Genomic DNA, 144,179 nt, shown 5'->3' with positions numbered 1-144,179 from the left:
AAATGATGCTCGAAGAAATAATTTAATTACAAGCCATGAGTTTAGTTTTCTATACAACCACAAACCTAAGATACCAGTATTTTACTGGACCCCCAAGCTTCACAAATCCCTTACCAACCCTCCGGGACGTCCCATAATATCAGGGATAGGAGGCCCTACGGAAGGAATCAGCAAATATGTGGATTGATTTTTGCAGCCATTTGTTAATGATCTTCGTACTTTTGTACAAGACTCAACAGACGTAATAAAAAAACTTGATGGGATCAATATTCAGGAAGACACTATTCTAGTGTCCCTGGACGTTGAATCCCTATACTCTTCTATCCCGCATGATGTTGGCCTCAAAACATGTGAAGAATTTCTTAACACAAGGGGTCTAGGCTATAAAAAACATACCAAATTTGTAATTGATCTATTGAAATTTGTGTTGGACAATAATATCTTCATCTTTGATGCAAAATGCTACAAACAGAGACAAGGTACTGCCATGGGGGCCACATGTGCACCAACTTACGCCTGTTTACATCTTGGTGGCTGGGAGAACCAAATTGTATTTGGTGAACACTCGGATGTAGTTGATGCACATGTGGCCCTCTGGATCAGATATGTTGATGATATTTTGCTATTATGGGATGGCACTGAGGATGAATTGATGAAATTAATTTCTCTTTTGAACTGTAATGACCGTAACATTCTTCTCACCTGTAATCACGACTTAAATTCAATTAATTTTTTGGATTTGAAAATTAGTAAAAAAGAAGGGAAAATTGAGACAGAAGTCTTTCGGAAACCGACGGCAACAAATAGCCTCCTCCTGGGATCGAGCCACCACCCCACAAATTTGAAAAAAGGCATCCCTTACGGACAATTTCTGCGGCTTCGCAGAATATGTTCTGATGACAAAACCTTTAAAACACAAGCAAAAGAGATGGCGACCCGATTCCATGATAGAGGCTATTCTAAAAGGTGTGTCAAGAGAGCTCTCTATAGAGCCTCCCAACACCAAAGAAAAGACCTGTTATACAAAAGTAAGAACAGGGATGACACAAATGAAGAAAACAAGATCAGGTTCATCACCAAATATAATGCCCATTGGAGCAAAGTAAAAGACACCCTGAATAGAAATTGGCATTTATTAACTAATGATACAACACTTCACCAATATGTAGGAGATTATCCTCAGATGACTGCAAGGCGATGCAGTAATTTAAAAGACATTTTGGTTAAAAGTGAATTTAACAAAGTCCCAACCTATAACTGGTTGGAACAAAATGCACAGAAAATTGTAGGCAGCACCCCATGTGGCCACTGTGTCTGCTGTCAATATATGCAGAGAAGTAAAACTTTTGATACAAATACAGGGCATATATATAAAATCAACTCTTTTATTAATTGCTCCACAAAAGGAGTTATATATTTACTTTATTGCTCCTGTAAAAGTTTTTACGTTGGTAAAACTTTTAGAGAACTTCGTTCTCGAATTTCTGAACACAGGGACGATATTAAAGACTGCAATATTGACAGCCCTGTGGCAAGACACTACGCGCAATTTCATGAATCAAAAACTGATGATTTGTATTTCATTGGAATTGAATCTGTAAAACTTAGCATGCGTGGCGGGGATATTGATAATATCCTACTACGCAAAGAAACAAAATGGATATACAAACTCAACACCTTAGCACCTCATGGCCTCAATGAAAAATTAGAGTTCGCTTCAATTTTAGGCTAATCTTCAGCGGATGTATGCACATATCTCTGTATGTAATTATATGGTCTATGGTAGTATCAAAATTATAAATTGAATATAATGGCGTAATTGTAATACTAAAAAATACAATCCCTATCAATCCAAACATACATACATATATCAGTAAAATAATAGATTAGATGAATAACGAAGCCGCAGAAATTGTCCGTAAGGGATGCCTAATGTAATCGAATGGAAGTATGAATGTATGAGTGTTTAATCACAAATGCATCCCTGTAAATAACCCCTTGCTGTTCTGATCTACAAGAAAGTAAAGTGTTGCGATAAGTATCAAAGCCGTCTTGAGTGACAGATCTCTCTGCTAATGGCAACAATTCCCTTTGCGGCCAAATTCCTATAAATCAGCACAGCTACTGACGTGACGTCAGCACCCGGAAGAAGCTCCATGCTGCTGTATTGAAAGGAGTGAAACGAGCTTTAAGACTCGTCGGTTTGCAGCACTCGTTCAGAGGACCTTTTGCCTGACTGTGGTCTACCCCTTGTCTAATCCAGAAGATTCAGCGTCTCAGGAGCTACGGTTAAGGGTAGAGCAACCGCGTGAAAAAGACAGGTATTCAAATGAACTGTTATTTATCTGCACTATATATATGCCTGTGAAAAAGACGCAGCGAGGTTAAGCTCCCCTCGACTCCTGACGACCTCACGCTATTACTTGCATTTAGACACGAAGGGGTTAAGACTGTATTCACCTGGTCCGTGTATCTCTGGGGACACACACTACACTTTTGGATTACAAATATATGCAATCTATACATGCATTAATGTGATGAACATTTGCCTATTTTTGTATACTGGTGCACCAGTCTCCTTCACGGCCCATCTGTCATTTTTATGCATCCTTGATATCCCCTGTATGTATGTGACTTGTATGTTTGGATGTATGAATTCATATAGCGTAGTTTTATTAAACTAATTTGTATTTCAAGAATTCGCCTTTTGTCTCCTCTTTTATTGCATACAGTTGTGTTCTTTTTTGCCTAGACTTTTAGTAACCTGTATTTTAGGTTTCTACTCCCTTTTTCACGTTGTTACATACTTCAGAAAAGCCTGAGCTTTTACTGGATTTACAGGGATGCATGAGAGAAAAAATCTTCTCACAGGAGGTCTTACTTTGAATCCTATTCTATACCCCTGAGAGACAATGCTCTGAATCCAATGATTTTGGACAGATTTTATCCAAAAATCCTTGAAAAATCTTAATCTGCCCAGTACCAACTGAGCTGGAATGAGGGCCGCACCTTCATGCAGACTTAGGGGCTGACTTTGGTTTCCTAAATGGCTTGGATTTATTCCAATTTGAGGAAGGCTTCCAATTGGAAGCAGATTCCTTGGGGGGAGGATTGAGTTTTTGTTCCTTATTCTGATGAAAGGAACGAAAACGGTTAGAAACCTTAGATTTACCCTTAGGTTTTTTATCCTGAGGCAAAAAAACTCCTTTTCCTCCAGTGATAGTTGAAATAATAGAATCCAACTGAGAACCAAATAAATTATTACCTTGGAAAGAAAGAGTAATCTAGATTTAGATGTCATATCAGCATTCCAAGACTTAAGCCACAAAGCTCTTCTAGCTAATACAGCTAAAGACATGGATCTAACATCAATTTTGATAATATCAAAAATGGCATCACAAATAAAATGATTAGCATATTGCAGTAAGCGAATAACGCTAGATATGTCAGAATCCAATTCATGTTGCGCTTAATTTTCCAACCAGAAAGTTGATGCAGCCGCAACATCAGCCAAAGAAATAGCAGGTTTGAGAAGATGACCTGAATATAAATAGGCCTTCCTTAGATAGGATTCAAGCTTCCTATCTAAAGGATCCTTAAAGGAAGTACTATCTTCCATAGGAATAGTGGTAAGTTTAGTAAGAGTAGAAATAGCCCCATCAACTTTGGGAATTTTTTCCCAAAACTCTATAGATTTTGCTGGTAAAGGATACAATTTTTTAAACCTTGAAGAAGGAATAAAAGAAGTACCTGGCTTATTCCATTCCCTAGAAATCATATCAGAAATAGCCTCAGGAATGGGAAAAACCCCTGGAGAAACCACAGGAGGTTTAAAAAACAGCATTTAAACGTTTATTAGACTGAACGTCAATAGGACTGGTTACCTCAATATTCAAAGTAATTAACACTTCTTTTAATAAAGAACGCATATACTCTATTTTAAATAAATAAGTAGATTTGTCTGAGATAGATCCTCATCAGAAGAGGATAAATTATTATGTTTGTCATTTGAAATTTCATCAGCTAAATGAGAAGTTTTAAAAGACCTTTTACGTTTATTAGAAGGTGGAAATGCAGACAAAGCCTTCATAATAGAATCAGAAACAAATTCTTTAAAATTTACAGGTATAGCATGCACATTAGAAGTTGAAGGAACTGCAAATGGCAATGTACTATTACTGATGGAAACACTATCTGCATGTAAAAGTTTATCATGACAACTATTATAAATGACATTCGGTGGAATAATTTCTACAATTTTACTACAAATGCACTTAGCTTTGGTAGAACCGATGTCAGGCAGCAATGTTCAAGCAGAAACTTCTGAGGCAGGATCAGATTGGGACTTCTTGCTCAATGTAAGATAAAAAACAACATATAAAGCAAAATTATCTATTTCCTTATATGACAGTTTCAGGAATGGGGAAAAAATGCAATAGCATAGGACTCTGATAGCAAAAAGCAAGAGGCAAACATACAAGGGGTATTAAAATAATGAAAAAAATTTAGCGCCAAGAATGACGCACAACGTAACGTAAACTTTTTTTGCCGCCAAAAATAACCGCAAGTGACACACTCGCGTCACTAATGACGCTGTCGTGTGAAAGGTCTCAGCGTCACGTATGATGCCGGAAGTGCCGAAGTTGCGTCATAAACGTCTTTTTTCGCGCCCAAAAAAAATTTGCGCCAAAAATTACGCAATAAAGTTTAGCATTTGACGCACCCGCGGGCCTAATACCCGCAATAGGAAGAAGTAGTCAATTGAAAAAAAGACTAAACCCCAGGTAAGCAATACATTTCTTAAAATGTTTAAATACCCCAAATATGAAACTGACAGTCTTCTGAAGGAAATACATGAACCTGACTCATGGCAAATATAAGTACAATACATATATTTAGAACTTTATATAAATGCATAAAGTGCCAAACCATAGCTGAGGTGTCTTAAGTAATAAAAAACATACTTACCAAAAGACACCCATCCACATATAGCAGATAGCCAAACCAGTACTAAAACAGTTATTAGTAGAGGTAATGGTAAATTGAGAGTATATCGTCGATCTAAAAAGGGAGGTAGGAGATGAATCTCTACGACCGATAACAGAGAACCGATGAAATAGACCCCCGTTAGGGAAATCATCATATTCAAATAAGTGATACTCCCTTCACGTCCCTCTGACATTCACTGTACTCTGAGAGGAATCGGGCTTCAACAATGCTGAGAAGTGCATATCAACGTAGAAATCTTAGCACAAACTTACTTCACCACCTCCATAGGAGGCAAAGTTTGTAAAACTGAATTGTGGGTGTGGTGAGGGGTGTATTTATAGGCATTTTGAGGTTTGGGAAACTTTGCCCCTCCTGGTGGGATTGTATATCCCATATGTCACTAGCTCATGGGCTCTTGCCAATTACATGAAAGAAAAGTATATTTTTGTACTCCACAATCAATAACAATGTGTTTGCAATTTTATTTTTCTAAACTCTATCATCAAAACCTGTGTTGCTAAATATTTGCAGTAGGTAACCTGTCTAAAATAAGCAGAAATTGAGAACATTTTACTGTGTTTTTCTACTGTTTTATTGCCGACTTGTCAATTTGATAGACCTTAACAAAAAGCATCTTTAAATTTAATGTATTGTTGCCAGCAACTAAACAGCTTTAGCTGCCTGGGAAATTAATATATGACACTAAAACTATATATTTTTTAGAAACTACACCCCCAGCTGCATCAAATGAGGTCTTATTTGTATTTGTATCCCATATCGGAAGTGTGCAACAAATAAGCGAATATCACACTTGTAAAAAAAGAAAAAAAAAATTAAAACAAAGCGGAATGTTCATTTATATCTTACACACTCTAAATTTGAGCTAGCAATACATGTAGCCTCTCATTTGATGTGCCAAGGGGTGTACTTTCCAAAATAGTGTACCTTGTATACTGTATCTTAAATTCCCAGATGGCTACAGCTGTCTAATTATAGATATCACCCCAAATGTTTAAAGACAATTTTTAAATAAGATTTTCAAGGTTGCCATATCTGCAGTTAAACAGCTCTAGCTACCTGGGAAGTTAAATTAGGGTACATAAAGTACACATTTTTAGAAAGTACACCCCCTGACGCATCAAATGAGGGGCTATAAGTACTTCTAGCACAAAAGTGTAGTGTGCAAATATTCATGGAATATGGTGTTTTGCTTAGAAAATATTTTTTTCTAAGCAAAGTGACATGTTCATTTATGTCTTACGCACTCCAAATTTGTGCTAGCAATACATGCAGCCCCTCATTTGATGTGCCAAGGGGTGTACTTTTCAAAACTGTGTACCTTGTATACTGTATCTTGCATTCCCAGGTGGCTATAGCTGTTAGACTGCAGACATCACCCCTAAATGTTTAAAGACAATTTTAAATAAGATTTTCAAGGTTGCCATGTCTGCAGTTAAACAGCTCTAGCTACCTGGGAAGTTAAATTAGGGTACATTAAGTACACATTTGTAGAAAGTACACCCCCTGACTCATCAAATGAGGGGCTATATGTACTTCTGGGTAGAAACAAATATCTAACAGCGCTGATTAAGACCTGTAGCTCCTAAACAGAATGGGCCCCTAGCCGCCCACAATATGTAAATGAACAAGAAAAATGCCTGAAGGAGCGCCTAAATATAGGCAAGGTCTGTTAGTAGAAGATAGAAGTCTAAATACGGTTAAAAAGCTAAGTAAAATTATTATTTAATGACACAAATAATAAAAAAACATCAATTAAACTTACAAGTTAATGCATGGATCCATGACTAAAAAGTTAATAAAACATTGGTTACAATCTAAAAGTTAATAAAACCTTGGACAGAGAGTCGACAGAGCTGCACAGTAAACAATATGTACTCTAAGAAATATATGTATCCTAATAGGTCAAGTGGATAATTATAATGCAAAGGTACATCCGGACAATAAATAACAATAAATGCAATAAAGTAATGAAAAAACAGATAGTGGAAAGTTTGTCAAATAGTAAATCAAATGGTTCCTCAAGTGTAAACAGTTCTCCTATAACATGATATATCCAAGGTGCGAGTGCAAAAATAGAATATGTTGAAAAATAGTAAAAAATCTCCAATGGTGTTGGTGTATACAAAGTGAAAAAATACAATAAAATCAAAAAAATCACAAAAACGGTGAATAGTATCAATATATGTGTCCAAAAAATATAAATCTATTGAATTGAAAATCCTATTGAAAAAAAAGGGATCCAAAAAAATGTGATGAAGGTCTTCAAATCCTGTAAGTGAAAGACAATAACATAGCACAATATTGTTTTAAATTTGAATAACAAATAATTGAAATAGAGCTCACCATATGTTGCCAACGCATTTCGGCCCACTATAGGGCCTTTTTCAAGACTAGAGTATGGTTTTGGTGAGTGTGCTCTTGAATACCTTTAGGTAGCCTATCATAGTGTTCAGGCTTTGGCGCCAAAAAATTGTTTCAATTGTCACCGGAAGTAGTATGCCGGTTGGTTTGACCCTTTAACCCGGATATGGTGTGCCGGTATTATATAAATATTCTTTTATTATTGTGGATCGGTGGGTGATCCCTATACAAATTGGTGCCCAAATAATATCTTATATGGATTGGTGCCCATGTTATGTTATATGATCAAAAATTGTCTTATGTCATTCTATAAGAGATTATACCTGTGTTCGTTAGTAGTGTTTGTATAACCGGAAGTGGTAAGTTTCGGCAAACCGGAAATGGGTATGACGCACACTTCTGGTTACCAACCGGATGTGGATACGACGTGTCTTTGTTTATCATTATTGGTATCCGGTTCGGGTACAGGGGGAATTTAGAATTATACTTCTAATGATATTTGAAATGGTAAGATAGGGATTGTATAGGTCTATTAGAATTATAAACGAAACTGCAAACTTAAAATAGGTTAAGAACTAAAAAACTATATAAGAAAATATGTAGTAAAATCAGAATACTTTTGTATATAAATAGTACATAAATCGAATCAATATCATGTGAAGGTTTCCTATATGAGCAGTGAAACCATATACATGTCACAAAGTTAAAAATGGTTACTGGATGTGTGTGGTTGACCTCTTATGTAGTTGTGTGTATATATATATATATATATAGTGTATTCCTAAGATTATAAAACATATGACACAAAGTGCCCATGATGGAAAATATATCGTCATAGGCTATATCATTCGGTTGATAATGTAAAAATGAGAGCGCAGAAATATACTACTTATATTTTGGATAATAAAATAGAGATCATATAGATCTAATGAGCATCGTCTTCCAAGCAACAAACTTGTCTAAAAAATACATATAAGACTAAAAGACCACATTAGGAAAATATGTGATAGAGGTGTTCATAAATTCAAATTACTTTTGATTAAAAAATAGTGTGAAGTGAATCGATAAGGCAGTTTACTTTGTCAACAATTAGACTTATATACATCTCACAGGGCAAAAGGTGAATGACTGAGTATATATGGTTAACCTTCCATACGGCTATGATTATATATCCTAGCTTAAATGACACCAAATACCTATAATGGATAATGCATAACTATACTATAGGTGATGTCAGACATATAATGAGATAAAATGATAAACTTCTTATGTACAACGAGATACTAAAAGGATATCATATGATATAATACATATAAAAACCTTTAAAGAGTTAAAATTACCAAATGGAGAGAACTGTGAAGAGAGTGGTTCTATATATTGGGCTAGCTAATACATAGGAGATATAGAAATAGATGAGTCTAGTCTACATTGTAAAGGTAACAATAATCGACTATTGTTCGATAAGATTCATCTAAACCTGTGGTATAATTCCCACTAAGCCCACTAGTGAAAGTATGATCATCATAATATCACTCCATTGGATGGTTCTTATTATTATTTAATAGTTATTGGGGTGGGAAGATTATGTATCAGTACAAAAGGTCAGTGGAAATTTGATCATTTTAAATTCAACAAGTGGGAGAAATCCTCCTTATTATTGAGACCCTTTGGATAGAGGCAGTCTAACTCAAATATCCATCTGGATTCTGATATTGAGTAGCTTTTGCTCATAGTTTCCCCCCTCCAATTGGGTTTAACTAATTGAATCCCATAATAGCTGAACTCTTTCAGGTTGCCCTTGTGATGGATGGTGAGATGTCTGTACAAAGTAGTGTCGGTGTTGCCATGTTCGACCTGTAATAGGTGTTCTCGAATTCTATCTCTCAGGCACCTTGATGTTTGGCCAACATATTGTAATCCACAACTGCATTGCACTACGTAAATGACACCTTTGCTGCTGCATCTTATCAGATCCTTGATTTCGTGTCTAGTGTTAGAGTTATGGGATGAGAAGTGTTTGATCTTCAGGCCTTTCTTACACGCCTTGCAGCTGGGGCATGGAAAGAAGCCCTTAGTGGTTTTTCCAAACACATCTTTCACTCTGGTTGTTTTCACACGTGGAATGCTTGGAGATAGTATGCTTTTTAGATTGTCAGTTTTTCGGTAAATAAATTTTGGTTTTACAGCAAGTGTTTCTCCTATGACATCATCATTTTTCAACAAAGGCCAATGTTTTTCTTTTATTTTCTCTATTAGACGTCTGTTTTCACTATATTGGGTAATGAATGCGACGTCTATAGATGTACCATCATGGATATTCTTTGTTTTCTTGTCTCTATATCTCAGGAGATCCTTTCGGTCTCTTCCTCTAACTTCTTCAATATCTTTGTTTAATTTCTCTTCTTCATAACCTCTATCTAAGAAGCGTGTTTTCAGTACCATTTCCTGTTCTTCCCATTGATCGGAATCAGAGCAGTTTTTCTTCAGTCTAAGTAACTGCCCTTAGGGTATGTTCTGTTTCCATTTTGAGTGATGGCAGCTGTTACTGTGGATATAGTTGTTACAGTCCACAGGTTTGAAAAAGGTTGAGGTCTTCAATTTACCATTTTCAATTTCTATTTTTAGGTCCAGAAATCTTATCTCTAGCCCTGCTGATTTCATAGGTAAATCGCAAATTGTGTATGTTATTGTTCATGACGTTGATGGTATGTTCCAAATCCTCTTTTGAACCCTTCCATATCATGAGAATATCAATATATCTGTGGTATGAGACCAGGTCCATGTCTGCTGGGCAGGACTCCCAAAAAAATGAGCTCCCATTTACCCATATACAAATTAGCGTAGCTAGGCGCGAACCTGGTCTCCATGGCAGTGCCACATAGTAGTCTATAGAACTTCCCATCATGATAGAAATAGTTATGGGTCAAGATATAGCTGATGCGGTCCAGAATGGACTGTTTCTGTAGATCTGGTATAGTTTGATCTTTCTTTAAAAAATATTCCACAGCTTCTAGACCTCCCTCGTGTGGTATGCTGGTGTAGAAGGAGGTAACATCACATGTGACTAGTAGGTATCCCTCTGCCCATTCCATGTTCTCCAGGATGTTAAGTATCTTGGTAGAGTCTCGTATGTAGGATGGTAGACTAGTCACATATTTCTGGAGATTCTTGTCCAGATATTCAGAGAGGTTGCTTGAAAGAGATCCAATTCCAGAAATAATGGGTCTTCCTGGGGGGCTGTGGAGTGACTTATGGATCTTGGGGAGGTAGTAAAAGACGGGGGTGATTGGATGCTCTACCCCTATATATCTGAATTCTTTACTATTGAGAATTCCCTTATTACTAGCCTCACCCAAGATCCAATAAAGTTCACTCTTAAAATCCACCACGGAGTTGTTTCTCAGAACCTCATAGGTCTCTTTATCGGATAGGATCCTATTGCATTTCCGGTCGTAATCCTCTTTATTCAGGATTACTATGCCACCACCCTTGTCAGCAGGTTTGATGACAAGGCCCTTATTGTTTTCTAGGGTTTTTATGGTTTACAATTGAGATTTGGACAGATTGTGTTTTTGTTTATTTAGCTTATTCTTATTGATATTTCTTAGATCACTGCATACAATAGTCTCAAAGGATTCTATCGCATTGCCCTTGCTGGTGGTCGTGTAGAAGGTTGATCTAGGCTTTAGATCAGAGTGTTGATACATGTCTATATTGGAATGTGCACTATTCCTTAATTCTAAGGTCCTTTGATCATACTCGAGAGGCAATTTCATAAAATGTCGTTTTAGCGTGAGCTTTCTAACGAATTCTTTTATGTTGATGAATGTGTCAAATTTATTGAGACCCTTGGATGGGGCAAAAGATAGACCATAACTGAGGACGGAGTTCTCTTTGTCAGTTAAATTTGTTGAACTCAAATTATAGATCCCCTTACTCTGGACTTTATTATCCAGTGATTCAGAGTGATCTTGCTTCTTATCTCTGTTTAATCTCCTTCCACCTCTCTTCCCTCTGTGGTTTTTCTTTTTTCCATGGGGTTCTGGAGGTCATCTGTGTTCAAATTTTTCCTCTATGTGGATGTCCTTTCTAATTCCTTGGTGGTTATATGGTGTACCTCTAAAAAAGGATGTTCAGAGGTAGAGGCTGATGCATTATCATTAGTGTTTTGGGTTGTGACCCTATTCGTAGGGATCATATTCCCCTGTCTCGGGTCTGATTGGAGTATGGCCAGATTAGATATTACATCATTGGGTCTATCCCTATGTGTTTGGGATGTGTTATTGTATCCCTGATAATGCCTGTTGTTATGATTCCCACCAACATTATGGTTCTGGTAACCTGAGTTATGGTGGCATTGACTTTTATAATGACTCCTAGAGATGGGTGAATCTCCATCATATCGATCATTTAGATGTCTGCCATGGTTTTGTTGGGTGTAATTATTACCATATGTAGATCTATTATTGATATTCCATCGGGGAGATTGGTTGTTGCCATATGTAAACCTGTTACTGGTGTTCCATCGTGAGGATTGGTAATTTTCTCTTGGATTATACTATCTGTCGGAATTATCATTCTGCCAGTATGAGTCTTGTTCCCTGTTGGTATGCTTAGACCTCTCATATAGATTAATTATCCTATCCCCTTCCCAGCTATTGTCCTGTCTGGAGTATTGGCGTCTATTCCACGGGACTCTGTTGTTGTTTCTATTATACATATGGTAATGTCTATCTGTTCCCCATCTGTAGTTTGATCAGTATAATCATAGATCATCAACCAACAACTACAGATGGGGAACAGATAGACATAATTGATGTTTTATTATCATTTGTGTCATTAATTGATGTTTTATTATTATTTGTGTCATTAAATAATAATTTTACTTAGCTTTTTAACCGTATTTAGACTTCTATCTTTTACTAACAGACCTTGCTTATATTTAGGCGCTCCTTCAGGCTATATGTACTTCTAGCACAAAAGTGGAGTGTGCAGATATTCATGGGATATGGTGTTTTGCTTTGAAAATATGTCTTTCTAAGCAAAGTGACATGTTCATTTATGTCTTACGCACTCCAAATTTGTGCTAGCAATACATGCAGCCCCTCATTATATGCGTCAAGGGGTGTACTTTCCAAAACTGTGTACCTTGTATACTGTATCTCTAATTCCCAGGTGGCTACAGCTTTTAAACTGCAGACATGACTATTTTGAAACACTTTAAACATATAGGGGTTATTTATGCAATTAAACCGTTTTATCTACCTCATTAATTGACTAACCTAATTCTAAATGATTTTATTTTATGTTTAAAATATAACACTCTTTTACATTACCCACACAAGCATTACAGGCACTCACACTGGTTGAATTAGCACATCGATACCCATGTGAGCAGGAACGCCACGTCAAGGCTTCAACCCTTGCTACTGACCATTCACACACCTTTCATGTCTGATTCACTCACAGAAGCACCCACCCCTACATACATCAAGACTTTCATCCCTACTACTGACCATACACACACCTTTTGTATCTTTATTCACTTACAGAAACACAACCCCTACCACTGGCCAGTCACACACCTTTCATATCTCCCTTCATACATACCTTTTGCTAGGGGCAACTCAATCACTGTTCTGGTCAGGCGTTAGCCTCAACCAGGGCACTGTGCTGGTCAGGCGTAAGCCTCAACCAGGGCACTGTGCTGGTTAGGCGTAAGCCTCAACCAGGGCACTGTGCTGGTTAGGCGTAAGCCTCAACCAGGGCACTGTGCTGGTTAGGCGTAAGCCTCAACCAGGGCACTGTGCTGGTTAGGCGTAAGCCTCAACCAGGGCACTGTACTGGTTAGGCGTAAGCCTCAACCAGGGCACTGTGCTGGTTAGGCGTAAGCCTCAACCAGGGCACTGTGCTGGTTAGGCGTAAGCCTCAACCAGGGCACTGTGCTGGTTAGGCGTAAGCTTCAACCAGGGCACTGGGCTGGTCAGGCGTAAGCTTCAACCAGGGCACTGGGCTGGTCAGGCGTAAGCCTCAACCAGGGCACTGGGCTGGTCAGGCGTAAGCCTCAACCAGGGCACTGGGCTGGTCAGGCGTAAGCCTCAACCAGGGCACTGGGCTGGTCAGGCGTAAGCCTCAACCATGGCACTGGGCTGGTCAGGCATAAGCCTCAACCAGGGCACTGGGCTGGTCAGGCGTAAGCCTCAACCAGGGCACTGGGCTGGTCAGGCGTAAGCCTCAACCAGGGACATGTATCTGCATTTCAGAGCCTCCTGGGGTTGTGAGGGTATGCAGCTAGTATGTTTCCATTGTGTGATAAATATGGAAGCATTCTGGCATGCATAGCCCTGGTTTAGAGGGGCAGTCTGGACAGTAGTAACGGGTCTCTTTACGACGTCCATGCTGGAAGCACACTCTACACCTTCTACTAGGGAAAGTTTTTTTTCTCAGTAGCTGGTATATACGCAGCAAAGTGACGGCCATGCAACCTTCCATTCTCCTCACTTGGCCCAGTTACTGGAATAACCCCTGAGGAGAGAAGGCTTTTAATAATAGATTCCTGAAATTTCAGGAAACGTAGCCCTCTTCCTTGGGTAGCCTGATACAGGACAAATGCATTAAACATTGACAATTGTATCAAGTGGACTGCCAGTTTCTTGTACCATGTATATGCTTTGCGAGAAGCAGAGTATGGTTCAAGCATCTGGTCAGACTTACCTACCCCTCCCATATGCTAATTATAATCCAGGACACATATGGGTTTCATAGTTGGAGTGTTCTGCCCCCTGACATAAACAGGTGATGTGCTCTCATCATGTATAGTTGTGAGAAGATGCACATCCTTCTTGTCTGTGAATTTCACAGCTAGCAGCTCATCAGAGCGCAAAGCTGAGGTCTCTCCTCTTTTTTGCTTTCTGAACATGTGAGTCGTAAAGCCTTTGCGATTGGCACGGATTGTGCCACACGCAACAGTGCCCTTGCTATATAGCAATTTAAATAATGGCACACCAGTGTAAAAGTTATCCACATATACATGGTAACCTTTATTAAATATTGGGTGGAATAAGTCCCACATTATTTTTTCACTTGCAGCAAGGGAGGAGGGACAGTCAGGGGGTGCTAGAACAGAATTCTTGCCAATGTATACCCTAAAACTATAGGTGTATCCACTAGAGCTCTCACACAGCTTATACAGCTTGATCCCATAGCGAGCTCTCTTTGAAGGAATATATTGTTTAAAAACAATACGTCCCTTATATAAGATCAAGTATTCATCATCTGATATGTTCTGGCCTGGAGTATAGCACTCTTGAAATCTTGCCAATAAATGGTCAAGAACAGGCCTTATTTTAAACAATCTGTCATGTTCTGGGTTGTCCCGTGGCAGAGCATTTGCATTATTATTATAATGCAAAAACTTGAGCAGTAAGATATATCTGTCCCTACTCATTGTAGCAGTAAAGATAGGGGTCATCTGAGTAGACTGCTTTGACCAATATGAGGCTATGCTTGGCTTTTGCACAATCCCCATTAGCAGAGTGAGGCCCCAGAATTTCCTCCTGTCTTGCAAATTGGTTGCAGTCCATCGATGTGCTCTGGCATGGCGGCTCAGTTCTACACCAGCATTTTGAAAAAATTGCTCAGTATACAGATTTGTCTGCTGAACAATAAATTCTAAGAACTCATCATCCACAAACAACTGAAAGTAGTTGATGGGTTCAAAATTTGCAGTGCCCACCAAGAGGCCAGAATTGCCAGTAAATGGAGGCAACACTGGCTGAACCATATTAGGGGAGGTCCAGTTGTAGCTTGGAACAAGCCTGCCCATGACTCCCACAGTATGCTGTGCGGCCACTGCGGATGTTGTTGCAACATCCCCCATGCCCCTGACTCCAACAGTATGCTGTGTGGCCACTGCATATGTTGTTGCAACATCCCCTATGCCCATGACTCCTATAGTATGATGTGGGGCCACTGTGGATGTTGTGGCCATCCCTCTGCCACGAGAACTGACAGCTCTGAACTGTCTGCGGCCACGCCGTGGCTCAGTTGGTTCATCTGTCTTACTTGAACTGTCACTATATGATGACAGCCCAGGGAAAAAGTCGCTGTCAGAATCTTCTGCAGCAGATGTGTCATCAGAGAAGGAATCAGTCTAAGTTCATAAGAATCTCAGCTGCTTCCTCAGCACTCATCAGACGCTTAGCCATAATTCTTTTAACAAAAATAAAGATATTTTCAAAGAAATTATGCTGCTAGAAATAAGATATAAATTTTACTGTAAAAAATAAGCTTTTTGCAGCAAAAATGAAAGGATTTTAGACTATGGGGAGAGCTGAGCAAAGAAGATGCTTACTCACCTAACACACAGGCCAAAAGGTAAAATAAATAATATAAATCCTAAAATAGCTACAATGTTAACTGAGTTATATTGTAGCTATATTAGGGTTTATTTTACAGGTAAGTATTTAGTTTTAAATAGGATTAATATATTTAATTAGAGTTAATTTATTTCGTTAAATTAAAATTATATTTAACTTAGGGGGGTGTTAGGGTTAGACTTAGCTTTATGGGGTTAATACATTTATTAGAGTAGCGGCGAGGTCCGGTTGGCAGATTGGGGTTAATACTTGAAGTTAGGTGGCGGCGACATTGGGGGGGGGGGCAGATTAGGGGTCAATAAATATTTTGTAGGTGTCGGCGATGTTAGGGGCAGCAGATTAGGGGTTCATAGGTATAATGTAGGTGGCGGCGATGTACGGTCGGCAGATTAGGGGTTAAAAAAGTTTATTATGGTGGGGCAATGTGGGGGGGCCTCAGTTTAGGGGTACATAGGTAGTTTATGGGTGTTAGTGTTCTTTTGAGCACTGTAGTTAAGAGCTTTTTATACCGGCGTTAGCCCATAAAGCTCTTAACTACAGCCTTTTCCTAGGCGTTAGGAGTCTAGTCGGTAGAGGTGTACCGCACCCTTCATCCAAGACTCGTAATACAGCGTTAGGCAGATCCCATAAAAAGATAGGATACACAATTGACGAAGGGGATCTGCGGTATGGAAAAAGTCGTGGATTGAAAGTGAGCGGTACACCTTTACCTGGCCGACTCTAAATACTAGCGGGCGGTTAAAAGCAGCGTTAGGAGCCCTTAACTCTGCTTTTGAAGGCTAATGCCAAACTCTAAATCTAGCCATTAATAAAGTGTTTTGAACCCTATTTCAGAAAAAAACAACACATTTAGTATAATCTGGGAGGTATATACTAGTGACCCACACTCTCTAGGTTGATGTCTTGTTTATTATGAACTGAACAGAACTGGCATTGTTACTTAGATGCCCCATAATAACAGGACTTGTGTGAACACAGGACAAATCTAATCTCACATGGAGTATGTTTTGATTGGCATACTTGGATATGCAGAATCAATAATCCATTCAAAGAACCTTGTTTTTTTTTTAGTATTACTATTTTTATTTTCCTGTTAAAACACTTTATTAATTTATTAAGTGTGTATATACAACATACTGGTCTATGATACATTATGAGGTAATGGTGTATTGCACAAAGATGGGATGTAATATTTACCCAAACTTAATGGGGATTTTAGAAACCGTATTTAATATGTTTGGTACAATGGGGAAGTGTGATCAACACAAATTATGTATACACTAGGTCCAGCAAATGTGATCCGTAATAGACACAAGAGTAGGTATGGTGTGTTTACATTGGTTACTATGGTAACCCATTTTGAGAATGATTTCTAATGGTTTCACACCCGGTATTAAAGTTATTTAAGACACGTCGATGTGATAAGTCTATATTTAAAGACACTTACTTACACACGTTTTGCCGTCTGGTTTGTAATATTTGTATATACAATTTGGTTAGCTACGGTGAAACTGGAAGTGATCTCAGAAGGGACATCTGGTTCATCGCATCAATGAAACGCACTGATGCGCTCTGCAGTATTGTTTGGTGCCAACTGCAGGGAGGAGGGTATGTATGTGTTTTCAGCACTGATTTGAGACCACTATAATCACACTCAATACAGAGACCCCCCACACACTCACTCACCCACCAACACACTCACCTACACAAGTTATGGCAGGACACAGTATTTTTTTTGAACATTTTATCCGTGACTATATTTTTTTTATATATTTTTCTACACAAACACATACAGGGGTGGGAAAATATCAGTTTACTAGGCGGGGTAAGAATTTTATCAGTCCAGAAATAATAGCTGTTCAGTGTGCAGCCATTTTGATAGTGGAATGAGCACATTGTATTTTTATTTTTGGTTAATAATAAAAAAGCCAGCTACACTACAGACATATATTTATACACGCAAAAACATCTATAAGTATAAGATCAAGGCCAGCACATACCTTGATCAACCTCAACCTCTTCTGCTACTGCCTGCTTATGCTCAGATCATCACACAGTCCAACTGACAGTGACACTACACCCCTAGGACAAAGAAACAAGCTGTTCTTCTATTTCTCACTCACTCATCTACTGCCACACCCTGCTGCTATGGCGCCAATTCTATCTCATTGCACAATAAATATTCTAGAACTCCGTGCTATTTTCAGAGCTCTTCAGGCTGGGCCTCTATCGAAGAGAGAACTTTACATTCGCTTTCAAAGAGACAATGTCACTACAGTGGCATATGTCAATCATCAAGGTGGGACTTGCAGTCCTTCTGCAATGAAAGAAGTATCCCTGATAATTTCTTTGGCGGAATCCAACTCTTGTAATTCATATCCCAGGGGTAGACAATTGGTAAGCGGATTATCTCAGTCGTCGGACTTTATATCTGGGAGAGTAGTCTCTCCATCTAGATGTGTTTTTTCAATTAGTACAGATATGGGGTTCTCCAGAAATCTGATGGCCTCGCATCTGAACAAGAAGCTTCCAAGATACCTTTCCAGGTCCAAGGATCCTCAGGCGGAGATGATGGATGCTCTAGAAGTTCTTTGGTCTTCCAACCTGCTTACATTTTTCCTCCTCTTGTTCTTCTTCTATGGGTGATCTGAAAGATCATAATGGAATGATCTTATGTGCTTCTGATAGCATCTGCTTGGCTTCTCAGGTTTTGCTATGCGGACTTTGTCAAGATGTCCCATTGGCAGCCTTGGCCGCTTCCTTTAAGGCCAGACTTTCTGTCTCAGGGTCAGTTTTTCCATCAAGATCTAAAATCTCTAAATTTGATGGCATGGATATTCAACACTTAGTCATAGAGGTTCCTCTAACTCAGTAATTAGCACTATGATACAGGCTCATAAGTCTGTTTCAAGAAAGATTTATCATCGGGTTTGGAAAACCTATATTTCATGGTGTTCAACTCATGATTATTCTTTACATTCCTTTAGAATTCCTAGGATTTTACAGTTTCTTCAGGTCCTTCAGGTGCTTATCAGGTCCACAGACCTTGCTGAATGCGGAGAGCAGCACGCTCTACCATATTCAGCATTGCACCAGTAGCTCAATGCCGCCCATGCGATTTGCGGCAAATCAACCTGATCGTACTCTATCGGGCATGATTTTCGGCAATGTCTGTCCTCTTAAGAACAAGGCTAACAGGGATATGGAGCAGCGGGTCCTTTAGACACGGGCCCCTCAAGCTCCATCAGCGCTTGATAAATGGGCCCCCCCCAGTCTATTTGTTGTTTCTGGAATAGTTTCTGCTATTTCCTCTGGCTTCTTGCATTGAGGACTTTTGATTCAGAAAGCCTCATTTAGAGGTGGGGGCATTCTTCGCCTCAGAGAATTACAGCTCATTCCTACCTAGATCAGTTGCCACTTCTTGGGCTTTTAAGAAGAAGCTTCAGTTGATGAAACTTTGCAAAGCAGCAACTTGGTGTTCTTTGCATACTTTTAACTTAAATTTTACCATTTTGATGTATTTGATTCTTCAGAAGCAGGCCCTTTGGTAGAAAGTTCTTCAGGCAGTTGTCTCAGTTTGATTCTGATGCCTTTATATTTTGATTTTTTTGATATTTGTAAGAAAAAAAACGTAATTATTTTTTGGATTTAATTTCTCAGCGGAAATAGTTGTTTTTATTTTATCTCTCCCTTTATAGTTGACTCGTGGACTTCCACATCTTGGGTATTATATCACATATGTAGTTGTATGTGTATAGAGGCGCAGGTATTTTCTATTCAGTGTTCCAGAGTTGGCCTGAGGATGAAAGGGCTTTATTTCTATGTGTGTAGATCAACACCACATAATTGATGCAGTATACTTACTCTGAAAAAGTTCAGAGTCCCGGCTCCCTCTGTGTGATATGTTGAGAAAAAAGATTTCCCAAATCCAATGTGGCTGTGAATACAGGAATAACGTACTGAAAATACGGTGTGGATACTGATCGTAAAAAGTGCAGGTATACTTACTCCGATAAAATCGTGAAATCCGGCTCCTTGTGCAGCGCTCCGCTGATATGGAGGAAAGAACTCCAAAGGACAGCAAGCAAAGTTCGTATAAAATACAAATTTATTTAAACATGTCACTAAAGACAAATAGATAAAAGCTCATGATAAAAAGCTTTACGTGTTTCAACGATATTACGTATTTCTCAAGAGCAGTAAAATAATGAGATGCCTGCCTTTGGGTTTACACAGGTGCTTTTTTTACAGAAGTAATCAATGTTCCTTTTCTGGTCTTGCCGGAGCCAGACTCATAAAGTTATTAGATATTAATATCAGTCAGCCGATTTTTTACTCTGGTTAATATTCAAAGTTAATTTTTTTGTGTGCAAAATATGCAGGGGGTCTAATTGTAATTTAAATATATAAATCGGATGAAGATATTTTGAAATTTTACCTCGCTTGTTTAGGACCAATCAAAATCATTTGAGTACAACAGTTCCCTTTCGAGTTCATAATAAGCATAAGTTCCAAAACAGGTCGCTCTGTGTTGCGGTCACGTGTTTGATCGAAGGGCCAATCCTGGATAGTGTTTGGCAATCTTTTGTTTTTCATTCGACTACAGATGGATTTTTCGGTTTTACGTCAGACATGGCAAACAATCCTGATTGCATTCCATAGTCCTTATTTGTATGACCAGTGGCAATAGTTATTATGGAAAATGATCTGAAATATAGTGCAGATCACTAACAATTCACTTTACAATGAATACAAGTTCACAACTTTATTTGATAATGTTTTTTATGGAACCATTAATACTATTCAACCGAAATTATTTACTAACACTCAGTTAATTGTTATAACATGGAGAAAACTACTTATATGCAATAAAGTTACTAGAGTGAATTATATCACCAAATGTGATACATATATAGAATGACATTGTAAAGTATTCATAATAAGAAAAAATTGTAAAATTGAGGTGAAATAAAAATAGAATGAAATGAAATAAAAGTAAAAGTAAAAAGAAATGAAAATAAATAAAATGAATAAAATAAAATGAACATTAAAATAAATTAAAATAAAAAAAAATTAAATAAAAATAAAATGAAATAAAGTACATTTCTATATTGTACAGATGGAATTATATGAGGCCGCTACTCTGATGTCTTTATTTAATCCATGGTGGCCATAGGGTTTTTAATGTGTGTATCCACCATAATTCTCTCTTATTTAATGCTTTTTCTGTCTCACCTCCTCTCCAATGTAGAGAGACTTTTTCAATGCCTATCAAGTAAAATGGTTTTTATTATTGTAGCATTGACAATTATTAAAGTGAATGGGAACACCATGATCATCCTTCTTTTTCTCTATTTTATATAGATGTTCAAGTAATCTTGTTTTTATAAATCTTGAAGTTTGGCCTAAATATTGTACTTTGCATTCACATTGTAGTAAGTATATCACATTCTTAGTCTTACAACTGATAAATTCTTTGATTGGATACGTTTTGCCTGTTACAGTTGAAGTAAAAGTTTTGTAAGTCTCTTTTTGTTGTGATTACACTGCTTGCAGTGTCCACAAGTGTAAAAGCCTGTCCAGATTCGAGATCTGGATTTGTTTAGGTGGATTCATTCCTTTTATAAGGGACGGTGCTAATCTTTGTTTGAAATTCATGCCTTTTCTAAAAGTAATAGATGGCTTGTTTGGGATGATGGTTTTAAGATATTCATCATTTTTTAAAACTTTCCAATGTTTATTTATAATATGTTTTATCTGCTTGTGGCCACAATTGAAAGTGGTAGTGAATCTTGGAAACTGTGTCTTAAAAAGTTCTTGTTTTTGTTTAGTAGTATTTGAGATTAGTGTTGTTCTATGCACAAAATATCGTCTATGTATCTCCTCCAGGACACCAGGCCCGCCCCAAGAACGCTATTGGACCATATATAAGTGTGTTCAAAGTGGTCCATATATATATTGGTGTAACTTGGGGCGAACCTGGTGCCCATGGGGCGGGCCTGGTGTCCTGGAGGAGATACATAGATGATATTTTGTGCATTTGGAATGATAGCGAAAGTGAAATCAATACTTTTGTTTCCCATCTAAACGATAATAACATGAATATAATTTTGACACTGAAACCAATAAAACAGAAATTACTTTTTTAGATCTTGACTATATATATATATCAGAAGCGTAATATAACATACTAAAACTTCTTTAAAAATGTGACACAAACACCCTAATTAGGAAGACAGTGATCATCATCCAACATGGTTGAAACAAGTCCCCAAAGGGCAATTTCTCCGCAATGAGAAGAAATTGATGACACTCATAACTAATTTTAATACTCAATTGAAAATCATCAAAGAGAGATTATGAAGAAAAGGGATATGAAAGTCACCTATTAGAAAACCAGGATAGGATAGAAGTAGGCCACCAAAGATAGACAAACACTAATCTCAAATACCTACTAAACAAAACAAGAACTTTTTAAGACACATGTTTCCAAAGATTCACTACCACTTTCCCAAATGGTGGCCATAAGCAGATAAAACAATATTATAAATAAAACATTGAGCAAAGTTTAAAAAAAATGATGAATATCTTAAAACCATCATCCCCAAACAAGCCATCTATTACTTTATAGAAAAGGCATGAATTTCAAACAAAGATTAGCACCGTCCCTTATAAAAGGAATGAATCCACCTAAACCAATCCAGATCTCGAATCTGACAGGCTTTTACACTTGTGGACACTGCAAAGCATGTAATCATACAAAACTTTTACTTCAACTGTAACAGGCAAAACGTATCCAATCAAAGAATTTATCAGTTGTAAGACTAAGAATGTGATATACTTACTACAATGTGAATGCAAAGTACAATATTTAGGCCAAACTTCAAGATTTATAAAAACAAGAATACTTGAACATCTATATAAAATAGAGAAAAAGGAGGATGATCATGGTGTTCCTATTCACTTTAATAATTGTCAATGCTACAATAATAAAAACCATTTAACTTGGATAGGCATTGAAAAAGTCTCTCTACATTGGAGAGGAGGTGAGATAGAAAAAGCATTAAATAAGAGAGAATTATGGTGGATACACACATTAAAAACCTATGACCACCATGGATTAAACAAAGACATCAGAGTAGCAGCCTTCATATAATTTCATCTGTACAATATAGAAATGTACATTTTATTTTTATTTATTTTAATTTCATTTTATTTTATTCAATTTTATTTATTTTCATTTCTTTTTACTTTTATTTCATTTCATTCTATTTTTATTTCACTCAATTTTACAAATTTTTATTATTATGAATACTTTACAATGTCATTCTATATATGTATCACATTTGTGATATATCACTCTAGTAACTTTATTCATAGAAGTAGTTTTTCTCCATGTTATAACAAATAACTGAGTGTTAGTAAATAATTTCGGTTGAATAATTTAATGGTTCCAAAATAGAACATTTATCAAATAAAGTTGTGAATTTGTAATTCATTGTAAAGTGAATTGTTAGTGAGCTGCACTATTATTTTCAGATCATTTTCCATAATAACTATTGCCACTGGACATACAAATAAGGACTATGGAATGCCAATCAGGATTGTTTGCCATGTCTGACGTAAAGCCGAAAAATCCATCTGTATCGGAATGAAAACAAAAGATTGCCGAACACTATCCAGGATTGGCCCTTCGATCAACACGTGACCACAACACAGGAGCGGACCTGTTTTGGAACTTATGCTTATTATGAACTCGAAAGGGAACTGTTGTACTCAAATGATTTTGATTGGTCCTAAACAAGCGAGGTAAAATTTCAAAATATCTTCATCCGATTTATATATTTAAATTACAATTAGACCCCCTGCATATTTTGCACACAAAAAAGTTAACTTTGAATATTAACCAGAGTAAACAATCGGCTGACGATATTAATATCTAATAACCTTGTGAGTCTGGCTCCGGCAAGACCGGAAAAGGAACATTGATTACTTCTGTATAAAAAGCACCTGTGTAAACCCAAAGGCAGCATCTCATTATTTTACTGCTCTTGAGAAAGACGTAATATCGTTGAAACGCATAGAGCTTTTTTTTTTTTTTTAATTAAATTTTTATTGAGGTGCTCAAAATAGGCATACAAACAGCATAAGTAAATAGCGAAAATAACGTACATATAACATGTTACAGAATCAAAAAACTTAAACAGTACTATAGAGTTAGTTTGTAATGCCTATATAAAGGGGAACCTTCTCAAATGAACACTAGAGGTCCACCAGGGACCGAACATAAGGGAAATAGCTAGGAGTAAGGGAAGGTGAAAGAAAAAAAAGAGAGACCACTCTTGGATCTTTCCATTATGACCTCAGGTTTTGCAAATTAAGTTTCTATCCACTCTTTGTTAGGGACTATACCAAAAGAAAAGCATACAGGCGTTAAGCGGGCCTAATCCCTCCAAGTTGTCATTCAAGACGATTTATCTGTGGGGAAGTGATTGTTATAATATTATATTGAAATGTATATTCATAAACAAGCTAGTTAGGGTGCGGTACACTGAGGGTTGTTGTTGAAAAGCTATGAGTGAAATGCGGCATAGGCAAGACAAGCCGCGTAGTTAGTACTCCTAGAAAATGAGGCACATTATGGTGGTGGCGGGGGGGGGGGGGGGAGGTGGAGGTGGTAATAAAGTAATATCAATGAAGTAGGTATCTTTAAGGACTTAGAGGTTTGTTGTGAATGGAAAGGAGGACAGATACATATATATGAAACAGGAGCCAGGCATTCAGTGTACTGAGTGGGTTGGCTTCAGCATTATAGGGTAGTACAGACATGCATACCTTTATTAAAACATATAGCCCACAGGATGTATAACATAGTTATATCTCACATCGAGTGCACATAAATATCCAACATTAGTAACCAAGTACTGGGTCTATAAAAGTGTGTAACGGACGTTAAGCTGTATACAACTCGGAGAAGTAACTGGGGAGCAAATGGCAAATGGCTAAGCGTAGACATTTTAAATAAAAAAGAGGGCGAATGGTAGTCAGATATTTGGGGAGCCAGTATAATATATTCTAAACACTAAGAAATGGAATGACGTGCAGAACTCTGCCTCGGCCGCTGACAGGTCCTGTCATCAAAAAGTATGTTGTAAAAGTGTGTGATAGTCATACATGACTTCCCTAGGCTAATCAAAGAATTGAAATAACTATACCCCTGATATAATCAGATTATATTGATAATAGTATTAATATTAATAACAGATCCAGATCTGTGACAGAGATTACACCGCAGATGGGTCATGATAAATATTGTCTAGTATACCACGCGGTAGTTAGTAATTAAGTAAGAACATAAGCCCCAGCACTTATAGAAAGATATATGGTATAATAAGTTTAACATCGATTTAGATCCTAAACCCAGCCTTTAGTTCCAAAATATATATATATCGTAATGATACCTGGGACTACTGGGGGGTATAACATATAAGAACTTTTGCAAACAAGGTCCTCAAACAAGCAGGACAGGAGCATCCACATGAGCATAACAATGGTTATCTTTCTGTGTATGTTATTATAGGATGACAAAATATGCATGCATAACATCATAAGAGTACATTGAATCGAACAAACTAGGGAATAAATCTGTGAGACATTAGTAAATAACAAAGGAGCTTGAAGGTAACAGCCATTTCAAGCCAACTCATGGTGGAGAGCTCAGAAATAATCAAACACATCGCCTCCATAGTCAGCGTCTCTCAAAAGCTCTCAGGGTTCTAACCAATGCCTGTCCTGTGCAGCCTGGTTGTGATGCCTGGCTGCTGCTGTTCGTGGCTGAGAAGGGCCGACTGAGCTCCTCCAAAGAAAAAGCAGTGTAAGTCCTCAAACCTCTGAGACAGTGTATTGCGGACCTCTGCGCTCGGGCAAGTCCAAGTAGAGCAGCCTAACGATGCGGAGGTTACCTCCGAAGTAAGGTGTATGCCTCTCCGGGTTGTTTTAGTTGCAGGCGATGGGAACTGCGGATGGCTGCTAGTGACAGTAAGAAGTGTTTGATGTCACAGAATGCCGGAGCTCCTAAACGTACCTGGCGAGAAGCCGGTAGGGGCAGATCCATTCCCTGCTTCCAAGGCAATATGCTCAGGGGGCGAGGGACGCCGGGGCCCCACAGCGCCGCCACCCCCCGGCATGGTCATGCGGCTGGGCACTTGTGTAGGACAAGCTAGAAGCTTGCCGTCCGCCTGTCGGAGCGCCTGGCTGTGTAAACGCTCAAGCATGGTGCAGCACCCATCGAGAAACAGATGTATCCTCTCCATAATTTGCTCCGCTGTCAACATGCCGGAGAATAGTAGTGGGCTCCCGGGATGCATGATAGAAATGTCCAAGATGGCCGACTCCACAGCCTCTGGTTTGCAGGATGCCCGCAGGGTTTTTGAATGTCTATCACACTGTCAGAGCTTTTAGTATTAGGAATAGGTGCGCGGATCTTTGGTATTAAGCAGACTTCATTATAAAGCAGAAATTAAGGCTGAAGCAGACCCATAGATTAACTTTTGTATGCAATGTAGCCAGAGCTGCTGAAATGTGCGTCCTCCATGTTACTCTGCTGGCTCTGCCCCTCGAAACGCATAGAGCTTTTTATCATGAGCTTTTATCTATCTGTCTTTAGTGACATGTTTTAAATAAATTTGTATTTTATACGAACTTTGCTTGCTGTCCTTTGGATTCTTTCCACCATATCAGCGGGAGCGCTGCACAAGGAGCCGGATTCCGATTTTATCGGAGTAAGTATACTGCACTTTTTACATCAGTATCACACCGTATTTTGAGTACGTTATTCTGTATTCACAGCCACATTGGATTTGGGAAATCTTTTTTCTCAACATATCACACAGAGGGAGCCGGACTCTGAACTTTTTCAGAGTAAGTATACTGCATCAATTATGTGGTGTTGATCTACACACATAGAAATAAAGCCCTTTCATCCTCAGGCAACTCTGGAACACTGAATAAGAAAATACCTGCGCCTCTATACCACATACAACTACAATTTTAAGCAGTCTCATTTTGGGAGAGACCGATAGAAGGCAGCGGTACACACAGAGGGGAGTATTTTTACCATTTGTACATAGATATATGTTTGGTAACATCTAGCATATTGTGTATAATTGTTTTTTTGTGTTAAAATTATATCACATCACTAGCTCATGGACTCTTGCCACTTACATGAAAGAAAACATAATTTATGTAAGAACTTAACTGATAAATTCATTTCTTTCATAATGGCAAGAGTCCATGAAACTCACCCTTTTTTTTTTTTTGTGGTTATAATTTTTTTGTATGAAACACATTCTTTTTTCCAGTTTCTCCTTTTTGTATGCTTTTTATACACCTCACTTCTTGACTACACATTAAACTGAGGTATGAGTGAGGTGGGAGGTGTATTTATAGGCATTTTGAGGTTTGGGAACCTTTGCCCCCTCCTGGTAGGATTGTATATCCCATATGTCACTAGCTCATGCACTCTTTCCACTATGAAAGAAATTAATTTATCGGGTAAGTTCTTACATAAATTATGTTTTACAGACACTGCTAGAGAACTGAAAGATATTAAAAACATAATGAAACAAAAAAAAAAAAAACAATGAGTTACATTTTGGACAAAACATAGAAATAATGAGTGGTACTGTGTTTATAAAAAAAATATTTTAACTGATGACATTATATTTGATATCTACATAGAGTGACCCATAGGTGTATCTCCAATACATTTTTATTAGTATAGATCTAATCTATAGATTTAATCTAGTGCCTGTATTGTTGTAGCATTAATGACCAGAACCCTATATCAAGATGTCCGCTATATATATACTACTATCTCTCTAGGTTGATATTCTTATTCTGCCCTATACTATATATAACTCAGTAAGTAGTTATTCCCAACAGTATTCCTTCTCTTCTATGCTATAGAGGATTCCCCACAGTATGACCTGACCTCCTCTATTCTTTTAATGTTAATTATTGATAAGCATTAATAAGTAGAATATATTTGTATTCACTAATGTACCTATCCCACATCCTTAAGTCACTTTGATTACATTGTATCCCCTTTAATAACTTTGTATCTACTGCACTTTTTGTTATTTGCACTATGTCACATTTACACTTCTTGCCACACAGGGGCGGTTCCGGCGCTACTGACACCAGCGTGATGACGTAGTGACGCTTGGACATCACTTCCGGTTTCCTCCAGTGCGGCAGCGAGGGAGCCTTTGGTGTCTGGGACGGCTCTTAGGCTATTTAGCCACTGTGAGGTAAGCACGAATACACACTGTTTGATTTTTCAGGAGTCTGAGGACGGGCATCACAGCTCGAAAACATTCACTCTTCAATAAATACTTTGTTTTATCACGGCGAGTACCTCTTTCTGGATTACTCTATGGCAGTGTTTTTCAACCAGTGTGCCGTGGCACACTAGTGTGCCGTGAGAGATCCTCAGGTGTGCCACGGCAGACTGACAACAGTGTGACATACTTTTTAAACTTTGCTTGTTTTTTACTCCTAATGCAGGGGTAGTTTGTAGGAGGCATGGCATAACAGCACAATACATACAGTATGTGTGTGTATGTGTATATATATATGCTGTATTAGGCTACAATGTGTGATTTTTTTAAAATTTTGGGATGGTGGTGTGCCACAGGATTTTTTAATGTAAAAAAGTGTGCCACGGCAAAAAAAAGGTTAAAAATAACTGCTCTATGGATATACTTGAGTCCCCCCCGGCATTATCTTTAACTACATAGTGAGTGCTGGTATTTTTGGATATATATATATATATATATATATATATATATATATATATATATATATATATATAAAAATTTCACGATTGAAAACTCTCCTAGTGTTAAGCTTTTTTGCGCTAGTCGGGTTGCGCTAGTATTACAAGTTAAAAAAAAGCATATATTGTGCTAGCGGTAACCCAAATAGCGTGAAAAACCTAACTTAAGTTTTCACGTGCGCGTGCATGTATTCCCCCATAGGTTTTTTTTTTTTTTTCTTATTTTTCTCTCTTTTGATTTCTATTATTATTATTAGTAGTTATTTATAGAGCACCAACAGATTCCGCAGTGTTAAGCCCACTCTGTCAAGCAAGCATCATGACATATTCTTGTTAGCACAAACCCGACATGAAAATATTCATATTCCAATGTTCTTTAACATATTTTCTCCAACATAGGTGTGTCTGGTCCACGGCGTCATCCTTACTTGTGGGATATTCTCTTCCCCAACAGGAAATGGCAAAGAGCCCAGCAAAGCTGGTCACATGATCCCTCCTAGGCTCCGCCTTCCCCAGTCATTCTCTTTGCCGTTGCACAGGCAACATCTCCACGGAGATGGCTCAGAGTTTTTTGGTGTTTAAATGTAGTTTTTATTCTTCAATCAAGAGTTTGTTATTTTAAAATAGTGCTGGTATGTACTATTTACTCTGAAACAGAAAAGAGATGAAGATTTCTGTTTGTAAGAGGAAAATGATTTTAGCAACCGTTACTAAAATCGATGGCTGTTTCCACACAGGACTGTTGAGAGGAATTAACTTTAGTTGGGGGAAACAGTGAGCAGACTTTGGCTGCTTGAGGTATGACACATTTCTAACAAGACTTGGTAATGCTGGAAGCTGTCATTTTCCCTATGGGATCCGGTAAGCCATTTTCTGAATTTTCAATATAAGAATAAGGGCTTCACAAGGGCTTTAAAGACTGGTAGACATTTTTCTGGGCCAAAACGATTACTTTATAAGCATATTTAATGGTTTACAACTTTGGAGAGTTATTTTAATCTTGGGAATTCTGTTAAAAAAACGGCAGGCACTGTATTCGACACCTTTTTCACTGGGGGCCTTCTCTAGTCATAGGCAGAGCCTCATTTTCGCGCCACTAATGCGCAGTTGTTTTTGAGAAGCAAGGCATGCAGATGCATGTGTGAGGAGCTCAGATCCACTGAAAAAGCTTATTGAAGGCGTCATTTGGTATCGTATTCCCCTCTGGGCTTGGTTGGGTCTCAGCAAAGCAGATACCAGGGACTGTATAGGGGTTAAATGTAAAAACGGCTCCGGTTCCGTTATTTTAAGAGTTAAAGCTTTCAAATTTGGTGTGCAATACTTTTAAGGCTTTATGACACTGTGGTGGAATTTTGGTGAATTTTGAACAATTCCTTCATACTTTTGCGTATATTCAGTAAAAAAGTGTGTTCAGTTTAAAATTTAAAGAGACAGTAACGGTTTTATTTTAAAACGTTTTTTGTGCTTTGTTATCAAGTTTATGCCTATTAACATATCTGAACTATCAGATAGACGATGTTCTGTATGTTCGGAAGCCAAGGTTCCTCTCCATTTAAATATATGTGATGAATGTGACAAACAAAGTAGGGACAATGATGCCACTGATAATAATGTTGCCCAAAATGATTCCTTAAGTGAGGGGAGTAAGCATGGTACTGCATCATCTCCTTCTATGTCTACGCCAGTCTTGCCCACTCAGGAGGTCCCTAGTGCATCTAGTGCGCCAATCCTCCTTACTATGCAACAATTAACGGCTGTAATGGATAATTCTATTAAAAACATTTTAGCCAAAATGCCCACTTATCAGCGAAAGCGCGACTGCTCTGTTTTAGATACTGAAGAGCATGAGGACGCTGATGATAATGGTTCTGACATGCCCTTACACCAGTCTGAAGGGGCTAGGGAGGTTTTGTCTGAGGGAGAAATTTCAGATTCAGGAAAAATTTCTCAACAAGCTGAACCTGACGTTATTACATTCAAATTTAAATTGGAACATCTCCGCGCTCTGCTTAAGGAGGTGTTATCTACTCTGGATGATTGTGACAATTTGGTCATTCCAGAGAAATTATGTAAGATGGACAGGTTCCTAGAGGTCCCGGTGCCCCCCGAAGCTTTTCCTATACCCAAGCGGGTGGCGGACATTGTAAATAAAGAATGGGAAAGGCCCGGCATACCTTTTGTCCCTCCCCCTATATTTAAGAAATTATTTCCTATGGTCGACCCCAGGAAGGACTTATGGCAGACAGTCCCCAAGGTCGAGGGGGCGGTTTCTACTCTAAACAAACGCACCACTATCCCTATAGAAGATAGTTGTGCTTTCAAAGATCCTATGGATAAAAAATTAGAGGGTTTGCTTAAAAAGATGTTTGTTCAGCAAGGTTACCTTCTACAACCAATTTCATGCATTGTTCCTGTCACTACAGCAGCGTGTTTCTGGTTCGAGGAACTAGAAAAGTCGCTCAATAAAGCATCTTCTTATGAGGAGGTTATGGACAGAGTTCAAGCACTTAAGTTGGCTAACTCTTTTACCTTAGACGCCACTTTGCAATTAGCTAGATTAGCGGCGAAAAATTCAGGTTTTGCTATTGTGGCGCGCAGAGCGCTTTGGCTGAAGTCTTGGTCAGCGGATGTGTCCTCCAAGAACAGATTGCTTAACATCCCTTTCAAGGGGAAAACGCTGTTTGGCCCTGACTTGAAAGAGATTATTTCAGACATCACTGGGGGAAAGGGCCACGCCCTTCATCAGGATAGGTCTTTTAAGGCTAAAAATAAAACAAATTTTCGTCCCTTTCGCAGAAACGGACCAGCCTCAAATTCTACATCCTCTAAGCAAGAGGGTAATTCTTCTCAAACCAAGCCAGCCTGGAGACCGATGCAAGGCTGGAACAAAGGTAAGCAGGCCAAGAAGCCCGCTACCGCTACCAAGACAGCATGAGATGCTGGCCCCCGATCCGGGACCGGATCTGGTGGGGGGCAGACTCTCTCTCTTCGCTCAGGCTTGGGCAAGAGATGTTCAGGATCCTTGGGCGCTAGAAATAGTTTCTCAAGGTTATCTCCTGGAATTCAAGGAACTACCCCCAAGGGGAAGGTTCCACAGGTCTCAATTGTCTTCAGACCAAATAAAGAGACAGGCATTCTTACATTGTGTAGAAGACCTGTTAAAAATGGGAGTGATTCATCCTGTTCCATTAGGAGAACAAGGGATGGGGGTTTTACTCCAATCTGTTCATAGTTCCCAAAAAAGAGGGAACATTCAGGCCAATTTTGGATCTCAAGATCCTAAACAAATTTCTCAAGGTTCCATCGTTCAAGATGGAAACCATTCGGACAATTCTTCCTACCATCCAGGAAGGTCAATTCATGACCACGGTGGATTTAAAGGATGCGTATCTACATATTCCTATCCACAAGGAGCATCATCGGTTCCTAAGATTCGCCTTTCTGGACAAGCATTACCAGTTTGTGGCACTTCCATTCGGACTAGCCACTGCTCCAAGAATTTTCACAAAGGTACTAGGGTCCCTTCTAGCGGTGCTAAGGCCAAGGGGCATTGCAGTAGTACCCTACTTGGACGACATACTGATTCAAGCGTCGTCTCTGCCACAAGCAAAGGCTCATACGGACATTGTCCTAGCCTTTCTCAGATCTCACGGGTGGAAAGTGAACGTAGAAAAAAGTTCTCTATTCCCGTCAACAAGAGTTCCCTTCTTGGGAACAATAATAGACTCCTTAGAAATGAAGATTTTTCTGACGGAAGCCAGAAAATCAAAACTTCTAAGCTCTTGTCAAGTACTTCATTCTGTTCTTCTTCCTTCCATAGCGCAGTGCATGGAAGTAATAGGTTTGATGGTTGCGGCAATGGACATAGTTCCTTTTGCGCGAATTCATCTAAGACCATTACAACTGTGCATGCTCAGACAGTGGAATGGGGATTATACAGATTTGTCTCCGACGATACAAGTAGATCAGAGGACCAGAGATTCACTCCGTTGGTGGCTGACCCTGGACAACCTGTCCCAAGGGATGAGCTTCAGAAGACCAGAGTGGGTCATTGTAACGACCGACGCCAGCCTGGTGGGCTGGGGCGCGGTCTGGAAACACCTGAAAGCTCAGGGTCTATGGTCTCGGGAAGAATCTCTTCTCCCGATAAACATTCTGGAACTGAGAGCGATATTCAATGCTCTCAAGGCTTGGCCTCAACTAGCAAAGGCCAAATTCATAAGGTTTCAATCAGACAACATGACGACTGTTGCATATATCAACCATCAGGAGGGAACAAGGAGTTCCCTGGCGATGGAAGAAGTGACCAAAGTAATTCAATGGGCGGAGATTCACTCCTGCCACTTGTCTGCAATCCACATCCCAGGAGTGGAAAATTGGGAAGCGGATTTTCTGAGTCGTCAGACATTTAATCCGGGGGAGTGGGAACTCCATCCGGAAATCTTTGCCCAAATAACTCAATTATGGGGCATTCCAGAGATGGATCTGATGGCGTCTCGTCAGAACTTCAAGGTTCCTTGCTACGGGTCCAGATCCAGGGATCCCAAGGCGACTCTAGTAGATGCACTAGTAGCGCCCTGGACCTTCAACCTAGCTTATGTGTTCCCACCGTTTCCTCTCATTCCCAGGCTGGTAGCCAGGATCAATCAGGAGAGGGCTTCGGTGATCTTGATAGCTCCTGCGTGGCCACGCAGAACTTGGTATGCAGACCTGGTGAATATGTCATCGGCTCCACCATGGAAGCTACCTTTGAGACGGGACCTTCTTGTTCAAGGTCCGTTCGAACATCCGAATCTGGCATCACTACAACTGACTGCTTGGAGATTGAACGCTTGATTTTATCAAAGCGTGGGTTCTCAGATTCTGTCATTGATACTCTTATTCAGGCTAGAAAGCCTGTAACTAGAAAAATTTACCATAAAGTATGGAAGAAATATATCTGTTGGTGCGAATCGAAAGGATTCCCATGGAACAGGGTAAAAATTCCTAAGATTCTATCCTTTCTACAAGAGGGTTTGGAGAAAGGATTATCTGCAAGTTCTTTGAAGGGACAGATTTCTGCTTTATCTGTTTTACTTCACAAGAAGCTGGCGGCTGTGCCAGATGTTCAGGCTTTTGTTCAGGCTCTGGTTAGAATCAAGCCTGTTTACAAACCTTTGACTCCTCCTTGGAGTCTCAATTTAGTTCTTTCAGTTCTTCAAGGGGTTCCGTTTGAACCCTTACATTCCGTAGATATTAAGTTATTATCTTGGAAAGTTTTGTTTTTGGTTGCAATTTCTTCTGCTAGAAGAGTTTCAGAGTTATCTGCTCTGCAGTGTTCTCCGCCCTATCTGGTGTTCCATGCAGATAAGGTGGTTTTGCGTACTAAACCTGTTTTTCTTCCGAAAGTTGTTTCTAACAAAAATATTAACCAGGAGATAGTGGTGCCTTCTTTGTGTCCGAATCCAGTTTCAAAGAAGGAACGTTTGTTGCACAATTTGGATGTAGTTCGTGCTCTAAAATTCTATTTAGAGGCTACAAAGGATTTCAGACAAACATCTTCCTTGTTTGTTGTTTATTCTGGTAAAAGGAGAGGTCAAAAAGCAACTTCTACCTCTCTCTCTTTTTGGCTTAAAAGCATCATCAGATTGGCTTATGAGACTGCCGGACGGCAGCCTCCTGAAAGAATCACAGCTCATTCCACTAGGGCTGTGGCTTCCACATGGGCCTTCAAGAACGAGGCTTCTGTTGATCAGATATGTAAGGCAGCGACTTGGTCTTCACTGCACACTTTTACCAAATTTTACAAATTTGATACTTTTGCTTCTTCTGAGGCTATTTTTGGGAGAAAGGTTTTGCAAACCGTGGTGCCTTCCATCTAGGTGACCTGATTTGCTCCCTCCCATCATCCGTGTCCTAAAGCTTTGGTATTGGTTCCCACAAGTAAGGATGACGCCGTGGACCGGACACACCTATGTTGGAGAAAACAGAATTTATGTTTACCTGATAAATTACTTTCTCCAACGGTGTGTCCGGTCCACGGCCCGCCCTGGTTTTTTAATCAGGTCTGATGATTTATTTTCTCTAACTACAGTCACCACGGTATCATATGATTTCTCCTATGCAAATATTCCTCCTTTACGTCGGTCGAATGACTGGGGAAGGCGGAGCCTAGGAGGGATCATGTGACCAGCTTTGCTGGGCTCTTTGCCATTTCCTGTTGGGGAAGAGAATATCCCACAAGTAAGGATGACGCCGTGGACCGGACACACCGTTGGAGAAAGTAATTTATCAGGTAAACATAAATTCTGTTTTTTGCAATATGCGCATACCCAATCGCATAGTGTAATATTCACAAACATGATTGCTTAATGTAATATGCACAGAAATAAGAGAGAGAGCAAAAGAGGGGAGGGGAGAGAGAGAGAGCAAAAGAGGGGAGGGGAGAGAGAGCACGCAAAAGAGGGGGGAGAGAGAGCATGCAAAAGAGGGGGGAGAGGGAGCAAGGGTTGGAACCGCGGTATTTAACAAAAAAATTGTGTACACGGGCTTTAGGACTAGTATATATGTATGTGTGTGTATATGTGTGTGTCTCTCTATCGCTCTATCTTTGGTTCCTAAAGGTAGGAAAGAGAAGAGGCGCCTAATGGTGTGATATCATAGATGCAGGCATATAGAGGCAAAATGCAGATGTCATATATATTCACAAGCCCAGGTGCACATCTAGTGCAATAATCAGCGGACCGAGGCTTTGGAGCTGCTCGACTGACTCAATCCACTGGTATCGACCTGCACCGGAACATATCCTCATAAGGATATCGCCTGATCCAAAGTGTACTAGTTGGGATCAAATATAGATAAGGTTCAAGGAGAAAACATAAAAACCAAATCCACTGTCCCAAACTAGATCCAATGTCCCAAACTGAAGCAAGGTATGGATATAAAATATATCGACTTTATTAAAATCAATTAAAATACAGAAAACACCGCAATGCGTTTCTCAGCACATATGATGTTTGATCAGTCTGTAATCGTGGTATTTAAAAAAAAATATATATATATATGTATGTATGAATGTGTGTGTGTATATATGTGTGTGTGTGTATATATATATATATATATATATATATATATATATATATATATGTGTGTGTATATATATATATATATATATATATATATGTGTGTGTATATATATATATATATATATATATATATATATATATATATATATATATATATATGTATATATGTATGTTTGTGTTTAGTCTTGTATCTCTATGTAAAAGTACTTTTGGAGGCTTTTTTTTTTGTAACACCAGAGGTCTCATATCTTTAAACGCTTAGAAGTTTTTGTGCAATATTTTTTTTTTAAAATAATTTTTATAAGACAGTGTTATGAGTGTAACTGTAATTTGTAATGTTTTTTGAAGTGTTTTGTGCAACTTTTTAGTTTCAGAAAATAGGTAACCACAGCTCTGAGATCGCAGTAAGAATTGAATTGTAAAAAGTGATTGCGTTAGCACAATCACTATTTTGCTCAACTTTTGATATCAGCGGAATTAAAATGACTCGCGAAAACACGAAATCACTAGTTCAAAACTGTTTACCCTCACTTGTTATCTAGCCTTATGTGTTTTGATTAGTCGCAAATTAGAAAACTGTAAAGGTGACCCCTTTTCTCCTGTTAAGTGTAGTCAGTCCATGGGTCATCATTACTTCTGGGATATTAACTCCTCCCCAACAGGAAGTGCAAGAGGATCACCCAAGCAGAGCTGCTATATAGCTCCTCCCCTCTACGTCACACCCAGTCATTCTCTTGCACCCAACTAATAGATAGGATGTGTGAGAGGACTGTGGTGATTATACTTAGTTTTTATATCTTCAATCAAAAGTTTGTTATTTTAAAACAGCACCGGAGTGTGTTGTTCCTTCTCAGGTAGAATTTGAAGAAGAATCTACCTGAGTTTTTGGATGATTTTAGCCGGCGTAGCTAAGATTCATTTTGCTGTTCTCGGCCATTCTGAGGGGTGAGGTAAACTTCAGATCAGGGGACAGCGGGCAGGTTCACCTGCAAAGAGGTATGTTGCAGTATATTATTTTCTGAGGAATGGAATTGACTGAGAAAATACTGCCAATACCGATATAATGTAAGTTCAGCCTTAAATGCAGTAGTAGCAACTGGTATCAGGCTGTTATGTATATATGGTTACACTTCAGTATTCTGGGGAATGGCACTTCACTGGGATAATACTATATGCATATAACTTTTAGCCTAACTTGCAGTGGGAACGTCTAGCAACAGGCTGTTTAATGACATTTCATTTTATTTGATTTTAAACGTTTTTCTGGCATGTTAAATCGTTTAATTATCTGAGGTACTGGGTGAAAAATTGTTTTGGGCACTGTTTTTCCACTTGGCTGTCGTTTATTTTAATTTAAGACAGTTTACTGAAATTCCCTCACTGCTGTGTGTGAGGGGGAGGGGCCTATTTTGGCGCTTTTGCTACGCATCAGAAATTCAGTCACAAGTCTGTTTCTCTCCCTGCATGATCCGGATCGTCTCTACAGAGCTCAAGGGTCTTCAAAAATTATTTTGAGGGAGGTAATCACTCACAGCAGACCTGTGAGATTGTGCTTTGACTGTGATAAAAAACGTTTATATTTTGTACATTTTTTTCTGCTATTAAGGGTTAGTTATCCATTGCTAATGGGGGCAATCCTTTGCTAAATTTATGCTTTTACCAGGAAAAATTTGGTTTTTATAATTTCTCCGGTTCATAGTTTTTTTCTGTGCTTCTTAAAGGCACAGTGCGTTTTTCATATTACTTGTAAATTGAGTTGAAAAGTATTTCCAAGCTTGCTAGTTTAATTGCTAGTTTGTTAAACATGTCTGACTCAGAGGAATATCTCTGTGCTATATGTGCAAAAGCCAAGGTGGAGCCCAATAGAAATTTATGTACTAATTGCATTGATGCTACTTTAAATAAAAGTCAATCTGTACAAATTGAACATCATTCACCAAACAACGAGGGGGAAGTTATGCCGACTAACTTGCCTCACGTGTCAGTACCTGCATCTCCCGCTCGGGAGGTGCGTGATATTGTAACGCCGAGTACTTCAGGGCGGCCATTACAAATCACACTACAGGACATGGCTAATGTTATGACTGAAGTTTTGTCTAAATTACCAGAACTTAGAGGTAAGCGAGATCACTCTGGGGTGAGAACAGAGTGCGCTGATAATATTAGGGCCATGTCAGATACTGCGTCACAATCTGCAGAACATGAGGACGGAGAGCTTCAATCTGCAGGTGACGGATCTGATCCAAATAGAGTGGATTCAGACATTTCAAATTTTAAGTTTAAACTAGAAAACCTCCGTGTACTGCTAGGGGAGGTATTAGCGGCTCTGAATGATTGTAACACCGTTGCAATCCCAGAGAAATTATGTAGGCTGGATAGATACTATGCAGTACCAGCGAGTACTGACGTATTTCCTATACCTAAGAGGCTTACAGAGATAATTACTAAGGAGTGGGATAGGCCCGGTGTACCCTTTTCCCCCCTCCTGTATTTAGAAAAATGTTTCCAATAGACGCCACCACACGGGACTTATGGCAGATGGTCCCTAACGTGGAGGGAGCGGTTTCTACTCTGGCTAAGCGTACCACTATCCCGGTGGAGGATAGCTGTGCCTTTTCAGATCCAATGGATAAAAAATTAGAGGGTTACCTTAAGAAAATGTTTGTTCAACAAGGTTTTATATTGCAACCCCTTGCATGTATTGCGTCTGTCACGGCTGCGGCCGCATTTTGGTCCGAGTCTCTGGAAGAGACTCTTGACTCAATAACCATAGACGAGATTTCAAATAAGCTTAAAACCCTTAAGCTAGCTAATTCATTTATTTCAGATGCCGTAGTACATTTAACTAAACTTACAGCTAAGAATTCCGGATTCGCCATTCAGGCACGTAGAGCACTGTGGCTAAAATCCTGGTCAGCTGATGTTACTTCTAAATTACTTAACATACCTTTCAAAGGGCAGACCTTATTCGGGCCCGGTTTGAAAGAAATTATCGCTGACATTACAGGAGGTAAAGGCCATGCCCTGCCTCAAGACAGAGCCAAACCTAGGGCTAGACAGTCTAATTTTCGTGCCTTTCGTAACTTCAAGGCAGGAGCAGCATCAACTTCCTCTGCACCAAAACAGGAAGGAGCTGTTGCTCGCTACAGACAAGGCTGGAAACCTAACCAGTCCTGGAACAAGGGCAAGCAGGCCAGAAAACCTGCTGCTGCCCCTAAGACAGCATGAATTGAGGGCCCCCGATCCGGGAACGGATCTAGTGGGGGGCAGACTTTCTCTCTTCGCCCAGGCTTGGGCAAGAGATGTCCAGGATCCCTGGGCGTTAGAGATCATATCTCAGGGATATCTTCTGGACTTCAAAATCTCTCCCCCAAAAGGGAGATTTCATCTTTCAAGGTTGTCAACAAACCAAATAAAGAAAGAGGCGTTTCTACGCTGTGTACAAGATCTTTTGCTAATGGGAGTGATCCACCCGGTTCCGCGGTCGGAGCACGGACAGGGGTTTTACTCATATCTGTTTGTGGTTCCCAAGAAAGAAGGAACCTTCAGACCAATCTTGGATTTAAAGATCTTAAACAAATTCCTAAGAGTTCCATCGTTCAAAATGGAAACTATTCGGACAATCTTACCCATGATCCAAAAGGGTCAGTACATGACCACAGTGGATTTAAAGGACGCTTACCTTCACATACCGATTCACAAAGATCATTACCGGTATCTAAGGTTTGCCTTCCTAGACAGGCATTACCAGTTTGTAGCTCTTCCATTCGGATTGGCTACGGCTCCAAGAATCTTCACAAAGGTTCTGGGCGCTCTTCTGGCGGTACTAAGACCATGAGGAATTTCGGTGGCTCCGTACCTAGACGACATTCTGATACAAGCGTCAAGCTTTCAAACTGCCAAGTCTCATACAGAGTTAGTACTGGCATTTCTAAGGTCGCATGGGTGGAAGGTGAACGAAGAGAAAAGTTCTCTCTTTCCACTCACAAGAGTTCCCTTCTTGGGGACTCTTATAGATTCTGTAGAAATGAAGATCTACCTGACAGAAGGCAGGTTAACAAAGCTTCAAAATGCTTGCCGTGTCCTTCATTCCATTCAACACCCGTCAGTGGCTCAATGCATGGAGGTAATCGGCTTAATGGTAGCGACAATGGACATAGTACCCTTTGCACGCCTACATCTCAGACCGCTGCAATTGTGCATGCTAAGTCAGTGGAATGGGGATTACTCAGATTTGTCCCCTACTCTGAATCTGGATCAAGAGACCAGAAATTCTCTTCTATGGTGGCTTTCTCGGCCACATCTGTCCAGGGGGATGCCATTCAGCAGACCAGATTGGACAATTGTAACAACAGACGCCAGCCTACTAGGTTGGGGCGCTGTCTGGAATTCCCTGAAGGCTCAGGGATCATGGACTCAGGAGGAGAGTCTCCTTCCAATAAACATTCTGGAATTGAGAGCAGTTCTCAATGCCCTTCTGGCTTGGCCTCAGTTAACAACTCGGGGGTTCATCAGGTTTCAGTCGGACAACATCACGACTGTATCTTACATCAACCATCAAGGAGGGACAAGAAGCTCCCTAGCGATGATGGAAGTATCAAAGATAATTCGCTGGGCAGAGTCTCACTCTTGCCACCTGTCAGCGATCCACATTCCTGGAGTGGAGAACTGGGAGGCGGATTTCCTAAGTCGTCAGACTTTTCATCCGGGGGAGTGGGAACTTCATCCGGAGGTCTTTGCCCAAATACTTCGACTTTGGGGCAAACCAGAGATAGATCTCATGGCGTCTCGCCAGAACGCCAAGCTTCCTTGTTACGGGTCCAGGTCCAGGGACCCGGGAGCGGTCCTGGTAGATGCTTTGACAGCACCTTGGACCTTCGGGATGGCCTATGTGTTTCCACCCTTCCCGATGCTTCCTCGATTGATTGCCAGGATCAAACAGGAGAGAGCATCGGTGATTCTAATAGCGCCTGCGTGGCCACGCAGGACCTGGTATGCAGATCTAGTGGACATGTCATCCTGTCCACCTTGGTCTCTGCCTCTGAGACAAGACCTTCTAATTCAGGGTCCTTTCAAACATCAAAATCTAATTTCTCTGAAGCTGACTGCTTGGAAATTGAACGCTTGATTTTATCAAAGCGTGGATTTTCGGAGTCAGTAATTGATACCTTAATACAGGCTAGGAAACCTGTTACCAGAAAGATTTACCATAAAATATGGCGTAAATACTTACATTGGTGCGAATCCAAGAGTTACTCATGGAGTAAGGTTAGGATTCCTAGGATATTGTCTTTTCTACAAGAGGGTTTAGAAAAGGGTTTATCTGCTAGTTCCTTAAAGGGACAGATCTCAGCTCTGTCCATTCTTTTACACAAACGTCTGTCAGAAGTTCCAGACGTTCAGGCTTTTTGCCAGGCTTTGGCCAGGATTAAGCCTGTGTTTAAAACTGTTGCTCCACCATGGAGCTTAAATTTAGTTCTTAACGTTTTACAGGGTGTTCCGTTTGAATCCCTTCATTCCATTGATATTAAATTGTTATCTTGGAAAGTTCTGTTTTTAATGGCTATTTCTCCAACATAGGTGTGTCCGGTCCACGGCGTCATCCTTACTTGTGGGATATTCTCTTCCCCAACAGGAAATGGCAAAGAGCCCAGCAAAGCTGGTCACATGATCCCTCCTAGGCTCCGCCTACCCCAGTCATTCTCTTTGCCGTTGTACAGGCAACATCTCCACGGAGATGGCTTAGAGTTTTTTAGTGTTTAACTGTAGTTTTTATTATTCAATCAAGAGTTTGTTATTTTAAAATAGTGCTGGTATGTACTATTTACTCAGAAACAGAAAAGAGATGAAGATTTCTGTTTGTATGAGGAAAATGATTTTAGCAAACGTTACTAAAATCCATGGCTGTTCCACACAGGACTGTTGAGAGGAATTAACTTCAGTCGGGGGAACAGTGAGCAGTCTCTTGCTGCTTGAGGTATGACACATTCTAACAAGACGATGTAATGCTGGAAGCTGTCATTTTCCCTATGGGATCCGGTAAGCCATGTTTATTAAGATAGTAAATAAGGGCTTCACAAGGGCTTATTAAGACTGTAGACTTTTTCTGGGCTAAATCGATTCATTATTAACACATATTTAGCCTTGAGGAATCATTTTATCTGGGTATTTTGATAAGATTATATCGGCAGGCACTGTTTTAGACACCTTATTCTTAGGGGCTTTCCCAAATCATAGGCAGAGCCTCATTTTCGCGCCGGTGTTGCGCACTTGTTTTTGAGAGGCATGACATGCAGTCGCATGTGTGAGGAGCTCTGATACATAGAAAAGACTTTCTGAAGGCGTCATTTGGTATCGTATTCCCCTTTGGGCTTGGTTGGGTCTCAGCAAAGCAGATACCAGGGACTGTAAAGGGGTTAAAGTTAAAAACGGCTCCGGTTCCGTTATTTTAAGGGTTAAAGCTTCCAAATTTGGTGTGCAATACTTTTAAGGCTTTAAGACACTGTGGTGAAATTTTGGTGAATTTTGAACAATTCCTTCATATTTTTTCGCAATTGCAGTAATAAAGTGTGTTCAGTTTAAAATTTAAAGTGACAGTAACGGTTTTATTTTAAAACGTTTTTTGTACTTTGTTATCAAGTTTATGCCTGTTTAACATGTCTGAACTACCAGATAGACTGTGTTCTGAATGTGGGGAAGCCAGAGTTCCTTCTCATTTAAATAAATGTGATTTATGTGACAATGACAATGATGCCCAAGATGATTCCTCAAGTGAGGGGAGTAAGCATGGTACTGCATCATTCCCTCCTTCGTCTACACGAGTCTTGCCCACTCAGGAGGCCCCTAGTACATCTAGCGCGCCAATACTCCTTACTAGGCAACAATTAACGGCTGTAATGGATAATTCTGTCAAAAACATTTTAGCCAAGATGCACACTTATCAGCGTAAGCGCGACTGCTCTGTTTTAGATACTGAAGAGCATGACGACGCTGATAATAATGGTTCTGAAGGGCCCCTAAACCAGTCTGATGGGGCCAGGGAGGTTTTGTCTGAGGGAGAAATTACTGATTCAGGGAACATTTCTCAACAAGCTGAACCTGATGTGATTACGTTTAAATTTAAGTTGGAACATCTCCGCATTCTGCTTAAGGAGGTATTATCCACTCTGGATGATTGTGACAAGTTGGTCATCCCAGAGAAACTATGTAAAATGGACAAGTTCCTAGAGGTCCCGGGGCTCCCAGAAGCTTTTCCTATACCCAAGCGGGTGGCGGACATTGTAAATAAAGAATGGGAAAGGCCCGGTATTCCTTTCGTCCCTCCCCCCATATTTAAAAAATTGTTTCCTATGGTCGACCCCAGAAAGGACTTATGGCAGACAGTCCCCAAGGTCGAGGGAGCGGTTTCCACTTTAAACAAACGCACCACTATACCCATAGAAGATAGTTGTGCTTTCAAAGATCCTATGGATAAAAAATTAGAAGGTTTACTTAAAAAGATGTTTGTTCAGCAGGGTTACCTTCTACAACCAATTTCATGCATTGTCCCTGTCGCTACAGCCGCGTGTTTCTGGTTCGATGAGCTGGTAAAGGCGGTCGATAGTGATTCTCCTCCTTATGAGGAGATTATGGACAGAATCAATGCTCTCAAATTGGCTAATTCTTTCACCCTAGACGCCACTTTGCAATTGGCTAGGTTAGCGGCTAAGAATTCTGGGTTTGCTATTGTGGCGCGCAGAGCGCTTTGGTTGAAATCTTGGTCAGCTGATGCGTCTTCCAAGAACAAGCTACTTAACATTCCTTTCAAGGGGAAAACGCTGTTTGGCCCTGACTTGAAAGAGATTATCTCTGATATCACTGGGGGTAAGGGCCACGCCCTTCCTCAGGATCGGCCTTTCAAGGCCAAAAATAAACCTAATTTTCGTCCCTTTCGTAGAAACGGACCAGCCCAAAGTGCTACGTCCTCTAAGCAAGAGGGTAATACTTCTCAAGCCAAGCCAGCTTGGAGACCAATGCAAGGCTGGAACAAGGGAAAGCAGGCCAAGAAACCTGCCACTGCTACCAAGACAGCATGAAATGTTGGCCCCCGATCCGGGACAGGATCTGGTGGGGGGCAGACTCTCTCTCTTCGCTCAGGCTTGGGCAAGAGATGTTCTGGATCCTTGGGCGCTAGAAATAGTCTCCCAAGGTTATCTTCTGGAATTCAAGGGGCTTCCCCCAAGGGGGAGGTTCCACAGGTCTCAGTTGCCTTCAGACCACATAAAAAGACAGGCATTCTTACGTTGTGTAGAAGACCTGTTAAAAATGGGAGTGATTCATCCTGTTCCATTAGGAGAACAAGGGATGGGGTTCTACTCCAATCTGTTCATAGTTCCCAAAAAAGAGGGAACGTTCAGACCAATCTTAGATCTCAAGATCTTAAACAAGTTTCTCAAGGTTCCATCGTTCAAAATGGAAACCATTCGAACAATTCTTCCTTCCATCCAGGAAGGTCAATTCATGACCACGGTGGATTTAAAGGATGCGTATCTACATATTCCTATCCACAAGGAACATCATCGGTTCCTAAGGTTCGCATTCCTGGACAAGCATTACCAGTTCGTGGCGCTTCCTTTCGGATTAGCCACTGCTCCAAGGATTTTCACAAAGGTACTAGGGTCCCTTCTAGCTGTGCTAAGACCAAGGGGCATTGCTGTAGTACCTTACTTGGACGACATTCTGATTCAAGCGTCGTCCCTTCCTCAAGCAAAGGCTCACACGGACATCGTCCTGGCCTTTCTCAGATCTCACGGATGGAAAGTGAACGTGGAAAAGAGTTCTCTATCTCCGTCAACAAGGGTTCCCTTCTTGGGAACAATAATAGACTCCTTAGAAATGAGGATTTTTCTGACAGAGGCCAGAAAAACAAAACTTCTAGACTATTGTCGGATACTTCATTCCGTTCCTCTTCCTTCCATAGCGCAGTGCATGGAAGTGATAGGTTTGATGGTAGCGGCAATGGACATAGTTCCTTTTGCGCGCATTCATCTAAGACCATTACAACTGTGCATGCTCAGTCAGTGGAATGGGGACTATACAAACTTGTCTCCGAGGATACAAGTAAATCAGAGGACCAGAGACTCACTCCGTTGGTGGCTGTCCCTGGACAACCTGTCACAAGGGATGACCTTCCGCAGACCAGAGTGGGTCATTGTCACGACCGATCCCAGTCTGATGGGCTGGGGCGCGGTCTGGGGATCCCTGAAAGCTCAGGGTCTTTGGTCTCGGGAAGAATCTCTTCTACCGATAAATATTCTGGAACTGAGAGCGATATTCAATGCTCTCAAGGCTTGGCCTCAGCTAGCGAGGGCCAAGTTCATACGGTTTCAATCAGACAACATGACAACTGTTGCGTACATCAACCATCAGGGGGGAACAAGGAGTTCCCTGGCGATGGAAGAAGTGACCAAAATCATTCTATGGGCGGAGTCTCACTCCTGCCACCTGTCTGCTATCCACATCCCAGGAGTGGAAAATTGGGAAGCGGATTTTCTGAGTCGTCAGACATTGCATCCGGGGGAGTGGGAACTCCATCCGGAAATCTTTGCCCAAGTCACTCAACTGTGGGGCATTCCAGACATGGATCTGATGGCCTCTCGTCAGAACTTCAAAGTTCCTTGCTACGGGTCCAGATCCAGGGATCCCAAGGCGGCTCTAGTGGATGCACTAGTAGCACCTTGGACCTTCAAACTAGCTTATGTATTCCCGCCGTTTCCTCTCATCCCCAGGCTGGTAGCCAGGATCAATCAGGAAAGGGCGTCGGTGATCTTGATAGCTCCTGCGTGGCCACGCAGGACTTGGTATGCAGATCTGGTGAATATGTCATCGGCTCCACCATGGAAGCTACCTTTGAGACGAGACCTTCTTGTTCAAGGTCCGTTCGAACATCCGAATCTGGTCTCACTCCAGCTGACTGCTTGGAGATTGAACGCTTGATCTTATCAAAGCGAGGGTTCTCAGATTCTGTTATTGATACTCTTGTTCAGGCCAGAAAGCCTGTAACTAGAAAGATTTACCACAAAATTTGGAAAAAATATATCTGTTGGTGTGAATCTAAAGGATTCCCTTGGGACAAGGTTAAGATTCCTAAGATTCTATCCTTCCTTCAAGAAGGATTGGAAAAAGGATTATCTGCAAGTTCCCTGAAGGGACAGATTTCTGCCTTGTCTGTGTTACTTCACAAAAAGCTGGCAGCTGTGCCAGATGTTCAAGCCTTTGTTCAGGCTCTGGTTAGAATCAAGCCTGTTTACAAACCTTTGACTCCTCCTTGGAGTCTCAACTTAGTTCTTTCAGTTCTTCAGGGGGTTCCGTTTGAACCCTTACATTCCGTTGATATTAAGTTATTATCTTGGAAAGTTTTGTTTTTGGTTGCAATTTCTTCTGCTAGAAGAGTTTCAGAATTATCTGCTCTGCAGTGTTCTCCTCCTTATCTGGTGTTCCATGCAGATAAGGTGGTTTTACGTACTAAACCTGGTTTTCTTCCAAAAGTTGTTTCTAACAAAAACATTAACCAGGAGATTATCGTCCCTTCTCTGTGTCCGAAACCAGTTTCGAAGAAGGAACGTTTGTTGCACAATTTGGATGTTGTTCGTGCTCTAAAATTCTATTTAGATGCTACAAAGGATTTTAGACAAACATCTTCCTTGTTTGTTGTTTATTCCGGTAAAAGGAGAGGTCAAAAAGCAACTTCTACCTCTCTCTCTTTTTGGATTAAAAGCATCATCAGATTGGCTTACGAGACTGCCGGACGGCAGCCTCCCGAAAGAATCACAGCTCATTCCACTAGGGCTGTGGCTTCCACATGGGCCTTCAAGAACGAGGCTTCTGTTGATCAGATATGTAGGGCAGCGACTTGGTCTTCACTGCACACTTTTACCAAATTTTACAAGTTTGATACTTTTGCTTCTTCTGAGGCTATTTTTGGGAGAAAGGTTTTGCAAGCCGTGGTGCCTTCCATCTAGGTGACCTGATTTGCTCCCTCCCATCATCCGTGTCCTAAAGCTTTGGTATTGGTTCCCACAAGTAAGGATGACGCCGTGGACCGGACACACCTATGTTGGAGAAAACAGAATTTATGTTTACCTGATAAATTACTTTCTCCAACGGTGTGTCCGGTCCACGGCCCGCCCTGGTTTTTTAATCAGGTCTGATAATTTATTTTCTTTAACTACAGTCACCACGGTATCATATGGTTTCTCCTATGCAAATATTCCTCCTTAACGTCGGTCGAATGACTGGGGTAGGCGGAGCCTAGGAGGGATCATGTGACCAGCTTTGCTGGGCTCTTTGCCATTTCCTGTTGGGGAAGAGAATATCCCACAAGTAAGGATGACGCCGTGGACCGGACACACCGTTGGAGAAAGTAATTTATCAGGTAAACATAAATTCTGTTTTTTCAAGTTATCTAATACCTTCGATTTTTTTAAAAAGCCATTTATTTCTCACTTCAGTAGCATTTTTTTGGCTTTTTACACAACATATTTTTAAATGAACGTTTTGTGCTGCTCAGTTTATTGGTTAATAAAACACAATGGTTTTCTCATTTAAAAAAGTTTATAATTAAACTCTAATCACACAATTTAAATAATGAAATAGATTAAATAGCCATCTAAACAATCACTTATAATTGTTATTAAATGGAGGAATATAGATATTAAATATGATTGTAATAAAAATAGCATAAAATTATTAGCTGCACGTGTTCTAAATTAGCAACCTTGGGTAAGTGAATAGGCTGTTTTCAGACACATTAGGGACTCTACAGGCTAATACTGAATACATTTCTCTTGTAAGATGTATCGACTCCACGGATTCATCCATATTTGTGGGATATTCTCCTTCCTTACAGGAAGTGGCAAAGAGAGCACCCACAGCAGAGCTTTCTATATAGCTCCTCCCTTAGCTCCACCCCCCAGTCATTCTCTTTGCCTACTCTAAGTACTAGGAAGGGTAAAGTGAGTGTGGTGACAACAATGTTAGTTTTTATTTTCTCAAGCAAAAGTTTGTTATTTTAAATGGTACTGGTGTGTACTATTTACTCTCTGGCAGAAAGGGGATGAAGATTTCTGCAAGGAGGATGATGATCTTAGCACTTTGTAACTAAGATCCACTGCTGTTCTCACAAGGGCTGAAGAGTACAGGAAAACTTCAGTTGGGCGAACGGTTTGCAGGCTAAACTGCATTGAGGTATGTTCAGTCTATTTTTTTTCTAGACAGACTGTGATAATTCTAGAAAAGGCTGGCAATATCCCCATGAGGGAAGGGTAAGCTGTATTCAGACACTTATTAGGAATCCCAGCTTGCATAAAGGGCTCATTAGTTACTGGTGACACTGATAGGAAAAAACTTTTTTTTTTTATTGCAAATATAACGTTTTTTGAGGGACTTTAAGGGTTCATTGTGGCTTGTTTAAGGGTTATTAACCCACACGGCTAGTTTAAGAAACACTCTGTTGTGTTTCTTTTAGGCCCCATAACATTGAGTGAGGTGGGAGGGGCCTATTTACGCGCCTCAGAGACATCCAGCTGCTTCTCCAGAGGTTCCTACTGTGTTTGAGGGTTTTAAAGATGTTTTTTTCCCCACAAATCGTTCCTAAAGGGCAGGTAGGCGCCACAGCAGAGATGTGGCAAGTTGCTGAACGTTTTTACCGGTTTTTGACGTTTTGTCAATCCGGTTTTTACATTAAGGGGTTAATTGTTGATTTGCATAGCTGTGCAAAGTTACTAAGGCTGTATGATGCTACTGTAAAAATTTTGTTGAGTTTACTGCTTTTTTACACTGTTTTGCAGAATTTGTACAGCTTTATTTCTCTTAAAGGCACAGTACCGTTTTTTTCTAAGTGTTATTTGCTTTGATTAAAGTGTTTTCCAAGCTTGCTTGTTGCATTACTGGCCTGTTTAACATGTCTGACATCAAGGAAAATCCTTGTTCAATGTGTTTAGAAGCCATTGTGGAACCCCCTCCTTAGAATGTGTCCCACTTGCACTGATATGTCTATACATTATAAAGAGCATATTTTAACACTTAAAAATATTGCAATAGATGATTCTCAGACAGAAGGAAATGAGGGTTTGCCATCTAGCTCTCCCCAAGTGTCACAACCAGTAACGCCCGCACAAGTGACGCCAAGTACCTCTAGTGCGTCGAATTCATTTACTTTACAAGACATGGCCACAGTTATGAATACAACCCTCACAGAGGTTTTATCCAAACTGCCTGGTTTACAAGGAAAGCGTGACAGCTCTGGGTTAAGAACATATGCTGAGCCGTCTGACGCTGTAGTAGCCGTATCCGATATACCCTCACAATGTTCTAAAGTAGGGGTAAGGGATTTGTTATCTGAGGGAGAAATTTCTGATTCAGGAAAGACGCTCCCTCAGACAGATTCTGATATGACGGCGGGTCTCTCTCGGGAGTGTAAAGGGAATGTGGTGTTAGAATTGTAGTTTTATTATCTTCAATCAAAAGTTTGTTATTTTAAATGGTACCGGTTTGTACTATTTACTCTCTAGCAGAAAAGTGATGAAGATTTCTGCTGAGAGGAAAATGATTTTAGCATGTTGTAACTAAAATCCACTGCTGTTCCCACACAGGACTGAGGAGTACCAGAAAACTTCAGTTGGGGGAACAGTTTGCAGGGTGATCTGCAATAAGGTATGTTCAGTCATTTATTTCTAGACAAGACTGAGATAATGCTAGAAGAGACTGACAATATCCCCATGAGGGGAGGGTAAGCTATGTTCACAGACTTAGTAAGGAATTGAATGCTTACATAATAGGGCTAATATACTGGTTGACAAATCATTTTGCAAGACACTTTGAAAGCCTTTTTGGTTTTTTTCTGGGGTTATTACCACATGGCTGTTTTTTAGTCACGAGTGATTTACTAGGCCTCACAGCTCCGGAGTAGAGTGGGAGGGGCCTAATTTCGCGCCTCAGATGCGCACTTAAAATAGCAGATAAGTTCATGCTGTTTCACATGGAGGGTCCTGCTGATGTTTGAGGGCCTAAAATAAGCTATATTCCCCCAAATCTGATCCCTAAGGGAAGGTAGGGCCACAGCAAGGCTGTGGCAAGGTGCTGTAGTGATTTAACCAGGTGTTGGCTTTAGGCTGCTCCGGTTTGGGCATTAAGGCAGGATCTTCTAATACAGGGTCCGTTCAAGCATCCAAATTTAGTTTCTCTACGTCTGACTGCTTGGAGATTAAATGCTTAATTCTATCAAAGCGTGGGTTCTCTGAGTCAGTTATAGATACTCTGATTCAGGCTAGAAAGCTTGTCACCAGGAAAATCTACCATAAGATATGGCGGAAATATCTTTGTTGGCGTGAATCCAAGGGTTACTCATGGAGTAAAATTAGGATTCCCAGGATATTGTCCTTTCTCCAAGAAGGACTGGAGAAAGGATTGTCGGCTAGTTCCTTAAAAGGACAAATATCTGCTTTGTCTATCCTTTTACACAAGCGTCTGGCAGAGGTACCAGACGTTCAAGCATTTGCTCAGGCTTTAGTCAGAATCAAGCCTGTCTATAAACCTGTGGCTCCGCCATGGAGTTTGAATCTAGTTCTTTCAGTTCTTCAAGGGGTTCCGTTTGAACCTTTACATTCCATAGACATTAAGTTGTTATCTTGGAAAGTTTTGTTTTTGATAGCTATCTCTTCTGCTCGAAGAGTTTCAGAATTATCTGCCTTACAGTGTGATTCACCTTACCTGGTGTTCCACGCAGATAAGGTAGTTTTGCGTACCAAGCCTGGTTTTCTTCCTAAAGTTGTTTCTAACAAGAATATTAACCAGGAAATTGTTGTTCCTTCTCTGTGTCCTAATCCATCTTCAAAGAAGGAACGTCTATTACACAATCTTGATGTAGTTCGTGCTTTAAAGTTCTATTTACAAGCAACTAAGGATTTCAGACAAACATCTTCCTTGTTTGTTATCTATTCTGGTAAGAGGAGAGGTCAGAAAGCGACTGCTACTTCTCTTTCCTTTTGGCTGAAAAGCATCATCCGTTTGGCCTATGAGACTGCTGGCCAGCAGCCTCCTGAAAGAATTACTGCTCATTCTACTAGAGCAGTGGCTTCCACATGGGCTTTCAAAATGAGGCTTCTGTTGAACAGATTTGTAAGGCAGCGACTTGGTCTTCACTGCATACTTTTGCCAAATTTTACAAATTCGATACTTTTGCTTCTTCGGAGGCTATTTTTGGGAGAAAGGTTTTGCAAGCTGTGGTGCCTTCCGTTTAAGGTACCTGTCTTGTTCCCTCCCTTCATCCGTGTCCTAAAGCTTTGGTATTGGTATCCCACAAGTAAAGGATGAATCCGTGGACTGGATACACCTTGCAAGAGAAAACAGAATTTATGCTTACCTGATAAATTACTTTCTCTTGCGGTGTATCCAGTCCACGGCCCGCCCTGGCATTTAAGTCAGGTAAAAAAATGTTTGTTTAAACTACAGTCACCACTGCACCCTATGGTTTCTCCTTTTTTTTTTTCCTAACCTTTGTTCGAATGACTGGGGGGTATGGACAGCTTTTCTGTGTGCTCTCTTTGCTACTTCCTGTAAGGAATGAGAATATCCCACAAGTAAAGGATGAATCCGTGGACTGGATACACCGCAAGAGAAAGTAATTTATCAGGTAAGCATACATTTTGTTTTGCATAGCTGTGCAAAGTTACTAAGGCTTTATGATGCTACTGTAAAAATTTTGTTGAGTTTACTGCTTTTTTACACTGTTTTGCAGAGTTTGTACAGCTTTTTTTCTCTTAAAGGCACAGTACCGTTTTTTTCTAAGTGTTATTTGCTTTGATTAAAGTGTTTTCCAAGCTTGCTTGTTGCATTACTGGCCTGTTTAACATGTCTGACATCAAGGAAAATCCTTGTTCAATGTGTTTAGAAGCCATTGTGGAACCCCCTCCTTAGAATGTGTCCCACTTGCACTGATATGTCTATACATTATAAAGAGCATATTTTAGCACTTAAAAATATTGCAATAGATGATTTTCAGATAGAAGGAAATGAGGGTTTGCCATCTAGCTCTCCCCAAGTGTCACAACTAGTAACGCCCGCACAAGTGACGCCAAGTACCTCTAGTGCGTCAAATTCATTTACTTTACAAGACATGGCCACAGTTATGAATACAACCCTCACAGAGGTTTTATTCAAACTGCCTGGTTTACAAGGAAAGCGTGACAGCTCTGGGTTAAGAACAAATGCTGAGCCGTCTGACGCTTTAGTAGCTGTATCCGATATACCCTCACAATGTTCTGAAGTAGGGGTAAGGGATTTGTTATCTGAGGGAGAAATTTCTGATTCAGGAAAGACGCTCCCTCAGACAGATTCTGATATGACGGCCTTTAAATTTAAGCTTGAACACCTCCGCTTATTGCTCAGGGAGGTATTAGCGACTCTAGATGATTGCGACCTTATAGTGGTCCCAGAGAAATTGTGTAAAATGGACAAATACTTAGGGGTTCCTGTTTACACTGATGTTTTTCCAGTCCCTAAGAGGATTGTGAATATTGTTACTAAGGAGTGGGATAGACCAGGTATTCCGTTCGCTCCCCCTCCTGTTTTTAAGAAAATGTTTCCCATAATCTGACACCATGCGGGACTCGTGGCAGATGGTTCCTAAGGTGGAGGGAGCTATTTCTACTCTTGCTAAGTGTACAACTATACCTATCGAAGACAGTTGTGCTTTCAAAGATCCTATGGATAAAAAATTAGAGGGTCTCCTGAAGAAATTTTTTGTTCATCAAGGTTTTCTTCTCCAACCTATTGCGTGCATTGTTCCTGTAACTACTGCAGCTGCTTTCTGGTTTGAGGCTCTAGAAGAGGCTCTTCAGATGGAGACTCCATTAGAGGATTTTATCAATAGAATTAAGGCCCTTAAGTTAGCTAATTCTTTCATTACAGATGCTGCTTTCCAACTGGCTAAATTAGCGGCAAAGAATTCAGGTTTTGCCATTTTAGCACGCAGGGTCTGCTGATGTGTCATCAAAATCTAAACTTTTGAACATCCCTTTCAAAGGAAAGACCCTATTCGGGCCTGAACTGAAAGAGATTATTTCAGACATCACTGGAGGGAAAGGCCATGCCCTCCCTCAGGATAAAACAAATAAAATGAGGACCAAACAAAATAATTTTCGTTCCTTTTGGAACTTGAAGGGTGGTCCCGCTTCAGCTTCCCCTGCTGCAAAGCAAGAGGGGAATTTTGCCCAATCCAAATCAGTCTGGAGACCTAACCAGGCTTGGAACAAGGGTAAACAGAGAGAGAAGACACACACACGGTTACTGAATCTAACACAGAGTGTAATACCCCACATATGGAAGAAGAGTGGACAACGGTAGTTCCGAGGGGGAATAGAAGTAAGAATCCACATAAACAGTGGGGACATAATGATAATAACTCTACATTTCATAACGGGAATGCAAATAACCAACATGAAAGACACTACACAAGATTTGTAGATAGGTACCTGAGAGACCCACCTCAATCTAGGGACTACAATAGGGGAGACCATAGAGAATTCCTTGTACTTGATCCCAGTTGCCTGTATTTCTATGTCTAACACACATATAATAGACCCTCACAACACAGATACTACCCAAACTATCCTAAGAATCAACATCAAGGATATGAGAACCAACCCCGAAATGGATACTATAAGGATAGGCCATCTTACTATCCAGTAAATAGGCCATCTTACTATGCAGTAAGAAGTGAAGGGTTTAGGGGAAGGTCAACTAAATATTCCAACAATCAATTTCAGACCAGATTTTCATCCTACGAAAGCAGGGATACATACGATAGAAGGGGTAACCACAATATGGATTATGGATACAGACAAGGATATAAGTACCCACATCCCAAAGTACATTTTAAAGATAACAGTGATAGGTACCCTATAAGGAATACATACAACACAAGATCAAGACAAGATTGGGTAGATACTCCTACGCCCACCACAAATAGATTTGAACATTTGAGACATAGTGAGGATATAAATAGCCCCACCCTCACAATTTTGAGACAGACAACTAATACTCCATCAGGAAGTACATATGGTCAGAATAACCAGCATTTTTTAGGGGAAGGCAATCTAACACTGATAGACAGAAACAAACAATCAAAGAGAAAAAACAGAATACAGCACACAGAGGAATCCCCCATTCAAAAAAGAAAAACCACAGAGGTAGAAGAGCAGGAATAAAGATACAGTGCAAGAACAAGAAAACCACACAGAAAGATAAAGAACAACAAAAGATCGAATCCACTATAATTCCATCTACTAGTGACTCAAAACACAAAGGGATATATAGTTTAAGTAACTTCAATTTAAATCCTAAAGATATTGAAGTACTATCCTTAGGCTTATCTTATGCTCCATCAAGAGGGCTGGATAAATTCCAGACTTACACACATGTGAAACAGTTAGTAAGGAAACTAACCCTTAAGAGATTTTTCTCTTACAAGGTGTATCCAGTCCATGGATTCATCCTTACTTGTGGGATATTCTCATTCCCTACAGGAAGTGGCAAAAAGAGCACACAGCAGAGCTGTCCATATAGCTCCCCCTCAGGCTCCGCCCCCCCCCCCCAGTCATTCTCTTTGCCGCTCTAACAAGTAGCATCTCCACGGGAGGGTAAAGTGAATGTGGTGTTAGATTTGTAGTTTTTATTTCTTCAATCAAAAGTTTGTTATTTTAAAATAGTGCCGGTTTGTACTATTTACTCTGTGGCAGAAAGTGATGAAGATTTCTGCTGAGAGGAAAATGATTTTAGCATGTTGTAACTAAAATCAATTGCTGTTCCCACACAGGACTGTTGAGTACCAAAAAACTTCAGTTGGGGGGAACAGTTTGCAGGCTTAACTGCTATAAGGTATGTTCAGTCATATTTTTCTAGTCAAGACTTAGTAATGCTAGAAGACTGACAAGAATCCCCAAGTTGGTAAGGTAAGCCATATTCTGAGACTTAGTATAGAAGGAAGGCTTAATTAAAAGGGTTCAAAACACTGGTGGACACTGTTAAGGAGCAATCGATTGTTTTATAACAAAAATCTGATTTTTTTACAAGTTTTTATTACATTTGGAACGTTTTTATGGGGTTTATTTCACATGGCATATTTTTAGACACCTATTTAGGCTTGTGAAGGCCCCACAACTCCAGAGTGGAGAGGGAGGGGGCCTAAATTTTGCGCCTCAGTTGTGCAGTTGATATTGCAGACAGCTTCATGCAGCTTCACGTGGAGGGTCCAAAGATTGCTTGAGGACTTCAGAGAGGCTTATTTTTGATCAAAACTAATCCCCAAGGAAGGTAGGGCCACAGCAGATTGCTGTGGCATGGTGCTGTAGTTTGCTAACCGGTTGCCTGCTTTAGTTTGCTCCGGTTTGGCCATTAAGGGGTTAATTGACTTGAAATTCACTGTGCAATCATTTCAAAGCATTAGGATCATATGGTGAAAATTTCATAAAGATTGGGTTATTTTTTGAGATTTAGTAAAAAAGTGTGCACTTTTCATTATTTAAAGGCACAGTACCGTTTTTTCATAAATAGTTTTTTTCTGTATTTGAGTGCTGTCTAAGTCTGTTTAACATGTCAGAGCCTACAGATAGATGTTGTTCTATGTGTTTAATAGCCATGGCGGAACCCCCTTTACATTTGTGTTTAAAGTGTGCTAAGGTATGTAAGCATTTTAAAGACCATGCAGTGACACTTAAAAATGTTGCACAATATGATTCTTTAACGGAAGGTAATGAGGATAGTCCACCTTCCTCTCCCCATGTGTCGACACCAGTTAAGCCCGCGCAAGCGATGCCTAGTACCTCTAGAGCATTGGCCCCTATTACATTACAACAATTAGCAGCAGTCATGGATAATTCCCTTGCGGCTTTTCTATCCAAACTGCCAGTTTTTCCTAAAAAGCGTGATAGCTCAGTTTTAAGAACAGAGGATGAGCAATCAGAAGCTTTGGATGATTTATCCGTTGTACCCTCACAACACTCTGAAATGGCAGTGAGGGATGCGCTGTCCGAGGGAGAAATTTCTGACGCAGGAAAGGTTTCTCAGCGGGCAGAATCAGATTCTTTAGCGTTTAAATTTAAGCTGGAACACCTCCGCGTACTGCTTAAGGAGGTTTTGGCTACGCTGGATGATTGTGACCCCATGGTGGTCCCAGAAAAATTGTGTAAAATGGACAAGTTTCTAGAAGTCCCTGTATACACTGATGCGTTTCCGATCCCGAAGAGGGTGGCAGATATTGTAACTAGGGAGTGGGAGAGGCCAGGTGTACCCTTTGTTCCCCCCCCCCTATCTTTAAGAAGGTGTACCCTTTGTCCCCCCCCCCCTATCTTTAAGAAAATGTTCCCCATAACTGGCAGACGGTCCCTAAGGTAGAGGGAGCAGTTTCAACACTAGCCAAGTGCACAACTATACCAATAGAAGACAGTTGTGCTTTCAAAGATCCTATGGATACAATTTTTTAGAAGGTTTACTAAAGAAAATATTTGTTCAACAAGGTTTCCTTCTTCAACCGATTGCCTGCATTATTCCTGTAACTCCTGCAGGCACTGGAGGAGTCGCTCCAGAGGGAGACTTCATATGACGAAGTCATGGATAGAATTCATGCTCTAAAGCTGGCTAATTCTTTTATCACAGATGCCGCTTTACAATTAGCTAAGTTAGCGGCGAAAAATTCTGGTTTTGCCATTATGGCGCGGAGAGCGCTTTGGCTCAAATCATGGTCGGCTGACGTGTCATCCAAAACAAAATTACTAAATATTCCTTTCAAGGGAAAGACCCTTTTCGGCCCTGAGTTGAAAGAAATTATTTCGGATATCACTGGGGGAAAGGGCCATGCCCTTCCGCAAGATAGACCGTTTAAGGCCAAAAACAAGGCTAATTTTCGCTCCTTTCGCAACTTCAAGAGCGGCCCTGCTTCAACCTCTGCAAAGCAAGAGGGTAACGCTTCACAGCCCAAAGCAACCTGGAAACCCTTGCAGGGCTGGAACAAAGGTAAACAGGCCAAGAAGCCTGCGGCTGCTACTAAGACAGCATGAAGGGGTGGCCCCCGATCCGGGACCACATCTAGTAGGGGGCAGACTCTCTCTCTTTGCTCAGGCTTGGGCAAGAGATGTCTCAGATCCCTGGGCATTAGAAATTGTTGCTCAGGGATATCTTCTAGAATTCAAGGACTCTCCTCCAAGGGGAAGGTTCTACATTTCTCGTTTGTCTTCAGACCAGACAAAGTAACAGGCGTTCTTACGCTGTGTAGAAGATCTACTAAAGATGGGAGTGATATATCCAGTTCCAATTGCAGAACAAGGACTAGGTTTTTACTCAAACCTGTTTGTAGTTCCCAAAAAGGAAGGAACTTTCAGGCCAATCCTGGATCTAAAAATTCTAAACAAATTCCTCAGAGTTCCATCATTCAAAATGGAAACCATTCGGACAATTTTGCCGATGATCCAGGAAGGTCAATATATGACTACCGTGGATCTAAAGGATGCGTACCTACATATTCCTATCCACAAAGATCACCATCAGTTCCTAAGGTTGCTTTTCTGGACAAGCATTACCAGTTTGTGGCCCTTCCTTTCGGGTTGGCCACTGCTCCCAGAATTTTTACAAAGGTGCTAGGATCCCTCCTAGGGGTACTAAGACTGCGGGGCATTGCAGTAGCACCTTACCTAGACGACAGCTTAATACAGGCGTTGTCTTTTCACAGAGCCAAGGCTCATACGGACATTGTTCTGGCCTTTCTAAGGTCTCATGGGTGGAAGGTGAACGTCGAAAAAAGTTCCCTGTCCCCGCTCACAAGGGTTCCCTTCCTGGGAACACTAATAGACTCGGTAGAAATGAAAATATTTCTGACGGAGGTCAGGAAGTTAAAGCTTTTAACTACTTGCCGAGTTCTTCATTCCATTCCTCGGCCTTCTGTAGCTCAGTGCATGGAGGTAATCGGATTAATGGTCGCGGCAATGGACGTGGTCCCTTTTGCCCAAATTCATCTCAGACCACTGCAACTGTGCATGCTCAAACAGTGGAATGGGGATTATGCAGATTTGTCTCCTCGATACAACTGGACCAAAAAACCAGAGATTCTCTTCTCTGGTGGTTGTCTCAGGATCACCTGTCTCAGGGAATGTGCATCCGCAGACCGGAGTGGATCATTGTCATGACCGATGCCAGTCTGTTAGGCTGGGGTGCGGTCTGGGACTCCCTAAAAGCTCAGGGCCTATGGTCTCGGGAAGAATCTCTTCTCCCAATAAACATTTTGTAACTGAGAACGATATTCAACACGCTCCAGGCATGGCCTCAACTAGCGGCGGCCAAATTCATCAGATTTCAGTCTGACAACATCACGACTGTAGCGTACATCAATCATCAGGGAGGAACAAAGAGCTCCTTAGCGATGAAAGAAGTAACCAAGATCATCAAATGGGCGGAGGATCACTCCTGCCACCTATCTGCAATCCACATCCCAGGAGTAGACAACTGGGAGGCGGATTTTCTAAGTCGTCAGACTTTTCACCCGGGGGAGTGGGAACTCCACCCGGAGGTTTTTGCTCAGCTGACCCAGCTATGGGGCATTCCAGAATTGGATCTGATGGCGTCCCGTCAGAACACCAAACTTCCTCTTTACGGATCCAGGTCCAGGGACCCCAAGGCGGCATTAATAGATCCTCTAGTAGCGCCTTGGTCCTTCAATCTGGCTTATGTCTTTCCACCGTTTCCCCTTCTCCCTCGGCTGGTAGCCAGAATCAAACAGGAGAAGGCTTCGGTAATTCTGATAGCGCCTGCGTGGCCACGCAGGACTTGGTATGCAGACCCAGTGGACATGTCATCTGTTCCACCTTGGACACTGACATCGAGGCAGGATCTTCTAATACAGGGTCCATTCAAGCATCCAAATCTAGTTTCTCTGCAACTGACTGCTTGGAGATTGAACGCTTAATTCTATCTAAGCGTGGGTTCTCTGAATCGGTTATAGATTCTCTGATCCAGGCTAGAAAGCCTGTCACCAGGAAGATTTACCATAAGATATGGCAGAAATATCTTTGTTGGTGTGAATCCAAGGGTTACTCGTGGAGTAAAGTTAGTATTCCCAGGATATTGTCCTTTCTCCAAGAATGATTGGAGAAAGGATTATCAGCTAGTTCCTTAAAGGGACAGATATCTGCTCTGTCTATCCTGTTACACAAGCGTCTGGCAGAAGTACCAGACGTTCAAGCATTTGCACAGGCTTTAGTCAGAATTAAGCCTGTCTATAAACCTGTGGCTCCTCCATGGAGTCTTAATTTAGTTCTTTCAGTTCTTCAAGGGGTTCCGTTTGAACCTTTACATTCCATAGATATTAAGTTATTATCTTGGAAAGTTTTGTTTTTGGTAGCTATTTCTTCTGCTCAAAGAGTTTCAGAATTGTCTGCTTTGCAGTGTAATTCACTCTATCTGGTGTTCCATGCAGATAAGGTTGTTTTGCGTACCAAACCTGGTTTTCTTCCGAAAGTGGTTTCTTAACCAGGCAATCATTGTTCCTTCTCTGTGTCCTAATCCAGTTTCTAAGAAGGAACGACTATTACACAATCTTGATGTGGTTCATGCTTTAAAATTCTATTTAAAAGCAACTAAAGGTTTCAGACAAACATCATCCTTGTTTGTTGTCTATTCTGGTAAGAGGAGAGGTCAAAAAACGACTGCTACCTCTCTTTCCTTCTGGCTGAAAAGCATTATCCGATTGGCTTATGAGACTGCTGGACAGCAGCCTCCTGAACGAATTACAGCTCATTCCACCAGAGCTGTGGCTTCCACATGGGCCTTCAAGAATGAGGCTTCTGTTGAACAGATTTGTAAGGCAGCGACTTGGTTTTCACTGCATACTTTTGCCAAATTTTACAAATTCAATACTTTTGCTTCTTCGGAGGCTATTTTTGGGAGAAAGGTTTTGCAAGCAGTGGTGCCTTCCGTTTAGGTTACCTGACTTGTTCCCTCCCTTCATCCATGTCCTAAAGCTTTGGTATTAGTATCCCACAAGTAAGGATGAATCCGTGGACTGGATACACCTTGTAAGAGAAAACAGAATTTATGCTTACCTGATAAATTACTTTCTCTTACGGTGTATCCAGTCCACAGCCCGCCGTGGCAGTTAAGTCAGGTTAAAATTTTTTTGTTTAAACTACAGTCACCACTGCACCCTATGGTTTCTCCTTTTTCTCCTAACCGTCGGTCGTATTTCTGGGGGGGCGGAGCCTAAGGGGGAGCTATATGGACAGCTCTGCTGTGTGCTCTCTTTGCCACTTCCTGTAGGGAATCAGAATATCCCACAAGTAAGGATGAATCCGTGGACTGGATACACAGTAAGAGAAAGTAATTTATCAGGTAAGCATAAATTCTGTTTTTTGTAAATCTGCATTGGAAAAACAAAACTACCAACAGAATAATCATAATAATACAACCATTAGGGCAATGGGAGATCCTCCAGAAGAGACGTTAACATATACAGACCTAAAACCGAAATCCACATTCTTTCCTATTAAACATAACGGGCCACATATTGAAACTTTTGAAAATGTAGTCTGTGATGAAATAAAGAAATTAAACCACACACACCTTAAAAAATTCCACCACAACTTGACAAAAACGCAAATAGATACTATCAAAAGTTTGGAGGAAAACAAAGATATCATAGTAAAACCAGCCGATAAAGGCAGGGGAATTGTGATCCTGAACAAAGAGGATTACAATATTGAGTCAAACAGGATATTGGGAGATTCTGAAACCTACAAAGTCTTAGATACAGATCCCACAGAAACCTTCAAAAGGGAATTAGACTCTATGCTTCTGTCTGCCAGAAGGAGAGGTATACTTAATAACCAAGAATACAGGTATATATCCACTAAGAATCTGAGAATACCTGTATTCTATTACCTCCCAAAAATACATAAGAGGCTGACGAACCCCCCGGGGAGGCCTATAATATCTGTCATTGGCTTAATCACCTGTAATCTGTCTGAATATATCGACAGAAGACTTCAGAAATATGTAAAGAATCTCCCTTCTTATCTTAGAGACTCAACAAAGGTCCTGAATGTACTAAATAGACTGGAATGGGATGACGATTACATCCTAGCCACCTGCAATGTGACTGTTCTTTACACGAGCGTCCCACACGATTTAGGTATGGAAGCGGTTAGACATTTCATGGAGAAAGACAGCGATTTGAGTCCAGATCAGAGAGAATTCATTCTGGAAGGCATTCTATATATCCTTACACATAACTATTCTCATGATAGAGGGAGATTTTACAACCAGACATGTGGAACAGCTATTGGGACAAGGTTTGCGCCTAGTTATGACAACTTGTATATGGGTAAATGGGAGAACATATTTTGGGACTCATGCCCAGCAGGTGCAGACCTGGTCCTCTACAGAAGGTATATAGATGGGGGGGCGGAGCGTGCGGGCGTTCTGAATGGCCGCACCAGCCTAAAGCTCCTGCTGCAGTGGAGACGGAACTCTCCCGTGGGCCACCTAATAATCTTACCAGCGCCCTAAAACTCACACCCAGAGCACTGGGAAGGACTAGAGAATGTAACGCTGTCACTCACTAGCCCCGGTAAAGACTCCAGACCTTGCATTCTGACATCGGCATGGGCCGCGGTTGAAGCCTTTTTCTAGCAAGCGCAGGGACGGAGTCCCGAAATCACATATCAGCCCGAGCTCACCTACTTACCTGCTGAGAGCACGGAGCCTTCACGGACTGCTCGGAGACCGGCATGCCATAACACCCGCTCGTTACGGATCTTCACACAGGCCCGGTAAGCTGTATCTTTTACCGCACTCACATGGCAGTCGCCATTTTTAATAGGGCATAACAACAGAGGCCTTATGACACAGTAAAAGAGCCACATACAACCCTAAGCTCCGACAGCAATACCCACTTCCACATGAGAAGCAATGATCTAGACAGATTTACAAGGACACTACTCATTTTATTATGTATTGAGAACAAGCTATATGATTGTACAGATCTGATTTACTCCATTTTGCCAGAGACGCACAGACACACTGTCACGCTGCCTGATAAACATAAAAGACAGAGGTGAAAGAAAGAGGAAAAAAGACAAGCGAAGACAAAAGTTTATTTAAGGGGCAAATTTATCTCTACCATGTCACAGCGCAGGGTCACAAAGCCTGACAAGGCCTTAAAATCCACATCTACATCGGGAGCTGTTAATTCCTTTTTTAAAAAGACAGATAGCACGAAAAAGAAAACTGATATACCACAGGCCTCTAGCGAAGATGAAGATTTATGTGATAGCCCACACGCACAGGAGCCCTTGACATCACCTTCTAACCCACATTTACATCTTAAAGAAGCACCAGTAACATTAAAAGCTATGGAGGACTTAATTGATCAAGTGAAGTTATGCATTAAGGCTGAGTGTGCGGACCTAAAGAGGGACATTAATGAGCTTGGATTTAGAGTGGAGACATTGGAAGATGATAGGGAAGAAATCACTAAGGAAATGGCAGAAATGTCACACTCCATAGAGGCCCAACAATCACAAATCCTTGCATTAGAAAATAAGCTTGATGATGTTGAAAATAGGGCACGCAGAAATAACCTCCGAATACGCGGAATCCCTGAATCAATCAAAGGCGAAGATATATCAGAATATTTACAAAATTTATTTCAGTCTCTGGCAATTTCTAACCAACGAGTGATTGAACCCATACCTTTGGAAAGAGCACATAGATCTCTGCGACCGAAGCCGAACGATAATCAACCTCCAAGGGACATTATAATCTGTTTCCTGAGCTATAAAGATAGAGAGAAAATTCTCCAATTGGCTAGAACACAACCACATTTCTCTTATCTGGGTGCAAAGGTCCAAATTTTTCAGGACTTATCTACTAGAACGCTGCAACTCCGAAAGGGATTTACCATCCTCACCTCCCACCTAAGAACTCTACAGATTCCTTACAGATGGGGATTTCCCGTATCACTGCAAATTATTAAAAATGGAAAACGTCATGAGTGCAGCTCCCCAGAAAAAATTGAAGATTTTTGTAAGCTGCTGGACATTCCTATCCCAGAAACCACTACTCCTCAACCGGAGGCATGCAAACTACCACAACCAAAGCCTCAGAGACGTCTCTGGTCCGAAATAGTTGACAAGAAAAACAGAAAAAAGATATGCCCAGATCCCTCCACCTCAGTGGACAATACCTGAGCGAACCTACCCTTACTTCGAAGTCCTATCAGCAATACGGAAAAATCTTGAACCTGATCAGAGGCCAGAGCCTCGATGGAAGAAAGACTCGTCTGGAACTTATGATTCAGGCTAGCACTGGATCATAGTTGTGCAATCGTGCACCAGTTATGGAAATTATGTTTGTGCTATCCCTCACTCCTTTCTTGTTTGTTTGGAGGGTTACATACAGAAGATCTGTCTGATTGTGTCCCCTCCACGGAGGACACGACCAGCCTTGACCTGGACTAACTACGAATACCTTGAGGTCGTGAGTATAAGTAGTAAGATACAAAAACGGGACACTGTTGAATGACTATATAATGAGCTAATTCTCATCTTGTCTGTCTGTGAGCTTAATTACCTCAGACTGTTACACTAAAATTGTTCTTCTATACCTATGTGACATCGTTAGTAACATGTTAAGATGTGTGTAATATACTTAGATGCGCCCTCTAACAGGGCATTGGTTTATGTTTATGTTATTGGTTTTATGTCTCTTACCCTCGGTCTGTCGGGGGAGTTCCAACATACTGTACTCATCCCCCTACTCAGTCCTTCTACTTTATTCCTTAATTGTTTCTATTACCTATCCCCCTTCTTTCCTTTCCTTTTTCTTTCTTTCCTCCCTCCTTTCTTTTCCCTTTTCCCTTTACAGTTAAAGGAGTATCTGTTACAAGTTTTCATTTTGTTAAAACAGTTTTAACATTCAAGTGTACTAGACAGTGAAGTATTTATCAGAGTATATATTATAACAGGGTTGGTTTTCCACATATTTATTGTTGAAAACAAAAGCACACCTCCATAAGTTTAGACGCTAACGCTAAGGGTCAAATGCCTGAACAAAGCCAGCCTAGTCAATTTCGGTTAGCCACACAAAATGTTAAGGGCTTCCTGTCCCCTCAAAAATGCTCCATAGCATTTCATGATTTCTACAGAAAAAAAGTGGACATTATCATGACACAAGAGACTCACTTCAAAAAGACCAATGAGCCCAGACTTTCGCAGTTATATTATGATCAGCATTTTCTAAGTTCTGGACCGACAAAACATAATGGCGTATGTATCTCTTTTAGGAAGGGTACCTCATTCACTCTACTAGACAAATACACTGACGCAGAGGGACAGATTTTAGTTCTGACAGGTCTTTACTTTGGTAGACCCATTACACTGGCAAACATATATGCACCTATCCGTCCCAGATCTTCATTTTTCCGCAAGGTCATTAATCATATTTTGGATATCTCGAAAGGCCCAGTTTTCCTAGGCGGAGACTTTAACTTCCCAATCTGCCCCACACTAGACACCTCCACAGGCCGCTCCTATATGCAAAACTCGCAGATAAAAGCTAACTGGCAGGCCATACGTAATATACCCATGTTTGACACCTGGAGAGTGACACACCCAACTACAAAAGACTTTACATTCTTCTCTAATCCACAACGCTCATACACACGCCTAGATTATATATTATGCGAACAACGAACACTACCCTCACTATGTGACTCTAGACTTTTTCACACTGCCTGGTCTGATCATAGTATGGTGTGCACCAATTTTTTATGGTCAGCTAAGCCACAATTTCAGCAACACTGGAGACTAAGTGACCAGATTTTCTTAGACCCATTGATCACAACTGACATAGAAGAAAAGACGACTGAGTTCTTTACTTTTAATACCCCCTCAGCCACCTCAGCAACCAATAATTGGGAAGCATATAAATGCTATATAAGGGGGGTAATAATGGGGCACACGCATAGACAACGTAAGCAAAGGGAGAGCCAACTTAATTCATTAACATCCAACTTTAACAAGTGTGAAAATGACCTGAAACAGAACCCTCAATCTCAACTTCTCCTACAGAAATCCCAACAGGCCAGAGAGGAACTTCAACAATATTTAATTAAAAATGCACATATGAGAGCCATAGCCTCCGAATCAAAATTCTTTGTTGAAAGTAATAAAACTGGGCGCCTTCTTGCTAGATCCCTGAAAAAGAAACGCTACAAAACCTTTATTGATAAAATTACAGGCCCGGATGGTACCACATTCACCACGAACACTGACATTGTCAACCAATTTGCACAATACTACTCCTCATTATATAACCTCCCCTCCCTCGACATGGAAACTAAACTAACTAAGATTAATAGTTACTTATCTAATATCCAGCTTCCAACATTACTTCAGGAAGACTGCGAGGCGTTGGATGATAGATTCACTATTCAGGAACTTATGCTGGCAATTAAAAGCCTCCCCCTGGGCAAAGCTCCGGGACCTGACGGTTTTACGCCTAAATTCTATCATCTGTTTAAAACCCTACTAGGCCCCCACTTGTTGAGCATGTACCAATCATTAGATGAAGAAGACCAGCTAACCCCAAACCTCCTAGAAGCCACTATTTCTGTTATCCCTAAGCCAAATAAACCTGCTGATAAGGTAGCCAATCACCGCCCTATCTCCTTAATAAACATTGATATTAAATTATATGCTAAACTAATTGCCACGAGAATTAATAAATATTTACCCTCTTTAGTGCACTCTGACCAAGTGGGATTTATTCCACGCAGGGAGACCAAAGATAATACCATTCGGGTTCTGCACACTTTGCTTACCGCTTCATCTACCAAATTGCCCCTGATCTTGCTATCCACAGATGCGGAGAAGGCCTTCGACAGGGTGGACTGGGATTTTCTCTGGTCCATCCTGTCGAGGTTTGGATTCTCGCAAAAATTAATTGCTCGCATTAAAGTACTCTATTCTGGCCCTTCAGCGCGCGTTAACGCAAACAATACACTCTCACAAAAAATCCACATAAACAATGGCACACGTCAGGGATGCCCCCTATCACCTCTCCTATTCGCTCTGGCGGTGGAGGCATTAGCGGCGCGAATTAGAAGCAATCCCCTTGTTCACGGAGTCACTTTTGGAGAGATATGTCAAAAATGTCTTTTATATGCTGATGACATTATATTTACAATAAGCTCTCCACTTTCTTCCATCCCCACCATACTCGGAGAACTAGAAAGTTATAAATTGGTTTCCAATTTCTCTATCAATATGGAAAAGTCAATGATATTACCCTTACATCTTGCAGAGGATGAGGTACAGTATATAACAAATAATACCTCCATCCAGATAACTAGCAAAATTAGATACCTAGGGATAGACATATCTTCTAACCACACGGAATTGTTTAATCTTAACTATATACCTCTCCAAATAGAAACTAACAAATCCCTAGAGCTTTGGAGTAAACAGGGCCACCTTTCTTGGACTGGACGTATTAATACAATAAAAATGAACATCCTTCCTAAATATCTATATCTGTTCCAGGTCCTCCCACTAGATCTCCCCACTCAGTACCTAATAAAACAACAAAAAATGTTCGACTTATTCATATGGGATCATAAAAGAGCCAGGGTGGCCAGGAACACCCTGTTTTTAAAGAGAGAAGATGGAGGTTTGGGATCCCCAAATCTGATGTATTATTATAAAGCTGCACATATGGCTCGCATAGTTGCATGGAAACATTCCCCCCTAGAGAAACCCTGGATACAGATAGAAACATCTCTGATGGGTGGCCTAAATCTGGGCGACCAGTGCTGGATCCCACACAGAAATAGACCAACAGAAATCTGGGGAAACTACTATATAGCTTCTACCCTTAAAATATGGGATAAAACCCTAACTGAAGAAAATCAGATTTCGACTCCCATTTCCCCTCTATCCCCTGTGCTCAATAACCCCTTATTGCTACAAGCACACACCTTTCCCTCACCACGTCTAGACGGTAAATCTACTAACATACCAACACACATGATACTCCAAAATGGACTCATTAGATCCCAAGCTGACATCCATCAACTTCTAGGTGCTCCTTTCCACCTTTGGTTCCCATACCTTCAAATTAGACATGCTATACATAACAGTGCCCATAAGGCTAATCTCGTCAGACCTCTTACCCCCTTTGAAACACTGTGTACAACTACCTCAGTCGCTAAATCCCATGTGTCCATTGTATACAAACTTCTCAGAGGAACTTTCCCTAGTAAAAAACCCACATACATCATAAAATGGGAAAAAGAATTAAACATAGTAATCACAGACATCCAGTGGCAGCGAATTTTTTTAGAGACCAAAAAATCCTCCCTATCAATGGCAATGGTTGAAACAAACTACAAACTTCTTTCGAGGTGGTATCTGACCCCCCACCGCTTACGTAGCATTTTTCCTAACTCCTCCTCGCTGTGTTGGAGACACTGTGGGGAGGTGGGTACTCTCTCACACATTTGGTGGTCCTGTCCCTACCTCCGTCCTTATTGGGACAGCATAAATAAACATATTGATAGGGTGTTGGGTAGACCTGTAGTACTCACACCAAGTCTGGTACTGCTGAGTGATATCCCTAAAATTACATGTGTATATAGAAAGAAACTACTGCAATGTATGCTCAGCTGCGCCAGGCGCTTGATCCCTAGGTTTTGGAAAAAAACTGCTGTCCCCTCATACACTATGTGGGTAAAGGAAGTGAGTCATGTGCTGGAATTGGAAAAAATATATTATACATATAAAAGGAAACAGGATGCTATTGTAGATATAGTTTTTATATGGGAACAGCAGACCACCTAGACCCTGAAAACAAACAAAGATAAACCCTAAAACTGCTGATGCAGCCAATTGTGTCTGATATATGTGCTTTGACATAATATGTTTCATATTTCTCCACTTGACCCAACAAATCTTGGAGTAAAATGCTTTAAATTGATATTATACTATGTTATATGACCCTAATGTATATGCTATTGTCTATGTGAGCACTGTCTGTACGCTTGACGTTACACTCTTGTACACTTGTTATATGTGATTTTCAGTTTGATCTTGCTTTGAAAATAATAAAAAATTATTTGATGAAAAAAAAAAAAGGTATATAGATGACATCCTTTATAGTATGGAAGGGATCCGTTGAGGACCTAGAAGATACTATAAATGTAATGAACACCAATATTATGAATCTGAATTTCACATACAAAATAAGTAAAAAGAATATTCATTTTCTAGACCTAAACATAAACGTAGAGAAAGGAAGGGTTTCAACTTCAACATACTTTAAAGATGTTGACTGTAGTAATTACATTCATCAAACAAGCTGTCACCATCATAGATGGAAGTCAAATATCCCCAAGGGACAGCTCATGAGAATCAGGAAGATTTGCTCCGATATTGCAAAATGGAGGGAACAATCAGAAATTCTAAAAGTGAGTTTTTTAGATAGGGGATATGATGAGAACATCATAAATACTACAATACAGGAGGTTGAAGCCATGGATAGAGAGTCAATGCTGAAGTACAAAGAAAGAAAACAAGATGAAGGCACAACATTAGAGGTGCCTTTCATCACCGAATATAGTAAGAACAGGTTCCTAATAGAGAGAATCATAAAGAAACACTGGCATTTCCTCAAGGAGGATAATATCATTGGGAATGACCTAAATGAATCCTTCAAGTTTATTTATCGAAAAACCAAAAATTACTATTATTGCACCAAGTGTCCCTATGCCCAGAAAAAGTAAACCGAATGACATATTTGGTAAACAACTGAAAGGGTTCTTTCCATGTTATTCATGCAAAGCGTGTAAACATGGTAAGAAAACACATACCTTCAAATCCAGTCACAAATGAGTCTTTTAATATGAAAGAAATAAGATGCCAAGACACCGGTGTCATATATCTAATTGAGTGTGGTTGTGGACTCCAGTATATAGGGCAGACATCCAGGAAACTCAAAGATAGGATCCGCGAGCACTCCAGATCAAATGGGGAAAAGAGGACCTCCCCCGGCTCCCCCTATATAAACACTTTAAAGATGTCCACCACGGAAACAATAAAACTCTTAGATATATGGGCATTGGTAAACCCTTGAAAAACTGGAGAGGGGGGATTTTGAAAAACAACTTCTAAAAGTAGAATCCAAATGGATTTTTAGCTTAGATTGCACTTTCCCAAAAGGCTTCAACAGCAGTACAGAGATATTTCATCTACTGTGAAAATCCTTAAGTTCATTCTTTTGGGATACATCCTCTGTTATCCACTATATTGTTATTTATACATAATAATATTCCTAAAGCTAATTGATTAAAGGAAATATATCAATTTGACCACAAGTGGATCTCTCTGAGATGGATTTCATTCAAGAATCCCTGTGTCATAAACCTATCCATACCTAATCATCTATTATAGACACATACTGATTCCATTACAATTTTGACACATATATAATTATCTATATGTGGATTAATATATGGAACCCAATTGTAATCAGGTGGAAATTTTCTGAGTGGTTTTTACTATATGCATTTTTTCATAAGTATTTTTATATGATCTATATTTTCTATGTCTTCTATGTTTTATACCATCTATGTATTTTGCATGTACCTTGCATTTTATGCAAACACATTTTCTTATATATTTCCAGTACTCTTTTTAAGCTATTTGAGCCAATGTCTTCCTTAGCACTTGACTCATACTAATCCCAAACTGTATTAATCATAGAAATTCTGTTCTCACATATTTACTCATTCCTAACTTTAGTTTTATGTGCATTATTTTAGTTTTATGTGCATTATTTTAGAAATATGTATTCCATACGTTTATTATATTAGGACGTTTGTTATATTATGGTTTATTGTGAACAAAGCTCTAAAACAGTTTATTGTGAAAACAGCTCTAAACACATATGATAAGGTCTCCTTTAGATCCAAATGAACCTGAGCTAGTGATACATTTGCTCCAACATGTGACCTCTGCTTTTTTTACCGCGTAAGTGCGATGTGCTCAGCCGGAAATACACACCGTGATCTATGAGTGCAAGTCTGGAAGTGCGCATATGACGTCATTTCCGGTAGCCCGCACATCCGGTCACAACATCCGGCCAATACACACATCTGGTCGCAGTAAGCATCAGCGGTAAGCGAGTTTCAGGACATTGAATACAATTCCCTCAACAATAATAATATACATATAGGCCAAACTATACAAATTATATAATCAGCGGCAAGTCATTTTCAGGATAACGAATAGAAATTGCTCAAATTAATAACACACATCCGGGGTAATAACACCAACTTTCGGTGTAACATACGGGTCTCCTATGAGCGCGTTTTTTGGTGCAATTTTTTGGCGTGATCCTGAGGGACGCCCAATTGGCTAAGATTGTTTATTTAAGGGTAGAGCACCCTCCAGCCGCTACCAGTCTTGAGAAAGGTCCCTGGGGACCAAAACGCGTAGACTACACTGGTATCACGGCTCAGGTTCTTTTGGTAAGTCCAATACCTATTTTTCTTCATTTTAGAAACATTATTGCACTATGTCGTTTTATTTATTTCCCATAGGATATTGATTTTAATCTCAACCCTATTTGGAAGGAGGACACCCTTAGAGGCTAAAACCTTTAGAGGCCAACACTGCTTGATCACAGCAATCTACAGATAAGGATCTATATACTGAAAACTCACTATCACCAGTTTGAGAACACATTTTCAGAGTCTTCCCATTTCACTTTTTTTTACCTCTTTTTACTTATGGCCACATTTTTTAATTTTTCTTTAATTTTTTATTAATTTAGTCACATTTTTTTTCTCATTTCTATCACGCATTTTTATTTCACTATATTTTTTCACCATTTTTCATTTTTTCATTTTTTATATATTTTTTCATTTTTTGAATACCATTGTATTTTCCATCACGGATCTATTTCACATTTGGATAATCACATTTCATTTGGATATCACATCTAAGCTGGACACATAACTCTGGACATATCCTTTTGGATATCGTTGGACTTATTTGGATACCCACGCCCACTTTTGACTTTACTGGTCCATCACGTACCTCAATGTCATATAGACTGTCTGTCTAGGCTTTGTTTTTATACATATCTTTTATATATTTTAGTATTGTTGATATATTGTTATTTTAGATTAAAGGACCAGTAAACACAGCAGATTTGCATAATCAACAAATGCAAGATAACAAGACAATACAATAGCATTTACTCTGAATTTCAAATAAATAGTAAATTCTTTTTTAACACATTTCAAAGTTAGATCGCAATCTGCCAATCACAAATGCATATACGTATAGTCTGAGTTCTTGCACATGCTCAGTAGGAGCTGGTGACTCAAAAAAAGTGTAAATATAAAAGACTGCACATTTTTTTTAATGGAAGTAAATTGGAAAGTTGTTTAAAATTACATGCTGTATCTGAATCATGAAAATTTAATAAAACCTGAGTGTCCCTTTAAAGATTGTATTACCCTTCTATTTTTACATTTAAGATTTATTTCTATATTTAAGGGTCACATATAAGACTTATTTTAGATACCACTCGGACTATATTTTTTGGACCCCACCTTTAGCAACACATCTCCTTTAAGGGATGCTGTAGCGCTCCATCGTAGCATTATTTTGATTGACTATTTGAGATCTGGTTGGGAGATCTTGCTTTGTTTTGAGGAGGAGCTTGTGTGGTTGTATTTTTGGCGCTGTTGATATCCATTGTTTTAATCTTTAAGTCTGTTGCTCCTCCTTGAAGCCTTAACCTTGTTCTTAGAGTTTTGCAGCATGCTCTGTTTGAACCTATGCGTTCCATAAATATTAAGCTTTTATCCTGGAAATTTTGTTTCTTTTGGCCATCTCTTCTGCTCGGAGAGTCTCTGAACGCTCAGCTTTGCAGTATGATTTGCCTTATCTTTTATATTTCACGCCGATAAGGCAGTTCTTCGTACTAAGTAAGGTTTCCTTCCTAAAGTTGTTTCAAACAGAAATATTAATCAGGAAATTGTTGTTCCTTCTCTTTGTCCTAATCTTCCTTCTCGTAAGGAACGTTTGTTGCACAATCTGGATGTTGTGCGTGCTCTCAAATTCTATCTGCAGGCGACTAAGGACTTTCGCCAGTCTTCTGCTCTTTTTGTTTGTTTGTCAGGGAAACGTAAGGGTCAGAAAGCTACTGCTACTTCTCTTTCTCTCTGGTTGAGAAGTATAATTTTTTTGGCTTATGAGACTGCTGGATGGAAGCCTCCTGAGAGAATTACGGCTTATTCAACAAGGGCTGTTTCCTCTTCTTGGGCTTTTAAAAAGGAAGGTTCTGTAGAACAGATTTGCAAGGCTGCGACTTGGTCTTTTCTGCAAACTTTTTCAAAATTTGATACTTTTGCCTCAGCTGAGGCTTCCTTTGGGAGAAAGGTTCTTCAAGCAGTGGTGCCTTCTGTTTAGGTAACCTGTCTTGTCCCTCCCTAATCATCTGTGTCCTCTAGCTTGGGTATTGATTCTCAACAGTAATTGATGATGCTGTGAACTTGCCATATCTTAGGAAAGAAAACAAAATTTATGCTTACCTGATAAATTTGTTTCTTTCCGGATATGGTGAGTCCACTGCCTGCCCTTTTATTTTAATACAGTTATAGTGAATGTACATTTTTCAGTTATTCACAATAAATATCGCTTCTTATTAACTCTATTATTGAAACCGCATTATTATTATCTTAAAATATGCAAAATATAACATTATATTATAGTTTTCAACTTAGCTCCGTTTTCAGTTAGAGCTCCTCCCATCCATTACTTCCCTTATTTCCTTTGCATAACGTATAGAGCGGTCCCTCCCGCTCTATGACGTATTAGCAAAGCGCGTTCACGATCTTTCGTGTTTGTGCGCATGTGTTTCAAATCTACTGCTGATTTTGCGCATGCGTTTACAATCTACTCCCGAATTTGCGCATGCGTTGATAAACTATTGTGAATCTAGTAAGCTTATGGCTGCGGCCTTTTTATGCGCATGCTTAAAGCGTGTACGCGCAGCGCATCGAAATAAAACAGCAGTTTGTTTACACATGCGCATACAAAAAGACACATGCGCATAAAGTAATAGTGACGTTTTGCAAAAGGGGCTGGACGCCACGGGGTTTGATACATTATTAGTTTATTAAAGTGTCAATCAAAGTATTAAACGCGGACCAAAATGGCAGGCTGAGGGAGAGAGCAAGACGATTAGAACTAAATAAGTATATACATCGATATAATATAATGTTTAAAAAAAACGATGAGTTAAACTTATGCTAATTTTTAGAGATAAAGCAGTTTGGATTGTCTACAATCAGTGACTTTGCATCCACTTTATTTTTGATAAACCTCAGGCACCTCTACACCTTGTGTTACTCCTTTTTTCTCCATTTACCTTCGTTCGAATGACCGGGGTTTGTGGGTAAGGGAGTGATACTTAACAGCTTGGCTGTTGTGCTCTTTGCCTCCTCCTGCTGGCCAGGAGTGATATTCCCAACAGTAATTGTTGATGCTGTGGACTCACCATATCCGAAAAGAAACAAATTTATCAGGTAAGCATACATTTTGTTTTATAAATTTAGAAACCATTTAGCATGGGTGTTTTTTGGTGGTTGTAGATGTGTAACAGATTTTTGGGTCAAAGTTAGAAAAGGTGTGTTTTTTTTTTTTCATTTTTTTCATCTTATTTTATAAAAAAAAATTATAGTAAATTTGGCAAGGTAATCGTATAACATTTCCAATGGTGTAAGTCTTGGGGATCTGAATTTTTTTTTTAAAAAAATATATATTTCAAAATTAAAAAAAAAACTTAAATCAGCTTAGCATCCAGGTGGGAAAGTGTTTTGCACTCAAAGGGTTAATGGTGAGAAAAACTGTTAACTGTATAATATGTGTGGGTACAGTTAATGAGTAAGAGGAAAATTACAGCTAAACACAAACACCGCAGAAAAGTTAAAATAGCCCTGGTCTTTAACGGTAAGAAAATTGAAAAATGTTCTGGTCTCTAAGGGGTTAATTTTAAATATATGCAGCTTTACAGACATTTAACAATTTATTTATATATCTCCTTTTTTTACTATTTAAAAAATGCTAGATGATGCTAATTATAACACAGTCACAAAACTGCAGGTCTGTTATTTTAGAAATTCCTGTAAAATTTTATATTTTAGGCTTTTGCAAAGTATGGATTTATGTTAAAAAATGACAGAGCCATCCCATTTGAATTATTTCACAAAGATCAGGACAAGGAAGGCAGGTACCTGGGAATTAGTGGACTGCTAATTGGCAAACCAATCACCTTTGTTAATGGTTATGCCCCAAACACGAAACAGGCAACATTCTTTCAGAATATCACCAATTCCATTATCACATTTCTCAAAGGGCCATTAATATTAGCAGGCGATTTTAATTTACCTTTAAACCCTTCAATTGTCAGTTCTTACCCGCAATTAAATGATCTTAACAAGACTCACCACTCAATATGGGACAACCTTACTTTACTGTCACTACATGACGCATGGAGACACCTATATCCTTATAAACACGACTACACTTTCTTTTCCAATCCTAATAGATCCTATTCTAGGATTGACTACATTATGGCTGACCACATAGCAGTAATTAACCTTAAAGAATCCCGCATTATTCCTATCAGCTGGTCAGACCACTCGGCGGTAAGCAGTACATTCACCTTGCCTTCAATCCCTACAAGATCATTCCATTGGAGATTGGATGAAGTTCTACTGTTAGATCCCCTAATTAAAATAGATGTAGAGCAAGCCATACAGGAATATTTCACCTTAAATAGTATCCCTGACATCTCTCTGGGAACCCTTTGACAGGCCCATAAATGTGTCATCAGAGGAATCCTGATGAAGCACAAAGCCATTCAAAACAAGCAGAACAAACAAAAATACTTGACACTAACACAGGACATTAATAAATTAGATTACATCCATAAGAGACACCCAATGGACGCGACTATGCTAACAAAACTAGACCAGGCCCGAGCCCAACTCAATGACTATCTCGACATCAAGGCCCAATCCACTGCCTTCTTATGGAGACAAAAATTCCATACCCAAGGAAACAAACTGGGGAAGTTACTGGCAATAGGCCCTTAAACGCAAAACCACACAGTCATATGTCCACTCATTTACTAACCAAAACTCAGAAAAAGTTATTGACTCTAAAACTATAGCAAATATGTTCCGTGACTACTATTCCAAACTGTACAACTTATTCCCAGACCACAGTTGCAAATCCTATCTTACCCCTTTAAAACTCCCCCAGGTCCACGCAGACCACCTTCAATCCCTTTCCGAACCAATCTCACTTCAAGAATTAGACAAGGCCATAAAACCCCTTAAGCAAGGGAAAGCCCAGGTCCAGATGGATTTAGCAATTTCTATTACAAAAACTTAAATCCTTGTTAATGCTAAACCCTTTTAAAACTTTACAATCAAATAGACTCAAACCACCCATTTTCAGAAAATATGCTAGAAGCATTTATCACAGTGCTGCCTAAACGTGGTAAACCACCAACCAACCCAGCTAATTATCGCCCCATCTCGCTACTCAATGTTGATCTCAAGCTCCACTCTAAGATTCTAGCTAACAAATTAAATCCAATTCTCCCACGCATAATACATACAGACCAAATCGGCTTTGTACCAATGAGGGAGGCAAGACAATAAGTAACCCATCTACTATACCATACCCATCAACGCAATATACCGACCTTCTTTATATCAACAGACGCAGAGAAGGCATTTGATTGCCTAGACTGGGCATTCCTACAGCACACCTTACACAAATTTGGTATCCCTAAAGATTTTATTTCCAAAATTTTAGCCCTTTATACCTCCCCGTCTGCAAAGGTCAAAGTCATTGGCCTTCTATCAAATAGCTTCCAGATTAGAAACGTGACGAGACAGGGATGCCCACTTTCCCCCCTCCTGTTTGTCCTCTCAATGGAAATCTTAGCCACTAAATTACGAAATTCACCTGATATCAAAGGAATTAAAAATTCAGAATTCAAATCGGCATTGTTCGCCGATGATCTCCTAATGACCCTCACATATCCACTTAGATCCCTCTTGAAGGCACATTCTGTGCTTTATAAACTACAGCAAAGTATCCAACTTCTCAATTAACTTTGGGAAATCAGAAATACTCCCAGTGCATATCCCGCAAACTGACTTATCCAAAATAAATACGATAGCCCAATTCACCGTCAATCCTCGTTCATTAAAATATCTAGGTGTACAGCTCACACCAGACTTGAAAGATCTAATCAAATTGAACTATGATTAGCTTATTTCATCCATCTCGGCTAATATAACACATTGCCACATCTCTTGGTTGGGAAGGACTGGGGCGGTGAAAATGACGGTGTTACCGAAAATCCTTTATATCCTACACACAGTCCCAATACCCCTACTGAACACTACTCTACCGAAACTACAGTCTACATTAAACTCATATATATGGAAACTAAAACCCCCGAGAATCTCAAAATCAACTCTACTGGCATCCTGACCAGGGAGGCTTGGGAGTACCTAATCTTCAAGATTATAGGAAAGCAATTTAGCTCTCTAGAATAGTAGACTGGTGTTCTCATGAGGAGCACCACCACAAACAATGGGTCCAACTAGAGCATGATTTATGCGATTTTCCCCAACTCGGTTCCCTATGCTGGTTAGAAGGTCATCAAGATACACTCATACATAACAACAACCCTATCATTAAAGAAACCCTCAGAGTTTGGAAAGAGTTACTTAAAAAGAACCTTGATATCTCCTCAGCACCTTCCCATTTAACCCCAATCCTACATAATAAAAGTTTTCAGCCTGGTATCAACATTACACCATCAGGTCCAAAAGATATACACCTCTTAATTCCGACCTATATGCTAGTAGAGGATAATTTATTGCCCAAACAGAATATCGAACACTTAGGAGATGGATTCCTCACTAAATGGTTTAGATACCATCAGCTCAACCATTTTTATACATTCCTCCCCAAAAACGAGTTTCACAAGAGCTCTGATCCCCATTTGAAGAGTTGTGCAGTTCAGCCTCCACATTTCACCACATAGTCTTACTGACATACAAATTAATAAACAAACCCAAAGCCAACAGCCTCCCCTCCTTTACTAAGTCGTGGAACAAAGATTTACCCTTTTTTAATACCGATCTCAAGCGTGGGACACAATTTTTGTAAATGTACGTAAATCAGCTCATTCATCCAAACTTTGAAAAACTAATATTAAGTTGATCACCAGCTGGTATCTAATACCACAAAGATTGAAATATATATTCCCGAACTCATCCAACCATTGCTAGAGATCATGCACACAAGAGGGAACACTGTACCATATTTAGTGGTCCTGCCCTAAATTACAGCCCTTTTGGGAAGCAGTGTCACAGTATACACAACAAACAATAGGAACACTCATACTTCTAGATCCACTTATATTTTTATTCCACCTTTACCCAAAGCTTCAATCCAAAACTCATAAGAAACTATGCCAGCTTATCATCAATAGTGCAAATCAATTGATCCCATGCTTGTGGAAGAAGGATATTATCCCTACCATCCAAATGTGGAAACAAGAAATACACAAAAATCTCAAATTAGAGAGATACCATTATCTATTATCCAACACTCGTTAGATGTTTACCACAAAATAATGTTTCTATGGGAGTCTATGACTCTACCATAAAGTCATAATCCCAATCGCATAGTCTGGGTCACACTTTTAAGCAGCACCCAGGCATATAAAACACTGTTCAGAGGCTTGGGTTTCAAATCATTCAAATAGAGACAAAGCTTTATACACTTTCCTACTATGCTTGGTGTATTTGCTCTCAATAACCTTGTTAATTTATTGTTCGTTTGTTTATTTATGTTTTAATACCATTCATTGTTGCTTAATGCAAATTTGTGGTATTATTGGATAGAATCTCCCTGACTTGCTCAATACGGACAGTCGGGATTGGACATTTCAGATATCACTGCCATAAATCAATAAGGACACTATGAAAACATGGACATTCCAGATTCTCTGGCAAATATGATGTCTCCAACGTATACCCTGTAAAAGCATTAGTTTATTGTTATGTATATTTCAAAATAAAAAAACTATTATTCAAAAAAAAAAATGACAGAGCAATATGGTTTGTGTTAATGTATATAAGTCTATATTATATGTATTGAAATAAATGTTGCATATCTGATGGGGGCTTCCAGTGACTAATTACAATAGCACACAGTTAGTTGCAGAGTACAGCAATTTATATGTGTAGAAGAAAATATAAGCACAGTCAAAAACCATACACTCATAGAAAACCAGAGTTCATCAAATGTGAAATCACAAATAGGTATCGGTATAGAATAATAACTCTTGTACAGAGGAAAAGTTAATGGGTAAATGAGACTGCTGCCCAATAATCCACTAGCCTCTGCCTATAAGCCGGTACATTAGTTTGACATGGGCAGTTCCTCTACCTCTGAGTGTCAACGGATACTTAATTAGACCTTCGGCTATGGCGGGCGTCCATGCAGATCTATGGCAAGCTCAGGCTCCTCCTTCCCATGTGGTATGGCTCCAGCCCATCGATTTAGAGATGCCTTCTCCGAGTCTCACTGGAAGCAAAAGAGTAATGAGAACCAGCTGGAAGTAGGTCAATTTGGAAAAAAAAGGAGAGAAGGGGTTCTTCAAAACTATAAAATCCAAAATTTATTTGCACGAGTTAAAACGAGGGTAAGCAACACATGTATTCATGTGACACCAGAGGGGACAATAGACATCTATATGAGAACAAAAGTCCAGGTGTGACCCTCTCATTGTCTCCCAACTGACAAGTTGTACTCATGTGAGTCACACAGAGAAAGGTGACACTCACATTAGTATAAATATCTGTGTAACACTCAGTGATATCACAGGAGGAACCAGAGAGACTTCATACTTACAGAGTTTCTGCTAAACAGTAATATGCAAAACCTGACAAATCTTTATTAACAGCCTCACACTGTTGTGTTTTACATAGTGACTAGTCCTAAAGCCTGTGTACACGGGCCATTTTTTGCAGTACAGTGGTTCCACTCCTTGCTTTCTCTCTATCCCCCCTCTGTTTTGCTCTCTCCTCCCTCTCTATTTTGCTCTCTCTCTCGCTCTCTCCTCTTTTTTTTTGCTCTCTTTCCCCCCTCTCTTTTGCTGTTTCTCTCCCTCCCTTTTGCTGTCTCTCTCTCTCTCTCTCTCTCTCTCTCTCCCCCCTCACTTATTCTCTCTCTCCCCCTCTCTTTTGCTCTCTCGCGATCGCGCTCTCTCTCTCTCTCTCTTTCTTTCTCTTTCTCTCTTTCTCTCTCTCGCCTTTTGAGCTCTCTCTCTCTCTCTCACCTTTTGAGCTCTCTCTCTCTCTCGCCTTTTGAGCTCTCTCTCTCTCTCGCCTTTTGAGCTCTCTCTCTCGCCTTTTGAGCTCTCTCTCTCTCTCTTGCCTTTTGAGCTCTCTCTCTCTCTCGCCTTTTGAGCTCTCTCTCTTTCTCGCCTTTTGAGCTCTCTCTCTCGCCTTTTGAGCTCTCTCTTTCACAGCCGCCCAGCCCCGCCCCTTGTCACGCGTGGTCGTCATGACAGTTTCGGACATACACACTTGGCCTTTTATATTATAGGATGATAAATATTGTTCTGTATTTTGCTATGATAGAGATAAACGATTCCACTTTATATAAGAAACTGAGTTTATGTTAAAAAACAACAACTCAACTGTACTTATTTAATTTGTTTTCTATATTTTTCATGCTGTGTTAATGAATGTATTGCTTAGTTTTTCCATTAAAAAGGCTAATTTAATACATAATGATTTACTGCAGTTTGTAAAATGAATGTTTGTAGCAGAACCAAGCCATATTTTCAAGCTTGAGGAGGTCTGTCCAAAAATACATTTGTGGGGGTTGTTCCTGTTATCCAATGAGCAATAGCTTTTTAAAGTATCAGCCAATTAGAATCCTGCATTTCCCTATAGGTTTATAATTAACTGTAGAGCCCAGATAAACCATTTTCATTTAATATTAGTGTGAAGCTGCTATTTGCTCCAGTAATAAATATCACTCAGCTTATGGCCCTGTTGTATCAGTCTCATCACATTTACTGATCTAATCATAAATATCTTGTGATCTGCATATTATTTTATTTCTAATGAGGTTATTTTATAATACATTTCTTATTTCTATTAGCTGCACCTGTTTATCATCAGAACGTTTATCCCACTGATCTGTGACTGATTCTTGTTGTTAGTAAAGACCTTAGTGAGTGTATTCTGCACCTTCAGCTGCTGCTGTTTATGTCACATGATCAGACTTAAAGGGACAGTGTCCTGTAAATTTGGTTTTCACTTAAAATAACAAGAAAACCCCAAATGTTTTTCATTATTTAAATAGAACATATCATTTTCAACAACTTTCCAACTGACTTCTATTATATTTGCTTAATTCTCTAGATATTATTTATTGAAGCAGCAGCAATGCACTACTGGGAGCTAGCTGAGCACATAAGTTGAGTCAATGACAAGAGGCTTGTATGTGCCACTAATCAGCAGCTAGCACACCATAGTGCATTTTATGTGTTGTCACAAAGGTCCCCAAGGGTATAAAGCAGATTTGATAATAGAAGGAAATTGGAAAGTTGTTTAAATTTGAATAATAAAAGGTTAATTGTGACTTTGCTGTCCCTTTAATGTGTTTCTAATGACTTGTTTTACCGGTGTATAAAATAGTATAAAGTGTGTGGGAAATTTCACCTTTAGCTTTAGTTTTTATGTAAAATAACTGTTTGCTGTTTGTAATTTATTTTCATTATTAAATTGTACACAGCCTTTTAAATGACCTGAGGCAGCGGCTCCTACTTAGCATATGCAGGAGTTCACATTATATAAAAATATGTTATTGGCTGATAGCTGTCACATGGTACAGGTGCAGAACTACATTTATCAGAAAACAATCTATTGCTCTTTTAAATTTCAAATGGCTAGATTTAGAGTTTGGAGTTAGCCGTCAAAACCAGCGTTAGAGGCTCCTAACGCTGGTTTTGGGCTACCGATGGTATTTAGAGTCAGTCAGGAAAGGGTCTAACGCTCACTTTGCAGCCGCAACTTTTCCATACCGCAGATCCCCCTACGCCATTTGCGTATCCTATCTTTTCAATGGGATCTTTCTAACGCCGGAATTTAGAGTCATGGCTGAAGTGAGCGTTAGACATCTAACGACAAAACTCCAGCCGCAGAGAAAAGCCAGGAGTTAAGAGCTTTCTGGGCTAACGCCGGTTCATAAAGCTCTTAACTACTGTGCTCTAAAGTACACTAACACCCATAAACTACCTATGTACCCCTAAACCGAGGCCCCCCCACATCGCCGCCACTCTATTAAATTTTTTTAACCCCTAATCTGCCGACTGCACACCACCGCCACCTACGTTATCCCTATGTAGCCCTAATCTGCTGCCCCTAACACCGCCGACACCTACCTACAATTATTAACCCCTAATCTGCCGACCGGACCTCACCGCTGCTCTAATAAATGTATTAACCCCTAAAGCTAAGTCTAACCCTAACACTAACACCCCCCTAAGTTAAATATAATTTAAATCTAACAAAATAAATTAACTCTTATTAAATAAATTATTCCTATTTAAAGCTAAATACTTACCTGTAAAATAAATCCTAATATAGCTACAATATAAATTATAATTATATTGTAGCTATTTTAGGATTAATATTTATTTTACAGGCAACTTTGTATTTATTTTAACCAGGTACAATAGCTATTAAATAGTTAATAACTATTTAATAGTTACCTAGTTAAAATAATTACAAAATTACCTGTAAAATAAATCCTAACCTAAGTTACAATTAAACCTAACACTACACTATCAATAATTTAATTAAATAAAATACCTACAATTATCTACAATTAAACCTAACACTACACTATCAATACATTAATTAAATACAATACCTACAAATAAATACAATTAAATAAACTAACTAAAGTACAAAAAATAAAAAAAGAACTAAGTTACAAAAAATAAAAAAATATTTACAAAGATTATAAAAATATTACAACAATTTTAAGCTAATTACACTTACTCTAAGCCCCCTAATAAAATAACAAAGCCCCCCAAAATAAAAAAATGCCTTACCCTATTCTAAAATACAAATAGAAAAGCTCTTTTACCTTACCAGCCCTTAAAAGGGCCTTTTGCGGGGCATGCCCCAAAGAATTCAGCTCTTTTGCCTGGAAAAAAAAAACATACAATACCCCCCCACCAACATTACAACCCACCACCCACATACCTCTAATCTAACCCAAACCCCCCTTAAATAAACCTAACACTAAGCCCCTGAAGATCTTCCTACCTTATCTTCACCACGCCGGGTATCACCGATCGGTCCTCCAGAGGGCAGATTAGGGGTTAATAATTGTAGGTAGGTGGAGGTGACGTTGGGGGCGGCAGATTAGGGGATAATAAATATAATATAAAGGTCGGCGGTGTTAGGGGCAGCAGATTAGGGGTACATAGGGATAATGTAGGTTGCGGCGATGTACGGAGCGGCAGATTAGGGGTTAAAAAAATATGCAGGTGTCAGCGATAGCGGGGGCGGCAGATTAGAGGTTAATAAGTGTAAGGTTAGGGGTGTTTAGACTCGGGGTACATGTTAGGGTGTTAGGTGCAGACTTAGAAAGTGTTTCTCCATAGGAAACAATGGGGCTGCGTTAGGAGCTGAACGCTGCTTTTTTGCAGGGGTTTTTTCAGCTCAAACTGCCCCATTGTTTCCTATGGGGGAATCGTGCACGAGCACGTTTTTGAAGCTGGCCGCGTCCGTAAGCACCGCTGGTATTGAGAGTTGCAGTGGCGGTAAATTATGCTCTACACTCCTTTTTTGGAGCCTAACGCAGCCATTCTGTGAACTCTAAATACCAGCGGTATTTAAAAGGTGCGGGGGGGGAAAAAGCCAGCGTTAGCTTCGCGGGTCGTTACCGACAAAACTCTAAATCTAGCCGATAGTCAGTTTTTTATTGCATTGTATTTTTATTATGCATCGGTTTTCTTTCATGTAATTGGCAAGAGTCCAAGAGTGACGTATGGGATTTACAATCTTACCAGGAGGGCCTATAAATACACCCCTCACCACACCCACAATTCAGTTTTGCAAACTTTGCCTCCCTATGGAGATGGTGAAGTAAGTTTGTGCTTGATTTTCTTCTATGAAAAGCACTTCTCAGCATTTTGAAGCCCAATTCCTCTCAGACTACAGGATTTGTCAGAGGGATGTGAAGGGAGTATCGCCTATTGATTTTTATGGTTTCCCTCGTGGGAAATCTTTTCAAAGGTTCTCTGTTATCGGTCGTAGAGATTCATCTCCTACTTCCCTTTTCAGATCAACGATATACTCTCATATACCATTACCTCTACTGATACTTTTTCAGTACTGGTTTGGCTATCTGCTATATGTGGATGAGTGTCTTTCGGTAAGTACATATTGTTATTTAAGACACTCTCAGCTATGGTTTGGCGCTTTATCTATTAATATAAAGTTTTAAATATATGTATTTACTTCTATTTGCCATGAGTCAGGTCTATGTTTATTTCCCTTTTGCAGTCTAAACAGTTTCAGTATAGGAATCACGTTTGGGAATTTTTTATTTAAACTTTTTTCTCACCTGGGGTTCAGTCTTTTTCATTTTTTCGTGGTCAAATCTAGACTCGCGAGGGCGCAAAATGCTGTTTTTTAGTGCGTAATTCTTGGTGCAAATTTTTTGGCACGATGTTGCGCCGTTGATGGTGCAAGTTTTGTAATTTCTGGCGTCTTTGTTGACGCTAGTTGTTTTGGTGCAAAATCGCGTTTGTTATGACGCGAATTGTGTCATTTCCTGGTGATAGTTTTGCGGCAATTTTTTTTTTAATTCATTTTGCGTTATGCGTCATTCTTGGCGCAAATTTTTTTTTGTCATTTTACCACTGTCCTTCTATTGCTCGCTGTTTTCATAGTTTTTTTTTTTTTAAAGCTATTATGCCTGCTTTTGTTTTTCTTTACTGAAACTGTTACATTGTGGAAAATGAATATTTTGCCTAAATGTTTTTCTTTTTCTGTTACATTTCATTCTGATCCTGACTCTGATGTTACTGTAGAAACTATGATGCCCTGGAACACAATTCTACAAAGCCAAGTGTGTTCTTTTCATTATTAAACTGTTATTTCTTCAGTTCAATTATGTGTCATTTATTTATTATGTTTTATGAAAAACTGTTTTTACATGTATAATGACATTTACTGTTTTTTACATATTCAGTTCTTGTACTTGATTTCATTTGCAAACATTACATCTTGTTGCTTATATCATAACGGTTATGACTGCTATTATGCCTTTAAGAAAATTTAATTAAAGGGACACTGAACCCAATTTTTTTTCTTTCGTGATTCAGATAGAGCATGAAATGTTAAGCAACTTTCTAATTTACTCCTATTATCAAATTTTCTTCATTCTCTTGGTATGTTTATTTGAAAAGCAAGAATGTAAGTTTAGATGCTGGCCCATTTTTGTTGAACAAACTAGGTTGTCTTTGCTGATTGGACAGCACCAATAAAGTGCTGTCCATGGTTCTAAACCATAAACTTGCTGGCTCCTTAGCTTAGATTCCTTCTTTTTCAAATAAAGATAGCAAGAGGACAAATAAAAATTGATAATAGGAGTAAATTAGAAAGTTGCTTAAAATTGCATGCTCTATCTTTGGATTCTGTGTCCCTTTAATTTTGTTCTGACCGAAAGCATACTTAAATTTATTATACTGATGAAGGTTTCTTTGTCTTAAAGATCCTGTATCAGACAGTTTGTTAAAAATGTTCCTTATTATTCATTTTGAACATTTTTTATGTTCTTTGTTAAGGAAATATTTGTTATTTATAGCTTTTAGGAGTTGTTATTAATCCTTTTCAAAACTGGATTTTTTTGCTTTTGAGATTTTTCCTATGCAATATACTATTTGTATTATATTCTATAGAATGTTTATCCTGATTCCCTTTTGGGACTGTACTACTATTTCTATGGAGACTGGTACTTATTTTCAGGATTCTTTAGAATTTTTGAATATAACCTTGGTAGAGCATAATCATGTACTGTTTATATTTTAGCTCAGCTTTATCTGTGGCTAACATTGCTGTTTTCTCAACCTTTGTTGAATAGATAGTATAAGCAGTTTCAGATTCTCAAGTATATAACTGTTTATTTACTTCACATGTATTCATTAAATTATGTTTACTATATCTATTATTATGATTTTCAATATATTATCTCTATCTTGATAGGATAATAATTTGTTTGATTTCTATTTTCTCTGCTATTGTTGGAGATATTTTTCTGCCCTACTTTAAGTCTGGTGAAATAGATCAGTTGGTAAATGTCCTGACTACAAATGTTGTTCTAGATCCAATGGTCTCGGATTCATATTCCGGCAGGGTTATTACAGCCCTCTGGCCTTTTTAAGGTTAATTTATTGTACACCATTTATTTGGGTAATAACGTTTTTTTTTAGTTGCTAATTTGGTTAATTCCGGTGATGTAGATCAGTTGGTAAATGTCCTGACTACAAATGTTGTTCTAGATCCAATGGTCTCGGATTCATATTCCGGCAGGGTTATTACAGCCCTCTGGCCTTTTTAAGGTTAATTTATTGTACACCATTTATTTGGGTAATAACGTTTTTTTTTAGTTGCTAATTTGGTTAATTCCGGTGATGTAGATCAGTTGGTAAATGTCCTGACTACAAATGTTGTTCTAGATCCAATGGTCTCGGATTCATATTCCGGCAGGGTTATTACAGCCCTCTGGCCTTTTTAAGGTTAATTTATTGTACACCATTTATTTGGGTAATAACGTTTTTTTTAGTTGCTAATTTGGTTAATTCCGGTGATGTAGATCAGTTGGTAATGTCCTGACTACAAATGTTGTTCTAGATCCAATGGTCTCGGATTCATATTCCGGCAGGGTTATTACAGCCCTCTGGCCTTTTTAAGGTTCATTTATTGTACACCATTTATTTGGGTAATAACGTTTTTTTTAGTTGCTAATTTGGTTAATTCCAAATGTAAGCACTGAAAAAGCATTTTTTGTATCCTTTTGGAAGAAAAACACTATATATTTACTAGTTATTAGACTGCATGAAGGTGTGGTTCTCTATCCAGTCCTGGGGGGGGGCAGACTAAATTGTTTTTGGATCAGTCCAAAATCTATATTATTCTTAGGGTTTGAATATATTTTCAGAATGAGACCTTTGATGGGAAGAATCTTTCTTTCTCAGTACACTCTGTGAATTCTTTTCAGGGGTGATTATGTCAGTTCTTTTTCAGGAACAGGGTTTGGGTTTCTATTCAATTGTATTGTCCCAAAGAAAAAGGGTTTATTCAGTCCATTTTTGGATCTGAAGACTTTTTTCTATTGTTTTGCTAGAGTTTCAACTTTTATGTTGGCGATTATAAGGACTATTATGCCTTTTTGTTAAGGTCATTTCATGTCCACTCTATTTTTCAGATGTGTATCCTCATATTTTAATTTCATTGAAACCACTTGTGGATTCTGAGATTTTTCTTTTTTTAAATAATCTTTACCAATTTGTCACTTTTCCATTTGATCTTCTTTCTGTATTCAGACAGTAAGGTGTGGTGGTGCTTCCTTATTTGGATGGTATCTTGGTATTATCTTAAACTTTTCTTTGATTAAAGATGGATAGATAAGCTCAGCATACTAATGCACTGTGTCTGAGCTCTGTAGCAACCTGAGGCTTGAAGATTAGATTCCTGGTGAGGTTGATTAAATAAGCAGCGTTTTTGAGTCCCTTACAGGTAATTAGATGCACTTACAAGTACCCAATACCTGCAGTATTCATTTATATGGATCTTTTTTGTAATTTCTTATGAATCAACTAAGTTTTGTTTCTTCAAAACATAGTTAGAGGATTTAATTTTCCTAAGAGTTTCGTGATTCCTCAGACAAGGGTCACTTCTTTTTGGGGTTTTTTATGGATTCTGTGTTCATGTTTTTGTCTTTATCAGACAAAAGTCAATTGTAATTGGCGTTAGTCTGTTTCAAATTACAGTCTGGAACATTTATTTCAGTGGCTATATGCATGAAAGTCTTAGGTCTCATAACTGCTGCATCAGGCGTAGTTCCCTTTTGCTTGTTTTTCATTTGAGATCTCTTTCCACTTTGCATACTGAATCTATGATACAAGAATTGTTTTCAGATATCACAGTTGATATTCTTAAATCCTAAACACTTTACTCTCTCTCTCTGTTTTTGATGATTAGTCTATCATCGTTTATTCAGGGGGCCTCCTTTTGTTCGTCCTTCCTGGACTGTAATTCTTAATGAATGCAAGTCTTGCAAGTTGGGGAGCTGTCTGAGGGTCTTTGACAGCACAAGGGGTTTGGAAACTTTAAGAGGCGAGGTTTCCAATAGTTATTTTGAACCCCGTGCTACTTTCAGAGCTATTTTAGGCTTGGCTTCTTTTAGGAGAGAATTTTTCTTTCAGACAGACAATATCACAATTGTGGCATATGTCAAGCATTTAATAGAGACTCACAGTACCTTAGCAATTAAGAAGTATCTTGAATACATTTTTAGGTTGTTTTATCTCCTGTCTAATCTTTATGATTTATATCTCAGGTTTAGACATTTGGGAGATGGATTATCTCAACCATCAATCTTTACATCTGGGAGAGGGGTATCTCTATACAGATGTGTTCTCTCAATTTCCCAGGTACTTTTTCAGGTCTAGGGATCCGCAGGTGGAAATGGTGGCTACATTTGCAGTGTCTTGGTTTTTGCAACCTGGCTACATCCTTCCCATCTGTTTTTTTTTTCTTCCAAAGGTGTTCTTCAAGATCATATTGGAATAGTCTCATATGTTTCTGATAGCTTCAACATGGCCTCTCAGTTTTGGTATGTGGATCTTGTTCGGATATCTAGTTGCTATCCTTGGGCTATTTTTCCATCGGGATTTCAAATGACTAATTTAAAGGTATGGAAATTGTTTAGTGTTTAGTCATAGAGGTTTCTCTGACTCAGTTTTTTGTCACTATGTTGCAGGCTTATAAGTCTGTTTTAAAGAAAATTTATTATAAGGTTTGGTAAATCTATATTTTATGTTATGTGTTCTTTTCATAAATTGTCAGTATATTTATGAAAATCTAAGAAGTGCTCTCCAAATAATATATCGGCTTATTGCAGGGTTATAACACAATATATTTAATAATTATCCTTAAAAATAGAAACCCTTAACCAACATGCATCTACTAGAAACCATACAATTAATATAAATACCTGAATTCTTTTATTTAGTTAATATCCATGAACATTTTGAAATATATTTGCAATACCAGAATATGACGCAATATTATATACGCTAAAACCGACTATTAAGATATGCTATCCTTCTTACAAAGCCCAGAAAATTTTTCCTTTAAAACCAGCCTTTCTTTCAGAGCTGCATTTAAAATATTACAATGAGACTTAAAGTAGCAGCTACAAACATTCAGCAATATAATTTACAGTGCTAATTTAAACAATAATACAATATACACTTCTATTAAAACATCAGGAATTGCACAGATAAGTTATTTAGTCTACCAGATACAAATTTAAACAATGCATAGGCTTATGAAATACTATCCTGAAATACAAACTACTTCTTTAAATCTGCTTATTATAATTTAACTGTAGTGACTATGCATATAACTTATCTTACCAATAACCTTGTATACTTTACCAAATAAACCAATCGATATCCGGTTTCCAATGTTTCTCAACAGATTCAATTTCACCTCAGAATTTCAAAATTGGGGATATTGCATATGGAGTCCAAGAGTAGCTGTGTGCTTTAATAATAACCACAGTAGTTATTCCTCTAGGATTAGCCAGCAGCCTCTTTCAGTCTCTATGCTTGGGGTTAAATCATCTGATTTAACCCCTCCCCTTTTTTGATCATTATCTATCGTTGGTGAGTATTGGAAACGCCCCAAAACTGAAACCTTGTCTTGGATTGGTTCATCTGGGAATATATGTTGCCAAGGAGATGCATCCTTGCAACAACCAATCATCTTATGGCTGCAATTCCCGTAACATAACACTGGGTGGCAGTAGACATACAAACAAAACAAATTCACCTTAACATTTCTAAACATTTTTAACAAGTTAATTATTCTCATAAAATGGTTATTTAATCATATTACACTCTCTGCATTAATCATATATAACCCCAATTATAGATGGGTAGTATTAGATTATTTTTTTCTGATTATTCTGATACCAAATATGTTATATTATTAACATTGTATTATATTAAGGCAATTTAATATTATTAGCTTAAAATGTATTACAATTTTATCAGTATTTTTATATAGCTTTTCTATATCTAATATGTTTTCACATAATATAGTATGCTCTGTGTCTCCCACAATTCTTGCATGCAGGAATTTTGCCCATGGTCCACCTGAAATAAAATAATAAGTGTCATTAATCATTTCTTTTTGGGTCCACAAATATCTATTTATATTCTTTAAAAACACAGAGGCTAAGGTATTCATGCTTTCAAAATATGCATGTATATATACAATACACACATACACATATATATATATATATATATATATATATATATATGTTACATTTTAAAATGTGCCTCTTGTTAAAAGCCATTATTTTTTTTTTAAAACCCCCCCACTGCTTTTTTTTTCTAAATCAATTCCCAGACTCTTAGTCTTTTACTCACCACATGGGGTCTTTTTGTACCTGAGAGTAATGCTTACATTCTCACAAAAAAATGTCATTTGAAACTAGACTAACAGGTTCCTCTGTGAGGAGTAGGGAGTTTATCACACATTTCCACTTTGAAAAACAAATGGTATCCTGATCTATGCATCAAAATGCTGTTTGTTTTTTTTATAGCAGGAAGTTAGCTAGGAATGTCTCTTTTTTAAAGTAATCTTTAAGAGTTTCCTGTGTTAATTTTCAGCTCCTTGTGGTTATACAATTGCATAATTTAGCATATTGAGTGTGGGAGATCTCTTGGAAACGATCCTTGTTCTGCAAACAATCCATTTGATAAGAGGGAGGGGGGTGTTTTTTTTTTTCAGTGTCCATTTTCAGCTTTTAGAAGGTAAATGAATTATTTGATGTACACATCCACAGACTTATTAAATAAAGACAAACATACTTGTATATATTATTTAATAATATTTCAAATACCTTGACAAAATTCTCTTGACATTCTCTTAGAATTCCTAGAATTTTTCAGTTTCTTCAGGATGGTTTGGTTTAAGATTCGTCTAAGTTATTTTTGATACCCATCTTTGTTTTTTCCGTTTCTTTTTATGAGAAAAGAAAATATTACTATTCTTCCTGATATTTACTGTTTTGTTCAGACTTTTGTTCATATCAAGTCTGTTATTTAATCAATTTCTCCTCCTTGGAGTCTAAAATTTGTTTTTAAGGCTTTGTAGGCTCTTCCATTTGAGCCTATGCATACTTTGAATATTAGACTACTTTCTTGGAAAGTATTGTTCATTTTTAAGCTTTTGTTTCTTAAAGCTTATTTGAAGGCGGGACAGTCTTCGCTTCAGAGAATTACAGCTCATGCTACTAGTTCAGTGGCTACTTCTTGGGCTTTTAAGAATTAAGCTTTGGTTGTTTAGTTTTGCAAAGCAATGACTTGGTTTTCTTTGCATACATTTACTAATTTTACCATTCTGATGTATTTGGTTCTTTTGAAGCAATTTTTGGTAGAAAAGTTCTTCAGGCAGCTGTTTCAGTTTGATTCTTCTGCTTATGTTTTAAGTTTTTTTTCTTCAATTTATGAGAAAAACTTATTTTTTTGTGTGGATTTAATTTTTTCAGAGGAAATGGCTGTTTTTATTTTATTCCTCCCTTCTAGTGATTTTTCTGTGGGCTTCCACATCTTGGGTATTTCTACTCTTGCCAATTACATGAAATAAAACATAATTTATGTAAGAACTTACCTGATAAATTCATTTCTTTCATATTGGCAAGAGTCCATGAGGCCCACCTGTTTTATGGCTGTTATGATTTTTGTATAAAAGCACAATTATATTTCCAGTTCCTCTTCTTGTATGCTTTTTTTACTGCTTATTTTATCACCTCACTACTTGGCTATTCGTTAAACTGAATTGTGGGTGTGGTGCGGGGTGTATTTATAGGCATTTGAGGTTTGGGAAACTTTGCCCCTCCTAGTAGGATTGTATATTCCAAACGTCACTAGCTCATGGACTCTAAATGAATTTATCAGGTAAGTTCTTAAATAAATTATGTTTTTGTAATTCTATATTTTATGATCCTTTTAAATGGAGTGCATTTGCCAAAAGAACATATCTCATTATATTAACTCTCGACTAGATTACGAGTTTTGTCGGTAAAGCCGTGCGTTGCTAACAAGCCTTTTTTTCCAGCGCCTTCTTTAAACAACACTGGTATTACAAGTTTTCTGAATGGTTGCGTTAGCCTCAGAAAAGTGAGCATTGAGCAAATTTAGCCCACTTCTCCCTGTAATACCAGCGTTGCTTATGGTAGCGGTAAGCTGGCTAAAACGTGCTCGTGCACGATTTCCCCATAGAAAACAATGGGGCTGAGATGGCTGAAAAAAAGCCTAACAACTGCAAAAAAGCAGCGTTCAGCTCCTAACACAGCCCCATTGTTTCCTAAGGGAAAATACACCTAACACTCTAACATGAACCCCGAGTCTAAACACCCCTAATCTTACACTTATTAACCCCTAATCTGCCGCCCCCGACACCGTCACCACCTGCATTATAATATTAACCCCTAATCTGCCACTCCGGACACCGCCGCCACCTACGTTATACCTATGAACCCCTAATCTGCTGCCCCTAACACCACCGACAACTACATTTTATTTATTAACCCCTAATCTGCCATCCCCAATGTCGCCGCAACCTACCTACACTTATTAACCCCTATACTGCTGCCCCCAACGTCGCCGCTACTAAAATAAAGTTATTAACCACTAAACCGAGGACTAACCCTAACCCCCCCTAACTTAAATCTAATTTTAATAAATCTAAATAAAATTACTATCATTAAATAAATTATTCCTATTTAAAACTAAATACTTACCTATAAAATAAACCCTAATATAGCTACAATATAAATAAGTTACATTGTAGCTATTTTAGGATTTATTTTTATTTTACAGGCAACTTTGTATTTATTTTAACTAGGTACAATAGTTATTAAATAGTTATTAACTATTTAATAACTACCTAGCTAAAATAAAGACAAATTCACCTGTAAAATAAATCCTAACCTAAGTTAAAATTACACCCAACACTACTCTATAATTAGTTTAATTAACTAAACTACCTACAATTACATACAATTAAATTAACTAAACCATAGTACAAAAAAACAAACACTAAATTACAGAAAATAAAAAAAAATTACAAGAAGTTTAAACTAATTACACCTAATCTAAGCCCCTAATAAAATAAAAAAGCCCCCCAAAATAATAAAAGCCCCTACCCTATACTAAATTACAAAGTAATAAGCTCTTTTACCAGCCCTTAAAAAGGGTTTTTGTGGGGCATTGCCCCAAAGTAATCAGCTCTTTTACCTGTAAATAAAAATACAATACCCCCCCAACATTACCACCCACATACTACCCCTACTCTAAAACGCACCCTAACTCCCCTTAAAAAACCCTAACACTAACCCCCTGAAGATCACCCTACCTTGAGCCGCTTTCACCCAGCCGGGCCGAACTCTTCATCCAATCTGGGCAATGTGGTCCTCCATCCGGCCGAAGTCTTCATCCAAGCGGAGCAGAAGAGGTCCTCCATCTGGTTGAAGTCTTCATCCAAGCGGGACAGAAGAGGTCCTCCATTCGGCAGAATCATCCAGGCGGCATCTTCTATTTTCATCCTTCCGGCGAGGAGCGGGTCCATCTTCAAGACATCCGACGCAGAGCTTCCATCCTGGCCGACGACTTCCTGACGAATGACGGTTCCTTTAAATGACATCATCCAAGATGGCGTCCCTCGAATTCCGATTGACTAATAGGATTCTATCAGCCAATCAGAATTATGGTAGGAAAAATTTGATTGAAGTTCAATCCGATTAGCTGATCCAATCAGTCAATCGGATTAACCTTGCATTCTATTGTCTGATCGGAAAAGCCAATAGAATGCAAGCTCAATCCAATTGGCTTCAATCTGATTGACTGATTGAATCAGCCAATCAGATTTTTCCTACCTTAATTCCGATTGGCTTATAGAATTCTATCAGCCAATCGGAATTCGAGGGACGCCATCTTGGATGACATCACTTTATGGAACCGTCATTCGTCGGGAAGTCGTCGGCCAGGATGGAAGCTCCACGTCGGTTGTCTTGAAGATGGACCCGCTCCTCGCCGGAAGGATGAAGATAGAAGATGCCGCCTGCATGAAGACTTCTGCCGTCTGGAGGACCTCTTCTGCCCCGCTTGGATGAAGGCTTCGGCCGGATGGAGGACCACATTGCCGGATTGGATGAAGACTTCGGCTCGGCTGGGTGAAGATGGGTCAAGGTAGGGTGATCTTCATGGGGTTAGTGTTAGTTTTTTTTAAGGGGGGTTTGAGTGGGTTTTAGAGTAGGGGTATGTGGGTGGTGGGTTGTAATGTTGGGGGGGGGATTGTATTTTTTGTTAAAGGTAAAAGAGCTGATTACTTTGCGGCAATGCCCCGCAAAAAGCCCTTTTAAGGGCTGGTAAAAGCTGATTACTTTTGTAATTTAGTATAGGGTAGGAACTTTTATTATTTTGGGGGGCTTTTTATTTTATTAGGGGGCTTAGATTAGGTGTAATTAGTTTAAACTTCTTGTAATTTCTTTTTTATTTTCTTTAGGGTTTTTTTTTTTGTAATTTTAGTTTATTGAATTTAATTGTATTTAAATGTAGGTAGTTTAGTTAATTAATTTAATTATAGTGTAGTTTTAGGTGTAATTGTAACTTAGGTTAGGATTTATTTTTCAGGTACTTTTGTATTTATTTTAGCTAGGTAGTTATTAAATAGTTAATAACTTTTTAATAACTATTGTACCTAGTTAAACTAAATACAAAGTTGCCTGTAAAATAAAAATAAATCCTAAAATAGCTATAATATAATTATTAGTTATATTGTAAATGTATTAGGGTTTATTTTATAGGTAAGTATTTGGTATTAAAAAGGATTCATTTAAATAGATTTGTTAAGGAGGGGTTAGGGTTAGACTTAGGTTTAGTGTTTAATACATTTAATATAGTAGCGGCGACGGGGCGGCAGATTAGGGGTTAATAATTGTAGGTAGGTGGCGGCGATGTTAAGGACAGCAGATTAGGTGTTAATAAAATTTATTATAGTGTTTGCGAGGCGGGAGTGCGGCGGTTTAGGGGTTAATACATTTATTATAGTAGCAGCGATGTCCGGTCGGCAGATTATGGGTTAAAAATTTATTATTGTGTTTGCGATGTGGGGGGCCTCGGTTTAGGGGTACATAGGTAGTTTATGGGTGTTAGTGTACTTTGTATCACTTTAGTTAAGAGCTTTATGTTCCGGCGTTAGCCCATAAAGCTCTTAACTACTGACATTTAAATGCGGTAGGAGTCTTGGAGGTAGAGGCTGTACCGCTCACTTCTCGTAATACCGGCGTTAGGCAAATCCCATTAAAAAGATAAGATACGCAATTGACGTAAGGGGATTTGTGGTAGCCGAAAGTCGCGTAAAAAAAGTGAGCGGTACACCTTTACCTGCAATACTCGTAATACCAGCGGGCGTTAAAAAGCAGCGTTAGGACCCCTTAACCCTGCTTTTTAACCCTAACGCAGAACTCGTAATCTTGGCGTATGTAAACACAAATTCTTTCTTTTCTTAACTCTATCCAAGAAAACAATTGAAATTAACATTTTAGTGCCTATCTCTCCCACACACCCTTGCAGTGTGATTTAAGACAACTGAATATTGACCAAGAGAAGTAAAATGACTGGGGGGTGAAGCACATGGCAAAATATCCGACAGTGAGAATTAGTAGGAAGTACAATACCAATATTGCAGTATCCAATTTAATATTCAAACCAATGATATTTATCATTTCTTGCAGGAGAAAATATTGTTTCATATAAATGATAGAAAACAAACATTATAATATATTTGTAAAGTTATGATAAGGCCCCACTTAAATAGATTTTTCTACCATTATGTTGTATAGATTTGGGAAGATTCATATTTAAGGGGCAATTTTCACACCCACAGAGCTAACTGTACTAAATGCTTGTGCTGAATCAACAGCGCATATGTAATAACCTAATCAGCTGATCTGTATCACATGAATTGTTGCGTGCCTTTAATTATACCATACATACAGTTAATCAGAACCATTATTTATTATCTCTCTAAAGCATTTAATGCACTTTTTACAGACATGGCCAGAGCACTGAGTGATATCAGGTATTGATTTAACTGGTGTGAATAAGGGAACCTTCTTCTTGCGCACAGACATTGGAGCCTGTTATCAGCATGAACTCATATGTGTTAGGTGAGTAAAATAGATATTATATTGACTTTAATTACTGGGAAAATAGACTAGATCACTCATTAAACAAATATGAACTATTTGCATAAATAAAAAGAGAGAAGCGCTTAACCTGGGAACGAACAATAGCATAATAGCTTGTTCTATGACTAGTTACCACCCAAGAACTTTCCTGTAGCATATCAGTCAGATCCTGACTTAACAGTGCAGTCCACCCCCGAAATACCAGGCAATCCCTCTCTGAACAAGAGAAACGGCAAAATCCCAGATGTACGTTTTGGCCTATTGTGGGCCTCGTCAGCGAGGTGCAGCCATATCCCTCTAGGCACACTGAGCAACGGGTCTAAGTCTGGATTCCTGCATCACACTTAGGGAGACTTCCCAAAGTATCATAATTTACATAAATAAAAAGAGAGAAGCGCTCAACCTGGGAATGAACAATAGCATAATAGCTTGTTCTATGGCTAGTTACCACCCAAGAAGCAGCCTCTTTTTGCTCAATGTGTGCCTTTCTCAGAGAAGAACTTTCCTGTAACATATCAGTCTGATCCTGACTTAACAGTGCAATACCTCTCTGAACGAGAGAAACGGCAAAACCCCAGACCTTCCTTTTTGGCCTATTGTGGGCCTCGTCAGTGAGGTGCAGCCATATCCCTCTAGACAAACTGAGCAACGGTTCCACATCTGGATTCCCGCATCACACTTAGGGAGCGCTTCTCGCTTTTTATTTATGCAAATTATGACACTTTGGGAAGTCTCCCTAAGTGTGATGCGGGAAGCCAGATGTGCACCTGTTGCTCAGTGTGACTAGAGGGAAATGGCTGCACCTCACTGACAAGGCCCACAATAGGCCGAAACGTACATCTGGGGTTTTGCCATTTCTCTCGTTCAGAGAGGGATTGCCAGGTATTTTGGGGCTGGACTGCACTGTGAAGTCAGGATTCGACTGATATGATAAAAGGAAAGTTTTTCTCTATTGAGCAAAAAGAGGCTACTTCTTGGGTGGTAACTAGCCATAGAATAAGCTATTATGCTATTGTTCATTCCCAGGTTGAGCGCTTCTCTCTTTTTATTTATGCAAATATAAACTATTATATTTATATCTATATATTTAAGAACATTTGTGTCAGTGACATTATAAAGAAGGAACAACTCCCATTTTGCTGAGGAGTAGGGTAAAAATCCTACTCTCCCCTCTGTCCTTTTAGACAGACCATGTCCAACAGCTGCCTAAGCTCATCCCAAGACCTGGTTCATTACTCAGAACACCTGCACCTTCCCCTGCTCTGACCTTGCTCATGGAACACCCACAACTCCCCCAGTGTTCCCCACCCCAGAACCACCACTGATTTGTGTGCTTAATTTTACAGTGAGTATTATGAAACTAATAACGTTTTTGGCTGTTTATATAAATAGAAGAACCACAGCCGAAAGCTAATAATTATCATAAGGTCACTGCTTCTTACCCTCTCAAAACATCCCACACTGATTATTAGTCTGTGATGATTGAGACATCATGTTCTCGCCCATTTGGTTGAGCATAAGCCAGGCAGTACTGTATGTGCATTTGCTTGTGCAATGTTAAATGAGGATGGGTGATGCCACCTCTCTTGCCCAGATAACAGATGTACTTGTTCCCTGGCTGAGAACATTATCCATACGCACCTTGTTTAATGCGGCCCTATAACTTGTTTTCATTAGTAATCAGTCATTTAGGTTACTATGATGTAGCAATGTTTACATTCTATGTCATCCTTTTTAATTTGTGATTTACAGGTAAATACATTTTAAAAATACAAAACGGAAGACATGTTTGAGTATAATTTTTTTTTTATTATTGAGATGGATTATATTATAAATAAAGTCTTATTTTTCTTTGTTCTATTTCTTTTTATGTAGACAAACACGTCAATAGTTCATATCTATCCTTCACTACAGGAAGCATCAGAACGATACCGCAAACTCCAATAGTCTTAGACACTAATGACTATTCACAAACATTGGGGATATCACAGCAGATATTTAAAGGAGATGGTGAATTTGTAGGAACTGGGAAGCAATCATTATGTACAGAGGGTAATTTAGTCATCAAACAAGAGGACAACATTTGTGACTTATCTAGTGAAATTATTATCCCCGAGGATAAACCACACATATTTACTGAGTTTTCAAAACATATTAAAGAAGGGAAAAGTCTACAGTCTAGCCAAAAAATTCATACAAATGAGCAACCTTTCCAATGTACAGAGTGTGAGAAAAGCTTTAGATGGGAGTTTCATCTATTAGAACACTACAAAATTCATACAGATGAGAAACCACACACATGTACTGAGTGCGTCAAATGTTTTACACAAATGGATCATCTAAAAACTCATAAAAATATTCACACAGGAGAAAAGCCTTTCACATGTGTAAAGTGTGGAAAATGTTTTACACTAATATGTCATCTGAATACTCATGAAAGGAGTCACACAGGGGAAAATCTTTTCACATGTACAGAGTATGGAAAAAGTTTTGCACGAATAAGTCATCTGAATACTCATGAAAGGAGTCACACAGGAGAAAATCCTTTCACATGTACAGAGTGTGGAAAAGGTTTTGCACAAATAAATAGTCTGAAAACTCATGAAAGGATTCACACAGGAGAAAATCCTTTCACATGTACAGAGTGTGGAAAAGGTTTTGCACAAATAAATAGTCTGAAAAAACATGAAAGGATTCACACAGGAGAAAAGCCTTTCACATGTACAGAGTGTGGAAAAAGTTTTACACAAAAGAGTGATCTGAAAAGGCATGAAAGGAGTCACACAGGAGAAAAGCCGTTCACGTGTGCAGAGTGTGGAAAAAGTTTTACACAAAAGAGTTATCTGAAAACTCATGAAAGGAGTCACACAGGAGAAAATCCTTTCACATGTACAGTGTGTGGAAAAAGTTTTACACGAATGGATTGTCTGAAAACTCATGAAAGGATTCACACAGGGGACAAGCCGTTCACGTGTGCAGAATGTGGAAAAAGTTTTACACAAAAGAGTTATTTGAAAACTCATGAAAGGAGTCACACAGGAGAAAATTCTTTCACATGTACAGAGTGTGGAAAAAGTTTTACACAAATAAATAGTCTGAAAAAACATGAAAGGATTCACACAGGAGAAAAGCCTTTCACATGTACAGAGTGTGGAAAAAGTTTTACACAAATAAATAGTCTGAAAACTCATGAAATGATTCACACAGGAGAAAAGCCTTTCACATGTACAGAATGTGGGAAATGTTTTGCACTAATAAATAGTCTGAAAACTCATGAAAGGATTCACACAGGAGAAAAGCCTTACACATGTACAGAGTGTGGAAAAAGTTTTACACATATAAATAGTCTGAAAACTCATGAAAGGAGTCACACAGGAGAAAAGCCTTTCACATGTACAGAGTGTGGAAAAAGTTTTACACAAAACAGTGATCTGAAAACTCATGAAAGGATTCACACAGGAGAAAAGCCTTTCACATGTACAGTGTGTGGAAACAGTTTTACACAAAAGAGTGATCTGAAAAAGCATGAAAGGATTCACATGGGAGAAGAGCCTTTCACATGTACAGAGTGTGGAAAAAGTTTTACACAAATAAATAGTCTGAAAACTCATGAAAGGATTCACACAGAGGAAAAGCCGTTCACATGTACAGAGTGTGGAAAAAGTTTTACAGAAAAGAGTCGTCTGAAAAGTCATGAAAGTATTCATACAGGAGAAAAGCCTTTCACATGTATCGAGTGTGGAAAATGTTTTACAGAAAAGAGAAGTCTGAAAAAACATGAAAGGATTCACAAAGGAAGAAACCTTTCACATGTTTAGAAAGTGGAAAAAAGGTTTTTATTGAAATCCGGTATCACAAAACACTTAATATTTACACACAAACTTTATATACACAGTGTAAAAACCTTTTTTACAATTATCCTAGAGGACAAACTCTCTAAATAGAAGGATCAAAAAGGATGATATTGTAAATAATACTTTCTAAATCCCAGTTACAAAAGCCCCAGATTTAAAGTGCTCCTGTGCACCTCAATTTCTCTCATATAAATATGATAGAATACAAACACAACACATGAATAAAGTAGCTGTCCTCCTACTGACCAGTTTACACAACCATTCACCAGTGTTAGGAGTTTTAAGTTTTATTTACATAGGGGAGGAAATAATTATATTTACAGAATAGAGCTTTAGAAACTTAAATAAACAAGAACATCAGTCTCAAATGATTGACATCTGGGAGATATATTTAATGTGCACATCATGTTGATAAACCTTTTCTTATAGCAATAGATGCTTAGCTTTGTGCATGTTATATACCAGAGGAATTACTGAGCGAAACTGATTTTATTTCAATATCAGTAACCGGTACATACGTGATCATAATCAGTTTAATTTAAATGGCTACTATAACCTACATGTATACTGGGTATGTAACATGTATGTCATGTTCTGTAATTTGATATTTTCATGTTAGTTAGAAGCCACAAGAACTGATAATAGCACATACTATATATATAAAGGGAACATTATATGTCTGATAAATCTCTTTGTATTAAGAGCACAAGTGGAAGGTATATTTATACCATTGTGTGCTTATATCATGTAATGCAGCTTTTGACTATATAATAATATACAATGTTTTTTCATGCAAATAAAAAGTGATTATAATCCAGACCAGTATTTTGTGTTTTTTGTATAATTAAAAACACAATATCAGCGAATAATTAGTAAAACATCATCAAATACAGAAGCCAAATCTGACAGTAAAAGTTAAACGCTAATAATTCAAAGCAGGAATTTTACCCAACTTTCCAATTTCCTTCTATTATCTAATTTGCTTTGTTCTTTTGGTATCCTTTGTTATAGAGTAAACCTAGGAGTCTGATGATATATGAGCTTAGGAGTGTGCATGTGTATTTAGCACTGTAACTATGTATAACAGCTACAAACATTCTTGCAAACTCTGCTGTCTGATGATATGTGCACGCTCCTGAGTTCACCTATTATTACATTTTAACAAAGGATACTAAGAGAACTAAGCACACTTGATAATAATTGAAAATTGGGAAGTTGTTTGAAATGTCATGTTCTATCCAATCCATTTAAGATTAATTTTGACGTTATTGACCTTTTAACAGTACATAAAACAATATCAAATTAACCCCTGACCTTCACCAACCCATATTATTAATCAGCAGCAAGACCTAATACATATGCATTTTCTCTTACTTAAATCATACTTAAAGGGATAGGAAATTACGCTTACATGATTCAGATAGAATGCAATATTTTATGATACTTTTAATTTCACTTCTGTTATCAAACTTGTGTAATACTGAGGGGCGTGTCCGAGCCTCAGTCACGATAAGGCACAAAACGAGAGCTCTGCCGGATGCAAGATTAATATATGGAATATCTCACTTATAACATATCATCCTTTGCACAAATTGTGCATATCGATTGCATAGTGTTGCTAGAAAACGGCAATACCGAAAATTGTTATGTTAATTCACTTTGACGATCCTAATTAGACCAACAGAGCTCAACGTTTGGTGCTTCACACCATTCACCATCGGAATCCCTCACCGGTTTGCAAGGAAGCCGGGTTAAGCTTGCAGTAAGTTATAACTAATACTGACTGGACTTCTATATGCCTAAAGTGAGTGTAGCACCCTCACACTATCGGTGTGCTTCGAAGTATGTCAAAAACATAATTTATGTAAGAACTTACCTGATAAATTCATTTCTTTCATATTAGCAAGAGTCCATGATCTAGTGACGTATGGGATATACATTCCTACCAGGAGGGGCAAAGTTTCCCAAACCTCAAAATGCCTATAAATACACCCCTCACCACACCCACAAATCAGTTTAACGAATAGCCAAGAAGTGGGGTGATAAGAAAAAAAGTGCGAAAGCATAAAAAATAAGGAATTGGAATAGTTGTGCTTTATACAAAAAAATCAAAATCACCACAAAAAAAGGGTGGGTCTCATGGACTCTTGCTAATATGAAAGAAATTAATTTATCAGGTAAGTAATTACATAAATTATGTTTTCTTTCATGTAATTAGCAAGAGTCCATGAGCTAGTGACGTATGGGATAATAAATAGACTACAGAAAAAAATGATATTGCGCTTGGCTGTCTGTGCCTAAATTAGTGAATGTTTTTAAGTATTTTAGTCTTTAAAAATATTTCCACTAAACAGTGGCTAATATAAAGAAAAAAGCAGGTCTAATAAAATTTCATTTAGAGTAGCAATTGAAACAAAACAAAAACTCTGTTACAATAAAAAACAGTGCAAATATATGCTGATCTGTTGTTTCGCAGTACTAATAATACTCCTGATAAACAATAAAGAATAAATAATAAATAAAAACACAATTCACCTTTAAACAATAGAAAGGTGATAGTCCGTTATGGTAAAGAAGTTCCAAGATATCCTTTAAAATTCACAACAGTACCTTTCAAAAGTGTCCGATATGTATCTTAAATGATTAATTCACTGATGTCAGCTGGAAAATACTTTTCCCCGCTTGTGGGGCTGGTTCCTCCCGGTGCAGCTTCGGATTAGTCAAAAGGATCCTTATTTGACTCGTTGTATTACCATGAAAAAGAAACAGAAGCGCACCAGGGCACGATTCAAGTGAAGATTTTATTGGTTAAAACACACACGCAACTTATAATGTTGCACTTACAAGATTAAAAATAATATGAGCCTGTATCAAAGGTCTTTGAGTGCGCTGGAACGGAGATGACAAACTGTTCCTGTCAGCCGGTCTAGGTAAGTACAAGGCGTCCGGACTGCCCTTTCATACCAGGAGCAATGTCCTATATTCCTCGATGCGTTTCCCCCGAACCTCGGTCGGGCTTTATCAAGAGGTAAAAGAGTACTGTTCATTTTGGCGCTCTTCAGCTTTTTAAATGTTCATGTTAGTTAAGCACACCCCTTTCGGGGCCTGCCGCGGGTGTGTCATATCCTACCCATTTGATTGGTGGAAAGTCCGAGGCAGAAAAAAAGGAAAAAGGGAAACAGTAGTAAATGTTTCTTATGCAAGATATTATAATACAAAAATATAGGGCTTTTGTCCGTCCTTACATTAAACATTAAAAACATAATTCAGTGAGGCTGTATTCCCTAAAACATAGAGAGGACAATGTACGGAAAATAACTTCCATATACATCACGCTAGCATAGTTGGACTGCTATATCTATATATTAAAAACGGATAAATGAACCTGTATTATAAATATTCGTAAAATTTGATCAAAAAATGGTACAATATAATTAATAAAATCACTGAATATATTTATAAAAGATATATAAACACATGTTTAATTAAGAATGACATAAAAATAGAATACCCTGGATTTAATGAGATCTCCATATTGGGCCATAACCCTAACAACAGATTATTAGAATGATATAGCAGAACAGGACAAAATCAAACTTAAAAATAATTCATTAATCTTATATTATACCCATTTAAAAATTTACATGTATGCAGCTACATCTATGTCGATATTCAACCCTAGTGGTTGTAATGTTTTCAACTTGTAAATCCATTTAGTTTCCAACCTTCTTAGATCAAGCAATCTATTGGGTTTATTTGGTGGGACCCAATCTATCACCTGTACTTTTAGAGACTTTGTATTACTACCATGATATTCAAGGAAATGTTTTGGTACACTATGTGTCAGCAATTTCTCTTTGATATTATAAATGTGCTCATTGATTCTACGTCTAATTTTCCTTTTGGTGCGACCTACATAAAGCAGGCCACACCCACAATGCATTAAATAGACTACATAGGTACAGTCACAGTTTTTCCTACTTGTAATGTTGAAGGTTTCTGTCAATTCTGAATTAGAAAAAGTGGGAGATTTATCTACGTGTGCACACATATTGCACCTCGCTTTACCACATTTGAACGTACCTTGCCAGGTGGTCAACCAATTCTCAGTGGTGGAGATGTTGACACCTCTCTGTTGTTTAATCTCTCTTAATTTGCTGGGTGCTAGTATGTTCTTAAGGCTTTTGCCTTTCTTGTATGTGAACACTGGTCTCTCGTTTATTCTTGTCCTTAAAAGGGGATCAGTTACTAGGAGGGGCCAATGTTTCTGTATTATTTTTTCTAATTTTTTTAGACCCCTCATATGTAGTAATGAAACGAATGGGTTTGGTATTGGCTGAAAGGGTTGTCATTAACTCATTATGTACTTTAGTACCAATAGCTTGATCATTACATCACTCTTCTTTATTAAAAAATGAACTTCTTTCTTTTGCAAGAGCTTTATCTTTCGCTTGATTGATAACTTCCTTGCTATACCCCTTCTCTACAAATTTATTTTCTCAGAATATCAGCTTCTGCTGTAAAATCCTCCAAATATGTGCAGTTTCTTCTCAAGCGTAGAAACTGACTATAAGGAACATTTTGGATCCAGCTTCTCTTGTGTGCGCTTTTGGCTTGAATGAAGCTGTTCCTATCTGTCGATTTTCTAAATTTTTTTACTGCAATTTAGCTATCTCTATCTTTATATAGGATTAGATCCAAAAATTCAATTTGTGTATTGGAATAAACTTTGGTAAAATTTAAATTATAATAGTTATTATTAATATACTTTATAAAACTGTCAATTAATATCTCGTCCCCCTTCCATAAAATTAAAACATCATCTATATACCTCCCATATTTGATTATATTATTATTAAAAGGATTATTATTCCAAATGAATTCATGTTCGAAGGCATTAACATACAGGTTAGCATATGAGGGAGCGAAAGTTGTCCCCATTGCTTTTCCCTGTAGTTGGAGATAGAATTTATGTTCAAAGGTAAAATAATTATGTTGCAAAGTAAACTTCATACACTCTACTAAAAAATTTATATGATGTAATGGAATTTACCAGTTGTCTAATTCTTCCTTGACTTTCCTTAAACCCTTATCATGGGGAATACAGGTGTAAAGTGACGACACATCACAACTTATCCACCACATATCCTCTTCCCATTTTAAGCCTTCATATTACTTAATTACAGCTGTAGTGTCTTTAAAATATGCTCTGGTACTTTTTACCAGGGGTTGGAGATAATAGTCAACATATTTCGAAAGATTCTCACTAATAGAACCCAACCCTGAAATTATAGGCCTCCCAGTGGGATTGATGGGGTCCTTGTGAACTTTAGGGAGGTGGTAAAATATAGAAATATTAGGTTGTTGACTGCTTAAAAATTTAAATTCATCATTATTCAAAATACCTTCTTCCTTTGCTTTATTCAAAATCTTATTTAATTCTTTAATGTAATTTTGAGTTGGGTCCCATGTTAAAAGTTTATAAGTATTAAAATCATTTAAAATGTTGTTCGCTTCTTTTATATATACCATTTTTTGATCAAATTTTACGAATATTTATAATACAGGTTCATTTATCCGTTTTTAATATATAGATATAGCAGTCCAACTATGCTAGCGTGATGTATATGGAAGTTATTTTCCGTACATTGTCCTCTCTATGTTTTAGGGAATACAGCCTCACTGAATTATGTTTTTAATGTTTAATGTAAGGACGGACAAAAGCCCTATATTTTTGTATTATAATATCTTGCATAAGAAACATTTACTACTGTTTCCCTTTTTCCTTTTTTTCTGCCTCGGACTTTCCACCAATCAAACGGGTAGGATATGACACACCCGCGGCAGGCCCCGAAAGGGGTGTGCTTAACAAACATGAACATTTAAAAAGCTGAAGAGCGCCAAAATGAACAGTACTCTTTTACCTCTTGATAAAGCCCGACCGAGGTTCGGGGGAAACGCGTTGAGGAATATAGGACATTGCTCCTGTTCTCTTCTTGTGTGTGTACAGCCACCGCGGTAGTACGAAAGGGCAGTCCGGACGCCTTGTACTTACCTAGACCGGCTGACAGGAACTGTTTGTCATCTCCGTTCCAGCGCACTCAAAGACCTTTGATACAGGCTCATATTATTTTTAATCTTGTAAGTGCAACATTAAAAATTGCGTGTGTGTTTTAACCAATAAAATCTTCACTTGAATCGTGCCCTGGTGTGCTTCTGTTTCTTTTTTCTTTTTCATGGGATAATAAATACCCAAGATGTGGAACTTCCACGCAAGAGCCACTAGAGAGGGAGGGATAAAATAAAGACAGCCAATTCCGCTGAAAAATAATCCACACCCCAAACAAAGTTTAAATCTTATAATGAAAAAAACTGAAATTATAAGCAGAAGAATCAAACTGAAACAGCGGCCTGAAGTACTTTTCTACCAAAAACTGCTTCAGAAGAAGAAAACACATCAAAATGGTAGAATTTAGTAAAAGTATGCAAAGAAGACCAGGTTGCTGCTTTGCAAATCTGATCAACCGAAGCTTCATTCCTAAATGCCCAGGAAGTAGAAACTGACCTAGTTGAATGAGCTGTAAACCTTTGAGGCGGAGTTCTACCCGACTCAACATAAGCATGATGAATCAAAGACTTTAACCAAGACGCCAAAGAAATGGCAGAAGCCTTCTGACCTTTCCTAGAATCAGAAAAGATAACAAATAGACTAGAAGTCTTTCGGAAATCCTTAGTAGCTTCAACATAATATTTCAAATCTCTTACTACATCCAAAGAATGTAATGATCTTTCCTTAGAATTCTTAGGATTAGGACACAATGAAGAAACCAAAATCTCTCTACTAATGTTAGAATTCACAACCTTAGGTAAAAAATTTAAACGAACTCCGCAACACTGCCTTATCCTGATGAAAAATCAGAAAAGGAGATTCACAAGAAAGAGCAGATAACTCAGAAACTCTTCTAGCAGAAGAGATGGCCAAAAGAAACAAAACTTTCCAAGAAAGTAATTTAATATCTAGAGAATGCATAGGTTCAAAAGGAGGAGCTTGTAGAGCTCCCAGAACCAAATTCAAACTCCAAGGAGGATAAATTGACTTAATGACAGGTTTGATATGAACCAAAGCCTGTACAAAACAATGAATATCAGGAAGATTAGCAATCTTTCTGTGAAACAGCACAGAAAGAGCAGAAATTTGTCCTTTCAAGGTAATGGCAGACAAACCTTTATCCAGACCATCCTGAAGAAACTGTAAAATTCTAGGAATTCTAAAAGAATGCCAGGAAAATTGATGAGAAGAACACCAAGAAATGTAAGTCTTCCAGACTCGATAATATATCTTCCTAGACACAGATTTACGAGCCTGTAACATAGTATTAATTACAGAGTCAGAGAAACCTCTATGACTAAGAATCAAGCGTTCAATCTCCATACCTTCAAATTTAATGATTTGAGATCCTGATGGAAAAATGGGCCTTGAGATAGGTCTGGTCTTAACGGAAGAGTCCAAGGTTGGCAACTGGCAATCCGAACAAGATCCGCATACCAAAACCTGTGAGGCCATGCTGGAGCCACCAGCAGTACAAACGAACGCTCCTTTAGAATCTTGGAAATCACTCTTGGAAGAAGAACTAGAGGCGGAAAGATATAGGCAGGGTGATACTTCCAAGGAAGCGATAATGCATCCACTGCCTCCGCCTGAGGATCCCTGGATCTGGACAGATACCTGGGAAGTTTCTTGTTTAGATGAGAAGCCATCAGATCTATTTCTGGAAGACCCCAAATTTGAACAATCTGAAGAAATACCTCTGGGTGAAGAGACCATTCGCCCGGATGCAATGTCTGGCGACTGAGATAATCCGCTTCCCAATTGTCTATACCTGGGATGTGAACCGCAGAAATTAGACAGGATCTGGATTCCGCCCATACAAGTATTCGAGATACTACTTTCATAGCCAGAGGACTGTGAGTCCCCCCTTGATGATTGATATATGCCACGGTTGTGACATTGTCCGTCTGAAAACAAATGAACGATTCTCTCTTCAGAAGAGGCCATGACTGAAGAGCTCTGAAAATTGCACGGGTTCCAAAATGTTGATTGGTAATCTCGCCTCCTGAGATTCCCAAACCCCCTGCGCCGTCAGAGACCCCCATACCGCTCCCCAACCTGTCAGACTCGCATCTGTTGAGATCACAGTCCAGGTTGGAAGAACAAAAGAAGCCCCTTGAGTTAAACGATGGTGATCTGTCCACCATGTCAGAGAGTGTCGTACAATCGGATTTCAAGATATTAACTGTGATATCTTTGTATAATCTCTGCACCACTGGTTCAGCATACAGAGCTGAAGAGGTCGCATGTGAAAACGAGCAAAGGGGATCGCGTCCGATGCAGCAGTCATAAGACCTAGAATTTCCATGCATAAGGCTACCGAAGGGAATGATTGAGACCGAAGATTTCGACAGGCTGAAATCAATTTCAGACGTCTCTTGTCCGTCAGAGACAAAGTCATGGACACTGACTCTATTTGGAAACCTAAAAAGGTTACCCTTGTCTGAGGAATCAATGAACTCTTTGGTAAATTGATCCTCCAACCATGTTCTTGAAGAAACGACACAAGTCGATTCGTATGAGATTCTGCTAAATGTGAAGACTGAGCAAGTACCAAGATATCGTCCAAATAAGGAAATACCACAATACCCTGTTCTCTGATTACAGATAGAAGGGCACCGAGAACTTTTGAAAAAATCCTCGGAGCCGTTGCTAGGCCGAACGGCAGAGCCACAAATTGGTAATGCCTGTCTAGAAAAGAGAATCTCAGAAACTGAAAGTGATCTGGATGAATCGGAATATGCAGATATGCATCCTGCAAATCTATTGTGGACATATAATGCCCTTGCTGAACAAAAGGCAGAAAAGTCCTTATAGTTACCATTTTGAATGTTGGTATCCTTACATAACGAATCAATATTTTTAAATCCAGAACTGGTCTGAAGGAATTCTCCTTCTTTGGTACAATGAATAGATTTGAGTAAAACCCCAGACCCTGTTCCAGAACTGGAACTGGCACAATTACTCCAGCCAACTCTAGATCTGAAACACATTTCAGAAATGCCTGAGCCTTCACTGGATTTATTGGAATGCGAGAAAGAAAAAATCTTCTTGCAGGTGGTCTTACCTTGAAGCCTATTCTGTACCCTTGTGAAACAATGTTCCGAATCCAAAGACTGTGAATCGATTTGACCCAAATTTCTTTGAAAAATCGTAATCTGCCCCCTACCAGCTGCGCTGGAATGAGGGCCCCACCTTCATGTGGACTTGGGAGCTGGCTTTGGCTTTCTAAAAGGCTTGGATTTATTCCAGACTGGAGACGGTTTCCAAACAGAAACCGTTCCTTTAGGGGAAGGATCAGGCTTCTGTTCCTTATTCTGACGAAAGGAACGAAAACGATTAGCAGCCCTATATTTGCCTTTAGATTTTTTATCCTCAGGTAATAAAGTTCCTTTCCCCCCAGTAACAGTTGAAATAATAGAATCCAACTGAGAACCAAACAATTTATTACCTTGGAAAGAAAGGGAAAGCAAAGTTGACTTAGAAGACATATCAGCATTCCAAGTTTTAAGCCATAAAGCTCTTCTAGCTAGAATAGCTAAAGACATGTACCTGACATCAACTCTGATGATATCAAAGATGGCATCACAAATAAAGTTATTAGCATGTTGAAGAAGTTTAACAATGCTATGAGAATTATGATCTGACACTTGTTGTGCCAAAGCCTCCAACCAAAAAGTTGAAGCTGCAGCAACATCAGCCAAAGAAATTGCATGCCTAAAAAGATTACCTGAACATAAATAAGCTTTCCTTAGAAAGGAATCAATCTTCCTATCTAAAGGATCCTTAAAGGAAGTACTATCTGCCGTAGGAATAGTAGTACGCTTAGCAAGAGTAGAGATAGCCCCATCAACTTTAGGGATTTTGTCCCAAAACTCTAATCTGTCAGATGGCACAGGATACAATTTCTTAAATCTTTTAGAAGGAGTAAAAGAATTACCCAGATTATTCCATTCCCTAGAAATTACTTCAGAAATAGCATCAGGGACAGGAAAAACTTCCGGAATAACTACAGGAGGTTTAAAAACCGAATTTAAACGCTTATAAGATTTAGTATCAAGAGGACTAGAATCCTCAATTTCTAAAGCGATTAAAACGAATAAATTCCATTTTAAATAAATATGAAGATTTATCAGAGTCAATATCTGAGACAGAATCCTCTGAACCAGAAAAATCCTCATCAGAAACAGACAAATCAGAATGATGATGTTCATTTAAAAATTCATCTGAGAAATGAGAAGTTTTAAAAGATTTTTTACGCTTACTGGAAGGAGGAATAACAGACATAGCCTTCCTAATAGATTTAGAAACAAAATCTCTTATATTAACAGGAACATCCTGAGTATTAGATTATTAATACAACAAAAGAAAAGGGGGCGCCCTTGAGAGTATCTATAAATGGTAATATGTAGTATATGAGGTAGCTTATATGTTACCAATAGAAATGCACTTTTCAGTATAAATGATGATACACTGATTCAGTAGTAACTAGTATATATGTTGTGGACAGAGTAAATAGATGTTAACCTATACAATTTGATAATCACAATGTTAATAGGACAGTTGTATCTCACTCAAAACTAGTATATACGTTGTGAACAGAGTAAATAGATGTTAGCCTAAACAATTTGATAATCACAATGTTAATAGGATAGTTATATCTCACTCAAAGATAGTGGTTAATGGGTGACAATGATCACTATATTGTCCTTTATAAAGGTCTTGATAGTAGAATACCAAGGCAGCAATCTGTAGTGGTCCAGACCAGGATCCAATTAAGCAATCTAAAATATCAAACAGAGACAGATGCGCCACATGGCCCAATATTGTAGTTTCCAAATTTATGTAGATTTTACTATATAGTTGAACTCACATGTATTGGAGCACCTCAATTGGTGCAAATGACACAGTCTGGGATCTATAACAGTCACCCAGCAGACCGGCCTCTCGAGTTGTTCAGGGTCTGTGTAAAATAGAAAACACAAAAAAGCCTATATGGCCTAGTATTGTATGACTAGAGTGATTTCACACCAGATAGTAGTATAAGATTTTGAACTCACATTTGGTGAAGCATCCCCAATGATGCTATAGAGACAAGCTGGGATTAATTCAGTCACCCAACAGACTTAGCTCGTGGCATACAGCATGCAATAGTCCTCTCAGTGGTCTTTAGGTCAGTGATATCCTCAGATAAAAACCAGTTCATAGGCAGCAAGTGTTTATAGTAAAAGTTAAAATCACTTTAATAAAATAATATTAAATTGCGACGCGTTTCTCAGTCTCAGACTGTTTCCTCAGTTGCCTGAGGAAACAGTCTGAGACTGAGAAACGCGTCGCAATTTAATATTATTTTATTAAAGTGATTTTAACTTTTACTATAAACACTTGCTGCCTATGAACTGGTTTTTATCTGAGGATATCACTGACCTAAAGACCACTGAGAGGACTATTGCATGCTGTATGCCACGAGCTAAGTCTGTTGGGTGACTGAATTAATCCCAGCTTGTCTCTATAGCATCATTGGGGATGCTTCACCAAATGTGAGTTCAAAATCTTATACTACTATCTGGTGTGAAATCACTCTAGTCATACAATACTAGGCCATATAGGCTTTTTTGTGTTTTCTATTTTACACAGACCCTGAACAACTCGAGAGGCCGGTCTGCTGGGTGACTGTTATAGATCCCAGACTGTGTCATTTGCACCAATTGAGGTGCTCCAATACATGTGAGTTCAACTATATAGTAAAATCTACATAAATTTGGAAACTACAATATTGGGCCATGTGGCGCATCTGTCTCTGTTTGATATTTCTGAGTATTAGATGTTGATGGAACAGCAACAGGTAATGGAATATTACTAATGGAAATTGAATCTGCATTAGCAAGTTTATCATGACATTCATCACAAACTACAGCCGGAGAAACAGATACCACAAGTTTACAACAAATGCACTTAACTTTGGTAGAACCAGCATCAGGCAGCGATTTTCCAGAAGTAGCTTCTGATCCAGGGTCAATCTGAGACATCTTGCAATATGTAAGAGAAAAAACAACATATAAAGCAAATCTATCAAATTCCTTAAATGATAGTTTCAGGAATGGGAAAAAATGCAAATGAACAAGCCTCTAGGAACCAGAAGCAAAAGAAAAATGAGACTTAAATAATGGGAAAAAAAGGTGGAGAAAAAAATGACGCCCACATTATTGGCGCCTAAATGCTTTTGGCGCCGAGAATGACGCCACATCCGGTGACGCCGACATTTTTGGCGCAAAACGTCAAAAAAATGACGCAATCACGAACAACTTCCGGCGACAAGTACGACGCTGGAAATGAAATTTTTTGCGCCAAAAAAGTTTGCGCCAAGAATGACGCAATAAAATTAAGCATTTTCAGCCCCCGCGAGCCTAACAGCCCACAGAGAAAAAAGTCAATTTTAAAGGTAAGAAAAAAATTGATAATTCATATGCATTATCCCAAATAATGAAACTGTCTGTCTGAAATAAGGAATATTGATCATCCTGAATCAAGGCAAATAAATGTTTAAACACATATATTTAGAACTTTAACATAAAAGTGCCCAACCATAGCTTAGAGTGTCACAAAAAATAAGATTTACTTACCCCAGGACACTCATCTACATGTAGTAGAAAGCCAAACCAGTACTGAAACGAGAATCAGTAGAGGTAATGGTATATAAGAGTATATTGTCGATCTGAAAAGGGAGGTAAGAGATGAATCTCTACGACCGATAACAGAGAACCTATGAAAAAGATCCCGTAGAAGGAGACCATTGAATTCAAATAGGCAATACTCTCCTCACATCCCTCTGACATTTACTGCACACTGAGAGTAAAACCGGGCTCCAGCCTGCTGCGAAGCGCATATCAACGTAGAATCTAGCACAAACTTACTTCACCACCTCCATGGGAGGCAAAGTTTGTAAAACTGATTTGTGGGTGTGGTGAGGGGTGTATTTATAGGCATTTTGAGGTTTGGGAAACTTTGCCCCTCCTGGTAGGAATGTATATCCCATACGTCACTAGCTCATGGACTCTTGCTAATTACATGAAAGAAATGGAGACTGCCTCAGAAGAAGAGAACATTTGTACCCCAACAGAAACTTCCCCCAGATCATGGAAGGGAGAGGAGCAAGATAGATCCCCTGTTGCTGACCTTGCGGACCAAGCTACATTAGACGGGCAGTATGTAAGTGTCATGACACCAGCCCAGATGGAGACATATGCAGGAAGCCTGTCAATGATAAGCGTTAGCTTTAATTCCATACCGGACTCGGAGAAACTGACCCTTGGTTCCCTAGCAAGGTGGCAATTCGCTGGAGGACACCAGGTTTGATCTGAGTGTAAGTTGCAACCTGGAACTAACGCACAATTGGACAAAGCTCCTGCTATATCTGCCTCTTTTCCAGTTTTCCCGGGCGATAGAGAGCTTAAGGGGGAAACATGCTTCATTATACATGCCGAGAATGCCAAACAACCATCAAAAACTGACTATGCTCCTGTCTTAAGGATTGACTACAGCTGCTTGACATTTCAGCCTTTTCCAAGAGGAACTATACTGTCTGATGTCTGTAGATGTTTGCCAGTATATGGCTGGGTTATAATTCAATATATTTAATAATTATTCTTTAAAATTGACCCCCAATAAAAATGCATATACCAAACAATAAAATGAATGTAAATTCCTAAATTCTTTATATTAGTTAAAATTTATAGACACTTTGAATTATATTTATAGAGAACTAGATATGAATCAAAACTATACAAGTTCAAACTATTATAATATGCTATGCAAAGATCATAAAAAAATTACCTTTATTTATCTTATTCGCAATTGAATTTCATTAAAATACCACAATGAGAAACCAAGATATGATCCACTAACATTCAGACTGGTACAATTAAGTTATTTAACCCACAAAAAATTCTATATAATGCTAATTAAAACACCAGAAGTATAATTATTCTTAATGTAAACAGCCAGGTTATATGCCAATTTATCTAAGCTGACATAAATTCTTTAGCAGCAATAAGGTAAATTCTAAAATATATTTATATGATTACAGTTATAAAGTACTTGGCAGACAAAAGATTAGTTTTAAACCACACAGAATTAAAATGCAAGCTAAAATACAAAGTACGTTTTTTAAAATTACTAACTGCAATTTGACTATAGTCTTAGAATACCTTTGTCTAAAATATTAAGGATAAATAAGTCATACATCACCCAATAAAACATTTAATGTTTCAACTTCCAGAGTTTCTCCAGTAAATCCAATTTCGCCTCATAAATTGAAAGAGGTAATTTTTGCAAGATGGATGAAAATATAGGCCCAGGTTGCTTTACAATAGACTGTATCACAGCAATTTGTTAGCCCAAAATTTTGCAGCCATAGTCCTCTTTTTCTCTCTTGAAATTTCATGTCTTCTATCAATCCAGGGGTTCCTTTGATCGAGGCAATGTGATAGATGCTCTCTTTTAAATAACTCGCTTTTCTTTGAAATGACTGCCTGAACTTAAATAGACCAAATGTTACATTCCTTTGTTCTCATTTGGATGTATTGTAATCAGGACGAAGGGGGGTGTCTCACCCATCCCAGACCATCTCATATCACATTGGATTTTTAGCTACAAAATGAAATATCAAATGTCTATGATATATCTGTAGCTTATTTAATTTTACTTACAGGTACCTTGACTTCTTGAATATGTCTCAACACTGCTTTCCTGTGGCATAGGGTAGCAGAAAAACAAATGCTCTCGGTACATGAAATAGAAAGTTCCCTTTTTGCTTCGACTGATACACCATATGAATATTAATAGTAATGAAGTCCAATGCATATCCTTAGATATAGTGATCAGACTGATCACTTTAGCTTATCCCATTCAGGAAATGCTGAGAATGTTTGTGCTATGTTTTATTCTATGTCTAACTTTGGCAGCAATATGATAGTGGATGAGATTTTTCTTCTGATGTTGGTTAATTAACATGTTTATATCTCCTTCCTAAGTCAAAGGATTACACATTTTGGCTCCCTGTTGGGAACCCTGAAAGATTTTCTTAACCTATAGTTTGTTAACTTGATATCTTAAATTATGTTTAAATAGTGCCCCACTATATATAAACTCTAATCTCTAACTACGACATAAAGGTTGTTATTTTGCCTAAAAGGAGCTCAAACTATGTTTACTTATGAGACATCAGTAGCAATGGGAGTTTAGTCATACCCATTTATAACCTAGCATACTTATACTCATTCCTTAAAACTAATATTTTTATATATATATATATATATATATATATATATATATATATATATAAAAGAAGAGCTACTAATACAACATCATTGCTATAAAGCTACTTCCACATGCAGGTATAGTCACCTAAGTATTTCATATTTAAATGGCATGTAGATATAAACACTTGATTACCTTTAGTTCACTCATTAGCAATTAATATTTTCCCAACCCACCCTTGCAGCCTTTAGACTGTTTGCAATTCTACCACACAATTTCTAAATGATCATGTGATACTTCCATCTTATTTATATAATACATATTCCCCATTATGACCACAAACCACACATAGGGTCCTCATCTACCCCTAACTATACCCCCTAGCTCTAAATAGTCACCTGCTGTTTACTGTAAGTAGAGTCGGAACACCCTATTATGCAACCTTATATCCCATATCCTCATGTCTCTCTCCTCTTTCAATTTCTAAGAGACGACATTGACTTTCCCTCTACTTTGGAAGCACAAATTCATGCAATCTATGCCCACTCACCGGACTTACATTCTTACCCCAGTCTACAATGATTAATATGCAAATAGCTATATGTATATTATTTTCTCTTGTAAGGTGTATCCAGTCCACGGATTCATCCTTTACTTGTGGGATATTCTCCTTCCCTACAGGAAGTGGCAAAGAGAGCACACAGCAGAGCTGTCCATATAGCTCCCCCTCTAGCTCCACCCCCCACTCATTCTCTTTGCCGGCTCTAAGCAATCGGAAGTGTAAAGTGAATGTGGTGTTAGAAATGTAGTTTTTATTTTCTACAAGCAAAAGTTTGTTATTTTAAATGGTGCCGGTGTGTACTATTTACTCTCTAGCAGAAAAGAGATGAAGATTTCTGCAGGGAGGAAGATGATTTTAGCATGTTGTAACTAAAATCCACTGCTGTTCCCACAGAGGACTGAGGAGTACAAGAAAACTTCAGTTGGGGGGGGAACGGTTTGCAGGGTAGGCTGCAAAAAAGGTATGTTCAGTCATTTATTTCTAGACAAGACTGTGATAATGCTAGAAAAGACTGATAATATTCCCATGAGGGAAGGGTAAGCTGTATTCAGAGACTAAGTATGGAATTGCAAGCCTACATAACAGGGCTAGTTTATGCTGGTTGACACTACTTAATGGCAAACGTTTTTTTATTGAAAAAATTCGTTTTTGAGACACTTTGAAGGTTCCTTTGGGTTTCTTTCAGGGGTTGTTACCCACATGGCTTTTATTAAAACACTTAGGAGTGTTTCTTTAGGCCTCACTGCACCGGAGTTAGGTGGGAGGGGCCTAATTTCGCGCCTCAGATGCACCGTTATATTGACTAGAAGTCCAGGCTGTTTCACATGGAGGGTCCTGCTGCAGTTTGAGGGTCATTAAGAAGCTTTTTCCCCACAAATCTGGTTCCTAAGGGAAGGTGGGGCCACAGCAGAGCTGTGGCAAGGTGCTGATGTTGTTTTAACCGGTTTATTGGCTTACTGTCAATCCGGTTTGGGCATTAAGGGGTTAATCAGTTTTATTGCTAGTGGTGCAATCTTACTAATGCTTTAGGTACATACTGTAAAAATTTCGAAAAGTTTGCTGCATTTTTCACTGTTTTGCAAAATTGTGTGCCTTTTTTTTATCTCTTAAAGGCACAGTAACGTTTTGTTCAAAGTGTGTTTTTACTTGATTAAAGTGTTTTCTAAGCCTGTTTGTCTTACTACTAGTCTGTTAAACATGTCTGACACCAAGGAAAATCCTTGTTCAATGTGTTTAGAAGCCATGGTGGAACCCCCTCTCAGAATGTGTCCCACTTGTACTGATATGTCTATAAATTTTAAAGAACATATTGTTGCACTTAAAATGTGGCCCAAAATGATTCTCAGGCAGAAGGTATTGAGGTTAGCCCGTTAACCTCTCCCCAAGTATCACAACCAGTTACCCCCGCTCAAGCGACGCCTAGCACCTCTAGTGCGTCTAACTCTTTTACCTTGCAAGACTTGGCGGCAGTTATGGATAATACCCTCTCAGTGTTTTTATCTAAACTGCCCGTGTTACCTGCAAAGCGTGATAGCTCTGTTTAAAGAACAGATTATGAGCATTCTGACGCTTTAGTAGCCGTATCCTATATACACTCACAACGCTCTGAAATGGGGGCGAGGGATGTGCTGTCTGAGGGAGAAATTTCCGATTCGGGAAAGGTTGCTCCTCAGACAGACTCGGATACGTTGGCTTTTAAATTTAAACTAGAACACCTCCGCTTATTGCTCAGGGAGGTATTAGTTTCTCTGGATGTCTGCGACCCTTTGGTGGTTCCAGAGAAATTGTGTAAAATGGACAAGTATCTAGAAGTTCCCGTTTACACTGATGTGTTCCCGGTCCCTAAGAGGATTGCGGATATCGTTATTTGGGAGTGGGATAGACCAGGTATTCCGTTTGTTCCCCCCTCCTGTTTTTAAGAAAATGTTCCCCATATCTAACCCCATGTGGGACTCATGGCAGACAGTCCCTAAGGTGGAGGGGGCTGTTTCTTCACTTGCTAAACGCACAACCATACCAATTGAAGACAGTTGTACTTTTAAAAACCGTATGGATAAAAAATGAGAGGGTTTACTTAAGAAAATTTTTGTTCAACAAGGTTTTCTTCTCCAACCTATTGCGTGCATTGTTCCTGTAACTACTGCAGCTGCTTTCTGGTTCGAGGCGCTGGAAGATGCGCTCCAGACGGAGACCTCATATGAGAACATTGACAGAATTAAGGCTCTTAAGCTGGCTAATTCTTTTATCACAGATGCCGCTTTCCAACTAGCTAAGTTAGTGGCAAAGAATTCAGGTTTCGCCATTTTAGCGCGCAGGGCGCTATGGCTAAAGTCCTGGTCGGCCGATGTGTCGTCAAAATCCAAACTCTTGAACATCCCTTTCAAAGGAAAGACCCTCTTCGGGCCTGAATTGAAAGAGATTATTTTAGAAATCACTGGGGGGAAAGGCTATGCTCTCCCTCAGGACAAGTCCTTTAAGACAAAGAACAAACAAAATAATTTTCGTTCCTTTTGGAATTTCAGGAGCGGCCTCGCTTCATCCTCCCCTGCTACAAAGCAAGAGGGTAATGATTCACAACCCAGGCCAGCCTGGAAACCTTACCAGGGCTGGAACAAGGGTAAACAGGCCAAGAAGCCTGCAGCTGCCTCCAAGACAGCATGATGGGGTAGCCCCAGATCCGGGACCGGATCTAGTAGGGGGCAGACTCTCTCTCTTCGCTCAGGCCTGGGCAAGAGAAGTACACGATCCCTGGGCCTTAGAGATTGTATCCCAGGGATATCTTCTAGAATTCAAGGACTCCCCTCCAAGGGGAAGGTTCCACATTTCTCGTTTGTCTACATACCAGACAAAGAAAGAGGCATTCTTACACTGTGTAGAAGACCTACATACAATGGGAGTGATCCACCCAGTTCCAATTGCGGAACAAGGGCTGGGTTTTTACTCAAACCTGTTTGTGGTTCCCAAGAAAGAAGGAACTTTCAGACCAATCCTGGATCTCAAAATTCTAAACAAATTCCTCAGAGTCCCATCATTCAAGATGGAGACCATTCGGACAATCTTACCAATGATCCAGGAGGGTCAATATATGACTACCGTGGATCTAAAGGATGCGTATCTGCACATTCCTATCCACAAAGATCATCACCAGTTTCTCAGGTTTGCCTTTCTGGACAAGCATTATCAGTTTGTGGCTCTTCCTTTCGGGTTGGCCACTGCTCCCATAATTTTCACAAAGGTGCTAGGGTCCCTCCTGGCGGTACTAAGACCGCGGTGCATAGCAGTGGCACCTTATCTAGACGACATCTTAATTCAGGCGTCGACTTTCCAAAGAGCCAAGTCGCACATGGAAATTGTAGTGGCCTTTCTGAGGTCTCACGGGTGGAAGGTGAACATCAAAAAGAGTTCTCTCTCCCCCCTCACAAGAGTTCCCTTCCTAGGAACCCTGATAGACTCGGTAGAAATGAAAATATTTCTGACGGAGGTCAGAAAGTTAAAGCTCTTAACTTCTTGCCGAGCTCTTCATTCCATTCCTCTGCCATTTGTAGCTCAGTGCATGGAGACAATCGGACTAATGGTAGAGGCAATGGACATAGTCCCTTTCACACAGATACACCTCAGACCACTGCAATTATGCATGCTCAAACAGTGGAATGGGGATTATTGAGATTTGTCTCCTCAAATACAGTTGGACCAGGGGACCAGAGATTCTCTTCTCTGGTGGTTGTCTCAGGATCACCTGTCTCAGGGAATGTGTTTCCGCAGTCTGTTGGGCTGGGGTGCAGTTTGGGACTCCCTGAAAGCTCAGGGCTTATGGTCTCGGGAAGAAGCTCTTCTCCTGATAAACATTCTGGAACTGAGGGCGATATTCAACGCGCTCCAGGCATGGCCTCAGCTAGCTGCAGCCAAATTCATCTGATTTCAGTCGGACAACATCACGACTGTAGCTTACTTCAATCATCAAGGCGGAACAAGGAGTTCCCTAGCTATGATGGAAGTAACCAAAATAATCAGATGGGCGGAGGATCACTCTTGCCATCTCTCAGCAATTCACATCCCAGGAGTAGACAACTGGGAGGCGGATTTTCTAAGTCATCAGACTTTTCACCCAGGGGAGTGGGAACTCCACCCGGAGGTATTTGCCCAGCTGACTCAGCTATGGGGCACTCCAGAATTGGATCTGATGGCGTTCCCCGTCAGAACACCAAGCTTCCTCTTTACGGGTCCAGACCCGGGATCCCTCGGCTTTGCTGATAGATGCTTTAGCAGCGCCCTTGGTCCTTCAATCTGGCCTATGTTTTTCCACCGTTTCCTCTCCCTCCCTCGTCTGGTTGCCAGAATCAAGCAGGAGAGGGCTCTCAGTGATTCTACATAGCGCCTGCGTGGCCCACGCAGGACCTGGTATGCAGACCTAAGTGGACATGTCATCTGTGCCACCATGGACACTGCCAATGAGGCAGGACCTTCTGATACAAGGTCCTTTCAAACATCCAAATCTAATTTCTCTGCGTATGACCTGCTTGGAGATTGAACGCCTAATTCTATCAAAGCGTGGTTTCTCTGAGTCAGTTATTGATACCCTGATTCAGGCTAGAAAGCCTGTCACCAGGAAAATCTACCATAAGATTTGGCGCAAATATCTTTTTTGGTGCGAATCCAAGGGTTACTCATGGAGTAAGATTTGGATTCCCAGAATTTTGTCCTTTCTCCCAGATGGATTGGAGAAAGGATTATCAGCTAGTTCCCTTTAAAGGACAGATATCTGCTTTGTCTATTCTTTTTCACAAACGTCTGGCAGAGGTACCAAACGTTCAACGTTTAGTCAGGCTTTAGTCAGAATCAAGCCTGTTTATAGATCTGTGGCTCCGCCATGGAGTCTGAATTTAGTTCTTTCAGTTCTGCAAGGGGTTCTGTTTGAACCTTTACATTCATAGATATTAAGCTTTTATCTTGGAAAGTTTTGTTTTTGGTAGCTATCTCTTCTGCTCGAAGAGTTTCAGAGTTATCTGCTCTACAGTGTGATTCACCTTACTTGGTGTTCCATGCAGATAAGGTAAGTTTTGCGTACCAAACCTGGTTTTCTTCCTAAGGTTGTGTCTAATAAGAATATTAATCAGGAAATTGTTGTTCCTTCTCTGTGTCCTAATCCTTTGTTGGAAGAAGGAACGTCTGTTACACAATCTTGATGTGGTTCGTGCTTTAAAGTTCTATTTACAAGCAACTAAGGATTTCAGACAAACAACTTCTTTGTTTGTTATCTATTCTGGTAAGAGGAGAGGTCAGAAGGCGACGCTACCTCTCTTTCCTTTTGGCTGAAAAGCATCATCCGTTTGGCTATGAGACTGCTGGCCAGCAGCCTCCTGAAACAATTTGTGCTCATTCTACCAGAGCAGTGGCTTCCACATGGGCTTTTAAAAATGAGGCTTCTGTTGAACAGATTTGTAAGGCAGGGACTTGGTCTTCGCATGCATACTTTTTCCAAGTTTTACAAATTCGATACTTTTGCTTCTTCGGAGGCTATTTTTGGAGAGAGGTTTTACAAGCAGTGGTGCCTTCCGTTTAGGGTACCTGTCTTGTTCCCTCCCTTCATCCGTGTCCTAAAGCTTTGGTATTGGTATCCCACAAGTAAAAGGATGAATCCGTGAACTGGATACACCTTACAAGAGAAAACAGAATTTATGCTTACCTGATAAATTACTTTCTCTTGTGGTGTATCCAGTCCCACAGGCCCCCCCTATCATTTTAAGACAGGTGTTTTTTCTTTTTAAAACTATAGTCACCACTGCACCCTATGGTTTATCCTTTTTCTTCCTAACATCGGTCGAATGACTGGGGCGGTGGAGCTAGAGGGGGAGCTATATGGACAGCTTGCTGTGTGCTCTCTTTGCCACTTCCTGTAGGGAAGGAGAATATCCCACAAGTAAAGATGAATCCGTGGACTGGATACACCCAAGAGAAAGTAAATTTATCAGGTAAGCATAAATTCTGTTTTGTTACCTTTATCCTATGTCAGTATAACTTAAATTGTTTATAACTAGCATATAAGGCTATTCGCTTCTTCTACTGCTAGACAATTGTCCTTATCAGGGGTCCAAAAGTGAACCCATTTAATCATTTAAGAACCTCCCTTATGCAACATCCTCTAACCTGGGTACACAAGTGACCTACTCATCATAGGAGGTTTTCCAGACTTCTCCACAACAAAAAAGAGATATCATACTTATGTCCCTATAACTACTAAATGCTTCACTAGGTTAATAGCTGCGTTGAAAAGTGATCTGAATAAGACGCATCTGAGCTCATTATTGTAAGCAGCCTTACTAAGTCATAATTATGCTGAATGATGTTTACATAGGATTCACTTCAGTCTATATGATATTATCATTTCTTCTGTTAAGTGTGATCAGTCACGGTGTCATCATTACTTGTGGGATATTAAACTGCTCCCCTACAGGAAGTTGCAAGAGGATTCACCCAGCAGAGTTGCTATATAGCTCCTCCCCTCTACATAACCTCCTGTCATTCTCTTGCACCAACGACTAGATAGGATGTGTGAGAGGACTATGGTGATATATTTAGTTATTTATATCTTCAATCAAAAGTTTGTTATTTTATAATAGCACCGGAGTGTGTTATTCCTTCTCTGGTAGAATTTGAAGAAGAATCTACCATGAGTTTTTCTATGATTTTAGCCGGAGTAGTTAAGATCATATTGCTGTTTCTCGGCCATCTGAGGAGAGGTAAACTTCAGATCAGGGGACAGCAGGCAGATTACTCTGCAAAGAGGTATGTAGCAGTTTATTATTTTCTGACATGGAATTGATGAGAAAATCCTGACCATACCGTTATAATGTAAACTCAGCCTTGAACTGCAGTCGATGTAGCTGATATCAGGGCTGTCATGTATGTATATTTTACACTTTCAGTTTTCTGAAATGGTACTTCTCTGGCTTTTAAACTGTATACTAGACTTAAACCTATTTTGCAGGGACTTGCATAGGTTTTAAATGACAATTAAATATTGAGGTTAAAACGTTTTTTTGCTGGCATGTAAAAACGTTTTTTTTCTCTGAGGTACTGGGTGAAAAATGTTTTGGGCACTTTTTTTCCACTTGGCAATAGTTTTGATTCTAATTAGAGCAGTTCACTGATCCCTCTCACTGTTATGTGTGTGGGGGAGGGGCCATTTTGGTGCTTTCACTATGCATCAGAAAAACTCAGTCAGAGGTTCATTTTCTTCCTGCATGATCCGGTTCATCTCTACAGAGTTCAGGGATCTCAAGAGGTCTTTTTTGAGGGAAGTAATCATTCACAGCAGAGCTGTGCTGATTGTATTGACTGTGATATAAAAACGTTTATTTGTGTATTTTTTTTCTGCTGCCTGGGTTAGTTATCATTTGCTGAGAGGGAACAATCCTTTGCTAAAACTGTTTATTCTGACAAAGATTGATGCTATAACCTTAATTATTTTATCTGTTATAATATTTTCTGTGCTTCTTAAAGGCACAGTTCGTTTTCATATTATTTGTAAATTACTTTGAAAAGTATTTCCAAGTTGCTGTTTATTTGCTAGTGTGTTAAACATGTCTGATTCAGAGGAATATCTCTGTGCTATATGTGTTAATGCCAAAGTGGAGCCCAATAGAAATTTATGTACTAAATGTATTGATGCTACTTTAAAAATAGTCAATCTGTACAAATTGAACATATTTCACCAAACAACGAGGGGAGAGTTATGCCGACTAACTCGCCTCACGTGTCAAGTACCTGCATCTCCCGCTCAGGAGGTGCGTGATATTGTAGCGCCGAGTGCATCTGGGCGGCCATTACAAATCACATTACAAGATATGGCTACTGTTATGACTGAAGTTTTGGCTAAACTACCAGAACTAAGAGGTAAACGTGATCACTCTGGGATGAGAACAGAGTGCGCTGATAATGAAGGGCCATGTCTGATACTGCGTCACAGTTTGCAGAACGTGAAGACGGAGAGCTTCATTCTGTGGGTGACGGTTCTGATCCAAATAAACTGGACTCAGACATTTCAAATTTTAAATTTAAGCTTGAGAACCTCCGTGTGTTACTAGGGGAGGTATTAGCGGCTCTGAATGATTGTAACACAGTTTGCAATCCCAGAAAAATGTGTAGGTTGGATAAATATTTTGCTAGGGTACCGACGAAGTACTGACGTTTTTCCTATACCTAAGAGACTTACTGACATTGTTACTAAGGAGTGGGATAGACCCGGTGTGCCTTTCTCACCCCCTCCTATATTCAGAAAACTGTTTCCAATAGACGCCGCCACACGGGACTTATGGCAAATGGTCCCTAAGGTGGAGGGAGCAGTTTCTACTTTAGCTAAGCGTACCACTATCCCAGTGGAGGATAGCTGTGCTTTTTCAGATCCAATGGATAAAAAATTAGAGGGTTACCTTAAGAAAATGTTTGTTCAACAAGGGTTTATATTGCAACCTCTTGCATGTATTGCGCCTGTCACGGCTGCAGCAGCATTTTGGTTTGAGTCTCTGGAAGAGACACTTCAATCATCCACACTAGATGACATCACACACAAACTTAAATTCCTTAAGTTAGCTAATTCATTTATTTCAGATGCCGTAGTACATTTAACTAAACTTGCGGCTAAAAATTCAGGATTCGCCATTCAGGCACGCAGAGCTCTGTGGCTAAAATCCTGGTCAAGCTGATGTTACGTCTAAATCTAAATTGCTTAATATTCCTTTCAAAGGGCAGACCCTTATTCGGGCCCGGCTTGAAAGAGATTATTGATGACATTACAGGAGGTAAAGGTCATGCCTGCCCTCAGGACAAGGCCAAAGCCAAGGCTAGACAGTCCAATTTTCGTTCCTTTCGTAATTTCAAAGCAGGAGCAGCATCAACTTTCCTCTGCACCAAAACAGGAAGGAGCTGTTGCTCGCTACAGACAAGGCTGGAAACCTAACCAGTCCTGGAACAGGGGCAAACAGGCCAGAAAACCTGCTGCTGCCCCTAAGACAGCATGAATTGAGGGCCCCCGATCCGGGACCGGATCTAGTGGGGGGCAGACTTTCCCTCTTCGCCCAGGCTTGGGCAAGAGATGTTCAGGATCCCTGGGCGTTAGAGATCATATCTCAGGGATACCTTCTGGACTTCAAATCCTCTCCCCCAAGAGGGAGATTTCATCTGTCAAGGTTGTCAACAAACCTAACAAAGAAGGAAGCGTTTGTACGCTGCGTACAAGATCTTTTATTAATGGGAGTGATCCCATCCAGTTCCGCGGTTGGAACAAGGACAAGGGTTTTACTCAAATCTGTTTGTAGTTCCCAAAAAGAGGGAACCTTCAGGCCAATCTTGGATTTAAAGATCCTAAACAAATTCCTAAGAGTTCCATCGTTCAAGATGGAAACTATTCGAACAATTTTGCCCATGATCCAAGAGGGTCAGTACCTTGACCACAGTGGATTTAAAGGATGCTTACCTTCACATACCGATTCACAGAAGTCATTACCGGTATCTAAGGTATGCCTTTTTAGACAGGCTATTACCAGTTTGTAGCTCTTCCATTCGGACTGGCTACGGCTCCAAGAATCTTCACAAAGGTTCTGGGCACTCTTCTGGCCGGTACTAAGACCGCGAGGAATTTCAGTAGCTCCGTACTTAGACGACATACTGATACAAGCTTCAAGCTTTCAAACTGCCAAATCTCATACAGAGATAGTACTGGCATTTCTAAGGTCGCATGGATGGAAAGTGAACGAAGAGAAAAGTTCTCTCTTTCCACTCCTCAAGAGTTCCCTTCCTGGGGACTCTGATAGATTCTGTAGAAATGAAGATTTTACCTGACAGAGGACAGGTTAACAAAACTTCAAAATGCATGCCGTGTCCTTCATTCCATTCAAGAGACCAGAAATTCTCTTCTATGGTGGCTTTATCGGCACACTCTGTCCAGGGGAATGCCCATTCAGCAGGCCAGACTGGACAATTGTAACAACAGACGCCAGCCTACTAGGTTGGGGCGCTGTCTGGAATTCTCTGAAGGCTCAGGGACTATGGATCAGGAGGAGAGTCTTCTTCCAATAAACATTCTGGAATTGAGAGCAGTCCTCAATGCTCTTCTGGCTTGGCCCCAGTTAGCAACTCGGGGGTTCATCAGGTTCCAGTCGGACAACATAACGACTGTAGCTTATATCAACCATCAGGGAGGGACAAGAAGCTCCTAGCAATGATGGAAGTATCGAAGATAATTCGCTGGGCAGAGTCTCACTCTTGCCACCTGTCTGCAATCCACATCCCGGGAGTGGAGAACTGGGAGGCGGATTTCTTAAGTCGTCAGACTTTTCATCCGGGGGGAGTGGGAACTTCATCCAGAGGTCTTTGCCCAAATACTTCCACGTTGGGGCAAACCAGAGATAGATCTCATGGCGTCTCGACAGAACGCCAAGCTTCCGCGCTACGGGTCCAGATCCAGGGATCCGGGAGCGGTCCTGATAGATGCCTTGACAGCACCATGGACCTTCAGGATGGCTTATGTGTTTCCACCTTTCCCGATGCTTCCTCGATTGATTGCCAGAATCAAACAGGAGAAAGCATCAGTGATTCTAATAGCGCCTGCATGGCCACGCAGGACTTGGTATACAGATCTGGTGGACATGTCATTCTGTCCACCTTGGTCGTTACCTCTGAAACAGGACCTTCTGATTCAGGGTCCTTTCAAACATCAAAATCTAACTTCTCTGAAGCTGACTGCTTGGAATTGAACGCTTGATCTTATCAAAGCGTGGTTTTTCTGAGTCAGTTATTGATACCTTAATACAGGCTAGGAAGCCTGTCACCAGAAAGATTTACCATAAAATATGGCGTAAATACCTATATTGGTGCGAATCCAAAGGTTACTCTTGGAGTAAGGTTAGGATTCCTAGGATATTGTCTTTTCTACAAGAAGGTTTAGAAAAGGGGTTATCCGCTAGTTCCTTAAAGGGACAGATCTCAGCTCTGTCCATTCTGTTACACAAGCGTCAGTCAGAAGTTCCAGACGTTCAGGCTTTTTGTCAGGCTTTGGCCAGGATTAAACCTGTGTTTAAAGCTGTGGCTCCACCATGGAGTTTAAACCTTGTTCTTAACGTTTTACAGGGTGTTCCGTTTGAACCCCTTCATTCCATTGATATAAAGTTGTTATCTTGGAAAGTTCTATTTTTAATGGCTATTTCCTCGGCTCGAAGAGTCTGAGTTATCAGCCTTACATTGTGATTCTCCTTATTTGATTTTTCACTCGGATAAGGTAGTTCTGCGTACTAAGCCTGGGTTCTTACCTAAGGTAGTCACTAACAGGAATATCAATCAGGAGATTGTTGTTCCATCCTTGTGCCCAAATCCTTCTTCGAGGAGAGGAACGTCTTTTGCACAATCTGGATGTAGTTCGTGCCCTTAAATTTTATTTACAGGCAACTAAAGATTTTCGACAAACGTCCTTCCCTGTTTGTCGTTTTACTCTGGTCAGAGGAGAGGTCAAAAAGCTTCTGCTACCTCTCTCTCTTTTTGGCTTCGTAGCATAATTCGTTTAGCTTATGAGACTGCTGGACAGCAGCCTCCTGAAAGAATTACAGCTCATTCCACTAGAGCTGTGGCTTCCACTTGGGCCTTTAAGAATGAGGCCTCTGTTGAACAGATTTGCAAGGCTGCAACTTGGTCTTCGCTTCATACTTTTTCCAAATTTTACAAATTTGACACTTTTGCTTCCTCGGAGGCTATTTTTGGGAGAAAGGTTCTTCAGGCAGTGGTTCCTTCTGTATAAAGAGCCTGCCTATCCCTTCCGTCATCCGTGTACTTTTGCTTTGGTATTGGTATCCCACAAGTAATGATGACCCGTGGACTGATCACACTTAACAGAAGAAAACATAATTTATGCTTACCTGATAAATTCCTTTCTTCTGTAGTGTGATCAGTCCACGGCCCGCCTGTTTTTTAAGGCAGGTAAATATTTTTTAAATTATACTCCAGTCACCACTACACCCTTGGCTTCTCCTTTCTCGTTGGTCCTTGGTCGAATGACTGGAGGTGACGTAGAGGGGAGGAGCTATATAGCAACTCTGCTGGGTGAATCCGCTTGCACTTCCTGTAGGGGAGCAGTTAATATCCCACAAGTAATGATGACCCGTGGACTGATCACACTACAGAAGAAAGGAATTTATCAGGTAAGCATAAATTATGTTTTTATATGCTTATGTACTATTATTGGAATTTACTCAGAGAGTTAGTTGCTAGGATTTGTATGAGAATTTTACTGCAATATAACCTTAGCTGCCTTTTTAATTTCTAATCCTGTCTGCAAGTTCACCGTTTGCAATTTACATAATGTTTTCCTCATCTGTAACTGGACAAATGTTGTATGTTACTATTAAATATCTCAATAAAAATTCTAAATAAAAAAAAACAAAAACTTATGTAATACTGAGAGCTGACTGGTGGCTACACCCATGTGCCTCTTGTCATTGGCTCACCAGATATGCTCGGCTAGCTCCCTGTAGTACATTGCTGCTCTATAGCTGACTTTGCAGGAGTTAAAGGAACAGTCTACACATTGGAAAGTCTTACCTTAGATTAAGCTGCAAATAGCCTCCTGCACCTTTTCTATATCATGCAGCGGGAACAGTAAAAAAAAAAAGTGATTTTAAAATGAATGTTGTCTCTGGCCACTTTGAAATGGCTGTCAAGCTCAGTCCACTGATGACATCATGAACTTGGCTGCATATAGGCACTCTGCTGAATAGCAATGACAGTCTGTTGAATCCAACTAGTGAGCCTTTTGTGATTGGATGCCATATGCAGCCCAGACCATGATGTCATCAGTGGGCTGAGCTTGGCAGCCATTTCAAAGTTGCCAGAAACAATAACTTTTTAACTGTTCATGCTGCATGATAAAGAAAAGGTGCAGGAGGCCAGGGTCGGCTCCAGAATGAAATTTATATATGGTACAATCATATTCTTATCATGGTCTATTATTTAAGAAAATGAGTAACTTGCGATAGTTAGGTCAAAATAATAGGGTTAAAGACAAGTCCAAAAAGTCTCTAACTTCCAATTCCAAATAAGAGGTTTAGACACGGAGTTCATTGCAGATGCGTGATGCGACCTCACAGTTTGGCAGCTAACTCCGCCCCCAGCATGCAGCATTACATAACAATTCATTATTTTATTTATTATTTTTAAAGCGTATGATCATATAAATATTTTTTGAGGGGCACAGCATCCCATTTGGGTGGGCATTGCCAGTCAATGCCCCCCCTTGGAGCCGACCCTGCAGGATGCTATTTGCAGCTTAATCTAAGGTAAAGCTTTAAGATGACCAAGGTGTAGACTGTCCCTTTAAATACATAGTTATTTACAATCAGTGGTACAATAATGAACTGATCTAAGATATTAAACATTATTGCACCTTTATATCTCTTTAACTCCTTAAGGACCACAGCACTTTTCTATTTTCTGACCGTTTGGGCTATTTTTACATTTCTGCTGTGTTTGTGTTTAGCTGTAATTTTCCTCTTACTCATTTATTGTACCCACACATATTATATACCGTTTTTTTTCTCGCCATTAAATTGACTTTCTAAAGATACCATTATTTTTATCATATCTTATAATTTACTATTAAATAAATTATAAACTATGATGGAAAAAATTGAAAAAAAAACACAACTTTTCTAACTTTGACCCCAAAATCTGTTACACATCTATAACCACCAAAAAAAACACCCATGCTAGATAGTTTCTAAATTTTGTCCTAAGTTTATAAATACCCAATGTTTACGTGTTCTTTACTTTTTTGCAAGTTATAGGGCAATAAATAGTAGCACTTTGCTATTTCCAAACCACTTTTTTTAAAAAAAATTAGCGATAGTTATATTGGAACACTGATATCTTTCAGAAATCCCTGAATATCCCTTGACATGTATATATATATATTTTTTTTTTTTTAGAAGACAACCCAAAGCAATGATCTAGGCCCATTTTGGTATAGTTCATGCCACCATTTCACCGCCAAATGCGATCAAATAAAAAAAATTGTTCACTTTTTAAATTTTTTTTTCACAAACTTTGAAATTATTTACAAACAGCTTGTGCAATTATGGCACACATGGTTGTAAATGCTTCTCTGTGATCCCCTTTGTTCAGAAATAGCATATATATATGGCTTTGGCGTTGCTTTTTGGTAATTAGAAGGTTGCTAAATGCCGCTGCACTCCACATGTGTATTATGCCCAGCAGTGAAGGGGTTAATTAGGGGGCTTTTAGGGTTAATTTTAGCTTTAGTGTAGTTTAGTATACAACCCAAAGTATTGATCTAGGCCCATTTTGGTATATTTCATGCCACCATTTCACCGACAAATGCGATCAAATAATTTTTTTTTCACTTTTTCACAAACTTTTTCTTCTTAAATGGAAAGAGTTCACAGCTGCATTCATTACATTTGGGAAATAAGAACCTGGCCACCAGGAGGAGGCAAAGACAACCCAGCCAAAGGCTTAAATACTTCTCCCACTCCCCTCATCCCCCAGTCATTCTTTGCCTTTCGTCCCTGGAGGATGGCAGAGAAGTGTCAGAATTTTTCATTTTTGTTTTTGTCTCTTATGGAGGGTTGGCATGGGACAGGAGTTTTAAGTAGTCTTGTCAGTTTCTCAGTGAGGGCTTGGATGAAAGTTAGAGTCCGGAGATGCAGGGAGTTTCTTTCTGCAAAACCATCCCAACTCATATTAACAGCTCCTCAAGCAATCAGCGTTGTCAAACTTCGCTTCACTGCCTGCTTTCTTCTCTCAAGTCTATGGTGGAGGCAATGCTACTATCCGTCACACTTGAAGGGCCGTGTTCCTGTTCCACGGTGTAGATTCCGGTAAGATTGTTTCATTTTACTTTATTTGCAATGTAATGTGATTGTTTCCCGAGATGCTACCACCTTGCGGGTCTAACTTATGCATACGGGTCTCAGTGAGTCTCTTTTAGTATCTTGGAATCGAGGATTCATATCTCCTGAGGGAGGGTTATAATCATGTTTGTTATGTGATTCAACCTGCTTATGTGCGATGTTTACTGGGCTTGTGGTTGGAACATTGAGGCCTTTGAAAGTGACGCAGCCTTTTGGTTGGGCGTGCTTGTTTTGGACTGTACAGTTCACCTTGTGTTCCATTTTTCAATTTCCGTATTTCCCGACCACGTGGGGAAGGAAATTTTCTAGTCCACAGGGGTCTGTCTGGTCATAGGAGGTGGTGAGTGCACCAGCCATTGGGGGTGTCAGGTGCCGTTTTAGGTTTTACTACTTTAGTCCATATTTAAATATCTTCTATCCAGTTATGTAGAATTCTGATGCTGAGACTGTGTTTATTTCAGATTCTGTGTCCGGTGATTAATCTGGAGTGGCCTTGTTGAAGCCTGCCAATCAGTTTTGTTCTGTATGCCATTTCAGAGTGCCTGGTTCCTCGGGCTCAGTGAATCAAGGGACTGCTGAGCCATCCGGCTCTGGGGGTCCTGTCCTCCGAGAGGCGAGTTCCCTACCAAATAATACTTCTGCACATGCAGGTAACCCAGTTTATGGTTCCTCCATGCTGGGTGGCGTGTTTTCCCTGGAGGTTGCTGCACATTTTCACTTCCACATAATGTTGGCGATTGTTCGTCTGCAGAGTCCAGATGTTTATTTGAGAATGTGCTCGTGCCCTATTGTCCCGGACCTTCTGCCTTGGGGAGGGCCTCTACAGTTCCCCACGGGGGTATCTGTCCCTGAGTGTTGTGCCTTCCATTACATGATTGCGCACCTTCGCGTGTTGCTCAGACATGTTTTTCAGTCATTTAATGACCCTATCGTTACCAGATACGGGGATTTTCAGTCTTATAATTTGAATGGTGCACCTCATTAGACATGTGGGAATAAAGTAATCTCCTGTTTGTCATTTGTTTGAGATCTTTCCCAGTTTTGTGAGATAGGGCTCCATTTGGCTGGTCCTGTGGGTAGGCCTGTGTCTTTTTGGGCGTTAACCTCCGGGTTGCCTTATTTTATTTATATCCGATGGGATGTCTTTTATTTGTTTTTGTTTCCTTCGGGAACCTTCTTTGATTGATACTCTTTATTACTTCTTTGGAGGTTTTTGGACGTGTTAGTCCTCTGTTACAAATGTCTTTTTTTTCCCTTACGAGGGAGAATTTATGCAGCTTGCCACTTGGGACCCTAGGTATAGGCTGGTCCTGTTGGGTTCGTTTGGTCTTGCGGCTGTTCAGACATGTGGCACTGCTCGGCTGGTTCGGTAGCAGCGATGAGTGCTCCGGTTATCATTGTTGTTTTCATGTTCAACTGAGCTTTCGAGAGGACCTGTGGGTCCGTGAGGTGGGAAGGATTGTTTCAGTCCTTATAGCCTTCAGTCATAAAGGACCGGGCAGGGAAGTTTTTCCACTGCGTCACTCTATTTGACATCTGATTTCATCAGAACTTAGTTTTCTCCCCATGTGGTGGAGGGTGGGAGGGCCTAATGCCCCTTACTGCTATTGAGCGGTTTGGCCTTCATTTCTAGACCTGGATTTGTCCTTTTGGGCTTGATCCAATAGCTTTTAAAGGATAGCTCTCTAGCATGCAGAGGGTTAGCAGTTTGAAACCTGTTGCAGCTCTTAACACCTTGCAGGTGTAAGCATAAGCTGTTTCTAGTGTATCTAGATGCAGCTCTTATTCTTGACAGAGTTATAAGAGGCATTTTGGGTCTTCTTCCATTGCCTCCGGGTGAGTGAATCTCCTTTTTAGCGATCTTTGTTTCCGGGTGATGGTTGTTCCCTGCGGGGATTTTTGTTTGGCTCGGGTTTCTTTCATGTAATTGGCAAGAGTCCATGAGCTAGTGACGTATGGGATATACAATCCTACCAGCAGGGGCAAAGTTTCCCAAACCTCAAAATGCCTATAAATACACCCCTCACCACACCCACAATTTAGTTTTACAAACTTTGCCTCCTATGGAGGTGTTGAAGTAAAGTTTGTGCTAAGATTTCTACGTTGACATGCGCTTCTCAGCATTTTGAAGCCTGATTCCTCTCAGAGTACAGCGAATTTCAGAGGGATGTGAAGGGAGTATCACCTATTGAATGCAATGATTTCCCTAACAGGGGTCTATTTCATAGGTTCTCTGTTATCGGTTGTAGAGATTCATCTCCTACCCCCCTTTTCAGATCGACGATATACTCTCATATACCATTACCTCTACTGATAATTGTTTCAGTACTGGTTTGGCTATCTGCTATATGTGGATGGGTGTCTTTTCGGTAAGTATGTTTTTTATTACTTAGAGGGACAGTCTACCATAGAATTGTTATTGGTTTAAAAGATAGATAATCCCTTTATTACCCATTTCCCAGTTTTGCATAACCAACACAGTTATATTAATATACTTTTTACCTCTGTGATTACCATGTATCACATGACTGTGACTGTTCATTATCTATTGTCTTAAATTTAGCATTGTTTTGTGCTAAATCTTAAATAACCCCCTGTGCCTGAACACAGTGTTATCTATATGGCCCACATGTACTTTCTGTCTCTTTGTGTTGAAAAGAGATTTAAAAAGCCTGTGATAAGAGGTAGCCCTCAAAGGCTTAGAAATTAGCATATGAGCCTACCTATGTTTAGTTTAAACTAAGAATACCAAGAGAAAAAAGCAAATTTGATGATAAAAGTAAATTGGAAAGTTGATTAAAATTAAAAGTCCTATCTGAATAATGAAAGTTTAATTTATACTAGACTGTCCCTTTAAGACACCCCAGCTATGGTTTGGCACTTTATGCATTTATATAAAGTTCTAAATATATGTATTGTTCTTATATTTGCCATGAGTCAGGTTCATGTATTTCCTTGTGCAGACTGTCAGTTTCATATTTAGGGAAAATAAACATATTAAGAAATATTTTTCTTACCTGGGGTGTAGTCCTTTTTTCAAATTGACTACATTTTTTCTTGCAAATTGCGGGCGGTACTAGACCCGCGCTTGCGCCAAATGCTAGACTTTATTGCGTTGACGCAACTTCGTCATTTCCGGCGTCGTAGTTGATGCCAAGGCCTTACACATGGTTGCGTCGTTAGTGACGCAATTGTGTCATTTCCGGATATTGTTGGCGCCAAAAAAATACTTGGCGCCAAATTTTTTCATTAATTTAATACCCCATTGCTGTTTGCCTCTTGCCTTTTTCTATGTCAGAAGGCTATGCTATTTGCATTTTTTCCCATTACTGAAACTGTCATATAAGGAAATTGATAATTTTGCTTTATATGTTGTTTTTTCTTTTACATTTTGCAAGATGTCTCAATCTGATCCTGCCTCAGAAGTATTTGTTGGAACTTTGCTGCCTTACATCAGTTCTACCAAAGCTAAGTGCATTTGTTGTAAGATTGTGGAAATTATATCTCTGAATGTAATTTGTAATAGTTGTCATGATAAACTTTTACATGCAGATAATGTGTCCATCAGTAATAGTACTTTGCCAGTTGCAGTTCCTTCAACTTCTAATGTACATGATATACCTATGAATTTTAAAGAATTTATTACGGATTCTATTCAGAAGGCTTTGTCTGCATTTCCACCTTCTAATAAATATAAAAGGTCTTTTCAAACTTCTCACTCAGTTGATGAAATTTCAAATGACCGACAACTTAATGATTTATCCTCCTCTGATGAGGATCTATCTGATACAGAAGATCCTTCCTCAGATATTGACACTGACAAATCTACTTATTTATTTAAAATGGAGTATATTCGTTCTTAATTAAAAGAAGTGTTAATTATTTTGGATATTGAGGAAACCAGTCCTCTTGACGTTAAGTCTAGTAAACGTTTAAATGCTGTTTTTAAACCTCCTGTGGTTACTCCAGAGGTTTTTCCTATTCCTGATGCTATTTCTGATATGATTTCTAAGGAATGGAATAAGCCATGTACTTCTTTTATTCCTTCTTCAAGGTTTAAAAAAATGTATCCTTTACCAGCAATTTCTATAGAGTTTTGGGGAAAAGTCCCCAAAGCTGATGGGGCTATTTCTACTCTTGCTAAACGTACCACTATTCCTATGGAAGATAGTATTTCCTTTAAGGATCCTTTAGATAGGAAGCTTGAATAGTGATGTCGCGAATAGTTCGCCAGCGAATAGTTCCCGGCGAACATAGCATGTTCGTGTTTGCTGCGGACGGCAAACATATGCGATGTTCGGTCCGCCCCCTATTCCTCATCATTGAGTAAACTTTGACCCTGTACCTCACAGTCAGAAGACACATTCCAGCCAATCAGCAGCAGACCCTCCCTCCCAGACCGTCCCACCTCCTGGACAGCATCCATTTTAGATTCATTTGGAAGCTGCATTCTTAGTGAGAGGAGGGACAGTGTAGCTGCTGCTGATTTAATAGGGAAATCGATAGCTAGGCTAGTGTATTCAGTGTCCACTACAGTCCTGAAGGACTCATCTGATCTCTGCTGTAAGGACAGCACCCCAAAAAGCCCTTTTTAGGGCTAGAACATCAGTCTGCTTTTTTTTTTTTTCCTGTGTAATCTAATTGCAGTTGCCTGCCTGCCTGCCAGCGTGTGTGTCAGGCTCACAGCGTATACTGTGCCCACTTGCCCAGTTCCACCACTCATATCTGGTGTAACAGTAGTGTACATTTAAAAAAAAAAACACTTTTTTGACAGCTGCCAGTACCCAAGATGGCCGCCAATAAGGCAGATGGGGAGGGTTAGAGAGCTGTTTTGGGGGGGATCAGGGAGGTTGGGGGCTAAGGGGGGATGCTACATCACAGCATATGTAAATATGCTATTAAAAAAAATATATATAAAAACCTTTTATTTTAGTACTGGCAGACTTTCTGCCAGTACTTAAGATGGCGGGGACAATTGTGGGGTGGGGGAGGGAAGGGAGCTGTTAGGGAGGGATCAGGGGGTCTGATGTGTCAGGTGGGAGGCTGATCTCTACACTAAAGCTAAAATTAACCCTGCAAGCTCCCTACAAACTACCTAATTAACCCCTTCACTGCTAGCCATAATACACGTGTGATTCGCAGCAGCATTTAGCGGCCTTCTAATTACCAGAAAGCAACGCCAAAGTCATATATGTCTGCTATTTCTGAACAAAGGGGATCCCAGAGAAGCATTTACAACCATTTGTGCCATAATTGCACAAGCTGTTTGTAAATAATTTCAGTGAGAAACCTAAAGTTTGTGAAAAAGTGAACAATTTTATTTTATTTGATCGCATTTGGCGTTGAAATGGTGGCATGAAATATACCAAAATGGGCCTAGATCAATACTTTGGGTTGTCTACTACACTACACTTAAGCTAAAATTAACTCTACAAGCTCCCTACATGCTCCCTAATTAACCCCTTCACTGCTGGGCATAAAACACGTGTGGTGCGCAGTGGCATTTAGCAGCCTTCTAATTACCAAAAAGCAACGCCAAAGCCATATAAGTCTGCTATTTCTGAACAAAGGGGATCCCAGAGAAGCATTTACAACCATTTATGCCATTATTGCATAAGTTGTTTGTAAATAATTTCTGTGAGAAACCTAAAGTTTGTGAAAAAGTGAACAATTTTATTTTATTTGATCGCATTTGGCGGTGAAATGGTGGCATGAAATATACCAAAATGGGCCTAGATCAATACTTTGGGTTGTCCACTACACTTAAGCTAAAATTAACTCTACAAGCTCCCTACATGCTCCCTAATTAACCCCTTCACTGCTGGGCATAAAACACGTGTGGTGAGCAGTGGCATTTAGCAGCCTTCTAATTACCAAAAAGCAACGCCAAAGCCATATAAGTCTGCTATAATGGCATGTCTGGCACACAGTGTTGGGGCAAGGGTCCATCTGACCTCTGATACCTGGTCTGCAAAGCATGGTCAGGGCAGGTATATCACCTACACTGCGCACTGTGAAGAGGGCGTAACCCTTACACTACCTGATCGATACAACATCATACCTGATGTTTTAAAGCTTGTTATTCCAAACAATTTAGGAATGTTTGGTTTTAATCCATAAAGGGCATAAATCACCTGACTCTGCATCAACTATGCAATTTTCCATGGGAGTTTTGCCATGGATCCCCCTCCGGCATGCCACAGTCCAGGTGTTAGTCCCCTTGAAACAACTTTTCCATCATTATTGTGGCCAGAAAGAGTCCCTGTGGGTTTTAAAATTCGCTTGCCTATTGAAGTCTATGGTGGTTCGCCCTTTTGCGGAAGTTCGCGTTCGCTGTTCGCGAACTCAAATTTTTATGTTCGCGACATCACTAAGCTTGAATCTTATCTAAGGAAAGCCTATTTATATTCAGGTCATCTTCTCAGATCTTCAATTTATTTGGCTGATGTTGCGGCTGCATCAACTTTTTGGTTGGAAAATTTAGCGCAACAAGAATTGGATTCTGACATATCTAGCACTTTTCGCTTACTGCAACATGCTAATCATTTTATTTGTGATGCCATTTTTGATATTATCAAAATTGATGTTCGATCCATGTCTTTAACTATTTTAGCTAGAAGAGCTTTGTGGCTTAAATCTTGGAATGCTGATATGACATCTAAGTCTAGATTACCATCTCTTTCTTTCCAAGGTAATAATTTATTTGGTTCTCAGTTGGATTCTATTATTTCAACTGTTACTGGGGGAAAGGGAGTTTTTCTGCCTCAGGATAAAAAACCTAAGGGTAAATCTAAGGCTTCTAACCGTTTTTGTTCCTTTCGTCAAAATAAGGAACAAAAATCTAATCCTTCCCCCAAGGAATCTGTTTCCAATTGGAAGCCTTCCTCAAATTGGAATAAATCCAAGTCATTTAAGAAAACAAAGTCAGCCCCTAAGTGCGCATGAAGGTGCGGCCCTCATTCCAGCTCAGCTGGTAGGGGGCAGATTAAGGTTTTTCAAAGATATTTGGATAAATTCTGTCCAAAATCAATGGATTCAGAGCATTGTCTCTCAAGGGTATTGAATAGGATTCAGAGTAAGACCTCCTGTGAGAAGATTTTTTTCTCTCATGCATCCCAGCAAATCCAGTAAAAGCTCAGGCTTTCCTGAAGTGTGTTTCAGTCCTGGAGTTTTCAGGGGTAATCATGCCAGTTCCTTTTCAGGAACAAGGTCTGGGGTTTTATTCAAATTTATTCATTGTCTTAAAGAAGGAAAATTCATTCAGACCAGTTCTGGATATGAAAATTTGGAATCGTTATGTAAGGGTACCAACTTTCAAGATGGTGACTATAAGGACTATTCTGCCTTTTGTTCAGCGAGGACATTATATGTCCACAATAGACTTGCAGGATGCATACCTTCATATTCAGATTCATCCAGAACATTATCAGTTCCTGAGATTCTCTTTTCTAGACAAGCATCACCAATTTGTTGCTCTTCCATTTGGCCTAACAGCTCCAATAATCTTTTCAAATGTTCTAGCTGCCCTACTCTCTGTAATCAGAGAACAGGGTATTGCGGTGTTTCCTTATTTGGACGATATCTTGGTACTAGCTCAGTCTTTACGTTCTACAGAATCTCACACAAATCAACTAGTGTTGTTTCTTCGAAAACATGATTGGAGGATCAATTTACCAAAAAGTTTCTTTATTCCTCCGACAATGGTCACCTTTTTAGGTTTCCAAATAGATTCAGTGTCCATGACTCTGTCTCTAACAGACAAGAGACGTTTGAAATTGGTTGCAGCCTGTCGGCACCTTTAGTCTCAGTCATTCCCTTCAGTGGCTATGTGCATGGAAGTTTTAGGCCTCATGACTGCAGCATCGGACGTGATTCCTTTTGCTCGTTTTCACATGAGACCTCTCCAGCTTTGTATGATGAATCAATGGTGCAGGGATTATACAAAGATATCACAATTAATATCCTTAAATCCCAATGTTCAACACTCTCTGACGTGGTGGTTAGATCACCAGCGTTTAGTTCAAGGGGCTTCTTTTGTTCGGCCAACCTGGACTGTGATAACTACAGATGCAAGTCTTTCAGGTTGGGGAGCGGTTTGGGGATTTCTGACAGCACAAGGGGTTTGGAAATCTCAAGAGGCGAGATTACCAATCAATATTTTAGAACTCCGTGCAATTCTCAGAGCTCTTCAGTTTTGGCCTCTGTTGAAGAGAAAACCGTTCATTTGCTTTCAGACAGAAAATATCACAACTGTGGCATATGTCAATCATCAGGGTGGGACTTACAGTCCCCAAGCCATGAAAGAAGTATCTCGGATACTTGCTTTTCCGGAATCCAGCTCCTGTCTAATCTCTGCGGTGCATATCCAAGGTGTAGACAATTGGGAGGCGGATTATCCATCCGTCAGACTTTACATCAGGGGGAGTGGTCTCTCCATCCAGATGTGTTTTCTCAGATTGTTCAGATATGGGGTCTTCCAGAGATAGATATGATGGCCTCTCATCTAAACGAGAAACTTCCCAGATACCTGTCCAGGGATGTTCAGGTGGAAGCAGTGGATGCGCTGACACTTCCATGGTGTTATCAACCTGCTTACATCTTTCCGCCTCTAGTTCTACTTCCAAGAGTGATCTCCAAAATCATCATGGAACAATCGTTTGTGTTGCTGGTGGCTCCAGCATGGCCACACAGGTTTTGGTATGTGGATCTGGTTCGGATGTCCAGTTGCCAACCTTAGCCACTTCCGTTAAGGCCGGACCTACTGTCTCAAGGTCCATTTTTCCATCATGATCTCAAATCATTAAATTTGAAGGTTTGGAAATTGAAAGCTTAGTGCTAAGTCATAGAGGTTTCTCTGACTCAGTGATTAATACTATGTTCCAAACTCGATAATAAAACTTTCTAGAGACAGATTTACGAGCTTGTAAGACTAACATTTCATGGTGTTCTTCTCATAAATTATCTTGGCATTCTTTTAGAATTCCTAGAATTTTACAGTTTCCTCTGGATGGTTTGGATAAAGGTTTGTCTGCAAGTTCCTTGAAGGGACAAATCTCTGCTCTTTCTGTTTTATTTCACAGAAAGATTTCTAAACTTCCTGATATTCGCTGTTTTGTACAGGCTTTAGTTCGTATTAAGTCTGTCATTAAATCAATTTCTCCTCCTTGGAGTCTTAATTTTTTTTTTGAAGGCGTTACAGGCTCCTCCATTTGAGCCTATGCATTCTTTGGACATTTAAACTACTTTCTTGGAAAGTGTTCTTCCTTTTGGCTATCTCTTCTGCTAGAAGAGTTTCTGAGCTATCTGCTCTTTCTTGTGAATCTCCTTTTCTGATTTTTCATCAGGATAAGGTAGTTTTGTGGACTTCTTTTCAATTGTTACCTAAGGTTGTGAATTCTAACAACATTAGTAGAGAAATTGTTGTCCCTTCCTTGTGTCCTAATCCTAAGTACTCTTTGGAAAGATCCTTACATTCTTTGGATGTGGTAAGAGCCTTGAAATATGTTGAAGCTACTAAAGATTTCAGGAAGACTTCTAGTCTATTTGTTATATTTTCTGGTCCTAGGAAAGGTCAGAAGGCTTCTGCTATTTCCTTGGCTTCTTGGTTAAAGCTTTTGATTCATCAAGCTTATTACGAGTTGGGTAAGACCCCGCCTCAGAGAATTACAGCTCATTCTACTAGATCAGTCTCCACTTCGTGGGCTTTTAAGAATGAAGCTTCAGTTGATCAAATTTGTAAAGCAGCAACTTGGTCCTCTTTGCATACATTTACTAAATTCTACCGTTTTGATGTATTTGCTTCTTCAGAAGCAGTTTTTGGTAGAAAAGTTCTTCAGGCAGCTGTTTCAATTTGATGTTTCTGCTGATGTTTTAAATTTTTCTTGTCTTTAAAAGAATAAACCTATAATTTGGGTTGTGGGTTATTTTTTCAGCGGAAAATGGCTGTTTTTTTATTTTATCTCTCCCTCTCTAGTGACTCTTGCGTGGAGTTCCACAACTTGGGTATTGATATCCCATACATCACTAGCTCATGGACTCTTGCCAATTACATGAAAGAAAACATAATTTATGTAAGAACTTACCTGATAAATTAATTTCTTTCATATTGGCAAGAGTCCATGACGCCCACCCTTTTTATGGTGGTTATGATTTTTTATATAAAGCACAATTATTTTCAAATTCCTTTGTTGATGCTTTTTACTCCTTTCTTTATCACCCCACTACTTGGCTATTCGTTAAACTGAATTGTGGGTGTGGTGAGGGGTGTATTTATAGGCATTTTGAGGTTTGGGAAACTTTGCCCCTCCTGGTAGGATTGTATATCTCATACGTCACTAGCTCATGGACTCTTGCCAATATGAAAGAAATTAATTTATCAGGTAAGTTCTTACATAAATTATGTTTTTTTCTGGAGCTGGGTAGGCTTCATGCCTTCTCTTCCTTGTGTCCTCTGCTTGTGCAGAGGTGTTAGGGAGACTAGTCATGTTAATAGGATTTTTTTTGACATCGAGGTATCCCTTGATCGTCTTGAGGCTCTGAGAAGTATCTTCATACGCTAGGGTGGTTCCTTCCTTTGGTCGGGGCTTTCAAATTCTCTTGTTATCTGGATTTTCTGGATATGCAGCCATACCCTTGTGTCTGGCTTTTTGGTCATTTGGGGTGTTTAGTTCTAGGGTAAGGTTTGACTGAAATATTGGGTACCCGGACCTGTTTTTCTCCCTGAGACTTCTGGTTGCTGAAGCTTCACTTGGCCTTTTTACTGACCCTGTCTGGGTGGTTTTTGAATCTTAGATCTCAGGGCTGCTCGGGTGTTCCATTGTAGTTGGAACTGGGGCTATGTCTTTGCTCCACCTACCTAACATGGTGATGGTTGGCCAGGATTGTGGAGTATTTTTTACTCTTTGCCACAGAGTGACCCTTGTCCTCTGGTGATTAGCCATGTGGCTTGAACCTTAAGGGTGGTTGGTTCATACCCAGCTACTGGCGTTAGATGTCCAATTTCTTGTGTGCCTTAGGGTTGCATTCCCCTGGTTAGCTTGCCAGTGTTCCAGTGGATTTCCTGCTCTGCAGGTGAATGGGTTGGCTGTGCCTCTGCTTGGCAAGCTACTTGTAGGGGGGTCCTTTTATAGGACATCTTTGTTGGGAATTTCTCTTCCCATTAGCTGGTGCCTTCGGGCCTTGAGAACAGTTGTTGCTCTTCCGGCATCATCCCTTTTCTTTAGGGGATATTCTCCTCCCAATGGGGATAGACCTAGCAGACTTGTTGGGCCTTTATTTTGATAGATCCTTAGGTCTATGGCCTTGTTGTCTGTTTTCAGAGTGGGGTTGTACTTGTACTCTGTGGGGATGGCTTTGCTATCCTTACCCTCGTTCCTTTTACCTGTTTCGGGATTCTTTGGTTCCCCTGTTTTGCATCCCTGGGGCTGGGTTGGTCCAGCTGGCTGTGGGTTTGCAGGTCAGGATGGCCAAGTGGTCTATGGAGCTGCATTCGGTCACAGTTTCCTCTGGATGTGTGAGCTTTGTTGAATTTATCCTGTTAGCTTAGTCTGCTAGGGTATAGATTTTCCTTTCAACTGGCTCCATTGATTTCAGAAGAGAGGGTTCTGAGGGTATACTCTCCTTCTCGGGGGACCTTGATTGAGGTTTGTGTTCCCCTTTTTAGGGACCTGTGTGCAGGTCCAGTGAGTTAGGTTGCTTAGAGCTTGCCCTCTGTCTGGGGGGTTGCTTTTGCGGTCTGTTTCTTGCTTGACTGCTTTTTCTTCCTCGCAAGTATCCTCTGTGTTGTCCGGTTATGGACTCTGTGTTCTTAAATTTGGGGTCTCTCCTGGTGCATTACACACTTTTTCATGGTCGAATGCCTTGCTATTCTTGACACTGGGAGGACATTGCCTTTTCAGTTGCAATCCGTACTTGCAGGATGTTGGAGAGACGTCTGTTCTGTCTCTGTGCCCGGTCTTATCCCGGGTTTCGCTTGGTATAGACATGGCCTCTTTTCCCTTTATGGACCCCTTTGGGCCTCTGTGAGCTGGACTCACTCGTGGAGTTGTTCTTTTTTGCATTGGGGGACCTTTCAGTTTCCTTGGTTCTCCTTTGCCTTGTTCCCTTGGAGGTTTCGGCTGGTGTCTCCTTCATTTGTGGAGTTGAGCGGTGGAGGACTGTTTGTTGGGTGACGGTGTCTCCTGGAGGACTGTTGGCTCAGTCGAGTCTGTTTGCGCTCTCTAGCTTGGCTTCTGGACTAACTGTGAGTCAGTGTCATTGGGGCTTTTTCCTTTTCAAATTTTCTCGGCTTTGGATGAAGCAGGGTTTTTTTCTCAGGTAGAGGTTCAGGCTTGGTGCCCTCAGTATGGGCCGCCTATCTACCCTACCGTCTTGGCATTCAGTGTCCTCTATAGCTTGGGTATTGTTTTCCCAAAATTAATGAATGCATTGTGGACTCCTTCCTTTTCTTCTGATGGAAAGAGTCCATAACGGCTCCCGACCCGTAATTTTCTATGGGGTGTCCTTATATTTTTCTGGCACCTTTCACCTTGATATTTCTTCTACTGTTCCTTGTTCCTTGGCAGAATGACTGGGGGATGAGGGGAGTGGGAGGAATATTTAAGCCTTTGGCTGGGTTGTCTTTGCCTCCTCCTGGTGGCCAGGTTCTTATTTCCCAAAAGTAATGAATGCAGCTGTGGACTCTTTCCATTAGAACAAAAAGGAAATTATCAGGTAAGTATAATATATGTTTTTCACAAACTTTAGGTTTCTCACTGAAGTTATTTACAAACAGCTTGTGCAAAGTCCTCTACGAAGCCGGGCAAAGTGATCCTCCAGACGGGCAGAAGTCTTCATCGTATCCGGGCAGAAGAGGTCCTCCAGACGGGCAGAAGTCTTCATCCAGGCGGCATCTTCTATCTTCATCCTTCCGGCACGGAGCGGGTCCATCTTCTATCCAGCCGACATGGAGCATCCTCTTCAAACAAAGTTCAATTGAAGAATGAAGGTTCCTTTAAATGACATCATCCAAGATGACGTCCCTTCAATTCCAATTGGCTGATAGAATTCTATCAGCCAATCGGAATTAAGGTAGGAAAAATCCTATTGGCTGATGCAATCAGCCAATAGGATTGACCTCGCATTCTATTGACTGTTCCAATCAGCCAATAGAATGCAAGGTCAATCCTATTGGCTGATTGGATCAGCCAATCTGATTTTTTCTACTTTAATTCCGATTGACTGATAGAATTAGAATCAGTCAATCGGAATTGAAGGGACGCCATCTTGGATGACGTCACTTAAAGGTACCTTCATTCAGTAAGAAGACTCCGGATGAAGAGGATGCTCCGCGTCAGAGGTCTTGAAGATGGACCCGCTCCGTGCCGAACGGATGAAGATAGAAGATGCCGTCTGGATGAAGACTTCTGCCCGTCTGGAGGACCACTTCGCCCGGCTTGGATGAAGACTTCTCCCGGCTTCATTGATCTTTAAGGTGATCTTCAAGGAGTTAGTGTTAGGTTGTTTTAAGGGGGTATGGGGGTATTGGGTGGGTTTTAGAGTAGGGTTGGTTGTGTGGGTGGTGGGTTTTAATGTTGGGGGGGATTTGTATTTTTTTTTTACAGGTAATAGATCTGATTACTTTGGGGCAATGCCCCGCAAAAGGCCCTTTTAAGGGCTATTTGTAATTTAGTGTAGGGTAGGTCTTTTTTTATTTTGGGGGGGGCTTTTTTATTTTGTTAGGGGGATTAGATTAGGTGTAATTAGTTTAAAAATCTTGTAATTTGTATATTATTTTCTGTAATTTAGTGGGGGGGTTTTGTACTTTAGCTAACTTTATTTAATTTAGGGAATTAATTTAATTATAGTGTAGTGTTAGGTGTAATTGTAACTTAGGTTAGGTTTTATTTTACAGGTAAATTTGTATTTATTTTAGCTACGTAGTTTATTAAATAGTTAATAACTATTTAATAACTATTCTACCTAGTTAAAATAAATACAAACTTGTCTGTAAAATAAAAATAAAACCTAAGCTAGCTACAATGTAACTATTAGTTATATTGTAGCTAGCTTAGGGTTT

General features: G+C 39.5%; 1 protein-coding gene across 1 annotated transcript; it reads left to right on the top strand.

The window, feature by feature from the left end:
* Positions 1–27,927: 27,927 nt before the first annotated feature.
* Positions 27,928–100,099, top strand: LOC128660023 (gastrula zinc finger protein XlCGF26.1-like). The gene is made up of 3 exons (XM_053713624.1): positions 27,928–28,060; positions 95,292–95,407; positions 97,304–100,099. Exons 2-3 carry the CDS (start codon positions 95,389–95,391, stop codon positions 99,244–99,246), a joined length of 1,962 nt encoding a protein of 653 aa, XP_053569599.1. The 5' UTR covers positions 27,928–28,060; positions 95,292–95,388; the 3' UTR covers positions 99,247–100,099.
* Positions 100,100–144,179: the final 44,080 nt, after the last annotated feature.

The sequence above is a fragment of the Bombina bombina genome, chromosome 5 (assembly GCF_027579735.1).
Source record: "Bombina bombina isolate aBomBom1 chromosome 5, aBomBom1.pri, whole genome shotgun sequence".
Classification (NCBI taxonomy): domain Eukaryota; kingdom Metazoa; phylum Chordata; class Amphibia; order Anura; family Bombinatoridae; genus Bombina; species Bombina bombina.
The sequence above is the reverse complement of the archived record's forward strand: the minus strand, read 5'-3'. Positions and strand labels throughout refer to the sequence as shown.